Consider the following 128,314-nt stretch of genomic DNA (forward strand, 5'->3'; position numbering starts at 1 on the left):
AGAGGAAAAAAATATCTTTAATTTTACGCCAAAACTGCAAAGGAAAAACAAACAAACAAACGAACAAATCTGTAATTAAAACTTCATTATTCTAACTCAGTAGAAAGAAATTTTTTCTTGATTTTGGACTTATAATTTTTCTCTGCTTTTTAAGTCTTATCACATTGACGGTTATATTATTTTAACAATGATCTCATTTTGACAAAGTTTGCGCAAGTTAAATGTTTGTAAAAAATATAATTTTAATAAATAGCAACTCAAAGAAACAGCTTTAACATAAAAAACAAAGTCATTTTTAACAAAAACTTTCATTATTTAATTAATTAATTGTCAAAGTGACATATAATTGTCAAATAAATAAAACCGCCAATGTGATAGGACTTAAAAAGCAGAGAAAAATTAAGAGAAAAAATCAAGAGAAAAATTAACTTTTCTTTTCAACTTTTCTTTTCACTGAATCACAATAATGAAGTTTTAAGTACAAATTCAAAAAATGCTTTTCCTATGCAGTTTTGGCGTAAAATCAAATATAAAATTCTTTTTCTTCTTATAAACTCAATCCGGGGACATACTGTATAATCATCCAGGGTGTCAGTTTTTCAAGCTCTACCATGAGGATCTCAGTTATTATAAGAGATACGAGGTCAGTTAAATTAGGACAAAGTTGCCCATTTTTATGCTAAATAATTGTTTGAAAGAAAATTTAATGTGTCATTTTTAGTTTTTGGATTATTGAAAAAAACAAAAATTTGTAATTTTCGTTTTTATTTTTTCAAGCGAAAACTAAAAAAACTAGACGTTTTTAAGTAGGACATTATTGAAACACTTTTTTTACAAAAAATCTAAATTTCATCATATTTTCCAAAGCGTTCATAAAAAAAGCAAAGTTGAGTGTTGTTACTCTGGCATATCAAGAACGCCTTGGAACATATGATAACAGATTTAGATTCCTTTTAAAAATGTGACTCAAAAACGTATTAGTTAAAAACATCTAGTTCTTTTGGTTTTTGTTTGAAGAAATAAAAAAAAATATACAAATTTTCGTTGTTTTTTAATAATTCAAAAACTAAAAATGATACACCATTTTTTTCAGATAAGTGTTTAGCATAAAAATATGCAACTTTTCTTTAATCTAACCGACTTCGTATTTCTTTGAGATCTCCATAATGGAGCTCGAAAAACGAACACTACACTAAAATTTGAAATTTTGATTTTCATTTAAAATATATGTTTTACAAATTAATGTAATCACAAACGTAAAAAAGTGGTACAGCTTTACAGTTAAGAAAGAAAATTCTTTAAGGTCACCTGAAACGGAGAAAAATTTGCTGCAGCAATCACGTCGTAATAAAAAATAATTCAAGAAAATTCCCGCAGTGATTTTATTTTGTGCATGATAGTGGGTAGAGAATTTAATAAAGCATAAAAAGTTGAGTTCCAACTATTCATCAAAAAATTCCTTTCTGTAATAAATATAAAAATTTTGGCGTAAAGTAAGCAGTTTTGATTTCTAATTAGAAAACGTTCTTGCAAACTCTCCGTAATAAATTTCTGTTAAAAATGTTTATGCGATCGTAAAATGAATGTGGGTTATTACGAGAGTAACGAAGTTTAAAATTGTCCGATTTAGCAGGTTGGTTGTATCAAAGAAATCAATAGGGGAATCTCAGTGCTTATCTTTGCGACTAGATAAGAATAAGAGAGTCGACGCAATCAAGAATGCGACAGTTTTCGTCGGTAATGTTCTCCCTCAAGCCATCTCATTATTCTCGAACTGCTCTTTGCGCTACTCGACTCAATCAATAGCATCGGTTTGATAAACAAACAAAAAAATTCGCTTGGCAATTTTTTTAATGCTCAAAAGTTTTCCCGATAAAAATCACAACTGATTTAAGGGAACGTATATAAAACGGATGTTTATTTGTGAAAGCGGTGGAAATTCTCGGTCTCAATGCGAATTCCAAAATATCAGAGTCGGGATTATTTCAGTTAGCCCTGGGGTAATGTCTCGATAGACTCCCTTATCTACTATCCCAACTTTCGCGTATTAATTCCAAAACGTCTCAGGAATGGACAAACTTTTTCTCTCTTATTGCAGTACTTTTATGTAAAACGCTCCGACTTTCAACAAACACGCAAATTGCTCCAATAAAAATATCACGTCCAACTTTCTCATCTCTTGATCCTGATCACAACGCTTACAATTCCGTTTGTTATAACTCAACATCTCAATTAAGAAAACAGAACGTGACGTTTGCAAGGATCGAGACAGGTGCGAAACGTGATTCGAATCGACTCAAAAATACCACGATTTATAAATGGACCTCATCGACACTTTATCAGGGTACAACAACGCAGAAAAGTCACAAGATACGAATTTACGACTCTCTTGAAACAATATCTTATCGACGCAAAACTTTGACTAAATTTACAACTATGACGTACAATTCCAAAGAGGACGAAAAGATGTAAATATTGAAAAAGTTTCCGGGAACGGAAGTGACGTTTCCTGATGTTTGGGAGAGTTCGAAGCGGCAAACAAAATGATTTTTCAAAAAGTTGTAATAAAAACGAATTGTCTGAGGTATATATTCAGTAAATCTGGACCTAAGGTTTATTAACAGAAATAAAAAAAATATCTAGAAATGGTGGATGCGCCGGGTGAGTTTTTTAAAGTATAAGATTCTAAGATATAAATGAAATTAAAAATGTTCATCTACATAACTTAAAATATTGATAATAAGTAATCAACTAATAATAATTTTAAGATCAAAAATTATTTTTAAAAAAAAATAAATAAGATTTGAAATAGTGTTAAAATTAAAATTCTGTTTTTCAAATAAATATATAAAACAAATTTCCAAGTTCTTATACTCGTAAAACCAATAATTTTTGTCCTATTAATTTCATATATTATTTTGTCATATCACAGAGTTTAACAATAACCAGAAAGACATTGATGCTACAAGAAACATTCTGGACGAAACATTTTGACTTTCATTTTTGTTACACAGATCTTCATTACAAGAGTAACAAGTGGTAAAGGTGCTGTTGCTGCAGACTTCATCTTTACGTTCTTGACATCTTCGCGTTGTACCACCAAGGAATTTTACTGTTGTAGAAATTGATCAAACCTGTTTGAAGTTATGTTATATAAACCTACTTCTAAAAAGAAGACACTTAGTATCATTCTTGCAAATTTGTTCATTCATATTCTTTACACAGCAATCACCTTTAAAAGTCTTACATTTCCAACATTTTTTTGCACTACTTGAAACATCTAAAACGAATCGTTTTAAAACAATAGTTAACATGGGACTAAACATTTGTTAAGTACCTACCTAGCATGCTTGAAGCTAAAGTAACAAAAATATAAAATTTTAATAATAGCGTTATTAGTGTCTGTCATTTACAACTGTCAAAATATATTTCCAAAACATGAACGGAATTGTAATTTTTGCTTTTGTATCAGTTCTAGTAATTGGTTTATTTGGTAACTATTTCTAATAGTGAGGTAAAAACCAACACAAAATTGTTTAATTGGGATTGCAGATACAGCCAATGGTGCAAAAAAGTGTTACGGATGCGGAAAACTCGGCGGAAATTGCGACAAACAGTTCCAAGTTGAAGTAATTTGCATTAAATCCGATGCCAAATGTTACACTGCCAAAGGTACAAGCTTTTAACAGTAGTTAACAAATTCTTTATAATATTTTTCAGATACAAAAAGTGGCAGTACCTTGAAGGGTTGTCTTGAGATTGAATCTCTTTGCCAAAATACAGACACAAAAAAATGCTGGACATGTAGTTCCGATTTGTGTAATGGGAGCTTAAAAATTGGTTTCAATTTTTTTGTATTGGCGGCACCAGGGTTTTTGCTTTTGTTTAATATGTTTTTGTAATTTAATATGTTTTTACTTGAATCATTATGTAAATTTTGTTTGAGTGAAATAAAGGACGTTTGCTAACTATTGAATCTGTAGCGACAAATATCTATTTGAAAAAAATGTATTTTGATTTGTTTTGAGCTACAAACAGTAGAATTAATTCATTGATTATAGTTATTTAAATAGTAAAATGTCATTTTAGAGCCTCGTTTTCAATTGTCAATACAAACGGCATTTAAATTAAAATGAACAATTTACCCAAACTTGCTTTTCATCAAGCACTATTAGTATCAATTGAGAGCAAAACGTAGAAATACATTAACCTCATCCTATTTTATTTGAAAAAAATACAATTGAGCGAGTTGTGGCCCGGATGCGATTCGGCGTCATTTCCATCGTCGCAGACTGAAATATTTTACATGCGAACGCGTTATTTTTTCCCGTAGCAAAGATCCTGAAACTTTTTCAATCAATAGATTTAATTTCATTGTCAGTTGAACAAAAAGTTGGAAGCCCGGAAAACAGACGGCTCGAGGCAAATTACTTAATTTTTAAACTTCACCATCTTCGACTAGAGAAAAAGTTAGTCGAGTTATTAGAGGCGTTATTTGGCAGCTCGTTCAAAACTTGGGATTTTCTAGGCGGTAGATTTATTTTAATTACGGTCTAACGAGAAAAACCCTTTTCAATATAAAGAGAGGCAAGTTTCTCGGATGTGACTCGAATATAGAACAACCGACTCATAAACTCCTTTTACATTCAGATTAAGATCAAACCAAACAAAACTTTTGTCAGGACGGAGCTGGATTTGGCTTTACATAATTTGGTAACACTGGCGGCGAATTTTATTAAATCAATTTGCAAAACCGAGAGAAACCTATTAAAATGATTGTTTCACTTCGTTATCGAATTTTTACTGGAGCAATACATGGGATTAAAGCGGGATTGCACGAGGATGTTTTCCATTAGCGAAAAGCTCTTACAAATCAAAACTAATCATTATCTTAATGGGACATCGAATAATGTGCTCAAAAATTTTTTATTGCTTGTCGAGCTTTTCAACTGAGAATAGCTTTATTCATATGTGACAGTCATAACGCGAGGGGATGAGCCTTTCGTAATAGGGGTCGCTACCATCGGATATCTAAAGTATTCCGTGATCTATGAGACAGAAAATCAATATTAATAATGCGTTTTTCCTTCCTTTTCACATAGAAAAACATTTTTGATAAATTTTTACGTTTATTTTAAGTTTTTAATTTAATATCTTGGATTTATAAATTAGACTGAAAAATTGACAATAAACTTTAACCATGGCTCCGATTTTACAAGTTGTAGAACCAAGATTTACTTAAATTTTAGAATTATCGTTGAAATGTTGGTGTTATTTGTAAAAAACAAAAAGCAGTATTTATAATGTTTAGCTAAGAAAAGCAATTAATAAGTTACAAAATAAATTATTTTGCTTTTACACTTGTTTCTTCCTTCGACAAATTTTATCTGTTCTTATTCAAATACTGATAGACGATATAAAAATAATTCATCACAATGTTTCCTCGTACTAGAACAAGTGATTCAGGTATTTTGTTTGAATTGTGATAAATTATCTTATCATTGAGCAAATAGGTGTGATGCGATTAACGCAGAAAGGTTCAGTGTAGTGTTTTCTATCGACAAAACAATAAACGAAGTAATTGTCTTAGTGGCCTTTTTTCATTTTTTTGGTTTGAAATGGCTGGAAAAGGTGACGGTGAAGGTGAAGGAAACGTTCTCAAATTGGAAAATCAAATTCTTGTCATCAAATATGTGATTCTCTTCACGAACATCATCCTCGCAGTGAGTGAAAAATCTTTATTATTTTCATTTCCGGTGAAAATCGTGTGAACAAATTTTCAGCAAATTCTTTTGTCAGGTTATTATATTTGTCGATTGGTAATAATGTTTAGCAATCGCGTTATCAACGAGATAAACCCATGAGTCAGAAATAAATTTTTGCGCAATTTCTCAAACTTGGCGCAATCTTTGTCCATTTGCATATTTCGGCGTTATCCGCAAATTAAAAATACCCGAGAGCGCATTACACTAATTGGCCTTGGGCTCCCTCGAGCTGAAATTTTCAAATTTCACGTCTAGGTGCTATGATATATATTAAACGCCTGCGGCGGTCGCCCCACCTAAATCCGGCTCTGCCATATATCAAAGTGCAGCGGCCGTATCGCCTGCTTCTTTTTGCACCCCCTGCCATAAATGTCGCCCCGTCGCAATATAGTCCACTACACTTATCTCGGTGCATAAGCCGCTTAGGACGGGCCTGCATCAACCTTTGTGCACACCGAATTGCATCCCTCGCTGATAATTCGTGCGTGTGCAAGTCTCCAATTATGGGTATGATCGATCACAAACTAATTTTTGCTCAAAGTAGTAAAATTCAATTAATAAGTCATCAAAGCACCTTAATTTGACATTCATACAAAGAGAAATATTTGTCATGTCGCAATAAAGCTGTTTCCATTTTATTTATCGGATTAGTAATTTATTTATTTAATAGCATTTTGTGGCAAACATGATCTGTGACATTCCTATTGCCTACAAAACAAATCTGGATCATTTTTCATTCCAAATTCCAAATAAAACTATATTTTATAAAAAATGTGGCTGTTGAATTCAAAACTATAGACATTTATTTCAGGAAATTGCTCGTCCCATATTTTATTTTAATAAAATTTAGAACAAATCTTTCGTTTTATTCAACCCTTAGTCGATTTTGCAAAAATGTTGCAATAAATTTAACTGGCTGGATAGAAAGGAAATGATCTCACTAATCTCAGATCTATATTTTATTTCACAATTTATTAAGTCTGAAATCCATTAAAAATTTTCAAAATATCTACATAAGAACTTAAAATTTTGTCTTGAAGTTTCTTTCAAACCCTTTTTTGTCATAAAAATAAATAAGTACGATTCATTTTATGTGGAGCCAATTGCACTTTCTCCTTATGTATAATCTATTTATTTTTAATTTTTGAATTTTGCAAGAAATAGAAACATGAAATTTTTCTAATTTTAAGAAGAAAAATATTTATTTTATTTAAAAAAAAAATTCGTTTTGTCATTTTAAATATTTTTTTTAATGAAATGTATGTTGGATTAATATTTTGGTGTCAAAATTATCCATATTTCTTTGTTATTGGTCCGACTTGATGAAACTGCGAAGAGCATTTGTACTTTCAGCCCTCGGACTGCTGTAATTTATTCGTGGTCTGTCTAAGTTTGAGACATGCCTTATCTGACACTTAGCAGAATTATGCAGTTATTGTTGAAATCATCGCTTTGTACCCTTACACCCACCTGAAATTTCATTTCGCAACAATACTTGTCACTGTATCTCCATTTCAGCAAGTTTACACTCGGTCATTACTCATTGAAGATAGATAAACTCGAACCGAACTTGTGAAAGCAATAACATTAACTCCCAACTCCGGCGTTTTGTTGCTCGTTCGGAATAAGTAAATTTCCCGACTTTTCAATTACTATTATTCTGCGATCGGGAAAAATCTCGTTTGAAATATTGCAGGACGCCAGATTTGCGCTTATCTCTGAAGTTTTGGTGATTATCGGCTAAACCTAGGGCGTTTTTGCGGTGCTAATTGCAAAACGTTACTTGAGGAATAAAGCGGTAAATCGCAACCGGGGGTAATTGCGTAGGAAACAAACCCTTCGGTAATAATAATTCAGAGTTAATGATGCGGACACGAAACACAAACATCACGTCGAAACCGACGTTTTTATCGTTATTCGTTGCTCTGGCTCGATGGAAAGCTTCACCAACGGCCGTTTTTACCCGATTTTATTACGTTTTCTAGCCGGAAACTCAAAAAGAGTCTAAATTAGACCAATTAGTGGCATTTTTTCCGTTTGTTTAAATGGGATATTAATGGATGTAATAACGCGAAATGTTAGATGCGAAAACATGACTGATAAACTTCAAAAACATTGACAGTGATAGATTGGAGCTTCATATCTCGCTAGTTCCAACCAGTGATTTTTCATTTGCGAAAGCCAATATTAAAATTTATCCAGGGAAATATGTTATCGATACCCAGACTTAATTATAGATTTTTCCGTAGGAAAAACATGTTCTTCTAAACATTTTAACGAGTTTGAGTAAGACTCCAATTAGCATTTATGTAAATGAAGAAAAATTACCCACTTGCAAGCATGTGACAGCTTGATAGCTGTTAAAAACTTATATTTATCATATCATGTAATTTTAAGAAGTCATAAATCAAATTCTTGACACAATTCCGGAATTCTCTTTAAATACGTAATTCTAATTATAGATTATTGTAGTTCCAAAACTACACTTATGAATTTTAATGGCAAATTAAACTTAATTGTGGGTCATGAAAGCTAAGACGTTCCACCACATCTGAGCGCAGAAACTAGGTTCAAATAAATGTTTATACATTTAGTGGAATTAAGTTGAAGAAAACATTATTTTTTACACAGATTTAAATAGAAACCGTTTGCTCAGTTATTTATACTATTTTTTATTTTTAGATAAATTTATGGTATCCACAAGTAAAACTGACTTCTTTCAATTAAAGTGGACTAACCACAAAATAAATTAAATTAGTTATGTGTATATTATACAGGGTGTTTTATACAATTATTTGAGGCTTGCGCCTAATGTACGCACCCAAAAATACAAAAGTCACAAAACACTGAATACAAAAAATACACATTCAATTATTTAATTTTTAGAAACTCATGGCAGTAGTTGTCAAACTAATCACTGTTTCATTAACAGTCATAAACTGCTGTGTTTCTGAAATACTTATCATTTGTTTTGTCATGCATGAATATGATTTTATTTTATCTACCTTAATTACTAACTAACTAAAAACGTTGTAGTTTTTGAAAAGGTGAACAAACTAGAGAAGATTATCCAATTTTTCAAAATTTGTAGTCGAGTTCGTATCGGAATATGTATTATTGATAGCATCTTACAGGCGCAGGCCTCTTAAAATTATATGAAACACTAAGATAAGATACCAGGAATATGGAAAAAAAGTTTAAAAAATTCTGTCAAAAAGATTTTGAGATATGTTTTTTGACATTTGACATTTTTCTACTTAATAATTAATGCTGATAATCTTGTATATGTGTTTTTTTTATAATTAGTTAGTAAAGTTACCAATAAAAGCCACAAATAACATTAAACAGAGTTACAATTTAGGATACAGCTTCCTTGTTTCCTCTTCTAATAGCCTGTAGCAAAAAAACTATTATTAAAATTATTTTTCCAACAAAAATAAATAGAGTCAAAGTGCAAAACTTAAACTTTTATAACGTCGAAATTTTTATAGGTAGAATTTTTTTAACATTTTTTTTGCATGTTCCTGGTATCTTACCTTACATGGATATTTTTCTCTGGGGCGCTAGTTCTGGCACATTCTATATATTTTAGCGACAGATTTTTACCCAAATTATTTTGTTTCAAAGCATTTCTACGACTTTTTTACTAGAATAGCGCTTATAGACTTAGTTTATTCACTGAAAATTATGTAGTTTTTCAATGTAGTTTCAAATTTAAAACACAAAAAACTTTTGTTGCTTTGTTTAAAGAAGCAGATTAAAGCATATTATGGAAAAAATTGTGAAGAAAATAGTAAATAGTAAATAATAAACATTCAGAAAGAATGTTGCAGATTGCAGCAAAAATTATTTTAATTGTTCAACTTTAAAAGGTATTCAGTGCTTTATAAATAATGGTAATGAGGGAGTTAAAGTTTACCCAGTAAGTTTAAAATTAAATTGAAACAGCAAAATGAATGCTGAAATAGTTTAACAATTTTGTTTCCTGTATATTAGTTGCAAGTGAGAAACTCAAGGATGTGTATACCTACTTTGTCAACAAGAAAACAAACTTCTGAAGCGACCACTTAACCGAGCGTCACAAATTGTCCAAAACGGATGAGACCATAAATGAGGCACTTATAGACACGAGAAGAACGTGCCTCGTATACAAAACAAAAAGAAAAAACTCAGCTATCTCCAGCACAATTCTCGCAAATGAGATTATCGAAATTTTCCTAAACGTATTAGAGCAAGGGTCCGAAAGTAGGGCCTTGGGTTGGCCCAATTGGATATTTACAGTATATGGAGTTTCGGAATCAATATCTACTTAGGTAGTCAAAGTTATTCGCTTTATCTCCATAGGTAGGCGCCTGGTGAATAATTCATTCTGGCGTATTTAAAGTCGAAATGAACCGTGAGTGTCTAGTGGATAAATTCGGCGTATTAATTGCATCTTGACGTATCGAATAATTCAGCCAACCACGTTGAATAATTCATTTAATTACTACTAATTATTTTCGGTCAAGTTGAATAGAAGCCGGCCATCTCCATAAAGCAGTCGACAGGTCGGTGGCGAGAGAGTGCGGCTTAGGTGAAATTGATACAATAAACATCCAAGGGCGAGTTCGTGAGTGTGCGTGACGGGAATAGCGGCTTCGATATGATATTTCAGATATGGAGGAGGTCCTTTTGCCTCCCGAGTCACATCGTAAAAGCGTCGTGGATGACGGTATTAAGGGCCCGTAACCCGATAGCTTGCAAATACTCGTCCGATGATCATCGGTGCACCAGACTGTGAGAAAAGGGGTAACGAAGTGAGCAATGGGGGCTAGATGGCGTTGCCTGACGAGGTCGATCGATGCGAGGGCAGGACTGGACCCACGCAACCATCATGCATAATGCGACAAACACTGCTGCAGATACTTTTATAAGAAAACGATTCAATCCTAACACCTGACGGATTCCACATTAAAACGATCAAAAACCTTTTTATCATTGTATCAACATCGAATTCAAATGTTACCGAAACGCAGCATCAAAGTTTTTTGAAAGAAGATTTTTTAAAACTTTTGATTTTTTAAAACCAACAAAACTCAAATATTCACAAAATATTTACATTCCGAAAGTTTTAACTACTGACGGTTTAAATTAGTATTCTAACATCTTTAGATTCCATTTTTTTCATAAGATGTTCTTGTTTGTTGCCGGTTGATTTCCTTAGATGGTGTCCTCAAAGCTGAACAAATGTTTAGAATTAGAAAAGTTTTGTTTTTAATTTAAAACTTTTCCTTTGTTGTGCTTGAAAAATTTGTTTGTTAAGTGAATAAATTAAAACGAGCGGTTCGAATACTTCTTCAAAACTTTGTTCTGTTTTGTCATAAAGAGAAAATCTTTTCTTGTCTTAAGTTAAACGACCTTCATAGCACTTAAGCAAATGAAAACTAACCGAAGGAAAATATTGAAATAACCATTAGACAAAGGTTTAGCTACCGTCTTTAAGATAAGCAAAAAGTCTTTGGAGAAAAAGCATAGCGACACAGAGTGGGTTATGATAATGGGGCAGGAAGTTGGGAATAAAATCCTCTTAAAGTTTTTAGACAGTAATTAAATATCGCGTCAGAAATATAACTAGAAACTAACAAAGCTGAGAAATGCGTAAAACATCCTTTCTAGAGTTGTAAAGGACTTTCGAAATTTGTTATCTCGTTAATGAAAGGAGGTGAAACAGTGTTGGTAGAATGCCATAAACGTCCAAAAACTTTTCATTTACCGACTTGTACAGTTTAATTATTTTTTTCTTGTGATTAATTAACAAAAAAGAATAAGTTTACTTTCGTTCCTGAAATAAAACCGTTGAATAATTTATTCGACCGCTTGCCGGAATTTTGTTGAAATCTTGTGCCTGATTAATGAATAATAAATCGGACATGCGACAATTTCTGTCACGTCAAAGCCTCAATATTCCCGGTTTCTCTTTAAGAGAATTAAAGAGATAACCGAGTAAAGTTAGTTGTAAAGCAAGTTAGTAACTGTGGTCGCCCTTATCCGCCAATTTCTTCCCTAAATCATGAGTCCTAATTAATTACAAGCTGTCCCAAGGAGTGTAATATGCTCGCGAAAGAGCCCACAACCGACAAAAAACCTACCACCTTCCCATTTTACTAAGTAATAAATTACGAAACGTTGCTTAAATACCGAGCCCTTTTGTTTGATGTGTAATAAATAAGGCTAGGGTCTGTTTTACAACCACAACTTGGCTCTCTCTTCGATCTCTTATTCTCTACGTTTTAAACACGCGTAACCTATTTTGCCACAATTATCTCACACAAATATTTATTTGTTGACTCGAATTGTGAGATTTCTAGAGGTACTTGAGCAACCTCTAAGTAGCCTAAATAGTATTGCGGGCACGTTGTGACTATGCAAAAAACGGCTTAAATGTCAAAGTTTTTCTTATTTCCCCAGAGAACGGCAGGATTTATGCAGCTTTTAGACGTTTGAGATGCATTGTTTTAGTGCGAGCAAAATGGACAAGGATATGACAGCGGAAGCGCTGCCACTAGAAAATTGCCGAGTGGCTTTTGCACACTTGAGGGACTCCTGAAGAAATTAGACGAAATATTGCCAATTTTCGGGGCTTATTGCCGGCCAGCCGACAAATTGGACCTGCACTATCATCAACTTAATTTTAATGCATTCTTAAATTTTAAACTAAGCAAGTACAAAAACAAGCTCAGCATTTCTACACATTAGTTTATAAGCATTGTAAACGTAGTATTTAATTTTAGAAAGGCCACTACTTTTAACCTACTCTTCAGTTACTTATTATTGTTAAGCATACATATAAACAAGATATTTCAGTTTTACGTTTAACAACTTAAAGTAATTTATTTTAAACTGAATAAAATAATTTCTATCTGAATCAACAATCATTTTATCAAATATAAGAACTGAATATAACTACTCGTAATTATTTTTCAATATTACATTTTTTTTAACAATTTCTCAAATTTGAAGTAAGTTTATACTGGGTAATTTTAGTGAAAATTTGCTGCAGCAATGAGTAAGGTATATCAAGCAAACAACAGTAGGTATGTTAAAAAACAAGTGTTACAAACACTCTCATTGTGATACGAGTAGTTGTAACGCGAGCAACGCAGTGGCGAGTGTTACAAATGCACGAATATCACAATGAGAGGTTATAACATGCCTTTCTTATACTATTTTTTTCTATTGAGTGATTTTTAAATTAAATTTATTATTATATTTGACAGTTAAAATTTTTGACATTTGACGTATGCGGTACCCAAATTGCTCGAAAATAGCTTAAATTGCGTTAGTTTCAGTGAAATGCGTAAAACTGCAACAATTTCTCACTTAAAACGACAGTCGATAGCCAGTAATGACCAAAGTATTCCATGAATTTTTATTTTACTTAAATTTTTTATTACTTTATTGATTCAGTGTAAACAAATAAATAGCACTGAGCGACCTGATACAAAACTAAGCCCCTACTCTAGAATTAAAAATTGAGTAACAGTCTTTCTGTATTCAATTTTGTAATGGGTTAGAGTTTCGCACTGAACTAAAATTGACTTTTTCTGTTTCGGAAATTGCTTTTAGATTAGGAAATAGATTCAATAATTTAGTTATAATTTTAGTTAGAGAATTTTTACCATACCAAAACACTGCAGTGCCTTTATCAATCTCTTAGGTCGTAACGAGCCAACGGCCCGTTCTCTCGCTATTACGTACTTCCCCCAGCTCTAATGGCTCGGTTGTTTTAGACTGTAACCCTAGTGTCGCCGTGTTCTGTATTTCCTACTATATCTTAATTCCTTCCTCTCTTCCTCCATTCCTTCTCATTAAGTCCGCTCCGTCGCCAGAACTCGGGTTTGAGGTGCAGCCTCACCAATCTGCAACGTAAATCGTATTCTATAGCTTTGTTATTATTAAATTCAATCTGAAAAAACGGACTTAATCAACAAATCTTTTAATTCTCAGCATCTTCAAATAATTTATTTATCGCCGAGTCTATCTCTACAGGAGTTTAACGGATTTAAGACGTTAACTCGTTTTACCCTTAGTGCTTTTAGACATTAATGGGGTACGTGTCGGAATTGTGCAAGCCGTCACTTTTTCTTGCCGTCTTAAAGCCGCAGAGCTTAGGTCAACGCCACACAAAGCTCATTATTTTCAAGACTTGGGCCTTCAATAGACGAAAAAAATCAAAATTGAAACAGATGCGACTGAAAAGGGCCTGGATTAATCCCGACTTGACGTTTTATAAAGTTCCAGAATAAATCACAAGCACGTGTGGCCGATATGTGCCGACTCCGAGCTCCGGGTCCCGGACATTACTTTGATTGCTTTGACAATTTCAAGAATAATTCCTGGTAAAATCGAGACGCGGTTGGGATTAAAAAACTTAGAGGCACTTAATCTTGAAACGCATGCAGGCCGCGTCAGCAAAGCCGCAACGATATTGGATGAACTGGCGACTTTTTTACACACTAAACGAAACCTTTTGTGATTGATGGACACACCAAACGTCGACATAAAGAAAAAGATTTTTTTCCAGTAATAACAATAACAGATTTTGACAAGAAATGCATATAAACGTTGTAGTTTTGTTTACTTGGCGTTTCACCGACTTTAAATCAAATTCAATTTGTAGTGCACACTTTTTGTAAAGAATTGTTTTTGATTGTTTCGTGTTATTTTTAATATAAATAAAGCGCGCCAACAAAATGTATTTTAATAAATAATTAAATCCAGAAAACGCACCAAATGCATTCTCTGTGTTCACGTATTAACTCTATAATTATATATTATATCCATATGATTAATTTTTTATTTTAACAAACAGAATTTTTGTTTTAGTAGAATATTAAATAAATCCCTAATTGCTTTGAATGAGAAATTTTAGTATAAAATTATACATACGAAAAACTTCTCTCTCTGTCAGCTGATAATAATAAATAAGTACATTATAAATGTACATATTTATTTAATTAGACTGGCATAATGATTTTCAATTTAATTTATTTAATTGTTTTTACAACTGCCTAAAGCTGTTTAATATTATAATTTAGAAATTAATTTTCTATTTAATTTGTGATAACGAGATTGCATATTGATTAAAATTAAAAACGCTTCAATGCTCCCACAAAATTTGCCAAATTAAATATAAAAATCGACATTTGTTTTTATTGAAAAATTATTGTTGACAAGATTCATACAGCTTACAGTTATTAATCCTTTTCTAATTCACGATATAAGTTTGGTAGGTCTGTTTAACTTCTGGTAAGCCTAATACAGTACTCATTTTGATATTGAGACATGTTCACAACCACTATAGTAATATGTCGGTTCTAATTTTTTTAGAAGTTAAAAAAAATGATATTCTGTTCCTTGGTCGTGAAGTATCTATGCAAAATTATTAAAAATACCATCCTATCAATAGTCAAAAACGAATTTACATAGTTACTAAACGTCAATGCATCAACTTTCTTATAAAAACAAATACTTTAATTTTTAAACGTAATTGTGAATATATGAGTACCTAGCATACAAGCCACGGTGGAATTTTTTTACACTCTCAGACTTGGTCTACCTAAACTTGATTTGCGCCTCAGGATAATGAGTATAATGACATTTCCCAACTCGGTTGTAATACAGGGTGTGTCAGAACTCGAGCCCCAGAGAAGATACAAGGAATATGGAAAAAATGTTTAAAAAAATTCTATCTGTTAAAAAATTTTGACATTTATTTTTTACTATATGACATTTTTTATGACTATTTAGTGACACTGATAATCTTGTATATGTTTTTTTTTTATAATAATGTAGTAAAGGTACAAAAATTTTGCTAATAAAAGCCACAAATAACTTTAAACAGTGTTACAATTTAGGATACAACTTCCTTGTTTCCTTTTCTAATAGCCTGTAGCAAAAAAACTTGGAAAATTATTTTTCCAACAGATATAAATAAAGTCAAAGTGTAAAATTTGAACTCTTATAACTTAAAAATTTTTTATTTTTTTTTGGAGTGCGACTTCTAGTGCACCCATATTTTGTAATTTCTGTTTTAAATAAATCTGTTAAAAAGATTTGATTTGATGTTTTATTGTATCAAAAATAACAACCCAACAAATGTTGTTTGGTTATTTCTGATATTGCAATAGCTCACTTACCGGTCTCTGACTTACTTGCCTGCTATGATAACTTAATAGCTCACTTCCCGTCCTCAAAAAAAGCCGGAAAGCAAAATTTGCCAGATAGCATAAAATAAAGTAATGATTGTTTGTGTTTAGTGTTCTCTGCAAAGCTCTTTTTGGATTAAAGTGGTCGTGTATTCTTGACAAAGCTTTCTCGTGCAACGAAAAACTTGCCGCATCAGCATTCTGCAACGAATGAAAATAAGCGGACTGTCGTGTTGAGTGAAAAATGACGCTAGACTGGGATGGTAATGTGACGATAGATTGACAGCACATCAGACGATACCGCCATTCACTGAAAAATTCTTTTATGCTTTTGTTTACGATAAATGGCCAAGGATAATCAATGGATCTCTTTTTCGATCAGTATCTTCAAGCGGGACAAAAAGCAGGTCTTTCAGTCGGCAGGCTTTTTACCGTTCGTTAATTTCTAATTTCCATTCTGGTTTTGACTCGGGAACAAAAAGTCGTGGCTCCCTCTCGCGGCAAAAGCGCACCTGCGTTTGAGGCCTTAATCGCTCCGGCCGATACAGTAATTAAATTCCGGGAATTGTTTGTCGGCGTTCGAATTCCGGCGTTCAGGATTTGTCAGACGACGTTTCCAGCTGGGGTCATCACTTTCTCAATGCGGTACAGACATGGAATGTCACGATTCCAACCCCCGGGGTGAAATATACGAAAGATAAATCGAGTGTGTCGCTGTTGACATATGACAATGCCGTTCTCATCGCGGTCTTGCGTGAAGAGGAAGACGACTGATAAGGTTAGCTTGATTGTCGACGCCGCTGCGTTCCACCGCACTCCCGATGGAATTTCGAACTTCACAACCCTTTCTTTGTATTCACAGGTCGAACAGCTGTGCGTTCTCACACACAAAATTCACGCTCTATCAAAAAGTTACAAATTGTTACTTTATGACGAGACTGGGTTAAAATCTCACACTTTGAGCCACTTTTTTCAAAGAAACCTGTAGATGGACGATCAAATTGCTTTCGCATTACAAGAAAATTTTATAATTTATACACCAATTTCAACAAGCTTTCTTCCAGTTGTATAAGTCAAAGTTCTGAATTCAAATTTAAAGTATTAATACGAAAATTCTTGAAATATCTGTTCTTACATTTTGCGTTTTTATTTTTTTCACAAGATGTCTATTTTTTGCTCATTAATTGAAATGAAATAGCAATTGCAAATTACCAAACACAACGTGCCGGAACTAGAAAATTTGCTATTTGCTCATCTTCTCACTCGCCTTTTAAACCGCAAACGACGTAATTAAATTCCGGCGATTTCGTGTGTAACTATTCGGCGTGTGACCCTAAATGGCCTGGATCTTGTAGTGTCCTTTTGTGTCCTAGTTACATTTTGATATTACGATAAATTTCCACATTGCCGAGTTTATCTCTCGTCTCCAGTTCTTGGTAAACTGCGTCTTGGGCTTGTTTACTTTGATAATGCAGAGAAGCCCGCAGCCGGACATCATCTCATATTCCTTCCGATTCTCAGATCAATTCTCTGAGGGTATCTCCTTTCATATTACCACGTGAGATGAAAACCATTGCAAAAATTCAATTACTGGACTTTTACGGACAAGTATACATGAGATATGGTGATGCATGCTGCGAGGCGAACTGGCCCGAGATAAGAAAACATGATTATGTTCTCTGCTCGGATAAAATTGGAATAGTTTATGTTCCAGAGAATGGTAATGACAGGTCAGACTTGTGCAGCCGCCATGTCATAAGCAACTTATTGCAGCCACTCGAGGATTAATAACAAGATTTTTGAACAAGGAAATGTTTTTTGCTTTTAGACTTCCACCATCAGGTGTCGTGTGTCACAACTGAGACAACAGCATCTTGATGAAAGTCGAGACAATAAATAGTTGGAATTGACATTAAGGACAAGACTGACCTGAAGACAAGATTTATGTGTCCAATTCGGTTAAAAGAATATATCTTCGGGTCAAGTTTCCGTCGGTTTCATTTCGTTCCAGCATTTGAAAACAAATGTCCTATTAGCAATTGTCGACTGAACTAACATTTTTCATTTAGAAAAACACGTGAAAATCGGAATAATTGACGAGGCTTTGTTATCGTACGTGACGGATTTGTTTTTGCTGTATCATTTTTGATATTCCATTGAAGTGCATTGTCAACAGGCGTCTCCCTATTGTTCATTGGACCTCTGTGATTTTTTTAGTGTATTCGTTTCCAATGTTTGTTTATTGCGTCGCATTTGATATCGGCATTCGCAGCTGACTGGTTAAAACAAATTCCCGTTTAATTGTAGCGAAAAATTGGATCGGAGCCGAGACTAATCAGATCCGCAACACGCAATTAGGCGAGAGGAAACCGACGTGATAGAGACGCGTCTGCCTGAATCAAACATTCATGGAGTTGAGACGAGGTGATCGCCGACGGTGTTTCACGAGATTAGATTTTCCAACATCAGATTGATGCATCGGAAACACTGGTGGAGACATTTCAGACACAAAGAAAAAACAAATGTGTTTTTAAAACACTCATTTGAGTGCAGAAATAATTGCTTTTATAAGATTAGTAGCCAGATCAACGACCAAAAATGTCAAAAGAGCACAGTTGTGCTGGGGTTCGATAACATCGTGCAGATCTGTCACAGTTCAATATCGCGATATCGCGGCTCATTTACCCTCCGTCGACCACACTTTACTCCTGTTCCAGTAATTACGGTCACAATAGCGTCCATCTGCGATCGCAAACCTAGATACGTGCTGATTGCAAAGACCGCACCCAATTAAGACACCATCGCAACAAGCATCAACGTCGTCATCGGATCTCCTGGGAGTCGTAATATCCGACTTCCTATAACGAGATATGCACGATGCAAGGCTATCTCCTTGAGTACGAACGACTCGCTCTGATATCCGTTTCGAATTACTTTTCGGCGAAAATCAATTTCTGCGATACAATATTTGTTCCCCCATTGAGAAACATTGAACCTGGCTTCTTCATTTGGAAGAAGTCATCCGAATCAAATCAATATCTGACCGCAAACTCAACAAATTGGTCGATGACGTTCAGAATATGATCACTAATAGTTGCAAATTGGATGCGAATTGAGATGCATTCTGCAGATTTACTTATCTCGCTCGCTGCACATGACACAATTACCTTTCGTTCAACATATAGATCACGAATGGAACGATTTAGAAGCCGATCGTACAGGTTGCCCTCCAGCAATTCGCACTTAGTTACAGGAATTCACCTCTGACCCAAGAGTCAGTTTTTATGCTCGTTTTTAGCTTACGAGTACTACCACAAACCAAATTTATTTAAGAAAAGCTATGTTAAAAAAATGATGTAAAGTTGTTACAGATCAACATAAAAATTTTGTTGCATTATCCACAGTTTCTTTGTTTCTACAATAAGATTTAAATTTACAGTATGTCCCCGGATTGAGTTTACAAGAGGAAAAATTTTTTTATCTTTGATATTACGCCAAAACTGCAAAGGAAAAACATTTTTTGCTTTACTTAAAACGAGAAAATCTGTTATTAAAACTTTATCTTCTAACTCAGTAGAAAGAAAAGTCCTCTGGACTTTGGACTTAATTTAATTTACTTAATTAATAAATTAGTTGTCAAATAAATGAAACCGCCAATGTGAACTATAAAAGCAGAGAAAAATCAATTACTGATGAATCAGAATAATGAAGTTTAAGTACAGGTTTGCTCGTTTCAGGTAAAGCAAAACATGTTTTTTTTGCAGTTTTGGTGTAAAATCAAAGATAAAATTTTTTTTACCTCTTGTAAACTGAATCCAAGGACATACTGTATATGTTATATAATTTCAAAAATAAATTTCGATTTAGTTTTTCAAATAATAAATTTTTAAAGGTTACGGGTGATTCGCAATTCTATGCACTGATTTTAATTGTCCAAATGGAAAAAATTACAGTTTCTTTAGAATTTTTCTTTTAGAATTTTTCTCGAATCTTAGGCAATTCTCTCTTCTAAAATCAAAAAGTGAGACATAACTACTTTTTATTAAAATTTTGATTGTAACTTAAGATCTAAAAAAAGTAGTTGATATATTTATATTTTAAAATAATATATTTAGTGTTAAATGTAAACAATGTACGATGTTGATCTTAGATTTGAAACAAAACAAAAATTGTAATAAAAATCAGTCGCTTTTGATGTTTCCTCTCCTACCTACCCACCTAGGAAATTCGCAACACAATTCCACAGATTTCCCTCGGAAATACCAATTTGATCCACAACGCTGTTTCGGCCATCTAGTAGATCCGCTGACAAACTAATTATCTAAATTAATCACTTGATCGCCATAATTCCTCACACATTTACCCTAAAACCCAATCGAATCGATAATAGTTCCCCGAAAGGAGTCTAAATTAAATAACAATTTCTGTATTATTAGTAACACACGCGCAAGACATAAAAAAATCACTGATTAACTTTGAAATTGCACACCCGCGAGTCATAAACGCGTTTTATTTCCACTAAACCCAAGTTTAATAAAGTTTTCTGTTTTCAGATGATCGGCCTGAGTTTGCTCGTCTTATGTATCTGGCTGAGAGTGGAACCTGGAATTGCCGATTTTTTGGACAAGTTGGATGGGACTGATTTCTACATTGGGTTGTACGTTTTGATCGTCTGTGCTATACTTGTGATGATCATCTCGGTTATTGGATGTGTGAGCGCCTTGCAAGAGAGTGGTTTAGCTCTATTGGTGGTGAGTTTTTGTGATATTTTTAAAAAAATGTTTTTGTACTTCATTCTGGAACTTCCAAAGAACTGTAAATGAAAATTCAAATTTTTGGATTTATCTCTCGACAGAAAACGTTTTAATATTTGCGGCTTGGGATTAAAATCCGGGATTATTTTCTATTTACTTCCGGTCGCGCCGTCGATGTCATGACACATTATTTCGTTTATACATTTTAATCCTTTGAAAGACGGTTTTAATTTTAACTAAAGCTCAGTGTCAAAATCATGTCAACCTTTTTTGTGCCTAACCGACTTTCTGGGTTTTTTCCTCTTGCAAAAATATTTAATTCGAGCATCGAGTTCGAGCACTTATCGATTCGAAGTCTTCGTGCGAAATTTGTTAGTACACTACTTAATAAAATATTCAACTCGGCTCGCGCCTTGCAAAACCACTCGCAGCGTTTCGGTTTATGCGAGATAAGTGTGTAAATTGATTGCAAGATAAATAAAGCTGACGTCTCCTTACAAATCTATGAATACTAAACATGTTTCGGCGCGGCGGCGGCGTAGAGATGAAACGTTTCAAAATGCCGATTAATGAATCGGAAGCAGTGTCATGTATAATGCTGTACAAACAATTTTAGAAACTGTACATAACCGTGATCTATAGCCGTGGCTGTGCAAACATTCTGTCTCTGACAGCACTAATTATTATTTGATAACGTTCATCTGACATTCACAACTATATTTCAGTTCGGAAACATCCATTAGATTTGCATACACGCACTCCTAGGTTCGCGAATTTCAAAAAGCAACCCTCACCTAACACGACTCTTCACGCCAACTAAAGTGCAAATTTTAAAACGAATTGCCGCGTAGTTTTTAATTTAGATTAAACAAAAAGTTTGTATACTCGTTTTCATATGAATGTGTATCGAAGTAGTCGTTGAAAGGGGTCATTTTAAGGTGGCAACCATGTGAAAATTCAAACAATCCTAACCTCAATCTTCCCTAAAAATTTTTTTTTTAATAAATGCGTCCCCAGGAAGCAAAAAATAAAGAAAATTACCAACGTAATTAACATAGGATAGCAAACATAAAGATTTTTGTCATTATTGATGTCATTAAATTTGTTCTGAATGACAATAATGACACTTTTTGTGTAAATCGGCCTTTAAATTAAAGATTCATTTATAATCGTACAACCTACTTGATGCACATTAATATGAAAAAGAGTATAACAAGTATATCATAGTTAGTAATAATTATTGTGGTTGGTTAAATTTACTACATCGAATTTCCAAAGCAGACGATTTGTGTATTCCTGCAAAAGATTTGTGAAGTTTTCGTGTATAAATTTGACTCAAATCCTGTATGTCGTTGGGATCGATATCGATAATGTTTACATAAAGCTCCACAGTTGGTATGACCTCATTATCCGCTCGCATCTCAACAATAAGTTTGTAGTTAACTCCGGAATCGTCATGTGACCCTGTTGGCTCAATTGTTAAAACGTTTTTGTAAGATGGAGTCCATTCCTTTGTATACATTCCGTGATTCTTTCGTTTTGTATGAATTTTTTGATACGTTTTTGTAGCGTCGTTTAATTGCGTTAATGTCTAGATTTTTCTTCTTAATGCTGGTGTTGCGGTTAAAACGTAGTCATTTAGATAAGACAAAGTAATTAATAAAGATGAAGAATAGGTTGTAATTAAGGAAATTTCATTTTTAGCGGCGATAGTTCGGTACAAAGACATTTGCTAAATGGATCCGAGAACGTCTCGAGAACTTTATCTAATAAACTCGGAGTAATCAGGGAAGATGTATAAGGAAGTGCTCTCGGTACTGTTTCCTTAACAACATGCCGTTCGGGCAACAATATAAGTGACATACACTCAAGTCGGACATTTGCCACTTGAACATAATTAACTTGTGGTGTTGCGCCATGACGATATGGATCGCGATCCCCTCGACGCTTCACAGTAATCTAATTTCCCTCCGGCACAAAAAGCTTTTATGATTCTTGAAAAATAACGTTAGACGCCCCTACAAGATTTAAAAACCCTTAAGTGTCCCCGGCATTTACAGCGTTTTAGGTTACACTCGAAAAATATGAGTCATTTCACATTCGCAAATTGTAATTTTTCCAGAGATTAGTTGTTATAAACTTTGGCACAATCTGCTAATTAATTATAGATACATTTAGTAATGCGAAAGTTTGAACAATCAAATCTCGGCACATTACAATGTTACAACCGCGATCTCTGCATACTTTAATTAAAACAAGGGATCGGACATGCCGACCGTTTTTACACTGGCCCGATGCGGAGCAAAAAACATTGGCATTTCAGGACATTTTTACCACAATTAAAACCACGAATAATTACTACACACTTTTTATATACCATTTCTGAAGCTCTTAACATACAGGGTGCGCCAGAACTCGCGCCCCAGAGAAAAATGTCAAATGCCGGCGGCAATAGGTTGCCAAAAAGTGCAGCCGAAGAAGTAATTTTTGCTTGCATAAGAAAGTTATTCGACTCTTAAATCCACCAATCCCAGAAGGGCACCTCAAGGCGTGATTGAAAAATTATATCGGTTGCTAGGTTACGAAAATAATACCAATTTGGCCAGAATTTTTAAAAATAGCTGGTCTACTGTAATTTTGTGTTTGACATTTATCGTGATGTGGGTGACATAACTTGCTAGTTTCCAGTATTTTTCTCGCTGAAGATGTTGTACACGAGTATAATGAGACAGAATCGTTAATTATTATCAACAATTATCAAAAATTATTTTGAAACATTCGGGAAACTCCTGATGAACCGACTTCTCTAAAACTTCTTCACAGGTATTGTTAATTCTCAACTTTTTCTTCGATCTGATACAGATTAACAAACCAATAAATGAATTTTAGAGCTTGAAAACTAGTGCGTTATCTTTATGAAACAAAGAAGCAAGTGAGAGTGAGACCAGAAAAACATGAAGAAGTACGCAAGTTTCTTTATTTACTTTAATGCAAAATTTACAGAAATATGTACTTTTTAGAAAGGGAGTCACGTTATGTTGAAATTAGTTGATATTATTGACAAACCACATGATTCCTCGAAAGACCAGCCCACAAATTCACCGAAAAGCGTTGCTRAAATGCCCTCGGAATTAAAACATTAGCAAAAATGCTAACTTTTCGTACTAAATACAAACATTGCAACATTCTTCTGGATTTTTTAATGAAAAAACAGCCAAGGGGTTATAGTAAGCTCATGCGAGTGGAAGAAAACAACAATAAATTGTTGTTGAAATTTTGAGGTTAGAATTTCTACTGGGCAAAAATGMCTAAATACGAGAGTAAAACTACAATTTTGATATTAAAATCAGTAACCTGTTTTATTTAAGCACAATTTCTTATAAAAAGCACATTTTCCTGTTAATTTTGCATTAAAGTAAATAAGGAAACTTGCGTACCTACTTCATGTTTTTCTGGTCTCTYACTCTCACTTGCTTCTTTGTTTCATAAGGATAATACACTAGTTTTCAAGCTCTAAAATTCATTTATCGGTTTGTTAATCTGTATCAGATAGAAGAAAAAGTTCAGAAGGAACAATACCTGTGAAGAAGTTTTAGAGAAGTCGCGGTTCATCAGGAATTTCCAGAATGTTTCAATAATTTTTGATAATTGTTGATAATAATTAACGATTCTGTCTCATTATACTCGTGTACAATGCGAGAAAAATACTGCAAACTAGCAGGTAATGTCACCCACAAATTAATAAATGTCAAACGCAAAATTACAGTAGACCAGCTATTTTTTAAAATTCTGGCCAAATTGGTATTATTTTCGTAACCTAGCAACGGATATAATTTTTCAATCACACCTTGAGGTGCCCTTCTGGGATTGGTGGATTTAAGAGTCTAATAACTTTCTTATGCAAGCAAGAATTACTTCTTCGGCTCCACTTTTTGGCGACCTATTGCCCCCGGCATTTGACATTTTTCTCTGGGGCGCGAGTTCTGGCGCACCCTGTATATTGAATGAATTTTAAAAATCCTTTAAAATTTTTCTCTAAGTTTAACTCGTATAAATTATCCTATATGTTTGTTGCGACGCCCCCTGTCACTGTAAGTTTCTGTTATTGCTATGAGATTACTTTCGGGGAACTCTATCAAACTCGCAAAGTTTTGCAAAAATCGATTTAAATGTTCTACAAACAAATATGAGAAATAAGATATGAATAAATATTCACATAACACAAAATAGAAAAATCTTATTTATTAACAATAACTTAACTTAACAATAATAATTCAAAGAAAAAAAGGTCTTATTCAGTCGGGAGGGCATACAAAATTTGACACCATTGCAACGGCGTATAAGTTTTTGCCAACTCCCATTTAAGATGTTTTGCTTCTTTATCCGACGAATACCCTCCAAACCAAGAAGTAGCATGCAACATAGTCCAACACTCTTCCAAAATATTTCCGTCCTCGGCTGCAAATGTATTGGCATTTTTCAGATAATTAATACTCGCTTGCATCTTGTTGAGAATCCTTGCATTATATGCCTTTAAATGCCAAAATCTTGGCTTGAAAAAAGGCCATTTTTTTGCCGCTTTCTTCATTCTATTCAAGAAAACATTAGCTTCATCGATTTCTTCTTGAGGGATTGGTCTTTTGCGTTGTAAAGATCGAACCATTTCTAGTAAAAGACATTCAGTATATCTCATTGTATTCAAAATACTCATAATTTTGAAATTATCGAAATCACTTAAATTGTAAAGTTTTTTCCAAGCTGGTGCTAGTCCTGGCTTGTACCTCAAGTAGTAACAATAAATATTAATAATAAGCTTGTTGCCAAAATCGGAATGGTATTTTTTTTGATCAATTAAATGCTGGGCAATCTGCTCAATTTTCTCGATGGGTTCGAGACAAAAATTTGTTTCAAGAAGTAACTCGACACAAAATGCGTAATAACCAATAGAACTGTGAGTGTGGTACTTTTGACCGAAATTGAGTAAAATTCGCGCCATGTAAACAGCCTCAGCTACTCTCTCTAAACAAATCAAAACTGTAGCTAGAGTAGGTACCACTTCCACTAAAGAATAATGAGCTTCAAGTGATAATTGCAAATGCACAGTACGGTACCCCAATTGAAGAGATTCAATGATAGAACCACTTAAAACCTTGACCAAAAACAATACTCCTATCACTGTTGCAATTGCACGAAGCTCGTGCGTTATGTTATTAGAGTAGTACTTTAGTACTTCCTTGTTGAAACAGCGTTCAAGCTTCTCACAGATGTGCATATCGCCACAAAAACTGTATAAATAAACGGCACTGGTGTAAACATCACATAAGACATCAATGTTTGAATTGGTACGCCTGAGACACAAAACACTTCTCGCAGCGGCTTGTTTTGCGAATTGCCAGCAACCCTCAGCAGCGTAAATACTTCCAATCAAACCCATACACAATCCAAAGTCTAGTTTTATCAATGGATTATCCTGCTTAGTAATACTATTAAAAACACGACCAAATCGAAGAAACCACGCCTTATTCAACAAAATATAAGGCAAAGTATACTTGAATGAAATTAAAGGAACGTTGTATTGACGCAAACTAAGCAAAGCATGGTTTTTGGCCGCTGTTGTGTTTCCCAATTTTAAATAAATATGTCCCATCAAATAATGGATTTTTCCCATCATGACTTGTTTGAAATTTCCTGTGAAAACATAGGCTTTATTTGTCTGTACCATACAAAGCTCGCTTGCTTCATGTAATATTGTAAGTGCTTCCTCATACTCAGACATGATTGATAAAATCACTCCATACTCGAGCATAAAGAATATTTTTTTACCCAAATGTTGAGCACAGTGACTGTGATGGATCAAATCGCGGTAAACTTTTGTCAAGATTTCTAAACAGAAACACGTAGTTGGATCCCAAACTCGACGCTTAGGAACATCAGCACTTGTCCACTGACGTTTTTTAGAATTTGGAGCATAAACAGGTGGATTATGTACATATTCTCTAATAATTGCTTTGTAATCCTCGACCGAAACATAGTTTTCGTTGTATTTCTCTAACCAGATGTATTTTTGATCATGACAATACTTGATCAAGTCTTTGAAACGTCGGACTGAAATTATCGACGCTGAATTATCGCGGAGACATTTGGGACAAGAATTGTTTTGATTTTCTAACAAATCTGTAATTCTTAAATGGAGTTCCTTCTTTTGGTTGAGTGGCAACAATTCATAGGCCAAAGTCTTGATATTGCGACTCTTGAAGTGCAAAACTTTGCAAAACGCGTACCTTGGCAATTCTAGCTCCAGATCGTATTCCTCCTCTTCCATGTAACACACACAAACGTTTTTCTTCTCTTGCAAACCACCCGAATTTACATAACGTGAAGCACAATCAAAAATTTCTTCTTCAAACAAAGTTTTAATAGCCGCAGCCAACATACTCTCATTCGGGTATTTTAAAAGAACAATTAATGTTGTTCGAGTAAAAATATCACCTAATACAGCTGCAGTCTTAATAATCAACTGCTGATAAGGCGAAAATGAATCAAACAAATCAAGCGTGACTGCAGTTGATGTTTCTTCGCCATGCTCGAGGTACTTCTTAGAAAATCCAGCTACTAGGACTAAATGTTTCTTATCGACATCTTCCAAAAACGCGTACTCAGTTTCACTGGTTAAGGCATACTTAACTTCCAATTCGCCATTGTTGATCATTTTGAGTAAACAAGCTTGGACATAACCAGGCCGGCCTTCGCAAGTTTTATTTATTAGTACAATTAATTTCTTTGATACTCCTTTCACATTAAGAAAACTACACATCAAGAGAGCAATTTCGGTTGATGGTAATGGCTCAATGTTAAAAACTTTAATTCGGTTGCATCGGGACAGTTTCCACATGGTGTTCCAAGTTGAGTTGTCTTCGAAACAACCAGCACATACAAGACTGATTAGTTTTTTTTGAAGGACTTGTTCAATCAAGTCTAGACTTCGCTTATCAATAAATTGAATATTGTCAATAAAGACTAAAATTGGTCGTATCCCTTTGCACATTCTATTAAAGTGTTCGTTGATTAAATCTTTACTTGGACTACTCAGCATCTCAATAGAAGTAACGGATCTACTAACTTGGAGTATTTCATTTAAATCCCACAAATAACGAGGCAACTGTTCCAGAACTGTAGGATTATGTTTTGTCATAATATCGTATAATTGATGGTAAATTGTTGAAGCAGTGTAGAAAGGTCTTTGGAGACCTTCATTCAAAACCATGGAACAGGTATATCGGTTTGAAGTCGAATATCTCTTATTAATCTCTTGCAAGATTTTAGTTTTACCAACTTTCGATTCTCCCTTAAAACAAATACTTGTCCATCCGGCTAACTCTGGATGTTGTAAAATAACATCCGCAACTCCTATTTCCATGTTGCGTCCAATTAAAGGCATCGATTGTTTATCTTCGTAGGCCATCTTGTCGAAATCTTCATTATATTCGAAAATATAACCAGCATCTGCTATACCTTTTAATTTAAGAGCTGACTGAACTTGAAAATAGAGTGATGAGAGTTTGCAACTCTTGTAGGTCTCGTGGTCACAAGTGACTTTGCCTTCGTAAGCACACATTATTCGAGCTGCTTTGTTAACAGCGCCTCCTATGACAGTGTATTCGCGCCGGAAAGGGTGACCTACCACCCCGCAATAGACAAAACCATTAGTTACTCCGATTGAAATCGATTTAACACTAGAAAGCTTTTTGATGGCTTTCCGGATGGCAAAAGCCGATTTGAGTGCGTTTTGACTTTCAACTTCGTGTTCGATGCCTCTTAAGCCAAACAAAACTAAAATCATGCAGTCTTTATCAAAGAGGGACACTTTGTTAACAACTCCTCGGACTTTCGATACAATTTTACACACAATTTGATAGGCCGTGTTGACCATTGGAACCAGTTTACTGTCTTGGAACGTGGTAGGAACGATATTGATAAATTGAATAGTGACTTGTCGCATTTCGGTGAGATACTCAATTGGTTGTTTTTCCTCGACTTGGCTTTGTACAGGTCGAACAATAAACGGATTCAAATCATTCGGAATCCAGTTCATTGGAGCAGCTTTAACGCTTGGTCTTTGCGGCAAACTGGCGATAAAACTTTCGGTAATTTTACTATCAGTTGTAGCATCGTCGATTCGTCTTTTTTCGTGTAGTTGGCTTCTGTGCTCCAAATGTTTGACACACAATGCATGCGCTATTGGACTCTTGTTGGCATAGTGTTGCTTCAAGGACGCTTGATTGGGAAAGTATACACAATTCCAAATCTGGTTAATCAAACACTTACTGATATCATTAAAAGTTGAGTTTGTCTTACCTTAACATTGCCATCTGGAGCATAAGTGACCTCATAGTTGTCTTCGGCGAGGTGTCCCCAAGCACTTGGTGCCACAACAACATCACCAGAAACACTTTCACGTTCTGCACACTTTACATCATTTATTGCTTGACCAGTTATAATGTAATGTCTGTACGACTCATTACCGATTACTGAAAAAGTCAAGTTTCCACAAGCTATGGCCAGTTTGACCTTCAACAAAACATTAACTTCGGTTTCAAAGCATCCAAGTGTATTTTGAATGAATAAGGCACACACTATCACTTGGTGAATAACTTCGAAAAGCCTCAAATCGGGTGGAGCCTTCCACAATGCGAGAAACGCATCGCCCGAAAATTTCAAAATATCGCCTCCATAGAAAGTAATTACTTCTACTAAAGCTCCGATGTAAGCGTTCAGAGTTGCTGTAAGTCGATAAATGCCTCCTTTTCCTGTCTTGTAGTACTTTTCACACAAGGGAGTAAAGCCGGAAACGTCTGCAAAGAGGAGTACTCCCACAAAGTTGTGAATTTCATCCAGTTCCGTCAAGGGCATGTTGAGGATTTCGTCGGGCATGAAAGTCGAAAGCATTTCGATCTGTCGCTTTATTTGGGTTAATTCGATTTTGCGCTTGATGTCGGTTTCCCGAAGGAGATTTATACCGTAAGTGTTCCATCTCACACGCATTTTAAGCAAAATGAAACTATTCAGTGACAATTTTTAGATGAGAGTAACACACTTGATACATGTGTTAAGTCATCACTTTTAATTTATTATTATTATATGTTAGTTTTTTAAAAATGTGTTATGTAAAAAAAGATACTCCTATATTTTTAAAAGGTCTCATATATTGTTTGAGGTGTTTCTTTCGAATATGTAATCACACTAAAGCAATTTTTCTCGTGTCGTAGTTTTCCCTTTGCGCGTGAAATGAAGTTGCTCCGCCAATAGCGATTTACGAAGTTTAACAACTCGATAGTGATTTGTTTTGTTAAATACACACGGCGGATGTCGGCAAATAATGGCACTCTAAGCGCAAGTCCTGAACCTGCCAGAGCCGAGAGAACTTTAAGTGGCGAGGCGTCAGGAGAAATCGATTAAGCTGAAATGTTTTTCACTTTGAAGTTTAGGGCCGCTTTGAAAACGGCGGTCGCAATTAAATGGTTGATGTTGAGACTGCTAGAAGCAGCCCTAATACCAACCTGGCCCCTGGAAATTATTATAATCGTCTTTAGCAATTTAATCATCCTAAGGCTTTTAATTATAGTTTTAGGATTATGATGGATTTTAAACCGCTGGTTATATTAAAGGTCGGGGATTCAATCTCGATCTTAACGATAGAAAAAGATATAGTCTTGGAAATAAAGAGAAGATTTTTAGGCTCAAAGTAATTACTCGATGTTTAGTCGAATGGACCAGAGCGAGGGTCTTAAACATAATTACTAAACTAAATAGCAACTTAATTAAAGCTCTCGTTGACCCAAAACTACCAAATCTATTAAGCACTGCTTTTATACCGACTTAATTAAACTTGAATCGAAAATCAAATAAATCCAAGTTTAGTTCACAAATATATACTACATATGTATTTAAAATCATATCGTTTGTACGTTTAGAGTTCTAAAAAATCTCTTCCATTACTTTTAAAGCAATGAAAATGTAAAAGAGTTTACATTTTTAACAATTTTTATGTTAATTCATAGAAGTTACGAATTTCAAGTCGCTTTTTGTCCACTTGTTGCCACTCATATTTTTCCTTGTCTTATACTTAGTTTTCCATCCATCATCAAATTGACTCGGATTTAAATCTGAGTCATTATTTAACGGCCCAACGATATCAGTCGGAATTATGTGAGATTTACTGCCTTGCAATTTGTTGAGTGTAATTAACATCTCGAGCTGCAGTTTATCATTCAGTGTGAAACGGCACTAATTAATCGCGTCTTGCTTAATACACCTCCGTAAAAAGATTTAGAAAGTTCGCACTCTACAAAGTTGACGACAAAAGTGTATTGTTCTGTCGTTGTGGGGCAAACCCATGCCTGATACAGGGTTCTTCACTCAACGCTGGCCGCAGCAGCACCATAACACGACTCCCCGGGCGCACTGTAATCGTCTCTGTCTCTCGTATTTTAATAGTCTTGATGGCAAAAATAAATGAATGCACACTTCAAGCCACCCCAAAGCAAACAACATGCCATTTGGCTTATCTTTTCGATAATTTTCGATATTTTGAATTGTTGTATATGAATTTTTTCATTCGGCGATTAAAGTATGTATTTGTAAAATATTTATTTTACTCATTATGTTCGTTAATTTAAAAATGCCTTATATAAAATACTCAAATATAAAAATTTCATTTTAGCACGCATTAGTAGAGATCTCAATTTTTGTAAGTTTATTGGTTTGCATTTCAGTTTTTGTCAAAGTGCTTGTTTTGAGTTTAATTCAAATCCTCGGCTTTGCTACTGTTACTATTACAATCATTGTAAATTAGAAAGTGTGTCGTGTACGATTTTGAGCTTGTTGACCCAACTATAATCGCCCTTTGTTCGTAAAAAGCTTTTAATGAAGTTGGCCGCTCGTCCAAGCCATGTTAGCGTTGGATTTCTGTACACATTTCGAGCGGTTTGTCCGTCCATTCGGTAATTCCTCGGTTGCAAAGTCCAATACTCGCCATTCTATTACCTAATGCAATAAGGGAGGGAAATAAATACGTTTTATATATAAGTACATATATAAAAGAGCAGTCAAGCGACGCCAACTAAGACGTTTGTCTTGTTTGTTCTATCCGGCGGGTAAAACTTCTCCGGCGTTGTTTTGTGTTCTTAACTCCGCTTTGTCAAGATAAGAATTCCCAAGCAATTTACAATATTTCTGGCCGTCTAGTAGAAATTTGACGACCTATCTCCGTGTTTTCCGCAAACTCAGCCACTGGAATTGCCCGAAGGCTGCCGTTTGTGTTGGAGTGCGTAGTGGCGCGGTTGTTGCGATGCCAAATTATCCCTCTTATTATTTGCATCTGGAGCTCTTTTTGGGGAGAGGAAACCAGTCGAGACACGGCAAAAGATAGTTTGATGCGAAATTGGAGATGCAAAGGCTGGAGAGACGGCGCCAGCGGGCCGGATTCGTTTACTCTTTATTGCCCCAGTAAGAATGATAACAATATTTTTAATAACTCGCCATACAGAACGCAATTTAGATAAAAAATAATCAACACAAGGATAATTTATACACATTTGATCTTGTCCCAGATTTAAAAACCAAAAGACTGAATAAAACTAGTTTACTCCTGTTGTTATTTTGCACTGAAATAAAAATATAATAAATTAATTTTGGTGGATGCGCCGGGCGAGCAATAAAGCTTGAATAAAACATTTTGGGAAAAAAAATTCAACATCGTTAAATACAAACAATATTAGTGTAATAAAATGTGCGATTCATTGTGTTAAAGTTTGAACAGAACGCCATTCAAAAATAATAATAAACCGTTTAGCGAGTTGGTTTTTATCTGGAAACGTTCTCGCATTAAAAGGAAAAATGTTTATTTTATGTTTTTCTAAGTAATCATAATGGATAATCTGTCTTTATTACTTTTCCGATAGTTTTCTAAGTAAACAAGTCGAGCCGCAGAAATAACATCTCGAAAGCCACAGACAAATTAACAGAACCTGTTATTATACCAGTATCCATGCACATCATATTTAACAATAACTGTGTCTGTATTCCCTATATTGCAACAAAATTATTATTACAAAACGTAAAGTTTATTTCATACAACGTGCAGAATTTCATTTTAATTAATTCGTTGCAGAGTTTCTGATGGAATTTACTTCTTACCTATTATCAAAATTTTAAATCAAGAAACAAAACCTGTGTTAATATCCATTTTAATAATTAATATAATTTTCATACATTCTTGAGGTACGACTGTATGTCTACATAATTATATACATTTGAAGTTTTTTCCAGGAGTAAATGACTTAATTCTACTACGAAAACTTGATGAATAATTTAACCAATCAATGAGTTAAGAAGAAAAGAAAATTATACGTCCTCTCCTTTTTAATAATAAATTATATTTAATGTTTCACAAGCTGTTCTAATTACGTTACTACTTAAAATAATAGTAATTGTCTATATTTTCTTGAAGACGGAACTTGATGTAATTTTAATGAGCGCTCTTGTATAATTAAGTAAAAATATACCGGGTTTTAACATTAAAACAAGTAATAAAATTTTATGACGGTGTTTCAGTACACCTCGGACTTGTTTAACTATTGTTAAACTTCATCAACTTTAAGGTCGTTGTTTACCCTTTCATCTGATTTCAGCAATTCAACAAATTTTTAATCCTCCGTTATTTGTCGTAATGGTAAGTCTTGTGTCAGTATTTTGTTTATTTTTTAACTCGTTTGCGATAAAATCAAAGATAATAAACACGCGAAAAGTGTAATGCTACAAAATTGAATTTAATTTACATAATAATAAACATGTGAAATGTAAATTAAATAAATTGCTGCCGACAAACCATGATGGGAAAAATAAGTGAGTAAAGAGTGAAAAGTAATGTTTATAGGCGTGGTCACCCTCAACCGAGATACTTTCGTTTTAGAGTCTAATTGCAGTCATCAAATATCCATTTCTCAAGATAACAAACGACAATAACATTTAGTCCGACCTAACTGCGACCGACATTGTTGCATCGAATTTTTTAAGGGTTGCTTTGGATTACTCGTTAAATGGTTCAGGTTTTTAGAAGGATTCCTATTTTCAAGGCTTTATTAAGTGTCTAAGGTCAGAATCAAAATTTGAACTTACTTGTTTATTTACAGCAACGTGAAACCAGAAATGCGTATAAATATTTATACGATTTTTATCTCTTCTTTTTAAAATAATTAAAAAATTGTTTAATGCACTTTTTGTTTTGTTGTGCATAAATTTACTATAAAAATATTTAAATATCAAACAAACGAAAACATGAAACAGCACAAAACCAGTTCAATTAAATCTCGAATAAACAGAAAAATTAAACATTTGGAAATACTATTTCAGCTTGCTTTTTTGTTGGTATTAATGTTATTACTGATTTATCGCATTTTTAGTATACTTTAGACCGGAATTTTTTATTACGTTTCAAAATGAAAATTTCAGCGCCTCAGTATCCATAAACAAAAACTGCGTAAACTGTTTCTTATTATTTTTTGAATGGCTTTGTCGAGCTTTTCCTATAAGCTCCTCGTTTAGTGTTCCATACACGGAGCTCAAAATTGCATATTCATGTCGACCAAAGACAGTGAGAAAGAGAAAACGTCACGTGCATCAAAGTTTCCACTTGACTTAAACTCGGAGCTGGTAAGTAAATAATTTAGCATTTCGTTTAAAATTGCATGTGTATGGTGTGATTTATTCAATGTGTAGTGTTAAGCAAAACAATTATCGAATACGAATTAGAAGAATGTTCTCCATAGCTTAAAATGAAAAAAGAGCTTTGCGTGAATTAATTATGTGAAAAAAAGTTGCAAAGTATACAACTTCCGGTTTGCTTTTCTCGAGGCAACCTCAGTCAGAATGGGCGACATCCGTAACTAAGTACACGACCGTATACTTTCCGTGTCTACTTATTTCACGGAAAATATATGAGTTACTTTATTCTTCAAAATAACTAGACGCTTCATGCATACGAATTACGAGCTAAACACGCCTTGTTGAATTTGTTACTTGTCTTCCAAGCACGACTTTTATGCCGCATAAACACCGATTTTTATATGGTTTTGATGATTTAATTAGGGGTGGAGAAACGAGTCCTTCATTAAATCAGAGAGCAGATATCGGGACAGAAGATAAGACCACACCTAGGCTAGGCGTGTCGTGACATATCACCCCGATTTTAATTAGAGTGAAATAAAGTAAATTATTGTGTAATTAGTGAGTCGCTTTTATTTGCGTTAGTGTGACACGAAAAGAAAATTGTGCCCGATCAAAAACAACTTCTAAAAAAAGTTAACTTAAATAAAAAACGCATAAATTTAACCCAAAAGCAAAAATGCTGTGAAGTACAACTTGAAACAAACTCGAAAAACTAGCATAAACTCAAATTGGAGAACCTGAAATACAAGGTGCGCCAGAACTCGCGCCCAAGAGAAAAATGTCATGTAAGGCAAGATACCAGGAGCATGAAAAAAATGTTAAAAAAAATTTATTCATAAAAATTTCGAAGCTATGAATATTTAAATTTTGCACTTTGACGCAATTTATTTCTGTTGGAAAAATAATTTTTCAATTTTTTTTTGCTACAAGCTATTAGAAGAGCGAACAAGGAAGCTGTATCCTAAATTGTGACTCTGTTTAATGTTATTTGTGGCTTTTATTGGCAAAATTTTTGTACCTCTACTAAATAATTATAAAAATTTTTTTATACAAGATCATCAATAACATTTAAAAAATATCAAATGTCAAAATATGACAAAATCATTTTTTTTTCCATGATTGTGGTATCTTATCTTACCTGAATTCTTTCTCTGGAGCGCAAGTTCTGACACACCCTGTATAAATAGTAATCAAAATTTAATTCAATAAAATTGTAAAGTAAATATCTGAAAATTTTAAACAATTTTTAAAACTACAAATATAAAATGTTAAACACTGAGACACATTAAAATCAAAATACACCTGCACCTTAGAAGCTAAAGAATCCCAAAATCAATAACTGTTGAATCGAAAACCAAAAAAATTAAATAAACTCAATGTACCATTTTCATACTATACTACACCGTTTTATATGGTTTTCATGTTTTAATTAAAAAAACAAGCTATTTTTATGTTAAACCTGGTAGTTTGATTAAGTTTGACATATGTTGTAAAGGTAAGACTCATAAAACTGCATCTAAATCGAAACGTATCATGAGATATCACCTTTTAATTAAAGTGCAATAAAGTAAGTTTATTGTGTAATTAGTGCGTCGCTTTTATTTGCGATCGATATGACACCGAAGAAAATTTTCCCTTAGCTATAAAGAAGTTTTATGATGATGGAAATTTATGCCGGTAAAATTTTTTTAATTATTTGTGAGTTTTCCGAATTAGGTTTAACTAAGGGCGATACTTCTTCCACTCGAGATAATAGTATCAGGTGGGCTAAAACGACGTATGCCAAATGAGTTTTCACTACGTTAAAGCTGTAACGCGGTCACTGAAGACCAGGATCCAATTACTCTAAAAGATGTTGACATTTCCCTCGAGGCAAACTCTACCACTTGCTTGGTCACGCGAGCTTTACACATCGCATGACTGCAATGCCAACTCCACTAAGAATGTACTGTCATTTCAATACATTGTAGGAGAGCTACTCTTAAAAATTTAGAAATATTTTGAAGAAATTAATACGTTACTATATTGGAAACGCTCTATAAATCATACAGGGTGAGTCAATATCCGGATCAGGTCCAGACTGATCAAAATGATCGATGGAACAAATAGCCATCTATCTCCAAGCACACATTTATATAGCCATTGTCAGGAACAGCTCGAGGCTAACATGAAGGCAACCGCCCTCGCTATACAACATGTACGCTTGGCCGCCGCAAATGTTTAGCTTAATTTATTTCCAAATAAGCAAATCGTACACTACAACAACTGATTACAAACTAACTTCGATATACATAAACCGTTTTGTTACAACTTGAATAATTAACTTGGAAAACTCTGATCGCGTCAATAATTAACTACACTTCAAAAGATTATTATGTCTCTTCGTTAGAAATTATTAAGTTGGCTTAATTACATTGCTCTGTTACACACGAAATCTTGCAGACGCTGTATCGGAAAACCCATTTAGGTACCCGAATTCCACGCAAAGCTTTACTCGCAAGATACCACTGTATGATAACCTGTAATAATTGCAATTTGTACAAATAGTCCCAATTTTAAAGTCGCGAGCTAAATGCAAACCCAGTTTACTACATTTTTCAAAAACACACAAATCACTTCCGTGTTCCACTGTTTATAAAGCTTTTGTACAATATGTATTTACCATTCCTTTACTTCCTTTATTTATTTAGGTAGATATTGTACTTTCTCCCGTTTAACATAAAACATTTTTTTTAAACAAAGTACTTGATGTCACACATGTATACTACAAAAGTTTCCAATTGATATATTCAAGGAGTTTCTAAGATCTAACTCCTCAGTACAAGTTTTACTATCTCTTTAAGCAAAAATATCAACTCGAAAGAAAAATGATTTGTTTTACTCATAAATTTTTATAAACACATTACAACTTTGCAAATTTTGTGAAGTGCGTATCAAAAAAGTATTGTTTAAAAATGTAAAAACAATATAGTTATTTATTATACAAGACGATAAAGAAATTGTTTTTTCGCGAGTAGATAAACAATCTTTATCGTCGTGTATAATATTTCATTTTATTTTGTATACTCACCTATCAGAATTTCGTAAATATAAACAGTAGATAAAAATTACTTTATTTCACTAGACGATAAAAGACTACTTTATGTACTGAAATTCGTTCGCACTCCTTAACATTGAGTACAAAATATACCAAACCAAGCGCATTTTTTTCGTAAACTAACCACTTTACAAAAAAAATTATTAATGTAGCGTAAAGTGTGACCGTTTATCAAAAATAACATTTTCGAAATTATTTTTAGCTTTCGAGTTTTGCAAATTCAATTCTCTCTCAATTCTCTATGTTAAAATTGAATTTTATCTACTCTTTTCATGTTAAAATGATATTTTATCGTCTAGATGATAAAAAATTCGTCGAGTGTTGTATATCTGCGGTTGTTAGTTGCTAACGATTTTGACATTAGATTTCATTGTTGAATTTTATTTTGACATTTATAAATATCGACCAAATTGACTACAAAATTAGTGAGGATTAAATGAAATTTTATATTGTACACGACGATAAAATTTTCATTATCTTTTCGAGCATATTAGCGTCTCGGCTAACGCATTAAAAGTAATTGTTCATAGTTTTTAAGGTATGTACTTTATAGAATTGTCATAGTTTGGTAGCACATGATAGAAAAAGATACTAGTATCTATAACTTTGCTACTTTTTTAAGGTTGTAGATTATAAAGTGAAACTACCTGGTATGGTTTTTAGTTGTATATAACGACCTAAGTTTATATCTTGCACAAATTTAAGTAGAAAACAATACATGCGCTCGTTAGAAAAACAAAGTTAGCTTTTTATAGTTTTTTTTAAAACAATTGTCTATATTTTTTTTCAGAAAATAAATACATAGATTGAAATCTATCTCTCATAATGTTTTTCAAAGAATATTAAAATTACATTTTGCGAACTGTAGATTATTATTTTATTTTACTGAAAAAGTAGGAATATTGCGAGGAGATTGTCCAGAACTTTATCAATGTAATAAAATAGTAAAGAAACATTTCAAGGTAAAATCTTTCTTTTTGTCGATATCCTTCTCAGTTAACCCAGCCCCTCGCCCACGCGTGTCTTCTCCGTATTAAATAAAACATCGTTGTTAATTGAGATTTCCCACTACAACCGAGTGATCCAGCCGTCAGAAAGTCAACTAACTATAGCAGTTTCCACCGAAATCCTCCAAATTAGACAAATTTCACTAATACCTAATTAAATTAATGAGACGAATTATACACGCATAGCAACCGGGGACACGATTGGAAACCTTACCGCTAGATTCCGGGCACATCTGAGACAACACGCGTTCCATTCCCTGGAATACGCGTAAGTGAAAACACGCGCGACATCTGGGTCAGGATTAATGTAGCGACAATGCGGTCTAATATATTCAAAGAACTAATTTATCACCTTATGCGATAATTTCTGACGTGGATATCCACTTTAAGGCATTGGAGACACACCTGGGATCTGGGAAGACCGGTTCCCGGAGGATTTAATGTGTTCTTCGACCACATAAGCGTGACGACCAACTTTTTTTTTTTGTTGCAGTATATCGGAACTCAGGTTTTGGGCTTCATCTTTGGTCTAGCTGGAGCTGCAGTCCTTTTGGATAACAGCGCAAGGGACTCACATTTCCAACCAAAGGTCAGGGAGAGCATACGAAAACTTATTATCAACGCTCATCACGAGCCATCCAGGCAAGCGCTAGCCATGATTCAAGAAGGTGTAAGTAACACTATTAACAACATTATAACTTATTAAAAATTTTAATGCTCCACAACTGAAAATTAATATTGATTGGAGCAAAAGTGTCCGATTTTTAAGACTGGATATCTTGAGTTTCTCGAACTTCATTTGGCTTCTGTGGGGGTTTTAGGCAGTGCAAACAAGGTCTTCCGGTATATCACACACTGTCAGAAGCCTAAGCCGTAGATAAATATTGGTTCTTGTCGGATATTGTGACAGGGATGGTAAAGCTGTTTTTTGTGTGTGCGAGTTTGAAAAAAGGAGTTCCGTTCAAGTCTTTCAATACAAATACCGCGGTTATTATAACGTACTCGCTTGCTTTAAGGTTTAAACTTTAGTTGGGCTTCTCAAACAAGAACTTATTTACATCGAATTATACGTTTCATATTTCGTCTTTTTTAATTCTGTGCAAATAAGGTAGAAACGTGGAGACGTTTCCGGATGAACAAATATTATAATTAAGTTGAATGTAATAAAAATACAAAGACCAAACAATATATTTTTGTAAATATTGACAAAGACGGAAACTGATTTAGATTGGTTTGAACTTCTCTACAGATTCGAAATTTATTTCATTACCTGTTCAAGTAATTTTCCTCAGAGAGATGCTAAAGAAACTTTTCTGATTTGTGAGAAACATAATAATTAACTTGTTAACAATAAAGTTCAAAAGAAAAATTTATTTACTCAAGTCTTCGGCGCTTGCTTCGTCTTTATTAAATATATTTTCTAACAACGCATCATTTTCCACCCAACCGATACATTGTTATAAATATTGACGTAGTTTGGAGAATTTTCCTGGCAACATCGCTAACATAAATTTTCGCACTTAGTTCACTAGTGCCATAAAGAAAAGTGCTTGCAAACTAAACCAGTTTTCATTATATATTACAACAAAAAGTTTTGTAATTAACACGAGAATATAGAAAACTCGAGCAAATGTGAACATGTAATACAAAAAATTACGACAAAATTTCATTCAAATTTTCTAGATCTTTCAGCTAAGACAATTTTCATTACTCTAAAAGCTTTCAAGGTATAAAAAATCATTATTAACTTGTTAACAACAAGTTTGAAGTCTTGATGTATATGAATTACTGAGTTTTTTTAAAGTGAGGTGTTTTTTTCTTTCAACGACTTTGTAATAAATATATATCTTGAGTATAAAAATGATTTTACACATCATAATACAAAGTTTTGATAATGCCTTGCCACAAGAGTTTCCACTCATTAGCTTTCTGCTTGGTTATGCTCTGTTTGAGGTAATATGTTCAATTACGTACCTAATGTGTAAACAAGGACCACTAAATAAATATTACCCTAGAGAGGAAACCTGCATCTAAATCTCAATTTACTGAATAACCACCGGAATATACATTATCCACGTGTACATTTTGCACTACAACCGCAAAATTGACATCTAAAGGACATCCCGAAGATAGTACATTTATCGACGTTTCCTTGTCATGTTCTAAATCAAGAACTTAAATTAAAAATTTTTTAGTCAATCATTGAGACAGGAAACGGCCCTTGTCGAATACATGTCGACAAGTTCTTTCCTCTCTGTCGTCCGAATGCTCGATTCCATCCACTCCTAAGGTTATTACCTTTCCAATCAGTGCTCAAGTCGGGCTTGATGAGGTTTAAATTGCATTAGAATAGCTATTTTGGGGGAGCATCGGCTTCTAATTGAAAAGAAAAACCTATGCTGAAAGTTTTACCAATCGAAAAAGTCACACGCACAAAAATAAAATAATTTTCTATTAAAAAATATCACATCTACTGAAATACAGTTTTTAGTAATCTAATTATTATTATCTTTTTTTCAGATTGGTTGCTGCGGTGCTGATGGGTCCAAGGACTATCTTTCCTTGAAGCAACCGTTGCCGAATGAATGCCGCGACAGTGTGACCGGAAATCCGTTCTTCCATGGCTGCGTGGACGAATTGACGTGGTTTTTCGAACAGAAATGCGCTTGGGTGGCTGGCCTCGCCATGACAATCTGCTTCTTTTACGTAAGTTCTTTGTAGGCTTGGATTTATGTGCGCTTTTATCTGCGGCGTGCACGAGTTGGAGAGTTTATAGTTGAAGTGATTAATTGGAGGAATTAAGAATTGTCGTGAAGGCGAGAGAGACTTGTTGAGAATTCGGGATGTATGTTGATATTGGTAAAAATTCCAGCAGTGGAGAGTCGAGAGTGGGAGAGAGTTTTCCGACGCGGAAACTTTATTGATCTCCGCCTGTATTCGTGTTAAACATACACGTAGTTACATGTTAATTTCTGCGAGCTTTAATCTCCTCTTTAATCTCAAATGGGGTTTTTTTCAAGAATGAACTTTATAATTATTGGCGTTTTCTCTATTCACTCGGTATTAGGGTTGTAATTACGGTGCTAGTTTATACGTCATAATTTATCTACAAGCAATTTGCTCGGTAATTGTCCAACAACTTCCAATTAACGACAAATTAAAAATAATAACGGGGGATTGGGGACCGACATAATTATTACTTAATTCGATTCGGATAAGCGAGCTTTGTACAATTTTACAAAATTAGAATAAACGGTCCATCTAATTATTACTTCCGCTCAAATTACTGATGATGATATTATTATTAATACAGATTGGCATCTAATAGCATACTGCCGGAGCCTGGCAGACCATCCATTAGGGACGACAGCACGAAATAACGATAAAATAATAACACTAACGAGATTCGGTAATTTCGAACTAATTTTAAAACGGTCAGAGCATACATACCATCCAAAAAGGGGAAAGTTTAACACGGACGAGGCAAGTAAAAAGATTAAAAAAACTCTAACTTGGAGCAAAGAATTTTAAAGAAAATCGAGCCATAAACCTTAAATAAAAAATTAACCATCACAAGCAGTTTCTCCCATTTATTACCGAAAATAAGTACTTTTTAAACCAGTTTACTCTTGGAAAAATTGTTTTAGACAAAAAATATAGAACAAATATAAATAACAAAACACACAGATAATATCGATTTCTCAGAACCAGTCCAAAGCAAAATAAATATAAATATAGTTTGTTTAAAAAGCAATTTCTCTTGAAATTGAAATTTTAATAATTTTTCTTATATACTTTGTTTAAGTTTATTTTGACTTTTGTATTTCTGTTAGTTGTTAGGTAAATAAAAAAGAACTTCATTTCTTGTATGTGTTGTTTTCGGCGTCTAAAAATTTCAGTTATGAAGTTTAAAGTTTGTTTAATATTTGATAGGCACCTCTCGCAAATTAGATGGTCTGCTTCTGTTAAAATATGAAATACAATCAGGTCGGTTTGGTTACCGTGGGATAAAAGGTTTAGTGTAAATGCAATGCGGATTGGCTTGCGGTATATGATAAGATTGTTGGGGGGAAAGCCTTAAAAGATCAGAATGTAGCGATTTCTGGATATCCGTAATGTATATCCCTTACGTGCTTTAATCAAGCGAATCCATGCTCAAGGCGGATATTACTTGACGATATTGTCTACACAAACGTCGGACACTAAATCAATATTATGGGAAATTTATGAAATGAACTGAATGCGAGAGGCAAACCGAAACAATAATGTTGCACCAGATATTACCTTAACTTATCGCGCGTTCTCAAATGTTGCTTCCAAGGTCGTAAATTTTACGACGACGAGACTCTTGTTTGCTCCAATATTACCAATAAAGCTACCTTCGCACAAAAAGACAACTTTAATTGCTCAAATTTTACTACGAGCTTTCACACGTATTTAAATCCCTTATCACGCATCTCGTTTAAATTTACCAACCACTTTTATACCCAAGAGAACGCCCACTTTCGTCACACACGTTCTCCCTTTTTTAGGAAAGGACCATGAAATTTTAACAATACTTTTCAGGGGATTTCAAATTAGTTTCGTATTACCCAAGCGTGACAAGAGCATTATCCCGCCCACAAGAGAAACTGAAGAAAAATATGTATGTATATCATTCAACAAATTAAGAAATGCAAGCAATTTATAGCGAGTTTTGTAATAAATTATTTAGTTCTTTAAGTTGGTTTTATGACATACATATTATTATTAGGTAAATATTTTATTTTAAAATTAACGAAAAATAATTTTGGCTGCCAAACTAGTTAAAATCCATAAATTCCGTTCGACACCGATAAAAAATGCATCCCAGAATGATATAACATTACAAGTGCACTCGACAATAAAATCTACAAAAACTTCAATAAATTACACACAAACTGCACAAAACAACTTTTATTGTAGCCTTTAAAAAATATTTTGCCAAAACAATAGCAATTCCTCTAAAATTTCAAATTGAGTATTATAATCAGCACGTTCAATAGAGCTTAAAATTCACACACACATCAAATAAAATTCAAGAGGTTTTATCGTCAAGTGTGGTATGTAGTTCACACACGAATTTTTTCCGTAGAATTTCTGTAAATTATAGCTGTTCTGAAAAAAATTCGGATTTCAAAAGATTAATATCGGACATCTAAATCACTATTTATTATAAGTAACTGTTTTTTAATTACTTTGAGTAGTAGTTGTTATACAGGGTGATTCACGAGGAATAATGAGCCTGACCAAATTCTCGTTGCAACCAACATTACATTTTCATAGGTTAGGTAGATTTCAAAGATTTTTTTGTAGTAAATATGAAATCATAGTGAGCACACTTACAATTTGTCTATTTGAATGAATACAGAAGTAATTGTAATACCAACACAATAATGGGTATAATAAAATACGAATTACGGAAAGCACTCATTCAACTTTCATCCAGTTCTCCTTGATAACTTAACAGGAACCTAATTTTCTCAAAACTAACCTGTTCGTGTCAGAAGATGCTCTTTCTTTCGGGATATTATTGGGCATCATATAGGAAGCAAGAGATGCATTTTTCAAACATTCTCCATAAGCTAAAATCATGTCAGTCTTCTCATCATTGGAATAAGTCCACATTTTGCTCAGTTTATAACAAATTTGTAACGTTTGTTAAAAATGACAATGACGATGATTGATGATAATAATAGGCATCGTGGATTCAAATTATATTTTTTTTGAAAGTGTCGCAAAGCAACTTGCGAAAGTGTAATGGTGGTTGCATCAAGAATTTGGTCATGCTCATTATTCCTCGTGAATCACCCTGTATTTGATTCATCTAGATGCAATTCCAATGTAATATGTTGAAAATCTGTTTGAAATTTTATGGGTGAGGTTGTAGTAAAGTGGCTCTTGACGTCTCTGGAATTTTACTCGATTAAATAATTCGCAATGTCTCGTTTTGATTAAATTTTCGTCTCGTCGCTGTATCAAGTTTTTTTAAATTCGTTTTAGAGTCGAGGAAATATCATCGCGTCGCGACAAAGAAAAGACCGGAGCTACTAAACTTACAAAATAAAGTTCCTAACAAATGGACATCGTTAGCTGGAATGCAAGCTTACATTATTAGCTTTGTTACGAACAAGGCTTGTTCGAGGAAACAAAAGCGCGACAATGATACAATAAAAGTAAAAGCGAGCAACTTAAGGTATTTAATAAAAATAATTACGCACTAGTTAATTTGAATACAATTCAGACGGAGGCTCTTCAATAGAAAGATAAGGAAAATGAGTGGAAGAAAGACTCAATCACTCTCAGTGACAAAAAATTTAAAATATACCATAATTAAAATTCCTACTTCTGAGTGAGTGGAGTTTCGGAGTATAAACTCACAAAGTGCAAAACTTGGTTGATTTTCTTCGGTTAATTACCGATTATCTGTTTATTTCTCGTTTGCATTTCTCGGTTGTACCTCGCAGTCCTCCCGTGTGAAGAGATGTTCTCAAGAAGACTCGTGCACACATAGCGAAATTTGTAGTCTGTTGATTTTGTATTAGTTCAGCGCTCCGTTAAAATGTCTTCAGGCTCTAGTTATGTAATGAAGTGCTGTGAATGAATAATGCATTTAAAGTAACATCAAAAGATTTTTCCTGTAGTTCAGCTATAGCCTAATTATTCCATTAGCGATTCAAGATAATACGTAGAAAGAGTCGAGTTTAATCTATTTAAACCTTTAAATTTGATTAAAATTTTTTGTTTCGTTCACTAGTCGGCGCTGACAACATTAATGCACTTTAAAACGCATAAATTTATTAATTCGTTGTAAATTACAATCAAATTGTGTGACACGCTACAATTTATCGACATTTATCGTGCGAGTTAATGAAGACATAAACTCTTGATGTGATACCGAATGCAAGGCGAATTTCCCTCGGGAAACCGCTACATGTCTGAAAGTTAAGGTGTCTCTGTCGATCTGGGCCTTCACTACGACACTGGTGCTGTTAATATAAATGTATTGTGTCAGCACATCCTTCCCCTGTCACATACGCTCACGACTAATGCCTTAATCCGGATTATTTCATAAATTATAAACCGAGAAGAAAATCACAAAATTCGATCATTTATAAGATCAACACCTCCGCGTTGTGTAATAACACGATTTTATTCACTCCGACTTGATGAAAGGAAATTAAATTCGAAGCCGCCTAGCATTTAGGATTTCTCACGTAAAAGTATAAATAATAATTCGTTTAATTGAATTTGTTCGCTACGCTCGTAGGCGAGCGCCGTCGTCATATCAACGCTTCAATTTCCGTTTTTAGGCCATTTAAAAAAATTAATTTTATATAAACGATAAGGCAAATAGAACAATCATTCTAAACAAAATACGCTCTTTGTAATAAAGGTTAAAATACAGATCATACTCTGACAACAAAGAGCTTTCAAGCGCGTGATCATGAGATATAAAGCACTCGTATCTATTGGTATGTTATTGTGATCAAAGTATAGTATATGTAATTCACTTTTTTAAAAATCTGTTTCAAAAATATTTGCTTTTAATAGTGCTTTTGATTTACATTTTGCGGAACATGTAAAACATAGCGACAGGCGTTGAAAAACCCGTGTAAATAAAATAATTTATCAAATTATGTAAATTCCAATGTTGTGTTAACTGTTTGCATAATTCTTGTTTGTGGTAAACTGCGTTGCAATATATACTTTACAAATATTTCACTAAAGCAAAGTATTAACATTAATCTACGAGTATTATACTTATTTATTTCCTGCTTCGATTCCCATTGAGAAAACTGTAATGGTTCATGTTGCGCCCTGACAGGAATCTTTCATTCCTGACGCTAATATTCCACCGTCACAAAAGCCTTTATTATTAAAAATTCGCATAATAAAATATTGCAGTGTTTGAGGAGTGATAGAAAATTTCTTCGATCGTTCTTAGAAATTTCCAGGTAGTGGAGATATCAATGGTTCGTTCGCGTGCGAAAAACGTATCAAAACGAGTCGAATTAATCCGAAAACATTGTTGCACATAATATACATCTCGCCGATAAAAGTTTAGAACGACCCCTTAATTAATTCACTAATCTCCATAAGGTTGGAGGTAAGACTCAGGGTTGGCAATACAATGCCGCTTTCCGGAATGTGTCGCTTCCGGTTTTACCGCAGAATTTTAATCCAGATTGGGACAAAGGTGAAACCGACATAATTCTGGTGCATACGTTGCAACTTTTTCACTGCAGAATTTAATCCACGAAAGCTCATCGTCGACTACCAAATCAAGACGTAATTGTTGTTGTTGCCGAGTTAGTATCACACAAATGCTTCATATTTTACAGTGGCTAATTGAATTTTCCAGGAGATATTCATTCGAGGCGGTTTATGTTTTCAATGAGATTAAAATAACGCCTTTGTCGACAACTTTTCTTATTACGGGAAACAAAGAACACTTGCAGATTGAATGATAATAATTGGAAATAATAGCTGAATTAAATAATTGCAATTTCTGATTAAATTAGCCGCCTTCGCACGAATTTTTATTTCTCAAAGCTCTTTTATATTCTACAAGTAGAAGACTTGGCTCGGCAAATTTAAAATTAAAATTAAGATTCATCAACTTTTTTACTATAATTCGATTTTTTTTGTTTTTTTAAATGAAAGTAGTATATTTTTTTCACTACTAGTATTATTTAGTTTGCCGAGAGGTTGTGAAGTTGTTTTTCTCTCCTAGTAGCCAATAATCATTTTCATTATCGACCAAGGGCTATAATGTATTAGAGATAGGTAAATGCCGATGTTGGAGGGTATTACATGGATACAAATATTTCTAGAATATTATTATTGAAAACTATTACCATCACAAGTACTAACAGAAGTATTTCGAGATGAAATTAATGCAAAATGAAATAAAAAAACTTTCTTCATTAAAAAAACAGAATAACCACAACTCAATAATGCTTCTGTTTATGTCAAAATTGTCAAAACAACAAATGCGTTTATTTCTTGTTAAATGCTATCGGTAGTGAGGCAAATTCGCAAATTTTAACACTTTTTCTTTTTTTTTGCAGTTTTTTTGTTATTTTTACAAATATTTCATATTACGAAGTTAGAAAATTCCTTTAATAGTTGCAGAAGTACAAAAATGACACAACCTCATTTTTATGATAAGACTAAAGTACTTCCAAATTAAGTTAATAATTCAGGTAATTAATTAATTACTGTAGGTAATACTGAATTAACAAAAATAGTAGTTATGAATTACATGTTACGTCTGAAGCAACATGTTCATTAAGTAGGGTTATATTTTTCAACGTTGTATCTCTGAGTAATAAATGTGCTAGTAGTGAAAAAAATGTTATATAAAACACAGAAAAAAAGATTTTTATAGCCTTGCTTTTATTATTTCTTTCGATGCTATACTCGGCTATAAAAAATCTCTTCTTTACCTTGTGATATAATATACTATTATGTTATTATAAGCACTTTAATAGACTTTTCAATAGTAATTAAAAAATATATAAATAATTGCATATCATTTGAATGTCTTAAAAAATAGATTCAAATGAGCTTTTAATCATCATAATTTGCTGCAATTTCTTATTCGAATTGACTGAATTTGTGCTTGGTGTCTAAATGACAAATCATGCATTGTGTGAAAAACTAGAAGAAGGCCGAAGCCAAGAAAAAAGAGTTAGACAATGTAAGTAGCTGGTAGTAACAAGCCATAAATCATCCTTATCTTGAATTTTTAAAGCCGACTATGTGGAATAAAACGTCTTTGTACTTAGTATTTTTATTCGAAGTTGACACGCAGTTTTATTATAAATAGAATGCACTTCCATACGCTTTTGATAGAATAAAAAAACGCACAAATTTAAAACATCTCCATCCTGTTGTCAGTTCCTTTGTGTGCATTTCCAGATTCTTCACACGTGTTCGAACGTTTTCAGTTACAATTTTCCTTCGAATCTGCCCCTGTCTCTTCTTTTTTTCGCATCGTTCGAATTTCAACGATAAAACCACTCACGTAACTTTTTCCATAGGCGTGCGTCCGCAATTATCGAACCGTTTAGTTTTTTGACATAAATAATCCGGGATCAAGTCGCGCCTAACAATCGCGAAAGCTCCAATAAAAAGTCAATTTTCGACAGAAGAAAACCGCAGGGAAAAGTGTGCATATATCGTTGTCACATTAGTGCGGGACCTACCATTGATTTCCCTGCTTTTAAAATAAGTTTCCAGCTTTCCCAGAGCCTATGTTTTTCCAGAGAGGCTGCTTTAACCAGGATCTTTTAAACTACTTTGAATTGGTATATGGCTCGCTGTGTTAGCACAAATGGAAGAAAATTTCGGCTACTTTACTATAAATGTGTGTTAATTTGAGAAATTGGAAGGTTCTTTGTATCGCTGTTTTGTGTCGTTTTAAAACGTTTCAATTTAAATATGTAAAGCACTCATTAATATTCACATCACAAAATTCCCTTACGTAAAGCCAGGAAAAAAATCGAGGGAAATTAAAAATTGCAGCATCTGTTAAACCACGTTCTTGAATATTTCATTTTCTTAGAGTGGTGGCACTGCTTCGACTAAACAAAGGTACAGATGTAATCCAATTACATTGCCTTGCGAATATTAAAGTTTCAACTCGAAATATATTATTGCAGTTAGTGGTGGCGACGTTGCGATTTTGTTTCGCCATTATTTATTTTAATTTAACGTCAGCACGTGTTTCCTTGATTAAAAAATACACCACTCAACACAAAACACAAAACACAAACTTGATGGTTTTAACAATACTCTTTAATAGATAATAGTAATAAAAGTAACAAATTGCAAAAAAAAACATTGAAAATAAATCATTTTTGCACTGAATACATTGCATAGATAATGCGAGATACTCGACATTTTCTTTAACTATAAAACATGTTCCAGCCGAAAATGTAATCAAAGTTGTCAACATTTTTGGTTTCTTCGTCGTCTTTTACCACATTCGACATACGCCGACATAAAATACGTAGAAACCCTCGTCATAAATCCAACTTTTAAACACCGGCAACTACTATAAACTCTGCAACAACTTTCTAACAATATTTGCACTTGTCTTTCCGCACAAATTTTATTTAATTTTTTTCTTTTTTAGGTCATAAACATTGTCCTAGCTACCATTTTGAGAGCTGCTCTGGAGAAAGAAGAGGAACAATCCCAAACCTACAGAAAATAATAATTAATTTGTCGTAAACGCAAGAAACAAGATAAATGTCCTTTGAAAGATTTTTCATTTTCTTTTCCGGAGTAAATATTTTCATGACACAAAATAAATTCAGTAGCATTTTTACTTGCGTTTACTTTTTTATTCATTCTCTAATTTAATTATTACTGTTTTTTTTATAATTTAGTTTTAGTTTGATATAGTTGTGAGTAATGACCATAGGTAATGACGTAATTATGTAAGGAGTGATGTTTGACGATATTTCATGTGGAAACATCACGAAATAGCTCTGTCATGTATAACAAAGGTAATAAATAATAGTGGTTTTGAGCCTATTTATTATGCGTTGCATTAGAACGTATCTTTGTCATAGTAAACGCATTTATAACATAAACTTAATAAAGTGAAGCACATTAGTCGAAATTTCGCAGCGTAAATCACATTAGAAGTGTAGTGAATTGCGTATCTGGCAAAATTCGCATAAATATTGGCTGTTACATGCGGTTATGGGGTTTCGGAAGCGAATATAATCTACAACGACAACCAAGGGTAGATCGCTTATATCTTGTACAGAGGGTCGTCGAGCAGGAGTGCTCATTTATATCCATGCCTTCAACTGCAGGCCCTATACTCGTATCAAACTTGATACAATTGTATTACAAGCATCGCTTTATAACCCCCTCGTTTTTTCCCCGGTCCAAGTCTCCAAGTTTCATGCATGATCGAGATATAAATTAAAGTTGGTAATTATATCGTGGTCATAAATAATGAGGGTTGTTATAGTTGGAGGCAAACAAGAAGCACAAGTGTTACCTCCTTTAATTGCACCCCTATTTATCCCAAACAAGCTACCAACTTACTCAACTTGGATACAATGGGTATCGACAGACAAGTTACCAGCGGTTGCCTTATCGTCTTTTCGGTTTATTGATAAGGAAACACCCTGTTTATCACGTTGTATAGAAGCGATTAATTTCGACCTCAATTAAGACTTGTTTGTGGCTCGAAATCGAACGACCGTTTTTGGCCGATGGAGGAAGAAGAAAATGTTTGAGATAAGGGATGGAAATGGGAAAATCGAGTTTATGGAGTGAAAGTAAACACGACTAATTCGCGGTTTATGATATGATGCTTAGAGAATCAATAGAGTGGATAAAGGCGAAGACACGTCCATGATTTCTTTATTTATGAGGAAAAAATGGAAGCAAAAATACAAAACATAAAGATTCAGGAGTGAAATATAAAAACTTTGATATTATTTTAAATTTTAGATTGTCTCACATAGAATGACGGTTTAATAAAATGAACTTTTAATAAAGGTTTTTTGAATTAAATTAATTTTGTTAATCATAATTATAAAATAATTTTTGACTCGACAGTTTCCATACACTTTTGAGCTCATTTTTGTATGTGTTTAGGAAAAATAAAAATCTACGATACAAAATGATGTTTTTATTTATGTTATAAAACATTAAAATATAAAAATCTACAGCAAAAACAAGAATCTTAAAAAAACACAAAAACAATAGAGTTTTAATAAATAACCAGAACAATCACAACTCAATTTTTTGTTTAATACATCGAGTGGTTCCCAAACATTCTTTACTCGCGGCGTCTTTTTTTCAGTCAGTTTTTCCTAGCGCTCTATCCTATATACAGGGGTGTCAGAACTCGTGCCCCAAAGAAAAATCTCAAGTAAGATAAGATACCAAAAACTTGGAAAAAATGTTTAAAAAACTTTATCTGCCAAAAAATTTTGACATTTTTACATTTGACATCTTATTTGAACATGTTTTTAATGAATAAGTGATTATAGACACTAATCAGGCTTCCCAGAATAAGTAAAAAATTAATAAATAAATAAAATACTTATAACACCAGAAAAAATATATTAAGTATATCTTAATGAAGAACTCAAATAAATGCATTTTTGAACAAATACCATTTATTATATATTTGTTTACATATGACATATGACACATTTAGAAATCAATGGATGCTTAATTGATTATATTAAATTCGAGCGAGTACAAAGACCGAGTGATTTTTAAAAAATATAAAAACATCAAGTAACAAAGCGAAGAAATAAAAATTGTATACATAATTTAAATAGTAATAATAGTGTAATTATACCGTATGTCCCAGGCAGGCTCGGATATAGGAAATTAAATTGGAAAATTTGCTGGGTTAGCGTTACTAAGAAACGAACTATCAAGTCATTGTTGCCAACAGAGATAGTTCGTTTCTTAGTAACGCTAACCCGGTAAATTCAAATTTCGATTTTTCAAGGGCCGTTTTCGCCCAAATGGAGTTAATTGGAGAATGGATAAAAATGTCGATAAGATAGCCCTTTTCAAGCACTACAAGCCCTATCAATCAGATTTTTGATTTCTGTTACTCCTGCAGCCGGAAAAAAATAAAAACTAATTTCCCATGTTAATTTCCTATATCCAAGCCTGCCTGGGACACCTGGTATATCAAAGAAGAGAAAACAAATTTTATAGCCAAGCCGAATTGATGTTCTAAACTTTTCTTCAATGATAATGTAAAATAAAAACAAATTTAACATATTCATAAAAACTAAAGAGGAAGTTCTTTCATGACCGTGATCTTGCTGCAATGTGATTCAGATGCCAGCTTTAACATTCCGCGACTTACGTAAAAAATCTTAGCTCACAGTTTTACATTTTGGAGCTATAATCTATCCCTGGTAATGTCAAAAAGTGACATCTTAACGTCAACTACGGCCGTCTGTATTAACCATTGTTAATGGTTTTGATTATCTACTAGTAGAAGAGAAAAATCCATTATTGGCTAAGATGAAGAAAAGCAATTTCGAAAGCACCAAACACAACATATAATGATGTCTTCTGAGGCTAGTAGTGAAAAAATAATAAATAAAAGTATCTGAACAATCGGACCGACCTTTTATTTTTTCATCTAAATTTTATTTTCTTCAATTTTTTGATTAATTAGTTCAGAAATTTACTGGGAAATTTATTGCAGTTAACTAGAAGGTTTGGGCGTTTTAGAGTGTTTGAAACTTCTTAATCCGTCACTGTTCCTCACCTGACATTGCTAAATGATAGAAAAATCTGAGTGCTTTCCTCCAATCGAGTTTACTTGATTGAAAAAACTGATTGTTCTAAAAAGCTCGCCTAAATAATAAATAAAATTCTGATTAAAAAAGAAAAAATGCTTTGTCCGTGTCTTGACTCGTATTCGTTTAGATGATGAACTCCGACGTGAGCTATTTCCCAATTTGTGTGCGTAAATTGTGATGGTCCACGGCGGGCTTTCCCGCTCAGGTAGTCTCGTCTCTCGTCTCGGGACACTTAAAAGCCAGAAGGGTCGCGAGAGATTGATGCGAAAAATTCTTTTCTCGAAAGTGGATTCTTTTGCATAGTCGGTAGATCTGGCTGAATCGGTCGTTAAAAAGCTCGTTCCTTAAATATTTAGGGTTAATAATTCGGCGTCGCTCGCTCGTGTGTTTCACTAACTTCCCCTTTCTGATGAGATTCGGGGATTAGGAATAATTTCGCGCGGAAAAATTGGGGGACTTTATTGAATATATATCTCTCGAATTCAGGTCGTTAAGAGCGTAGATGCGGAAGGAGTTTTATTTCAGCATTACTCGGGATCTCAAGAGGCAAGAAGTGGTCGGTGTTATGTGTACTTATGTAAAATGGATTTTGCAAGAACCGCTTAGGTCGGGATTTTTCGAAATGTGCTCATAATCCGTCATATTATGCAGAGTGGAGAACGGTGAGAAAAGACCCGTCAACGTTTCTACTCTTCTGTCTGTTATGCTCGACTTGTTACCTACGAAATTTAATCTCATATTTTGTTTTTTACTCGGAAAATACATTATAAACCGCACTTTTGTCCGGAGAACACCGAACCGAACGTCGCGCGGCTTTACGAGCTATTCCTATACATGAGAATAAAGCACATGCTACTTTTTATAACCGTCTTAAAATTTGTGCGCCTTCAAATACGGCTACTCCAAGAAAAGTCGACATGCTTTTAGCTTTTATTTACTCAATTTCTTCGCAATTTTTATAGCCAACACCAAATAGGATTTTCTATCTAGCTAACTTCTTATACAACAAATATATTGACCTATCACACGAGCCACTAACCAATACACATTCATCATCCCTTGCCGTGCGCAACTCTCCTTAAAAATTGCTTTACACACCAACTTTAATGGAAATTTTAACAACACATTACTTCTTATAATTAAAAATTAGTATTATGAAAATTTTCACCAGCAAAACGTAAAGTACTAAAAAGAAATTATGATACATATTATGATAAACTTCGATAGTCTTAAAGCTACCAGAATTTTTTCCGATAAAGTATTAAATTATCAATAACACAAGAACTATAGTGTTGATCAAAAACAGCTAGTAATTTAAAAGAATCGTGTTATTTTTAACTGTTTCCAATCAATTCGATCGAATTTAATTTTTAATATAATAACTATGTATTTTAGATAGTATAATTTAATTTAACTACCATTTTTGGAAAACCAAGTATACATACAGTGATGGACAGTGAATTTTGTCCACCCAATTTCCCTGACAGATTAAAAGTGTAAATTAGTCTTTAGGTTTTCCTAACCTTGTTTCAGAATTTTGATTAACGTTTGTCATGTTGACAGAATGCTCGATGCTTCTTGCTACTTTTTACTTTGTCCTTTGAAATGGTAGTCCTTGGTATGCCCAAAAGTATAGAGACACGTCTTTGAGACTAAAAAACCTTCTTGTACCAGAGAGATTATTTTTATTTTATTAAACGCACTTACTGCTGGCATGTTCGAATTTGATTAAATTTGACAATACGTATTTGAATGTCAGTTATCATGACAATAAAGCACAGACTACAGTGAATTTTTGTGAATTCACAGAAATTGGGTGGACGAAATTCACTGTCCATCACTGTACATAATACATAAGAATTTTGAATGTTTTTAAAAAAAATGTTGTAAACAACATTTGTAACAAACTTTGTAACGCCTACAGTTTAAAAAAAAATCGCATACACTAGAAAAAACAAATAACCGTAATTTCAAAAAATTTTTGGAGTGTATATAACTATTTACAAAATTTTGACACATTTTGGAACAGGTTAATGAACAACTGTCCTGTCAGTGAAAGTGTCACAAAAATATAGTTTCAATTAAAGTTTCAAATATATAGCTTCAATTTACAATTTTCAATTTATTTAATTAAATTAATATTTAGTCTACGGGGCATAGAATAGACTAAATTTTGAAGAGTCTTAGTTTGTTGCAGCCTCGATCTCACCTCGTAAGCGATTACAGAAAACTTCATTTTGGTGAGAAGCTAAAAGTTTTAGGGTATCCCGAATGTTGCCTTCTACTCCCACTTTGTTTCTCTTTTTATTTTTTTTTTACCTACATAACGGTAATTTTATTCAAATCATAGTTATCCACCTCAGTCCTTACAGACCAACCCTCCTGTAACTTTGACATAATTAAGAGTTTTTTTATTTTCTGTTAATTTTGACATTTCTAACTTGTAACTGATATTGATTTATTAAGGCCAATGTATAAATGTAACATAGCAAAAATCAGTTTACACATTTTTTTTTTTAAACTTATGGTACCTAAAAAGTAACAGCAATGATTCGTCCGCAAAAACTGTATTTTATAACTATTCTCGCCTCGGAAAAACATTTTTCGATCTAGAACGAAAGGAATATTTTTTTGTTCGAACGTTATGTTGCAAGCTCTCAATTCCATTTGAAATATTAAATTACAAGCAAATATAGGAGCCAACTCTAAGTCTATTTTTACATGTTCTCTGTAAAATTTTAATCAAAGAACATTAACTACAATATCATTTAATTAAACATTGCATTAATGGGTTTCTAGTTACTAAATAATGCTTTTAAATATTTACATCTTTTCTACATCAAAATATTTGATTATTTATACCTACACGTTTTATATCAACCTTCAAGCTTTACCTTATTAGAAATTTTTTGTTAATTATTCACAAAAGCAACCTTATAATTAAGTTACTTTGAATAAGTTATAAAACAGATTGATCCTGTTTTGCAATTTTTCCTAATCCCAATTCCGTTCAAGTCTAAAAATAAACCAAAGCTTATTTATTCAACAGCGAGCTTTAGATAGATTTGCGAAATATTTTTAGCTTCACTTCCGTACCAACAGATATATCAATTTAAAGTGTTTTGTCTGTTAAATTTTTAATTCAAACTATACGCCTCCAAGATTATCAGTTTAGCGATAACTCTATAGAGCTTTCGCGAATAAAAGAGATTGTCGCATTGATTAGAGTGTTCGAGGAGCTTTATTTGGATTCTCCAATCTTTGTAAAAATACATTTCAATCAATCCATGAAATGCTTCATCTGTAAACATGCATTATTAAAAAGCCGCCACATTAATTAGAATGAGCTTTTACTTTCATCCGATTGAATAATTGATTGATTGAGCTTTTTTTCTGTTGAAAGGTGTGTTGCCTACACATCTTCTAAATCAATACGCAGCAAAGCTTCTTCCGAGAAATAATAATGAAGAGCTTCGTCTCGCCTCCACCTTCGCCCTCAACTTAAAAAAAGACGCGAAATTCTATCTCGGGGGCTAAAAATTCTCGTCAATTGCTTTGCTGCGTAATATAAAATGTTTATCCTCGTCTATTTCCGAATCCGGAAGATTCCGGTGCGCATGATTCCAGAGGGTCACGTGAGGCTTCGACGCAGTATGGCAGCCATCACACCAGTTGGGTTCTTGCAACTTAGTGCTTTTGAACTGTTAGTAGGGTGTGCACGTCCTCTTGTGCGTCTGCAATGCTCACACAACTGTTACGTGCAAGTGGTGAGAGGTGCAGTGACCCGGAGTGATGCTCCACTAGCCCCTGGAGTGCGAAAGACATGGGGCACAAGGCAATGGGGGCCATCGTGGCCCTAACCTGCGTCCTATGCTACTACAACAGCTGCTATTGCGGGTTCGTCTTCGACGATATCAGTGCCATCAAAGACAACAGAGATCTGAGGCCCCATTCGCCGCTGGTTAACATTTTTTTCAACGACTTTTGGGGGACTCCCATGCACAAGGTGAATATTGAACCTCAGTTCTTCTTAAATTACTCTCAAGACAATTGCCTCGAAACATCTTTTCTATTCGTAAGTGACCTTTTTTGGGCACCTATAACTCGAGGATTATCTCGTGGGTGCGTCTATAAATCTTCGAAACTGGTTCATATATGTTTAACCCCTCATAAAGTTCAGTTCTAAACTAAATTTAATTTAAAAGTGTCTTAAACACGCACAAGTCCGATGCTTTCCCTTTGTTCAGTTTGACTAATCTTCGAGAAAAACTGGGGCATTCCGCTCTTAATTTAGACTCTTTCTTGATAAAATGTTTTAATAATTTAAGAAAGTGGATTCACCAATAGTCTCTGCACATCATTCGATGACAAGGGTTAATTTTTAATGAATATTTTATGTGGTTGAGGAAATTTTTTTTTCATAACTTGTATGCAAAATTCAAAAATTTTAATCAGCAAGGTTAAGGTTATTGCTCTAAAATTATTTTTCAAAGTACAATTTATGTTTGCTAGATTCCAATTTTTTGAAAAGAATCTAGGAAATATTTTTACCTTCATAAATATTTTTTTCTTAAATTCAGAATCGTGTTGTCAAAATTGTTTATTTCTGAGCTGGTGAAGTTGTTCAAAATTGACCTCTTCAGGCACCTATAAGTCGCATTATCTCTTCACGCGTTCATAAATCTTCAAAACCTCCTCTATATCAGTTTATCCACTTATCAGGTAGCGTTTGAAAACTAGAATTTCCATTTCCAAGAGCCTTAGACACGCACAAAGTCTCTCTTTGTTTAGCTCGTTGCGAACTGGGTTATTCCCCGCTTAATTTAAACTTGTTTTTTTCGCCGAAAACTTTGCAATTTGATTGTTTGTATGCATGGTGTGGTTGAAGCAATAATCTGTCTAGGGGTGCTGCCACAACACAACGTTGTGGCGTTGTTGGAGCCCTAAATATATTCATTAGGGAAGGGCGCATACAAATGTACACCCCCCGATAAAATTCGCCGACTTTATTAGCTTGTATCTTCGTATTGTCTTGCGGGGGAGTGTTCTATGTTCACCTTTGACCCTTTTACGACTCGGATTATTCGTTTATTAAGTATTCAGGAGGTTTATGGAGTCGGGGATATGGATTTCGTTCGCGTAACATAAACTTGAGTTTTTTGGGTATGGAGATGAAAGAGTTTCACTTGTACAAATTACTCGCAATTAAATTTAGTCTCATCCCTAAACGAGGGTAATGGAGCGTTGAAAGAAATGTGCGATATATTACCTTCCATTGGATGAAAATTGTTGAAAATTAACAAAAAGAAAACGTTTCGAAACGATTAAGCGCTAGTTGCCAGAATTACGGAATGATGTAATTTAACAAATTGTTGGGGCAATTAAGACGTATAATAGGCGGCCATTTGTTGACACTGTTAATGACACAATTAAAAATTAAATTAATCAAAATTTCTACTCTCCGACACAAGTGACATAAAATCCGTGTCTCACAGTACTTAAAGTGAATCAAAAATTAGTTCATAACGTTGAGAGAAGCACAATGTAGTCAAGAACGTGTGTCGACAATTAAAACGTTTGCATTTGCAATTAGACCATTTGCATGGAAATTGCAAATGAAAACTTCCCCTGAATAAATAAGCAGTAAAGTCCGTACAGTTGAGAGGTGTTCAAAAAATAAATTGAGGTCTAACAGGGTATGGCTTTTCCATAGACTTGTTCGTATTTCTTGTTTGGTTAAACTTTTCACCGAAACATTCAGATACGTGTTCAAAAATGTTTCACTATTGTGTACGCCCGGAGTTAGGAAGGATAATGCAGCATCCAATTAAACTTTGCCTGCTGCGGCGATATTACTCCAGAAAGCTCGTCGGTTTATCAATAGTCATTAATAAGCAACTCGAATTATATTTATCAGACTGTAAATTCTAGCAAATTATTTTTCACAAGAATTGACACTTTTCTTTCACCACACAAATCACTGTAAATAATCTAGAAAAATGTGTACAATAAATATCCACAAAAAATAAGTGTTCATTGTGCTTATTTTTACGAAAAAAAAATCTACTCTCCTAAAAAAATTAAATTTTGAATGTTATTTAATTATAACAAGAATAAATGGTTAAACATCTCAGAACTTGTCGAGACATAACTTCGTTTAACGATTTGTCCAGAAATTAAGTGACTTTTAGATGCAGTTAAAAGCAGTTATAGACCTATGAGAAATATATCCAAAATCCGGAAAAGTTTCATCAAAATAAAATGAGAAACTTGGCGTGTCCACTTTATATTTTTTTTATAGATACTTATTTTAGAGTTACTTGATCGTAGTACAGTCTAGATAAAAACATTTTCTCTTTTTTTAATTTGAATACAGAAAGCTTCCTAAAATGTTCCGGTTAGTTGTTTCATTTATACAAAACTTGCAAACTTAGCAAAAGTTGTCAGTTAAAACTTTTCAAACTGGGAGATAATAAAAACAAGAATTGTAATTTATGAAACACATTTTTATTCCTCATCTATGTGGGAACTTAAATTGATTTCCAGTAATAAGTTCGCCCGTCATTATTTTTGTCTTTGACAACACTTCCAACCAGCATATCTTGCATATTAAAAGTAGCGATAATTAGTTAGCTATAACTTGTAATTAAACCTTTGATAAAGTTTGCCCCTTTGTCTCGTACACGTGCGGAAGTAATTTTATTTATTCTTAAAAAAGTTTGTCACGGTGGAATTTGACATAAACGAGGCGGTTCATATTTACCCTTTGCATAATGACAAGGGTTGAAATCCCACTAGGACACAGTTTTAAAAAGACTGCCACGAATCAAAAATCTTTTAGGATAATTAAGGGATTTATCTTGTGCTAAATAGTACGTCAAGCTTTCAAGACAAAACAGCAACAGAAACAAGTTTTAAATTAGAAATTTAAAGAAGCTAACATGTCGTATACGCACTCAGCTTGAGTTCAACCCCGACACAAACGACGTAGTTGAAATGTAGACAATACAATAGATCGTACACTAATTTAATTCACCGGTAAAGTGACGATGGCTCACTCGCATAATCAAATTAATTGTAAAGGAAACTCGGCAAGATTTCCCACAGAAGCATTCAAACTTTTGCAAAAGTCGAAAATCACTTGGGGCAATTTTCATTTTCCTATTCAAAATACATAATTGAATTTTGTACTTGCGGGGTGATTATGTACAAAGGAGTTCGTTCAATAAACGTGGACATACAATTAATTCTTTCGTGTTTGACTGCAAGTAAATTATATAGTATCTAGTGTTACGTGTGAATACCATTACTTTAATTATATCATTTGTTTTACCACAACTTAATAATTCAAGATAATCTGTTTGCCAACCGCTAACTAGAATTTATCATTTTCAAACTCAAGCAACAATGTTGTATACTTGCCGACTGAACTTTAATGTAAAATTAATCATTATAATATCGATTTATCATTAAACAAAATACAACAATTTTAAATTTTCTTGAGCACGAACCTGTTGATTGGTTGGCTGTTTATTTTTCTATAAAAAAAGATATTTCGCTTCACCGACCGTTCTGTTAATTTACAACAAACAAACCGGCTGCGAATTAATTTTATTGACATTTGAGGGCAAATATCAGGTGAAAAATGGAAGAGTCAAGTGTTGATAATTATTATTTGTTCGTTCAATTGAATTAATCGAGCCACCAGTTTTCGGGATTTTTCGGGGAGATTTAATTGATTATAAAGCCTTAGGTCATGTGTATCGATTGGGATGTGCTTGTTAATGTTTTACAAAAAATGGATATTGCGGTGCACACAATACTTTTTCCTTTAGTGAATTTTTAAATAAATGAAAAAAATTGTGGTTGATCCCGAATCAAAACATTTTTTACTGTCTATTGACTTGAAATATTAAAATTAATTTGACTAGGTGCTGAGTTGAATTTGTGTCTTTGTCGCAGTTGCACTTCATCAATTTTTTTTGTCGAAATACGTTTTTATTTGTGCGACATAAAGTAAAAGGACATCGTTTTCTTTCAGTCCAAATTACTTTGATGTCGGTGGTTTATTTTTAGCTTTCTTTTTTGCTTCTCATCAAAGTGAAAATGGACATGCATTTAAAGCGAGAATTTGGTAGGGTTATGTGCATTTGTCGAAACAGAAAAAGATTAATTTTCTCTCGTAGAGGGTTGAAAGTTGAGCTTTTAAGTAATTCATACCTCGACTTTCGTCAAATAACTAATGGATCTTCCATAACGCGAACGACAGCATAAAACACAACTAAGAATCAACATTTTTCCACCGTTAACGTTTTACGTCGCACTTTGTTCCATTAAATATGAACGAAAGCTGAATTTTCAGCGATTTACGTGTGACACGTTTCCACATTTTACCTAAATGCACTTTTCTGTTGTTTCAGGAGCAGAGCCATAAGTCGTACAGACCCTTGTGTGTTTTGACTTTCCGATGGAATTATTTGCTTTGGCAGCTGGAGCCCATGGGGTATCATCTCGTGAATATGCTTCTCCATTCCGTCGTTTGCCTCATGTACTTCAGGTATAAAATATCGAATTATCAACCTCAAGAACGTCGACTAATCTTCTTTTAACATGCGATAGCGCTGTTAAAATAACTTTAACGTACCGTTCGGACCGCACTTTGATAACGATAACGACGCCCAAAACCGAATTTACACAACATTTCATCTCTTTATTGTCTCTGGGCCTTTTACAAACAATTAATCGACGAGTTCTCTTCATTATAGATAGAAATTTACTTCCGCTTGTTTGCAATATTTCGTCAATAGGAAGTTTGGCCATTTTTCGATAGCCCAATCAGCACACTGCAAATGAATGAAACAAGCTTTGATCGTCTGGGAACAATTAACATCGTTTGTTATACAAAGCAAATTCAACGTTTGGCAAAAAATAGTGAATATAATATTCCCATACTCAAAAATATTTTTTTACAAAATGCAAGTGTCACTTAGGTAAAATTACAATCATCATGTTAATACTTGTAAGTGCTCATTATTGACAACGTATATCTTGTCACATACTTATTTACTCTCCAAAGCTACGTCATAACACCTATTAATCAGCTATCTAAACAACCGAAAAAAATTTCGACAATCTCAATTTTACTTTATTGAAAATGGTTTAATTTATTGTTGATTAGAATCATAATTTGAATCACAATTTCAATGAAGAACTAGTCTAAAAAATTGTGAAGGATTTTTTTCAGGATTTGTAAATTTGACGGACGTATTGTTAAACATTACTATTGATTTCAAAGGGAGAAGTTAAAATAACTTTTTCTAATTTGTAAGTAGGTAAAAATTTGAAATAAAAATGAAGTCAAAAATTTATTATACAGGATGTCCAACGAGTAATAATGCGCCAAAATTTTTTTTAAAGCAACCAGCATTACATCTCAAAGATAATGTGGATATTAAAATATTTCGTTTTAATTAGTTAAACATAGTGATTGTATTTTTATTTTTGACAAATTTCTGTCAATCAAAATGGCTTTACACCAGTTTTAGGGAACCCATGTATTTGGATATCGCAATGGATAGAAACGTGTAGTCTGTGAAGCGTTTTTTAAACATTCTCTATAAATGAGAATCTTGTTCGTCATTTCGTTAACATTTTAGTAATTCCCCCTAAATTCTCCAAGGTTTGATTTTTTATAAATTAAAGTACTGTTTGGTCACTTATTTATTAAAACCAAATATTCTAATATCCACGTTATATTTGAAATGCAATGTTGGTTCCTTCAAAAAGATTTTCATGCTCATTACTACTCGTGGGACACGAGTAATGACCAGAGTCTGAAAGCTTTTTTTACTTGTTGTGTATTTTAATAAAATACATCGTTAATTATTTTGTACGAGTACTTTGTATTTTAATTAGTTTTTATTTAAAGCTAAAATATCCATAATGTTTATACAACACCTCTTAATAATTGAATTCAATAATTGAACAATAACTATGGCGATTTTAAATGAATACTGTATTGTATGCAGGGACATTTTTTTATTAGTATACATAGCTCTATGTATACTTTAAAAAAAAACGGGTCAATTTCATAGGGTAGCGACCAACATTTCAAGCTTTTAGAGGGTATGTACTAGATATTAAAATATTCAAAACTAAAATTTTGTGTCAAGTTTGTCAAGTGTCAGTATTGAAACTTAAAGTGTAGCTTTTAAAAGTTAATACAATTTATGATACCCATGTACACCGAAGTAAATCGGGCGATATAGTCCCATCGCATAGCCCCCACGATCGCCAGACTTGGCACCTAACGATTTTTTTTTTGGGGGGTATTTAAAAATAAAAATTTATACTAATGTTCCAATGCAAAATTTAGAAGAGCTGAAAGAACGTATTCGTACAGAATGTAATAATATAGATTCTGAATTTATCAGGAATGCAGTGGCGGGGTTTCCAAAATCGCTTGGGTTATTGTTTGGAACTCCAAGGAATGCATTTTAAACACTTGCTTTAATTATTAAATATTTTTCATGTTTTGATGGGTTCTATTTTTTTTAATTAATATTTAATTACATTTACTTTTATGTTTTTACAAGATTGTCTTTTATTTATGGATATTAAAGCCTTTGCAATATTGGTTGCCTATGCCTAGACTAACCGCTAATCGTAATTGCCATAGAACATTGAAGTTGACCCGTTTTTTTTTAAAGTATACATAGGGCTATGTATACTAATAAAAAAATGTCCCTGTATAACTCACGAGTGAGGTATTTTGGTTTAATAGTTATATCAACATGTATGTACCTTGAGAGTACTTCTTAGCATAGAAGATATCCGCATTGAGAAAGGTACTAAAATAAGTAAAATTTCATTACTTTGCACTAATAATAAGGGGTGTTATAGTTGGCGGTGATATGAGTGTGTTGTGAACGGACTACAATATTTATTACGTCCGGCGAGATGTCAAATGTCAGATTAATAACTTTCTGTATGAAGGTTCCTTTACAATCAAACTTTCATAGATAGCTTTGACGCTAAATTGAAAAAAAAAAAAATAAAAAAAACATCCTGTATAATATAAATAATACAAAGTATAAGTACTATAACAGTTCTACATTATGTTGAGAACAAGACTGTAAATTGTATAATATTTTTTTATAGTTGCTGTTATTTGTTCTTGCAAGTAAAAATGAAAAATAACTTTTAGGCATTTTTTTCTCTTCAGATTCATTTCTAGATCTGAAAATCAATAATTTATTCTAAATTCTGCAATTTTATTTAAAAATTGTAAACATTATGGCTTTAGGCTCTACTATTAGTCAATTATCAATTTTTAAAAATACAGACGTAGAGCAATAGTATGTAAAAAGCAACAAGTCTAAAAAGTGATACTTTCTTGAACGAGTATGACTACTGCCTTATACGAGTCAGTAAAATATTTTTTTTCGCATTTCATAAATGTTTTGAATTTTCTTAATAAGTATGTATTTGAATTGCGTTTTTGAAGCATTAAAATGACATTAACAAAAGTTGTATCAATGGGACAGTGTAAAGAAAACAAATGTTACAAACATGGTCATTGTATTGCACGAGGGCTAGTAACAAATATTTATTATACTATTTTTTTTTATAGAGGGCTTTTTAAATTGAATTTATTATTATATTTGTCTATTAAAAGAAATTTAATCACGAGAGATTGTTTTATTTCTATATAAAATTGATGGCTATGCAGTAATAGTTGCTATTTAATAAATTAATACTTTTCAATACGATTTTGTATTTAGCAAATTGACAAATACTGAATGAAATGCTAAAAAATTAGTTTCATTTTAATATATGAAAAATTTTTATATATATACAAAAACTTGCAATTGCCAATATCTCTAGAACTAAAAAAGTTATTGAGAATCACTCAAAACCGTTTCGATAGCTCCTCCGCCCACCCTTCAAGCCACAGCCACCTTAAGTTGAAAATTTTAAATGGCACGACCCTACTTGCGATACATCGTTGGAAAGCCCATAACAAGCGCTTTTCAAAAATGTTATACAACAGCCTATTTGGCCTATTTGGTAAAGTTATTTTTCCAATTATTCAAAAACGAAGACGTTAAATTTTCATTTTTTTTACTATATTCAAGGGTGGGTGGAGGTGTGTCACTTATCATGTCATTTTAATTCCCCCTAGGAACCACCAAAACGGTTTTGGGTGATTATTAATAACTTTTTCAGTTGAGAGAAATTGCCGATTGCAAGTTTTAAAATTGACACAGTGTATATATATAGCGGCAAGTATTTCAGAGTAAAGAGCCCGAGTCGCATTTATTTTTAATTTCCCGAAAACCGGCCCTAAATCCTCCGGTATCAAGTCCAGGCATCGCTTTTCCCCTATATTGATGGCAGTCTGGGAGCAATTCGCGGCCAGGACTCGATTTTTGGCTCGATTCTTTTTTTCAACGTGTTGTAAACGCCAAAATAAATTCTCTTAACTCACGCCATGAATTAACTAACAATCCTTATAGTTGGTAAGAGAACGATTCGCGTTTATATCGATCTCGTGAAAAATTCACTCTATATACACATTATTTCAGGTAACGACGCAACGTCTGATAAGTGGAACGATATGGTAAAAGAGATCTCGTCCATTATAAGCGCGCTCGTTATTTTCTCACGTTATCTATCAATGGCTTTATAATAAAGTTGCCAAGCGAGGGTATTGTTGCACTTGAAGTTAATTTGTGAAAATTTCAGGATGTGCTCCATGTTTCTACCGGAGTTGTCAAGTTTTGTCGCGGCCATGTTGTTTGCCGTTCATCCCATCCACACGGAGGCGGTAAGGACGGTTTTAAATTAAAATCACTCAGGTTTCACCTGCCGGAGGCAGGCTATGAAATTAATACCGGAATTCGCCTTAAACAAATTATACAGTTTGGCCCGACTAGAGTTTCCTCCATCAACAAGACTAAATATAATCTTGCAAACGGGGACACCTTGTAATTATTGTTGATCAATTTTTTTGAATTTTTAGGTAACGGGTGTCGTCGGGAGGGCCGAGACTCTTTCTTCGGTCTTCTTTTTGGCCGCTTTTATGCTCTATGCAAAAGCGTCCAAAAGCAAAAAAAACACAGGTAATTTTTATCTTGCCGTCCAGTTTTACACTCGAAATCGTTCATAAAGAACATGACATAAAGGATACTCGGGAAAGTTTTGTTTAACATTACCTATAAAGCTTTGTCCTGTTGAATCCTGGCTATAACTTTTATATTATGCGGGAATGTTATTTGTTCGTCAAATACGTATCTTTTACAGTATGTCCAGTCGTTTTGTCCTTTCCTAATTATAAACTACATACTTCAAAAGAAATGGCAGGAAATTACTCTTTTTAATTTGGATTTATATAAACGAAGTTTAATTAATGTTTCAACATTTCATTATTAACTTGTAGATTGAATTCCTGGCAATAATTGTATTGGAAATGTTAATTGACAATCACAAAAACGAGAAAAACTGAAATAGGAGATGCAGTCGAATGTGAACATTTTCATATTCACTGAATTTTATTTTAATATGTTAAAAATAACGTTCCTGAATAAAATTCTTTTAATATAATATATCTATTAACTAAAATTATGTTAATTTTTTGTTTGAAATGAAATACTATTCTATGCACTTAATAAAAGTTTAAAATCACGTTATATAAGTCTTCAAAGTTTAAAATCCATATGATCGAAATGACGCTCTTAATTGTCTCTTTAACTTGTCTAATTAGTCGTAATAAAATGTAAGGTGGTCGTTTAGACTTTGAAATGATCAGTTTTAAACACTAATTTAGTTCACGTTTCTACAGTTTAACGTCCAAATTGCCTGATTTAAAGTACTTTATATTTTCAAGTAATAAAGATGAATTATACTTTTACTGTAACTACTGAAACGAAGGCTCAAGAGGTGCTGATTATAATCCGAAATGTCGCAGATTCTTAACTGGTTTTTTTCCTATCAAATCAAGAATATGTTTTTACTGTCTATGTCAACTAATTAAAATAACAGTACATTACAAAACATTACTGTTTTATGACAATGGCAGTGTTTTCAAAGTCCAAATTAACGTAATTTTTCTCAAATATTGACCAGCGTTTCATAAATCACTTCCAAATTAAATTTTCTATGAACGTAAAGAACTGTTTTTTAACTTTTTTGATATAATAGTCTCGCAACATAAATTATTCATGACTTTTTAAACTTATAATTTGAATAAAATATTAGCACTTTAAACTCTGATTTAACTCTGCTTAGTGACGCATTCTGTTCTATTGGCTTTAATTTTATCCATTCTTATATTTTCCAGTTCTCGCCCCTTTTAAATCCAATTCCAACAAGCCCCACACTACCATTTCATTACAAACAATTGTCTGTAATATAATTACAGATAAAAAGAATCCCTCCAAATGCAAATCATTAATTAGCTCGTATTCCAGGCTGGAAATACCTATCATTTTCTATGCTGTCGATCGCAACGGCGATGCTGTGCAAAGAACAGGGAATCACAGTCGCTGGCGTATGTGCGGCTTATGAAATATTCGTGACCCAGAAGGTAAATAAAACATTAGCGCTTCCGAACAGCATTGTTTACGAGCCTTTCAGGTGCGTCTTCCAGAGATAAAACACGTCGTAAAGGCGGCCATCACGGCCAAGTCTTCGTACCATCTACCTTGGTCAAGTGAGGCCACCAAGAGGCTTCTGGTCCTCTCGGCGACAACATTGTGTCTTTTGTTGGCTAGACTGCAAATCATGGGTTCGCAGTTGCCAGTCTTTACAAGGTTTGATAACCCCGCTTCGGTGGCCCCCACGCCAGCGAGACAACTTACTTATCACTACTTGATTAGTGTGAATCTTTGGCTACTTTTATTCCCTTGTAACTTGTGCTGCGACTGGACTATGGGGACCATCCCTTTGGTCGAGACATTTGTAGATGCGAGAAATTTGGCCACAATTGTTGCTTATACATTTTTCATGGCGCTGCTGGTGACGGCATACACGACGGAAAACCGGCAACAGCGCACCGTCATTCTTATGGTGAGTGATGTGGCGATGTAGTTTGATAAATAGATTTTGTGGTAAGTTTATTGAATATTCTCGATTCAATAAAAACGTGGATAATTGGAGGCTTTTGTCGGGTGAATTATTGGACGCTTGATGGGCTGTGTTACAAATAGGGGTGTCCTCTATGCAAATTATGAGGTAAATCAATGACGGCTCTAAATGAGGCACAGTCATGCTAATTTAGCTGATGATATAGTCAGGAGACGGAATACGCTTTGAATAAGTAACTCGGACTTATTTATATACAAACGAAACGGAAATGTAATGTTATACATTAATCAAAAGAAACGAAAATGAAAGTTCACGATAGATTCAATTTTTTATCACAGGAACACACCCCAAATACCAGTAATTTTCACAATTGACACGAAAATATGCCATTCCGATACGTTCAATCCCTTTGCATTTAAAATTCAGTTGAATACTCTGAAAATGTGAAAATTTAAATTTGTATTGTCTCGCAGCTACGAACGAAAACACCGAAATTGGGTTATTTGGATAGTAAGACTTGACTGAAGCTCCAATTTCTGAAAGTTTCGAAAGAATAAAACAGCAAGATGCACCGAATTGTATTCTTTCAAGACATACCTCTATACATTTTTTATTTGCAGTAATATGTATTTATAACATAATTATATAAGTCAATAAATAGTAGTGATAATATCCGACGTCATAAGATAAACAAAACATTTGAAAGCACGCCTTTGTCTAACCCTCTTCAAGCGAAGGAACCACTAAAATGGACTTTCTTGACCTTATTTGACCTCACCTGACCCATATATCCATTACAAACATGAAATTACTAATCTGACATATACGTATCTGAGCTCTTAACTCAGTTTTCGTCTGACTAAAAATATCCAACTTGGCAGGAAGTCGAAAAATGACTTGGTCTAAGTGTAAAAACGTTCGAAATTCCGTTCTAGTTCTTGCCGAGATATGGGAAATTTGCAATTTTACATCGTGTGCTCTAGCAAAATCGATAAAATTCCGCTTCGTATGACTAGAGTTACTTATTTTATATAAATAAAAGAATGAGAAGTTTTAAATTGAAATTTAGTGCCGCAGTGGATGCTTTTTTAATGGAATTAGGGTCGCGCTGTTTGAAATATTTTTGAGGAATTAAAAGAAAAAATGGGAGTTGTGTGTTTCAAGAGCGTCTTTAAATTTAATGTTAACGATTTTACTTCTTGCCCCAATTCCGGGGAATGAGAGTTACAAATGCGCCATTATTCTAAAGAATTTGGTTTAATTGATCTCAGTTAATACATTCACGATAAGATTTTTAATCTGAGATCTCAAAACTTATGAAGTTCCGACCCTAACAGTAAGAATGTTTCATTACATATTTATGAAAAAGTTTTATTTAATGATTAGGTAATTCTTGTGATTTTTTCTGGAAATACTGTGTACCAAAAAGATTTTTAAAACCAACAAATTTTTGTCAAAGTTCGGCTTAAGCGAAACGAGTTTGTTTCAAAGGAAGTAGATACGTTGCTTGCAACATTTTTGTGGCAATAAGAAAAAAGTGTATCATTTGAAGCCCGTCTTTAAATTTAATGTTAACGACTTCACTTCTTGACCCAATTCCTCGGAAATAGAAGTTTTAAATACGCTATTATTCCAAAGAATTTGTTTTAATTGTTTCAAATCCAATTATCCGCGAAGTTCATGCCGGTCTAAGCCATATCAAAGTATGTATTCGTCCAAGTCATCTCCGACCGGTGAATAAATTAAATTCTGTTTTTCCTTGTTGACATTTAACGCAAGCCGTTGACATTTTCTCCTCCCATCAAACTTTCATAATTATCGAAATGTATCTGTTGTTTCCAGAGCTTGGCTTTAATGGCTCTCCCCTTCATGCCGGCTTCCAATCTCTTTTTTCCCGTCGGCTTTGTAATAGCAGAACGAGTGTTATACATGCCCTCGATGGGATTCTGCATGCTGGTCGCCTACGGATGGACCGTCCTCGCCCAGAAAAAAAGCAAAAAACTCGCTTTCTTCCTCCTCAGCATCCTGGTTGTAACCCACGGGACGAAAACGTACCTCCGGAACTGGGACTGGGAAGATGAATACTCTATCTTCATGTCAGGATTGAAAGTCAATCAGAAAAACGCCAAACTTTTCAACAATGTGGGGCACGCCCTCGAGAGTCAGGGCAAGTATGAGGAGGCCTTAAAGTTCTTTAAGACGGCGGTGAGTGTCCAGGAGGACGACGTAGGAGCGCATATTAACGTCGGGAGGACTTATAATCATCTCAAGATGTTCAAAGAGGCAGAAGAAGCCTATCTTAGGGCCAAGTCATTGTTACCCAAAGCCAAGCCCGGCGAGAGTTACCAGGCGAGGATCGCACCTAATCACCTCAATGTTTTCCTCAACCTGGCAAATTTGATTTCGAAGAATTCGACGAGATTAGAAGAGGCTGATATGCTCTACCGGCAGGCCATCAGTATGAGGGCTGATTACACCCAAGCCTATATTAATCGAGGCGATATTCTTATCAAGTTAAATAGGACGAAAGAGGCGCAAGAGGTATATGAGAGAGCGCTCCTCTATGATAGCAACAATCCTGATATTTATTACAATGTGAGTCCATTTTCTCAAGTTTTGTAAACGTTTTTTTGTACCTCCGTTCAAAAACAGTTTTATATTGGAAATTTTGGCTCTTCCTGTTAGAGAGAACGTTCTACTATTTTCTGTAGCAAATACTGCCCTGTTGTGATCTACCAATCTTTTTGATGACTAATCCTTTCCAGCTTGGTGTGGTGTTCCTCGAGCAGGGCAAGGCCTCTCAAGCTCTCGCTTACCTGGACAAAGCATTAGAATTCGATCCAGAGCACGAGCAAGCTCTTTTGAATTCAGCGATCCTCCTTCAAGAATTCAACCGGCCCGAACTGCGTAAAATCGCCCGAGAACGACTATTGAAACTCCTAGACAAAGACAGCAACAACGAACGAGTTCACTTCAATCTCGGAATGCTCGCAATGGACGAGAAAAATATTGAGGAAGCCGAACATTGGTTCCGGCGGGCTGTCCATTTAAAAGCCGATTTCAGGAGTTCGCTCTTCAATTTGGCTTTGTTACTGGCCGACGATCAGCGGCCCCTAGAAGCCGCCCCGTTCCTCAACCAACTCGTCAAGTATCATCCCGATCACGTGAAAGGACTCATTCTTTTGGGGGACATTTATATCAATAACATCAAAGACCTGGACGCGGCCGAAAACGTAATATTTTTTTCATGCAAATTGTCTCGATTTTTATAATTTTTTTATAGTGCTATCGCAGGATTCTAGAGCTCGATCCCGAGAATATCCAAGGTTTGCACAATTTGTGTGTGGTTCACGTGGAGCGAGGAAAGCTTTTAGAGGCTCAAGAGTGTCTCGAGAGGGCCCACCAACTTGCGCCCGGGGAAGATTACGTCTTGAAACATCTCCAAATCGTTAAAAATAGGATCGCGAAAATGAAAATTAACCCCGATGAAGTCGAAATTGAGAAAAGCCGAAGTCAGGTTGTTTCAAATAAGAGTATAGATGAAAGTGACCAAAAGACGCGGCCCGTGGTCACGGGAGATTCGGAAGAGCAAAGGTATAGCAGTAGAGTGGTAAATACTGAACCCATGTTTGTGAAAAATGTTGACAATATTGACTATGTTGAGGAAGATTTGGAAGAAGTGGAATTTAAGGAAGGGAAGGAACAAAATATTAGTAATAAGTGGAGGCATGGTAAAGTCGGTACGGATAATGATGACCCTTCTTCAGGCATGTCTTAGCATTAAAAGAATATTTTCGAATCAAATTAATGTAATTTTAATGAATCCTCATAAGGGATTATACTCTATCTAAGGACTTTTTTATACGAGCCATTAGATGTAGTGTCCATTCTGTGATACTCAGAATAATCGTTTTTGAATCTATTTTCGATCTGGTTTTGTTCAATCTAAGACCTATGCAGATGTGACTTAATGTATACAAGAATTTCGCACTTGTTTTTTGTGATTTTTCATTGTGATTAATTTTGTGATTAGCTTATGTATCGAGATGTTTCGTCGCTTATTTTGCTTTAATCAAATGTTACTTAATGTGATTATTTTAAATCCTGTCGATTGTTTGTCGGTAAGTGGCATATCTGTAATATGTTAAATTAGTAAATATTGCTACTAATATAATCAATAAAAATAAATGTATTGATGTAAGGCTTGTTAGCCAATAGTTTTTAGACGACATCCACGTGGCCAAATATTCAGTAGAAATCCTTAGCACTTTTCAATCGTTTTATTGTTTTTTCGGGTGAAAAAAATTGTTATTTTTGCTATCGTGGATCTTAATTTATTTTGTATTTTGTAAAGGTGCCTTGAAATCGTTAATTAAGGCAAATGATTTTGTAACATAGTATAATAAATATTTTTCTATGTTGTCAAACTGTTCATAGATTATAAACATAAGTCTATATTGTGTAAAACTAATGTGAGAGGTATATTTATCCTATGACTGATAAGTTTTCGTGTATTTTCTTTCAAAATTTTCTAAAAGTTGTTACCCTAATATACACTTTTTTAATAAAACCAGTTGTGGTATAAGCAAAACCGTGCTTTATTCAAAGCCTTTTAAATTAAATACGAACGGAAAAAGCCGCTACGGAAACGGAAAACTCAAATCTTCTCTTGTTTAACTGATTTGTTTTCTCATTGATTTGCAAATTGCTTTTATTGATTGACTCTAAATCGCATATTAACGCTTCGACACAAATCGTAAATCTCCCACAGTGTGTTTATTATTAAATGAAAAACTTTTGAGCGACCGATTAAAAAGTTGCACAACTTTGTTAATTCAGCATTAGTCGGGAAATTTCTCGGGAATGTTTTTACATTTCATTAATTTTTTCTATCCAAGGAAAAGCCAAGAGAAAATTAAAATGTTCATCTCCTACTTAAGAACCCCTAATGCTTTAATTAATGGAAATTCAAGTCGTTAGCAACATTGCGGTCACGAAGTAAATTGTAACAGGTAAACAAATTAAAAGCTATTTTTTTTCTCATGTATATTTAATTGCCACGATTAATCACTACAGGGCTTTTTGTTAAAACATTTAATTGGAAACAAACTAACTAATACAAATGTTGCTGACAGCAAGGAACTACAATTTTCATTAAACTAGACTTGTACGATAGATACATTTAATTTAATTTAATGCAACTAGGAATAATTGTAAACTAACTTTCAGTTGTATCAAACTTTGCTATTAAATGTTTAATGAATTCTTAACATCACTAATAATCTTCCTAACAACTAGGTAACATTTTAACATCCAATATAACATTATTGCAGCAGATCTACACGTTTTATACCATATACCGAAAAAATAAAAAAGTGGAAATGGAACAAAGTTCTGCTTAATAATATTTTCTGAGTTGTTGTTTAGTTAAAATCAATGTCAATAAAAAATTTAAAGTATTTCATTTTCATTTTGTAGAGTAAAATTTTGCTTATTCGACTGTGAAATGGCTGATTGCAGATTGTATTCAGCGTCGCCCTAAAATTATTGATTTTTTTTATAAGCGCCATCTCATGGGTGGACTCCTTACATGTATTTTTAAAGCACAGCTTGCGATACGGAAAACTGTTTAGCAAAATCACATAATATTTGTGAAAATTTCAGATGTCTCTACTTGGTTGTATTTATAATTTCATAAATCTCTGATTAGAGCATTATTAATTATAATTATCCTATTTGACGATAAAATTAATGGACAGAGTTCAAATCGGTTGAATTACGTCCAATTTGTCTTTGTCATTTGCAAGCAATTATTGAAAAAATAACGAAATTAAATTAAATTTTATTACAAACATTTCCCAATAATGTTTTTAATTTTTTTTTGTAATCATGAGGACGAGATTTTCGGTTCCCGCTCCAATTAGGATTTGTTTAGAGCGAAAAAAACGAACATAAAACTTATATCATTAAAATATTGTGCTTTTTGCTTTCAAACCCCAAGCCAATTTGCAATTCATAAACGAAAAAACTCATTTTATGTTCGAGTAGCTTATTATGTCATAATTTACCTGAGTTTTTTGTGTTCGTATACATATAAAGCTGTTACGGTAATAAAGTTGATAATATCCATATTTAAATCAGGGGGACATTAAGCCCGGCGCATCCACCATTTTACTGGAATAAAATCAACGATAACGCGTCGAAAAGGCTCGGATTGCACCGAATTTGATAAGTAATAGGGTCAAACACCCCGGATATGAGTCTGGCCGAGGGCCAAAATGCGAAAATTATGTCATTTCGCATCGATAAAGGGTTGGTTTTTAATTATATTTTTTCTATTCGGGCAGATGCTTTAAGCACAATTGTTCCTTTATTGCCTCAGTTTGTTTTTTTAAGGCGACAAATATTTATTCGGTGACCTACATTATTTACTTAAAAAACACTTTTTGGTATTTTATTCATGATTTGCGTTTTTAGTGATTTTTTTATTTTTCTTGAAATTAATATTTTACGACAGGCCAGGGCAAAATTTGCTTCAAAAACTTAACAGTGGAGATGTAAATTAGGTATTAGTATCGAGGTAAAAAGCTAGGAAGAATGACACGACTTTGTATTTGGTTACAAGAACTCGACGTTTGTATCGTTGTTTGCTAAGAGTGATTGAAAAGGGTTTGCAAAACCTCAACAGCATGAAACACGCCGTTTCGCTTTAGTTTCAGTGTCGGTTTTGTTTGTCGCAATAAAATTAACATAGCGTAAAAGTGCTCCCAATCGTGAAATACTAATCAGACCGATCAATAATACATTGGCGAAATTATTTAAATTTGAAAAATTGGCTGGAAAAATATTTGATATCTCAACGCTCTTTGTATATTATGATACGATATTTTATAGTTTGAACCAAATCTATATTTACGTATATCTCCGGGCATTGTGATGCAATATTCATGAAACAGTAAAGTCTCACAAACTGAAAATATTATCTCTGAAAATTCAAATCTCAAAAAAGCTGCTCTGTTTGCTAACTCACCGCGATGGAAATTTGTTTAAAATTGTTTATCTGTAATCTGAATGTCCGTGTGTGGTCATTTTTATCTTCATTTACATGAGAAGTGTTGATATAAACTTTGTTCACACTTTTAAATCAGGATTAAAGCTGGCATTTAAGAATTTAATTCGAATCTTTTTACTAAATACCGACGAGTTACAGGTATTTACATAATTAAAAAATTAAATGAACAACTCAAATCTGTCACTCCCTGGATTCACCGGAACTTTTTTCAAACAAATTCCAGAGAAATATTTTAACTTTCATTTACACGAAATATTTTCATGAAAGAATTTAACCCTTATCCACCCCTTTCCTCTACTCAAAACAACTTAACGTAGTATTATCTTTTTCTGGAAATCGTAAAATTTTGCGCCAGTTATTGGATTTACCAAACAATTTATTTTTAATGTAACAAAGCAATTATCCTTAATGTAACAAAGCAATTAAAAATCAGTAAGGCGATTTAGCGTTTGAAAGTAGGTTTTCTCAGTTCTCAATTTGCAAGAATATTTTATTTTCCTTTGGTTTGGGTAAAAATGTATTTGATAATAATGACATAAGCGTGTTCTTTACTCCTGTGTTTAGAGATGTTTCAATAATTCACTATAAAGTTTAATAAAGTTGTTTTTATTTTTGACAATTCTCACATAACTCTAAACCCGATGTGTGATGGCATTGATAATAATTATAGCAGCTCTAGGGTTATTCTTGCGCCAACCCCGAAATAATCACCTGTTTGATGCAGGTAGTTAACGAATAATAGCCCAGGTCGAACGCAGTTAAATTAAATTATTTATGGAACAGGTGGTCGTAAATCGAAAAATATTTTCCGCTGAATTGCAGTTTTTAGCGTTGCGTTCCAATAATTCAGTTACGAGCAATATTTCCGCTAAAATAGCGTTGCTTTTTTGCCATCAGCGTATAAACGTTGATCCTTTTAGATTAGAAGCCGTCGCGATACCTCAAGAGCCGGCTTTTGCGGTGGAAGTTAGTGTAACATCGTGATCAACAATCCAAAACAGTGTTCGTGTTGAATAGGAAGAGACATCAGGGAAGAAACGTTCAAGCGACCGCCGCCGCATTGCAGGCAATTTCTCACATTATCGTGCTTTCGAAACGCGAAGCTTAAAAAACTATCGAGTACCTCACAGGCTTCGAATTTAATCGGGTCATTGGCTAGAGCTCTTCTCATTTGCCTTTAAATTAAGAGAGGATTTTTTTGCAAACATTTGATGTTTGCGAGAGTGTTTTATAGCGGTTTAAATGGCGGCGGGACTAATTCGTCCAAAACTAAGCGCAGATGAAACGAAAAACGGATATTTAAATGGAATGGTGGTTAACTCGCTGATCAGTGAGCTTGAAATCCAATCGCTGAAAACTTCACCATCAGGCGAGTGAATTCCGAATCGAAAGGACCGCAGTTCAAACCCCTCAAAAAAAAATTTTTTTTTGTATACGTTCCCAAAAGGGAAGTTGAGTTTCTAAGACTTTTCCAAACTCAATAAAATAATACGTAAAACGGTTATTTTAGGTAGTCAGCACCCAAAATACAGTTTTTCCGGTCGAAAAAGTCAATTTGGTTACTATGGATTCGAATTTTTTTTTAGTTAATAAGAGGTGTGAATTCGTTTTTAAGAGTTTTAACAAAAATCTTGTTTGTAACACGTACCTAAAACTTTTTTGCAGACTCATCTGCTATTCTAGACTCGGCTTCGCCTCGTCTGAAAACGGCAACGATTCCTCCACAAAAAACTGTATTTTAGGAACTTGTAAAAAAATAACTATTTCTATTTTTTTCAGGATTTGATCCAAAGCTTCTACTTTTTCCAAAATCTACTTATCTAGAGTTTAATATTATTGGAGTTAAATTCAAGCAAAACTTAGCTATTTTTAGAAATACGAAAAAAAATCATTGTCTAGGTTTGAACTTAAATTCAAATACACACAAAAACACAGTGAAATAAAATGCCATTCAAAGAAATCTAGAAAAATATCATAAAACTCCAAGTGTTGTGCTGTAAGCGTAGCTTTTGGTTATAATTACATTTTAAATAAAGATAATTTAATTTGTCTAAGGCAGCGGTCGGCAACCTGTGGCTTTTTTATCACTTATTTTATCTTACAAACTTTTGAGAGACAAAAGTCTATTTTTGTTTTGATGGAAGAAAATCAAGTTGCATCTAATTCTAAACTGTTTTTTTCCTAAGACCTAGATCATAAAGAAGTAAAATAAAGTAATGTAACAAAGCAATTAAAAACAATAAGGCGATTTGGCTTTTGAAAATAGGTTTTCTCGGTTCTCAATTTGCGAAAATATTTTATTTTCCTTTAGTTTGAGTAAAAATGTATTTACTAATAATGAGTTAATGACATAAGCGTATTCTTTACTCCTGTGTTTAGAGATGTCGATAATTTACTATAAAGTTCAATAAAGTTGTTTTTTTTTTTATTTTTGCCAATTTTGATATAACCCTAAACGCGATTTAGATGTGTGATGGCATTGATAATAAATATGGCCGCTCTTGCGCCAACCTCAAAATAATCACCTGTATGATGCAGACAGTTAACGAATAGCTCAGGTCAAACGCAGTTAAATTAAATTATTTTTTGAACACGTAGTCGTAAATAAAATAATTTTAAAGTAAATTTTAAGGTAAATCGAAGATCGGAGAACCATATTTATAACCTAGGTTTGCCAAAGACACAAATAGTCTCTACTAATCTGGAAAAGATTCGAATAAATTATTAACAATATGAAAGAGTAGTTTGAAGAAATTTAGTGAAATTTGATTATATGTTTGGCTTTTTACGCAAAGTGGAGTACTTGCTCCAGTGGGATTATAAACGGAACAGGCGGAGACACTGGAAATCGCCTTAACAAAAGCGACTTGAGCCGTCTGTTTTTACGAAATTATCAGCAGGCAGTTAGTGTGATTACTCTGGAAGCTAGTTCCAGTTTCTTTCACGCCATTTTCATGATAATAAAAGAACAAAAGAGAGTAAAGAAGAAAAAAGCCGAGATTATTTTATGATGATAATCGTTGACATTTAGTCGTGACAATACATTTTAAGGTCTTGTGAACATCCATTCATCGGAATTAGGATGTTCTTGTCTTTTTACGAGTGTGTTTTAGATGGTGATGAAATTTGTTAGACACAAAGGCGGATCGTTATTCATTTCTTTTTCTTAGTTGAAAAAAGTTGAAAAATGAGACGATTTTATAATTAATGAATAGAATTAGGGAACGGCATAGTTTAAACTGGGTTGATTATTGTAAATAATGAATGAGTGGGAATGATTGTGGACAGTCCCTATGGAGGTGTCCTTTGTGCATATTTTAGATCGGTGTTCGGGATGGTTTATGGTTGGACTATCCGGATCGTAGTAAATCTATTACATCGGCTAGTAAATTATCCTGCTGTGATTTTATATGTCGTAAATTAATCTGGAAGCGTTCTTACTAAGGACATGAATAAGAAATCGCGGTACTAACAAGGACGGACGTATAAAAAGTCGTGTCCTTTGAGGAGAAGAAGGTGTTCGCATCCGTTCATTCGTCTTGCATTCGCTGATAGGGTCGTAAAGTGAGGTGGTGGAATCAAACAAGGAATTATAGTCCTGGTGGTGATTCCCTGAGGGAGACACATGAGCGATGTTAGCACCGGCCCTCAACTGCGTTGAATAATTCATAGCGCGTGCCATCTCCGGTGCAGTTAATGGCCTTCGGCCAGGTCACGTGGAGATCTATCAATTAGGGTGCGTCCAGTTAATGTGGCACACGCAACATGTCTAGCCCGGAACCGGACGCTCGTCATGGATATCGCGACATTGGCAGCAGATAATCGCGATGAATTAACTAGCTTCTATCCAAGCAATTATAAACCCTACAGTTCCAATCTATTATTTTCGAAAACTTTCATCAAAGTCGCTTAATAATTTAATTCCGATGGGTGGAAGAATTCGGCGACATCGGCGTAAAGCTGAGAAACGACGAAAATAATAATAAAACGTTAAGAATGGGATAATACTTCGGAAGCGGAATATTTTTTAACAAGGTTTACACAGAGTGCTTTTTTGTAGTTACTTTTAAAATTATGACGCTCATTTAAATAAAATTGTGAATTAGAAAAGACGAAGACGTGAAAGGAAATTAAATGGGCTTAAGAAAAATAATTGAATTTATTTCAGTTATTGATATTTAAGAATAGAATTAAAAAATCAAGCATCGCGATGGGGAGAAATGAGTGGAAATGACGCACATTGCTCTGTCTTAAGAATTATTAAAAACGGAAATTAAAGGAGTAACGGAGCTTTTGCTTGGTTATAGTTGTTTTGAAAATTTTATTGAAACTCATATTTTAGCAGTTTGTGGCGTAAAGTGGGTGGTATAAAATGAGATTAATTATTATGTCAAGTTGGTGGTGAGAAATGACAATAACATCAGCAATGAAATGGATTTTTACGACCAGGATTAACAGCACAGGACTGGATTGAGCACAAAAACACTTATCAAGTGATTTTTTTATTAAAAAACGTAGAAAAACGACACACGCAACACACGTTTAACATTTTTTTTAAAGTACAATTTAAATCTGATTATCAAACAAGATATTTTAATTTCCTTTTCAAAGCCCGAAAAAATAGAGATCCTCTCAATTAATGTCATATTACATTCATCTAAAACTTAAACTTTTTCTCAAAAAAAACTGCATTTTCTTGGAACAACTAAAGAAGATTATTTTTATACACATTTTACCGAGCTTTGAAAAATGTCAAATTCAATACAGCCAACTAAAAGTTTAATTAATTGAATTTAGTTTGAGTTGGTGTCGCATTGCCGTCTAGAACATAAATAGAACAGTGTTAAAATGATTTCTGTGGCGGAATATCTAGTAATGAAATTAAATTTGCAATTTTATAATTCGCGAATAGTTTAAATGAAATTCTTTGAGTCGGATAAAGATGAGTTGAGGGAATTGCATCATATGGAACGAATTGTGCAATTATGCAATTACCCACAAGAGTATCGTCTGATAGATGGCCTCTTGAGGATTCTGCTGCTAATTTAGTTTTGTATGAAATTCTGTTTCGTTCATCTCAAAAATTTTTCCGTTCGACTTATCGCATGTGACGGTATCAGCATTTCCCGAAAATTCAATTAAGTTCTCTAATTTAGTAGAGACAGGACGTCCGGTGCAGGCCGTTTCAGACAACGGTATGTGCTGCAGACATCGTTTATATCCTATGATCGAAAATGAATTATGTGCCGCAGAATAATAGCTCAATAGAGTTTGGAATAATACACACATGCTGTTTAGTAGATAATTTGCAACTCATTAGTCAACACAATTTAGCATCTTTAATTTCTCTTGTGTCGCAAGTCGCGCTCACCGGATCAATACTTGTGTAAATTTTAATTAGTCTCAGATGGAAGATTGTAGAATTATTTGCAAACTGCATCTCTAATTACAAATCTGACTTGCAAAATCCGGAGCCAAACATCTAAATAATTTTGATTTCGAGCGAATAAATTCCGACTGCATTCAGATAATTCTGCAGTTGTTTCCGATGGTCGATGATAACAAAGCTCGGCTTACTCCATCAGACTCCGACATGTATTTATGCGATTGTTTGTCGGTGGAGACGTGGTTCTGCTGCCTGTAATTGGTTCCTGCGCTTCCCCTAGAGTTGTTGTTCCCTCTGGACACTGCCCCGACTTCTTATTCCGATTCCCTCCGCACAGATAACAGTTTTTTTGACCTCGGAGAGAGCCATTTTTATGCAAACGATAGAACCACTTTTAAACGAAACGACAATTTATTAACGCGTGCTTAAAGAAAAGTTAATTTGATTGAAGACGCTCCAACGAATGTGTGGCGGAGGACAAGAGCGGAAAGATTGAATGATTTGAATAAAAAAGAACGAAGGCCGAAGGAAAAAATTCTTTTAGATAGAAGTTCCATTTTTAGATTATTTCTGAGGAGAAAATTTTCAAATAGACGAACTATTATTTTTTAAAGCGACCAAATGGCGAAGCTTAAATAAATTTTTCCAGGACTTTCAACGACCGCCATTTCATTTTCAACGACTTTATTTGATTGAAAACTTCTATAAAACTCACCCGAATTTTTGGAAAGGAGGTCTGACATCTCTAAGGTTACAAAGATTCAAATATCTCTTCTGATTTTAAACACATAATAATAAAAAAATATCAATTCAACAATTTTAAGTAGAAGTGAACTAAGAAATTCGAAAATAGAAATTAATATATTTCAAAATTCTTTTTTCTTTTTAGGAAAATATTCTTTTCTTTAATTTATTTGACCTTTCAATGTTTTACATATTTCCTATTTATTTTTTGTTCACTAGTTGCTTCTTACTTTAAAAAAAAAAAACAAGATAACAATCTTAACTTGTCATGAGCACTTTTCGTATTGTGAACACAATTTCTCTCTTGCGTTTGACGAAATAATTAGATCTGACATTTTTCCTTTCGCTTAAAAGCCTTATTAACAACAATCCTTGTTTTTCTGTATTTACTTATTTTTTAATAAAAATATTCATTTTAAGCTCCTTAAAGAAATTTTATAATAATAATTACATCCTACAAGTAGCCTTCCATATTAAATATTTTTCTTTTAGCCTAATATTCTGTCGAGCTTTTAATTTAAACTTTTTAATTTGATCTTAGATACGAATTCAAGAAACGTAGCAGCCGTCACCAACTTTCTTCTTTCAACCTGAAAATGCCGATTCGAAACTTTGACTCATCAAAAATAATTACATCATGGAATTATGTGAAATAATTTTGGACCGTTGTTTCGACAAAAAGGTCGAATTAGGGGCAAACCGTGCTCGTTTGTCCGTTTATTCTCGCATTGATCTATTATTTGTGGCAACAAAAGGCCGGAAATATCTAATATGGTTTTATTTTTGTTCAATGTGCGATAATAAAGCTTGTAGTCCGCCTTTTGAAGCCCTTTGTGTTAAGCGTTTGGTCTTTTTGGACGTTATCGCTACGATTTCGATAAAGTTGTCGTTTCGGCATAATTAAAATCTGTCGGAACAATCCTCTACAACGCTAATTCAATTGGAATAGAACGCACATGATGCTGATGGGCAATTTTCAACTTCTCCACAAACAAATGCGATAAATTTTGCTTACAACAGGCGACCGGGCAAATCTAAAACGAACGTATATTTCATTCGCATTTCCATAACGAATCAAACATGACGTGCATACGCATTATGGCGTTGCGACGATATTAGCAATTTAGGAATCATGTGGAAAAATTGATTACTTTAATGGAAGATGCATATCGGAGGAACTGAGCGTTTTTCGATCACGAAACGACTGATTTACGGCCTCACAATCGTTTTTTCCTAACCAAACACTCACAATATTGAACAAAAGAAGCATTACTTTTGATTAATTTTTAAACGACATTTTCAAAGTTGCAAATATGTTTTCAAATCAATTAAAAACTTCCAAAAAAAAGCCTACTGCACTGGTTTCAGTAATTGGGAACATTCTTATAGAGGATTAAAATGTATAAAATCTGAAAAAAAATCCACAAAGTAATCAAGTTAAATGAATTTAAGAAGGTTTGAAAACACAAAGTATCTAAAACCAATAAAAATGTAAAATAGTGTTTTACAATAACAAAAATACGATCTTCGGTAAACACAACCCAAATTTATTGACTTCAAGAACCCTAAATACGACGCTTGGGGCAAAATATGGATTTTTGGGAAAAGTTAATTAGTTTTGTTCCTGACTCTAGAGAGATGAAATCGATAAATTTTAGTTTTGGAGATTGAATAATAAACCCAATGAAAACAGAAATAATGCTAAAGCTCTCTACAAAAACCAATTATTATTATTTATTTTTTAAAATAGTTCGCCGAAATGAAAAAGTAAAATACCGGTTTTGCATAGTTTTAAGCAGAAATAAAAAATTAACATTTTATTTTGGCAGAATTATTAAAATTACCTATTTTAACTTTAGACAAATGACTTGTAGATTTAAATATCTACATATCCTCGTATGTATGTGTACCTACATTTTTCGCCTAGTCAAATATTGAACATTTTTCCTCAAAACTTTACTGCTAAAGCTTGATAAGAACAAAACTCGGTAAAGCTTCAACACACACCCGTTAAAAATTCAGAAAATACTAAAAAATTAAAACCTATTAAATTTGATTTAACACCGCCTTGATCCTACCAAATCCCTCTTGTATATATTTTTCCGATTTATTTCGCCTTTCTCTGGTGATATTATCAGGTTGAATAATTGAAAAATCAGCAAAAAAACGTAGAATCCTTGCCAAAAGAATTTCATTCCAATCTCAATAAATTAAAACCTTGGGTCGTCCACCCCGATTTCTCATTTATCGGCCGGTATTACAAGGGTCGCAGCCAATTTAGATAGCCTCGACGTCATATTTTTGCGATTCGATTGATAAACGAACCGAGTATCGCTCCGGGCACACCACCACCGCCAATTACCAGAACTCATTAACTATATTAATGTTCCCTTTAATTATCTTATTGCTGCTTTATAGCCTGGCAACACGTGAAAGACGAAAGGCTTATAATTGGCTCAGAAGAACAAATCTCATTACAGATGCGCCAAAAAAAAACGAGGAACATCGATCCGGAAGCGACGATAAACCGACCTCCTGTTGCAACCTTAGTCATTTCAGGACCGCTAATGGCGTTTTTCCTTCGACGGGATTATCACACTTTTTAACGGATTAACCTTAATTACGCTATCTAATCTAATTACGGATTAAGCGCGGAAAATTTAGAAAAATTAAAATGCTCTACACAAATTTCTTTAATTACTATTGGAGAAGTTTTTCGCCTAACTGGCATACAAAACATTTTATCGCCGTGTACGTGGCAAATCCTAGCGATGTGTTCTTTCAGAAATTTAAGTCTTTGCAGAAACTTTGATAGAGTCGAGTTTCTTAGCAGGAAAAAGTTTTGATGTTTGTAAACAGTACGAGTTTTGTTAGGTCGAAGCAAACTTTGACCGAAAATAAGTTTTTGAAGACAGTAAGAAGTGACAAAAATTTTAAAATGTACAAAATCTAATAAACTATAAACCGGTGTCAAAATCATATCCCTATTTATTTGAGGTCTAAAGGGTCATCTAAATTTTCTTTCAGCCCTATCATATGTTAGACCTGTTGATTCTACAAGGCTATAAATTTTCACAATTTATCTTTACACCCTTTATCAATATCTTTATATCTTCTGGAATAAAATAATTGCAATTTTATTTACTCAAAGTAGATTAATTTTGTCATAAAGTGCACCCGTTCTTATTCCCGGACTTTTCCATGTTCATTTCAGGTACAGCAAGCTAACAATGTAGCGCTTAAAAGATTTATCTTCGCCTAGCTGCAATCTTTTCAGCGGTTACAATGTCTTCCTCGTATATAAAAGGCGGAGATAAAACAATGGCACTTGCACAATGATAAATCGGTAAAAGGCAAGTTAGCATGAAAGAAAAACGACTCCGCTTTTCAGCTGCATTTTTACACACAAAATTTTGTTTAGAGTAACATGAGTTTTCAATGAATTATATCTGATTATGTTTCCCAACGACAAAACGTATATGTTTGGACTCGACATGGTTTGTTGTTATCTTAATATTTTTCATATTTTTAGGTATGTAGTCCTTCTGTAACTATTTTTCATTCAGAAAACAATACATGAGACGTAAAAGAACATTTTTCCAAAAAAGATCACTTATTACTTATTACATAAGAAAAGTCAAACAAAATATTGTACCGAAAGTTAGTAACTAATTTTTTCTATTTTGCGTTTAGAATAAGTCTATTCCAGCACCCAAATGACGTGATTTGAGTGCTTTAATGAGTCGTTGGCGTTAATTTAATTTTAATTTTTCTTTACTATTTATTTTTAAATGTGAAAATAAAAATTATTTTTATTTTTCACAGCCGCCTAAAATTATTCCACACAAATGTCACCAACCGTCGCAAAATTCTCTAGAAAAAAATTTAAAATTTTCGTCTCTTAATTTATAAAATGATAAAAAGCGGCAAAATAGAAAAGATATAGTATAAAGCACTTGTTGCAGTAGGTTCTTCAAGCACTCATTTGTTCTTCAACTCGCCGCTACGCGGCTCGTTTCGGAATTTCAAATTTGTGCTTGGACCTTCTGCAACTTGTACTTTAATATACTATTATTGTACCACAGGAAGAATAAAAACTATAATGGAACCAAGAGTTTTTTATCAAGACATTTTATCAAGAATAAAATTTTTCGTTTTTTGTTTGTTTGTTTGTTTTTGATATTATAACTATCTATATTTTATTAAAATATAAAAAAAAAATGATATAAGTTGCTATTTTGAAAAAAAAATGGCATAACTCAAAAACAAAAAATTTTATTCTCCAAACAAGATCACATGTTTTGTAGCATTTTAATTAATTAATTTAATTATTATTTTCTGAAGGCAACAGTGAGCGGCAAAATTATGGAATAATGTATTATTAAAACTGAAAATATTTTGTTTTGGCAAAAATTCTCGAACAGGCCATTTTTTTAAATACACAACTTTCAACTTAATTTAAAATTTTAAACTTTTTGGTTTTCAGCGACATTTTTTTTAATGGAAACCCCTAATTTTTTTAGCCAGTTCTATAGATCTTTTAATTGTCGAAATGACAACAAATATTACATAAAAAAAATACCAAAAAAGTGAAATAATATCAACAAAATACAATTTAAATCTAGTTGAGAATTTTGTATTTAAAAAATATTTTCAATTTTAATACATAAAATTATTTCATAATTTTGCCGCTTACTGTTTGTAGTACGAGTACATAACTAACAATTATCAAGACTCACAAATTTTTTAAAAAAATTGTCTTCTTCTAACATTTTTCTCAACCAAAATTTGTCCTCTTTTCATCCTAATTCATGCTTTCGTTTACTTTTTTAATTGTAATAGTAGAGGTGTGAAATGTAGCTTGTCGGTGTATCGGTTTATGTCGACGGGGGCGTCTCTGCAGGTGCGAGCGACCGCATCGTCCGGCCGCCCTATGCAGTCATATCTGACAAAGGGGCGCCTCATGTCCCCATTTATCAACGTCAGGGCCGGCGCGCGGAAACCGCGATTAATGGAACTTACATGAATACCAAGGATGCAGCATAAACAACCCTAATGGAAAACAAACCTGCATCGCGGGTTATTAAAACTCGAACGGCCATTATTAGATCGCGTCGGGCGCTTATAAATACAGCGGAATGACGCCACCGCCCCATTCAATACGTGGACATAAATCACGCCGCCCCCGTCGCCCGTTCACTCGTTAAATTAAAAACCGCATTCGGAAAAATGCCGCCACCGCCGGCCGAGGCCTCTTGTATCTGATAAAGCGTTTTAGAAATTTAATGGCTTCATTAATAACACGCCTTGGTTTTTTGTTAGGGGCGGTATTTTAATCTCCGACAGGTACGAAACTCGTCTCTTTGCATAATATTGGCTGGAAATTGCGGACGGATAATACGATAGCCGCAAGGGTTGAGGCAGAAGGGCTGAAATCCGACTGATATATGTATAAACGTGTGAGGAAATATCTACAAAGTAAATGTCTTTGCTTACTTTATTGATTTTTAAGAATTGTTTGTCCGAAACAGACGGATCAACGGATCGTAAACAAATGTAATATTCAGTACGGCAAAATCTGTCGGAAACAAAATATTTCAACATGAGATGGATATGTTGACTCAAGGAAAACACAACCAATTTTATAAAATATTTCAAAACTATCTTTTATCGCAATACCAAAAATATAACATCATTCAACAAATTATTGTAACTATACTCTAATCACCAAAGAAATAAAATTAAAAAAATAATTTCCTCTTTTCACTCAATTATTATTAGTCACGTAATACAGCCACTTACTAAAGCTAATTAAAGCAAAGACTTTCACCAAAATATTGTATTTCATCAGTCATTGAATTACTTAGAACTATCTATAGCCCTGTGTGAAATTAACTCTCTCAGAGATGAAATAGAACGTAAACAAAAGCACAAAGTCTCGTCTTTCTAGCACGCATCACATTCGCATTTATTACGCTTCCGAATTTAATCTAAAACCTTTATGAGCTAATCTAACTTCAGGATTAACTAAATGCAGGTCCTGCAGTCTTTAATCTAGAGAAACTTCTTTTATAGCGTCCTACAAATTTAGTAAAAAGCAGTTTCCGGCAATGTTTTTTCAGCTTTTGGATTATACGAAAATCACCCCCCTGACTATCCACAAATGTGATATGATTCTTGTTTGCTGACACAAGACTTGTTTTTTAAAATAACAATGCTCCGACACGTCGACAAAAATTCGGTTAAACAGTTATTTTCAGCAATCGAACTTGTTTTTTGAGTTTGGTTAACCTAAAAATAATTCACATGAGATTCGCATGCATATTTCATATGTCTGAAAAAAATTTCTTCACGATAAAACAGTGTCTTCGGCTGCAACAAAAATGTAAATTGCATTCATGAGCATTCTCTGGCAAGTCTTAATGTAAATAAACGAAGTTGGTGGTAAGCCAGTGGCGGCGAGAGCCTTTAAAAATGTATACGCTTGATTCAATCGCGTCAAGTTTTTTCCCATCGTCCCTTTTTTGTTTCAAACCGAATCGAAGACTGCTCTCGCATGAATTTTTTATATTTATACCCGGATTGAGTTCCGTGTCAACAGCGGCTTTTTATCAAAATGTAAATATATCGCTATATATTTCAATTTTTAAGAGCATTGCTTTATTGAAATGCAGTCAGCAGTGAGCGAGCTTGTTTAAAATGTCATCGTCAGCAAAACTTAGCAGCCGTTACTAAAACATCTGCAGCGATTTTCCGGATTTTGCATCGACCCCAAACACGCCGAACAATCACATTGAAAAATTAACGTTGCGAAATGTTTACGAAACGGCGTTTACGCCTCCAATTATCTCCGTGATGGAGAAGGCTTTAAAAATCATTAGAAGAGCTTTCGCACTTTCTTTTGCAGTTCCTCGTAGACAACCCAAATCAAGAATTGATTTCTGATTCGCAAAATCTTCCCAAAACAAACAGATCCCAGCTAAACGCCCGCCCATCTTCATCAATATTCATGATAACCAAACACCACTTAATTCCTTACACGCCAAATAATAGCAATTAAACCAAACAGTTTTCCCGGACCCACACTACAATAGGATTCGAAACTAATAAATTCCGAGCTTTAGCTTACTTTTAATTAACTGAATGTTTACTATGCGACAAAAAGGACTTTTCTAAGAAAATTTATTGACACTGATTTTCACTGATACGGAGCTTTTTTAACGAAGGTTCGCAAGAAAGAGCTAATTTTTAACAAAGTAATCGTTTACATTTCAAGTAATGGCTTAGAAAGTTCGCCGTTTATTTTTCAGCTTCATTACACCTTATTTAACTCCAAATTGTAAACATTTTTAAAACGACATTTACTGAAATTATAGCTGCCTGATTTGTAAAGCAGCTAGCTAGCTGCAGGGTGAATTACTCACTTAAACACACAAACTTAAACGCACAACAGTAGATCACTGAAAATTTTTAATTTGAACGTTGCGTATGTCAAAATAATTATACACACTTTAAATTATTTTGATTAAATGTTGGTTAAGGCAAATTTAACGGCTTGGAAACTGCATAAAGCAGGCCAATTTCTGGAAACGCTATATTCCGTTAGAAAATTGCACTCTCGGGTGCTATTACCAGCACCTTCCATTTAGGATCAGTTTCAGGTCGGCATTTTCAAAGTCGCCAAAATTATGAACAATAATTCCTTAATCCCTTAACAATTCCCCCAACAAGCAGAATTTAAATCGAACGTTGATAAGTTGGACAGATGTACTTGTTTCCAACAGGTCTTCACTCGAATTGGCATCGCTGCTCAACCGCTGTTTGCGGTTGAATGCTAATTATCGACTGAAGGGATATGGTCAGCAACACTCATCTATCAAGAGGCATTACTGCCCAATTCGAACGGGTCTCTGATAAATGTATTACAAATTTAGACACCGAAAGGATTTAAAGGAATCTAAAGAATTAAAATCCTCGAAAATAATGATGGTAAGTAACTCCAGGGTACCAAATTTTCATTCGGAAAAAGAGAAGCAATGATTTAACAATAAATTTTCTACAGAATGCTATTGCTGAGTTTAGTCCGTTTCCGGGACTCGTAAAGAATGTTATACAACTTGCAACAGTAGGTAAATACTTAATGTATTGATGGAATGGAACTCTTCTATTAGCATTCTGCTCGAATCGACGCGTCTGCGAATAAAAAAAACTGTCATAAATAAAATATCCGAACCTTTGTGACACTGTTTATTAGCACTGTAACTAAATTATATTCCGACAATGCTTCATTACCTAATTACGTATATTAATTACATTAAAGTGTGGTAGTAATATACGTTGTGTTATTGTGCATTATTGAATTTGTTCACTAATGGTGAATTGCGCTCAGTTTTAGAAACAGGTATAATGAGGCTAATAAGGGTCGTTAATCTTTAAGGTGAACTGCGTTCAGTGACATCACAACGGCGTACCCACCCATGGGTTGGTGCTTCGAACTTTTAGGGAGCACTTCTTTGGGTGCACTTTTTATGACTTATTGTCGTTTTAATTAAAAAAAATGAAAGAGAATCAAATAGATCAATTCACTTTTGTGAAATGTCTATCTTATAGGCAAGTTTGACCATTTTTTTAAACACGGTTCTGTAATGTACACCTATACATTTTTGTGTTCAGTAAATGTAAAAAATAACCTATTTCGTTTTTGTTTATTTCGAAATGCAAAGTACATTTTTGCACCTATTTTCATTAGCCTGGACATTTAATTTTTAATAATTTAATTCTTTACTACATCACGCTGAGACATATCTACCGACCTGAGCACAGTTCACATAGGGACTAACGCAACGCAGTAAGTAAAAATTTTCTGAGCGCACTCTACTGTAGGGATTAAAATGCCGTGCTTGAAGTGAGCGCAATTCACAGGCACCCAAATTTTAGAACTATTTTGGTCCTTTGATTTAAATTTTTGGTTTTATAAAGATGGGATACATACAACTTATCAAAAAAACTCGGCTTGGTGTAAAAAAATAATGTTCATGTTTATTACACGATAGCGCTAAATCATGTTCCGGGAGAGCTCCATTACGTAATCTAATTAATTATAGTGAGGTGCAGCAATAATCTGGCGCATAGTTTCGTGATTGCATTCGTTATTTCGCGTTATGAAGAAACTTTGGCTACATTTCACTCCGGTTCGTTTATAGTCAAAGCACAAATTTCCTTGTCACAGAACATAATATCTGTAAAGTGACCGGTGTTTGGGGACTTGAGTTGGAGATTGTCACGTACGAAGTAAAAGTGACTTGAAGATAAACCGTTATTAAAAAATGTCAGGTTAATAAATGTTTACGAGGACGTAAATAGCGAAAATTTCAATTTGTGTTAATAAATAAAGAGGTAAGTTGCAGCCGTTACATTCAATTTTATACGTCGACAATATTTTGTAACTGGGTTTATCGAGGTAAACAATTTTGATTCGAGAGAATTTCAAACAAAAATTTGTTTGTCATCAATAATTCATGAATGTTAACTGTTTGAGGAATCGAGGCGATTTTTCCTGATCTGATTGATGTTTAGTGGTATTTTGAGCCGAGGTTAATATTAAAGGTGCATTATGATGATTAGTCGGGTGTCGCTTGGTACTCCATTAGTTGATTAGGGCTTTTTGAATTATGTAATGGCCCGATTTTCGGAGGAAAATTGTTTAGAAAGAAAAAATTTTGTCAAGTGGATGATCCTTGTTTGAATCGAAACCGATATATTTTCATTATGCACACTAAGTTTACCATAGAAATGGTAAACGTTGAAAATTTGAATGGTGAATTATGTGGATTTATGTCCAATATCCGCACTGAAACAACTTTCAGTGAACATTAGAGTCGAATTCAGTAAATATTGATAAGCTATCAGATACACATTTGCGTCACATTTAGCAGGCACTATGTTATATTTTATTTCGTATTTGCACTGGAAATTCCCTTTATAATTGAAAACATTACAATGCGACCTGGGAGATTATTACATTACACAACCACACTCCCAAATTAATTAATTTTACATTTCCAAACGTTTTATGCACAGTTCGCCCCAAAAAAACTACCACTTTCAACATATGGCCTTAATAATAGTCATAACATGTTAATCCACCTCTACCACAAGTTCGCGAAACTTACATTAAAAGTTGTGTAGGTTAGGTAACCACGCATTTAGATAAACTGCTTACACTAATGTCATTTTACAACGTGGGAGTGCTTTCTAATAGACGTTAAAACGTCGAGCTTTAGCGTAACCTTTTGTATTATCTCCGCCGACGATCGGTCTTGAATTATTAATTTCACTATTACGGGATCGTTACAGAAAATTACTTTGATTTAAAAGCACGGCAAAAAGCCCCAACATGCAAAAGCTGCTACAGGTGATAATACTAGTGCGAGCTTTTCATACAAGAATTTATGCAGATAAATACAATGAAAATTCTTTTATACTGTTCGCGGAACGTTAAAAATAAAAAGCGCCATTAAACGGAACGTTAAGGTTTCATAATTAACTGAAACGGCGTAAAGGCGGATAATAACGCGATGTACGACACGACATATCACGTTTGTAGGAATGTTACGACGCCTCACGGAATGGGACAAAGTTTCAAGTTTGAATTAAAATTCTTGCATCAGAAAGTGCACGGCAACAAAATAATCTCTACACCAAGAAATGATTATTACTATAGTACAAGATACAAACAAAATTTTGAAATAAGTTGTAACTACATAGAATTTAACATATCACATATTATTTAAAAAGTTAAATAAGCTAAAAAATTTTACACTACTGTTCTCGTAAAACGAGTTATAATTACCTTACAGAAATTGCAAATTTCAAAGTCAACAATCAATTTAAAAAAATAAATAATAAAACTTCTATTTTCAATTAAAGTACCTAAATCGTTTTAACGAAAAGAAGTAGTAGAAGATGTTTAGCTTTGATTACATCGGATTGCATTGGATGTTTTTTCGCTTTGTTACGTTGGCTTTATGAGTGATAAGATTTCGAAAATAAATAGAAATTTTATTCTCTATTGAAGAAAATCGCTTTTTGTCAAAAAGTGTCCCGATTTGGCAGTTTCGGGCGTAAATCCTGAAATATAGTGTTAAAATCGATTGGTTGTCGTCTGCGATATCCCGAATCAATTCTCTTCAGCTCCATCCACATAACGTTTCGGCATATATGTCACAATGAGTTGGTGGCGTCATTGTTTTGTAACATGAAGATACCACTATAAATAGAACAACACATTTACCCGTTTCAAAATAATTCCAACTTCAGCGGTATTGTTTTAGTCTGAGCTAATAACTTTCAATAGGGTGTATGCATTAACATTGTACACAACCATTGCGGACCCTTTCATTCCTAGAGAGATCCGCAGATAATGTTCAATTATGTTTAATCGGTTCGACCCGTTTAATATGATTTTATCTCTCGTACAATAAACAATTATCTAATCATGCAAAACGTATAGGCGGAGAGGAAAACGAGGAAGAATAATGGACTCGATTTCTCTTCTTTATAATTAATTATTATCAATTCGCACTTCGTTTCCCATCAAACGGTGATTAATGGAAGTGCAAGTTGAGACACGTTCTCAAAAAAGGCACGTTCGAGGGTGCAAACTTACCGACAAACTTAATTGAACCAAAGCTCGATTTTTGCAACGGATTACAAAGTGCGTTGGCCTCATCATACTCGAAATAATTCAAACCAGGTCGCTGCTCATTTTGGGCCAAGTCTCGAGATTTATTGACAAGTTTTACAAAACGCCATTTGTACTAGAGTACTGCTTTATTGATGCTAAAACCGGCATACAATATTCGTCGAAATATTAGCGAAATTCAATGGTCTGAAAGCAGAATTTCTCCTGGTTCGGTTAGTTTTATTCGAATATTCAAAATGATCGTACATTGCTTTGTAATTTATTGTAACGACATTAAAGGAATTTGCATTTGAATGAATCCAAAGGCACGTGTTCTCATTATGTTGCCAAAGATATGAGACGGTTTTGTCTAAAAATTGCAGGGGAAAAGTGAAGCGCACATATTTCAAATCGAATACGGGATTAAGAGTGTTTTTGTTAATGTTTGGGTCGAAACAATGCCCGACTCATTTGTACGATTTAAATTGGACCATTTGTAACTATTACATGAGAGAAATACTGAGATTATATCGATTACGGAAAGATTATATGTACGAGCCAGGAATGCTTTAATTTGAATTTTTGATACAAATATTCGCTACAGACCCCGGGAAATATGTGTGAAGGTTGAGTTTCGACGCAAAATAAAAGACCCACTAATCGTGCAAGTACAACATTTACAAGCACTTTGTTTCATTCAAAAGTAAATGCAAATTAAACATTTTTAAACAAAGATGAAAACATTTCTTTTAGACCAAAAATACCATTCCAATTTTTATTCCAGTTATCAACAAGAGAAAAGACATGCATCAGATTTTATGTTCCTAATACACCAAATTTAAAGACTGTGGAACACTGGGATATGCACTATCACATCGCACAAAGACAGCAAAGAGGATTTACTGAAATCAATAAACCTAAAACTGGAAATCCGTTTTTTTAGAACTAGTCGTAATTTCACTAGTATAGTTTTGTGCAAAGTCTCTGAAGCATTTTGATATTGCATATCTTTACATGCAACAGTAATATGTAATTTGTTCTGCAAGTCTCTGACATCATTAGAAAATTCCTGAGCTGAGTGACCGCAGTGAATAAAGGAAAACTAATTTACTCGTCCGCAGCACATGCCACAAGAACCGACAAGCATACCGTATGTATCCGTAGATGAACAAGTCGATGAGATTACGTGGCGCGGTTGATTTTACCGCAGGTTCTATTTGGGCGAACCCAAAATGCCCCATAAATATCTATGAATTGAACATTAAGTATTAGATGCGAGCGTCGGTGCTTTTAAAGGAAATGTGTACTAAGTACGCCGGAATTTACGACGGACATTATTCAGTTATTTTTAATAAAGCTTTTAAAATTGGTAAGAAAGCTTCACACTTTTAGAGTTTTCACCGAGATGATTTATCATTCAAAATACACTTTTTTTGGTGCACACACGAACGACCAAATCTAATAACAACATAAATAACTAAATAGGTAATCTGGTGAAGTAATCCCAGGCTCAATTTGGGGAATTAAATGCCGTTGACCGAGTTTTTATTGGCTCAAGTTTTGTGTCGTCTAAAATAAAAAGTATATTCCGAGTTTGGGTTGTATTGTTGCAATTTGGTGTATCGATACAAGTCCCGAGTGAGCCAAAACATGATTCAGCTTGCTTGCATTCAAGGAATCTGGTGTATTCGAAAACCGATTCGCCCCCTATTCCCGAATGAAATTCATAATCGTTTCGTTAAAAAATTAATTAGTGTTAATCCTGACGGGGGCTTAAATTTGGACTGCTGGACAGAATAAATCCCATTTATTTACTCGTTGCGTCATTAGCAATTTACATTTTGTAGTCCATGACAATGATGTATGGTAATCAGAGCCTGCAGGCTATTAATTATTATTGAATGTATACGGATTATTAAATTTCGACCGCATTAAGAAAACATTTGGAAATTTCGCAATTTTCCCAATAAAATGTTTGCGGTAGCACAAAGATAGATACATATGTATCCCGTTGAGCGGCGGAAGAAGACAGGAGATGGCGCTATTTAGTAACTGACCCAATTTCCGGTGTCAGATGGCCGGAACAACTCACTCTGTTTTCCACTGCGTCCATTGGTCATTTAAATCGAATTCCCTGTTAAGTCGTACCCGCAAACCCACCTTGTTAATGAGAAGAGGAAAGCTTTAAAACTGCCAATTTAATTTCAAACAGATGCTTTACAAGAAACGGTCCGGACTCGCGAAAAGCAAACAATCAAATATTTATTGGAAAACCATTTACACGAGAGATCCATTTGTAATTCAAGATAAACAACCACGCGTGATTCAATTTGCAATTGAAAGAAATTATATTGCAACAAATATTTCTGCATAGATTAGTAACGAAATCGGCCTTATTGTTCGAGTTTCGTCGCAATTCATCAACGTAAGCAATCTATTATAATAATTTAATGGAACACTGACAATGAGAGCTGCTTCAAAGCAAACAAGAGGATCAATCTCAAACAGATTCGTGCAAGTTCACTCCAATTCCTAAGTGATTACCTGAAACAAGGCTCATACATAACACATCATTCTTAGGTAGGTACGGGTCCCAGATGCCAAATCAAGTCTATTTGTCAGACTTTAAACAGAAATTTTATATGTATAAAAATATCATGGTGGTGATATTGAAAATCCACACAATTATTAACATGTAGTATATTAAAAAAAACAGACATTGCGATACGAGTAGTTTGTGACACGAGTCACGCAGTGTGTTACAATCCAGGAGTCTATTTTTCTATTTTCTTTTTCATATTACTTGAAAATAGCTCAAATTGCATTAATTTTGGTGCAATACCTTGATCCATAACAAATTTTTCACTTAAAAACAACAATATGCAATCAGTAACAAAATTATTGCATTAAAAGTTCCAAAAACAGTTACAAAGTTGCATTTTGTAGCACTGTTTGTTTGGACAAAATAAGGGTGAGGACAAGGACTTCACTTTTTAGTAGACAGTTCTACTGTTCACATTGGTATAATCCCGCGAAAAGTATAGTTCTTGACGCAATGTGGAGTTTGATCGATGCAGACTGTAGCCTGCCTAAAGCAGTTGTCCATCACTCTCTTATAGAGACTTGCTATTTTTATCTTCTAAGCATTTTGCGGCTTTTCTTATTTTAGACAACCTGTAACTTAATGTTAAAAGGCAAAAAAAATATTTTTGCGAGTATAATTCGGTTTAGATAAAAAAATGTTTTCTTTCTCTTAATATACAATTATGAAATAAACTTGTTTATTAAAACTGAAAATATTGTGTTTGGACAAAAATGCTGGAACAGAGCTATTTTATTTTTAAAACAAAATTTTCAACTTATTTAAAATTGCATGTTGGTTTTTTGTTGATATTATTTCACTTTTTGGATAATTTTTTTTCGAAAACCTTATGTGATATTTAATGTTTTGGTGTTGTCATTTCGTCAATAATTGTCCAGGTTGATTATTAAAAAATCTATCGAATTGACTAAAAAAATTAGGGGTTTCCATTAGAAAAATGTCAATGACCAAAAAGTGTAAAATTTTAAATCAAGTTAAAAATAGTGTTTTTTAAAACAATAGTTATTTAGTATACAAGAAGATAAAATTGAATTTTGTCTTTGAGAGCTACTTAGCGTCGAGGCGTTAGCCAACTATAACTAATTAATTATAACTAATTAATACTATTATATTATTGGGTATTACAATTCTTTCAGTTGTAGGGCATTATTGAGTATTGACAGAAACTGAGTAAGTTTGATTTAGCATTGCTGTACAAAATCTGACTCAGAAAACCAACAACTATTTATTATTTATAGTGCAAGCGTGCAAGTGTGCTAAATTACAAATAAAAGTCACGCAAGAAAAAGGTTATTGTATATTTTTTTAATAAATACACATATTTTAATTGTTCATTTATTGTAAAAAAAGAAATTAATTTGATATTCTAAAAAATCGATAATCCGAAAAACCTTGCAATAATTATGACGGATTTTATCGATTTACCTTCTCTCAAGTTTTGTAATATTACTAAATCCCTGACAAACAAGAAGTTGGAAATATAAATTAAATTCTACTAATTAATGTAGAAAGATTATTAATTAATTATACTTCACTTTATAAGTTCACTTCGAACTCTGCATATTGGATTTGTTAAAAAGAAGAGTAAAAGAAAAATACAAGCTATGTTATTTAGTAATTTTTTATATTTGACATTTTTCATAATATAATAATGCAAGTTTTATGTTGTAACATTTTTTTAAGATCGGCAAAATGTTTTTTGCAAATAATTTTGAAACCAGTAAAAATCGGTATGTTTTATATTTTCGATCACTTGAAGTTTTCCGGTTTTTTCGCCGGATTTGAGTTCCTCGGAAAGCTTTTCTTGGATTTAAATCAAGAGAGTAACACTATTTTTTGAGATGTTTATGTTGGTAAATTTCTGACAAAAGCTCAAAATTTAGTGAAGCAAGTGCGATATCTTGAACTCGTGCAACATTAACGCTTCCGGTCATTAATCATCCTTGCACCTCGTTGCATTAAACGGGCGTCGACACTTTCAATATCCGAGCTGAAAAATCAGCGATTGTTAATTACCTCTAGTAACATATCGTTTGACAGGGCGCAATGTGCGTCAGTCCGGGTCATTAATTTGGAAGGATGAAGCTCGGATATAATTTCATTTAATACATTTTAATAAATTTATGACACGGTTCTGAAGATTAAACCGCTATTATACGGCTCATGCTTCACTCCTTCCTCGTTCCAGGCAATTCTCCTTCTTAAAACGATCCAGTCGACCATTCGAGATGCAAATTAGCCTCGCGCCGTTAAATTTTGTTACTAAAACCGGAGCTTTTGCACGTGATAGCGGCATCCTCGCACGTCTCACTTCATAACCGTGTCTGATAAGTTTACCCGAAATTATTTTAATTATTGCACTTCTTTAAGTCTAATATGTCGCTACTAATTCAGGGAAAATTGCTCCGAGTTTTTCAACTCGAGCTAATTAAGGAGTTGCTTATGGAGAAATGCTGTCACAAGCTTTCACAGATGCGGCTGACGCTTTCTTGTAAACTTTTCTTCTTGATGGAGACTAATCTACGAACGAGTGACATGTTTATTGCTAATTTTACAACCGCTCAGACTAGGAAAAGCCCCGACTTGATGGCTATTAATGCTAGTTTCTTCTATTGTGACCCAATTCACTCACTAATGAACGCAATTTGTTATTTTCTCATTCTGACGTTCTTACACTAAGAAGAAAACTCGCTCACCAACTTTTACACACATAAATTTCAACAGATAGATTACTGACACTTACCAGCAAAAATCCAAACTTTTGCCAACATAAACCCAAACTCTTCAAACAACTTCCAACATTCATAAAATTTCTGATTTGTATGAATTTTAATTTTATTTTCTCAAATAGAACAGTCTTTCGCAACCAGAAAAGCGTGTGTTAACACAAATTCATTTCTCTCATTTCCTTTCAAGCGTTTTCTAGGTTAAGTGTACTCTACAAGTTTTCCCAAACTTTGTACACTTACATAAATAATCTCCGACTTTTTGTTGTTATTTGGTGTACCAATTTCCCTACATATCTTTCCAACAAATATCTAAGGCAACGTTCTGAAAATTCCTATTTGCATTATGTTGCCACCTGAAACAATTCCATTTGTACACATTGCGACAAGATCGTTCCTTCGATTTCAATCTCAAACATGCATTCATTTCAAACTTATAAACAAAGCGAAAATTAAAATTAGCATATTATTCAAATTCTACCTGTCTCTCACTTTCGGTATTAATTGCTTTAAGCCATCCAAGGGGAGAGATTTCGTCGAGAATTCGCAGACTTAAGAATTGACCCATTTAAAAGGATACTCAAAACAACGCCTTTCCGAGCAATTACCCCTCACTTAATCGCGCATTTCGCACTCTAGGCGAGAGAAAAATTAATTTAAATTCCATATGAAGTGATGGAATGAAGCAATAACACTGTCTGTTCTGCACGCCAATAGACAAAAAATTATAACAAATTGCGGTAAAAACTGTGAAATCTACTTATGACAATATTTTTTTATTATTGAAAAGTGCTTAAATTTTCTTTGCTGCGCATTAGCATCACAAACACGATTTTGTGCGGATATCTTTGTTGTATTTAGCCCTGTAATGAGATAACCCACCTCTGCTAAAAGCACTTTGACTCTCCGCTCCTTAATAGCGCCGTATTTCATTCTGTTGTGCCGTGGAAGAGATGTTCACTCATTATAAAGCGAGTGCATTCTAATTATAATGCGGCGAAACTTTAAGTAGAAAAAGTCGTATTTACTCAAGTATCCGACGTCGTAAATATTTTTACATTGTCGGAACGGCGTGAAACTTTACCTAATTCGTCTTGGATTTAATTATTCTTAAAACATTAAGGAGCAGATGGGAAAAAATTGTTAGAAATGTAACATGCTCGAATCGGCAATTGGAACAACCATCTGGACTTTTCACATAATTAAAAATGATTAAACAAACAATTTCTTGCTTCTGAACAGAGACGCTTTTGAAATGAAGCTATTTTCCATAATTTTCTGTCAATTTTGTACCGCTGAAAGCCGCATTACGCTTCCATCTTGGAGTCAATTTTTCGAGTTAGTTACTTGAAAATTTGAGGTAAAGTTAGAAGCCGAGTTGTAATAACGGCTATTGACATAATGATGATAATAAGAGTGTGTACCTCGTCAGGAGCACTAAAAATACTCAAGTTTAATTTAAACCAGTCTTTTCTCCGCCTAATATCCACTGCTGTTTACTAATTAAAATTAATCAAAGCTTAGCTGCATTGCGTCTGTTCCTTTCTAGTCTGATGAATAATTCAAAAGGTTTTGGCGTCATTATTTAATTTTCGGTTGTTTGTGCATTTAAACACTGCATGATTGCATTTAGATGAATTATTAAAAAGTTCCACTTGCGGTTCGGTACTTTCATTTGCAGTTCAATCGGAACTCGTTTTGAATTTTTCACGGTGGTGAAAAGATTTCAAAGAGCCGTCAGTCCCAAGAGTAGTGCTGGTAATTTCAAGTGTACATACCGAGAAGGTCGATGCAGACATTTCCAAGGGATCTTAGTTCTGTTTATTAACACAAAGTGTAAATATAAGTCCCGGATTAAGGCAAACAGTCTTGTCAACTACCTGAATCTGGAGGACTGACACGTCGTGACAAAACACTTTGGAATTTCCATCAAAGTCGCTAATGTGCGAGATTAAACAACGTCGTGGAGAAGGTTTATCAAATATACATGCGGCAAGGATAATACTGCAAAAAGATGGGCCTCATAACAAAGCACTGCGGCAAACGTAAATCGATACGCTAAACCTGGTTTTACGTTGTCGTTTGTGAATATTGGCGAATAGACAGAAAACAGCAGCGGATATCCACCTGTCTCGAATGCAGAAACATGCATGGATTTGTTTGAGTTATGTGTAATGAAATTTCACAGCATGTGCACAATAATTACGAGAAGGTGGTGCGAGTTTATATTATTCTAGTTACGGTGCAGAGAATATCACAACATTTTATTAAGAGAATAAACCACCGAATTAATAAAGTTTGTCAAAATCCGTCAAAGCGGAGACTTCTGAAGAAACCCGAAATAGACCAAATTCCAACTTCCATTGAAACCCTAAAGTATTCCACGATTATATTTCTATCGAGGAGATAATGCACGAAATTAACAAAGCGACTTCGAATCGGAGCGATTATTACTTCTTGACGCCTTTAAGAAATATCAAGTTATTAGAATTATATGTAGATTTTAGCCAAAATATAAATTATTGTTCATAGAAGCCCGGAAAAGTCATTAGATCGACGAAAGCTCACTTTCCTTTGTTACACAACAGAAAAGAATACCGAGAGTAAGCGAGGCGACACATTTTCGCCCTTCATTGAACACAATTTTGGCCTCCTAAGCAACTTTAAATCTCACATTAAATAAATTTTGGCAAATTAATTTTGGTGACTTGCTTCAACGGCCTCCGTTTTAATCAACGTTTAACGGAATGGAGGTTCTTTAACTCCTGATTAAATTATCACAAGCCAGCCAACAAAAAATCCTACTAACGAATACGACGAAAATTTACAATACTACAATGCCTTTTTCAGCAAAACTCAGATAAGACATTCTTTTCGTTTATAAATTAGAACCACTTAGCAACTCTTTTCATGTTTTTCATCAAGTAAATAATATAAAAGACACTGTTTATAGGTATTTTTGTTTATTTATTATTATTTTAAATTGTCTCAAAAACCATTTTATAAAATTTGTAGGTTTAGACAAACAATATTGTAAGTTATAATGAATGAAGAAAATAAAATTAATTTTATGAGAAAAATAAATAATTTTTCCAAAAGTATCAGTAATAAAAATGTGCACATTGGTCATCTTGGTGCGTTAAAAGTGTGCTTGTAAGTTAGCTTGAGATTAAAGTGCACAACAATAAAAAAATATTAAAACTTTTTATTGTTTGCAGCAATTTGCAACAGGAATTAGATATTTGCTAAGAAATAGACAGAACAATGAAAAAATGTTTTGGGAAATTAAATAAGTTGTGAAATTACAGCCGTGGGGTGACAAACCCTTTGGTGTGTTTTGTGCGGATGATCTCGAGGCAATAAGATGTGCCGTCCATTACCCGTAGAGTGTTTGAAAGTTGTACAATCTCCGCTAAGTTATTTACCCATTAAGACCTATTGTTCGGTTAAGGTAGAAGCGAGGCCATTAAGGCGCAGCAAAACCGGAAGGATATGGCCGGTATGTATAAGGATCCGAAATGCTCGCAACACAATAATAAATTTCCTAATGCTTCGAATATCACGAAAACAAATTCCTGAATAAGAACTATGGCGAACTATCTCGTGTTAAGAACAACGAACCGAAGACTTATGTATATCCATTCTGGAGCATTATAATTAAGAGTAAGTGAGGTGTGAAGCTAACAGTAGTCCGGGTCCCGGAGGATCTCATCTGGTCTCCTATATTGTAGATAAATGCTCGCATCCCCCGCCTCCAGATTGCACACTTCTTGGCGTTTGCCTTGGTGTGGGCAGGGTCGGGCTTGCCGATCGTTTCTGCTAATTGCGCTGCTAAATGACTCTTTAAAATGCTTTAATTGCCACGGTTCAAATGGCATCAATGCGGCCCTGATTCACATCTACTTAATGTTGCCCGGAATCATGGAAAATATGACTTTTTGATTGTTGTATTTTCGCTTTGTAACTTTGTAAAAAATTCACAAAATTGCTTGATGCGTCAATGAATTTATTCATAATATTTCATCGTGTTGAAGCAACTTCCCCGGGCGTATTTTACACTTTAAAGTATTTAAAGTGACGTAAGGTAAATGTGTTTGCGGCTTTACGTCGGATCAGTTTAGACAAAAACAAAACAGAAGAAAGTAAAACGCTGTAGAAATTGCACGATGCTACTAAAAAACCAACTCTTCAATCAAGATGATAAACGTTTGTCTTTTTTACAATTTTGTAAAGTAACAAACGAAATTTTTCACCTTTGAATACGCCTACCTGTCGCAATTCGTCTACAAAAATATCGCAATAAACTTCAAATTTTTCTTGAGTGAAAACTTTTTTTGTATCGATTTCAAGTCAGTTTTTGGTATGAAAATGTTATTCATATGATGTCGGATGATTTATGACAAGCCACTGTCGCTTATCCATCAATAAAGCCAAAAATAAAAAGCTTCAAATTAAAATAGTAGCGATGATAAATCCTCAGTAATTACTCGCCCGAAACTAGTTTTGGAAATTACGCCAAATTGCTCTATTTATGCATAGAGTTTTTAGTTCGTTATTCCGGCAACGATTTACTGCCCCATTACGGAACGACGTTTTTTTCACCACCCACCTGAGACAAAAATATAAACTCAACGAGAGAAAGTTTTTATGACACTAATTTAGAAGGTGCAAGAGTGTGACCCGACTACACAAAAAACTAATGAGAAAAATAATCTTAAAACAATTAGTTTTTGCGCGTTTAACTTCAAGTCCATCACCAGATATTAAATTCCATTTTGTTCCAAAATGATTTTATTTAATTTCTGTTGTAAGATTGTCACAAGAAATTAATCATAATTCAAGGAGTTGTACAATTTTTTCCAAGCCTAATCATTTTTTTTTCAGCCAACCGCACCTTTTCAGTCTATTAATCAACAAGTGATGAACATATCTCTTTTCACCTGTGTTGTGTGCAAACAACTTCCTAACGCCTATTTTCATCCGAATGATCACGCAAATAATTTCCTGTTAGTTTGATTTTTCACGCGATGTCTTGTGCTTTTCCTTGGGAATGAAATTCGCTTGTCCTAAGCGAACATTTCGTCCGTTATTGACTGTGTTTATTTACAAAGTAAACAACTTGCTCACGAAGTTATTTCTCATCCCTCTAACTTTTTGTTCTCGTCTCTGTTGGCCTTTTAAACATATATCTTCCCATTACGGCCTTATACATTCTTATTTATCTTTTTAATGCAGCATCTCCTACGCCGGATTTTTACGCCCCGAGTATCCCACCTTAATGAATACGTTTTGCATCCAAAACAAGAGGAAAACGGATCATTAATATTTCCCTGGAAACGGGCAAGAAAAGCTACTGTCAGATATAGCGTGATGGAGGTTACCATTATTTATGCTTCATTATTAAACTTTGATGGAACACGGTGTAAATTCAAGAGAACTTTTTCTCAAGTGTGTGCACACGATTGGGATTTATCTAGCGAAAAATGCGATAAAAAAATGACTTAAGAAAGATAGTCTCTAATAAGTTGATGCAGCATGCATGCAGGGCCGTTATTTTAGTTTTATTAGGAAAGTTAGTAGCCATCAGTGCCAGGATAGTCAGGATACATATGTCATGTTCGATCTGCAACTCGTTTTGGAAGAAAGCCAGAAGTCTGCATCTCAATAAGAATACAAATTTTTGGACAAATCCTGATTATTGTTGACGCATGCTATAATTTCTTATACATGTTTGTAAATTCAGTCTATTTATTCAATTTAGCGGCCAAACACCATAAACGCTCACATAGAAATTTTAACATTTTGACGACTAGCGGTGACATCCTGAGATAGAAAAAAATAAAGTTTTGGGTAGTAATAAAGCGACTAGTAAATAATTCAATTTTGATCAGAATAAAATGACAAATGATCAGTAATTAATTAATTTTTGCACAGTAAAAAATGATCAGTATAATATATTTTGCACAGTAAAAATAATAAACATTCAGTAACTTTAATCAAAATTAGTAAAATAATAGAAAATTTAAAGAATTTTTAGTCTTGGTTAGATAACAATGTATGGCCCCTGCGCAAGAATGTTATTTATTTTTGGAACTTATTTTTGTATTATTGAATATTTAGGTATTATAATTGCAAGGTAGTATATGTATTATAGCAAAGACTTCTGCGCAAGAATGGCTGGAAACTGTGCGCAAATGGTAATCAGTCTAATCAGCGTACGCCACATTCATTCATTGTCTTTATTGTGCATTTATTATTTTTATTGATCAAAAATACTTGACGTTTAAATAATACGAGTATACTGTGCATTCAATTTGTTCCCATAAAATTTTGACGGTGACATTCAGAGAACCACGTGTAAAGATTGTGACATTGCTCAAAGCTTCTGTGTAGTAAATTTTCATTTTTTTTCCGTTATTGTGTACAGAATTTCGATTTCTATTTCTTAGTTTTATGTAATTATGTATTTTTTTACATTTCGCGACTTTATTAATGCGATTATTTTTCTTAGATTATAGTCTATAAAATGTAAGATGATAAATGCCCCGCCCTTTTTAAATTGTTAACTAGCGAACCATTCGAATCAGAGAAAAAATTACAGTAAACAATTTTTTCCATAATTTCATGTAACATATTCAACTTTCTATAAAATATGGTGCATGTTTTAAATTCAGTTATATTATAAAGTATTTACAGTGAATTGTTTAAAAACACGGAATTTGTTCTTTTAAACTTAATTTCAACGTAACATTTCAAAAATGTAACCGTGTGACTTACCTTTGATTACAGCTTTTCATTGGTAACCATGTAACGGCAGGACATTCAACTTACTGCAGTTAGTTTATTTTTGGAATTTTTAACAACATGTGTAGTTTCACCGTTAATTAGTTTCACCAGTTTAGTATTTGTACTATTTAAAAAAAGCAGATTTTCTCTATAATTCAGCAAGCAAACTATAAATGCGCTGCTGTATACGAGTTTAAAAGATTGTATACAGGGACATTTTTTTATTAGTATACAGAGCCCTATGTATACAGTTAAAAAAACGGGTTAGGCGACCAACATTTCAAGCTTTTAGAGGGTACTAGATATTAAAATATTCAAAACTGAAATTTTGTGTCAATGCAGGCTGTTCTTAGTCCTCAACTCCTCACCCTCCATATACTATTTCCCCCTTGATATCACACAAACATTTCAATATTTTCTTCTTTGATGCGCGTTAAGTTTCAAGACTGACAGTTGACAAACTTGACACAAAATTTTAGTTTTGAACCGTTTAATATCTAGTACCCTCTAAAAACTTGAAATGTTGGTCACCTACCCTATGGTTTTTTTAACTGTATACATAGGGCTATGTATACTAATAAAAAAATGTCCCTGTATGATTACGCCTTCTAATACAACACTTAATAAAATATACTCATCTATGTGTTGACGCGAGCGGCCTATTGTGTAAAGTTTCAAGTAAATTAATTTTAATTCGAAAGCGTTTTCTGAATTTGAAGCATAAAAGCATCATTACGAAGGTAAACAAAGTTGTAGTAAAGTTTGGTTCAAAACCATTTTGAGACAAAAAAATTTGGGAGTTCCTCCAGTAATTAAAGCAAACAATGTCAAAGTTTAGAGACATATAACCATTCATAACCTAACGCTTTGCTTCAATTAAACAGTAACTGTTTTCTTTAAATTCGTTTAACAAATGAGTGCAAAAAGTTGGGGCTATAGGCGTGGAGAGTAGACAGGCGTTATTTGTCACGGACAAGAAAACGAAACCCAGAATAATGTTACAAAATTAATTAATTAATTAAAGAGAGTAAATGGATGCACAGTGGTTAACGCAGAAGTAAGAAGAAGTGTAGCGGTAAATTAGAAATAAACTTTTAATGTTCGTTTCACCTTCGTAAATGAAGAGTAATTGTGGTGTTTTTCTCGAGGACATCTCGGACACTTGGAAACTATGGCATTACTTGATTTAATTTTAAGCCTCATAGCTGCCGGAGCGTTTTACGACACTCGATGTCCAAACTTTCAACATATCTACTACGACATCGCGTTTTTATAGCTTCAGATATGGCAATCCGAAATTGGAGCACTCGTAACGAAAAAATATTGACTCGATTCATGTCGACCAAAGACGATAGCGCGACAAAACATGACATAAAACTCATAAGAACCCCTGATCCATTCAAATTCTCAAATATTGGCCACTTTGTGATTTAAGTTAAGACACAAGACCTACAATTGCTTACTAGAGAGCGAAGATTTGCATAAATTCTGCAAATAGTTAACTGTATTGATAACTACAAAATTTGCATAAAATAAGATCAGATTCCTAGCAAACCACAACTACAATAAATTTCGTCATAAATTAAAGCGTGCAATATGCACCAACGTCAACAAACGTTATCGTTGATATATCTATCCTATTAAACTTCCCTCGATAAATTTCATCAAGTAACTTGAAATCGTGTTTTGCACCAGCAGACTCGTTAAATTTGATTAGAAATTATATTAGATGTCACTTAATTACATTTGCTATGACAACAGAATGCTGCCAAGCAATTCATATCACCTCAAAAGAGATAGATATCATTAAAACAAAATAAATGTTCAATGAAGTGTGCAAGGAGTTCACTAAACATAGCTTTGCTGAAATAATTGTTTTGCGACAACACACGAACTTGCCGTAAAGCAAAAGAGACAAAAGGGAAGGTTTATAACAGAAACGTAGACGCGTGGCTCTATTTAAAATTGCACCATTTTCTCAAACTATTTCTTTGAAAGTACTTGATACAAATTAAATTTAGTTAGTTAGTTGGTTTGACGCGAGTATTTTCTCGGTCAAATTTAAAAATCTGTGTTGCTGTTATCTACTCTGGCGTTGTTGTTATAGAGCCATCACGATATAAATGTCACCCATTTATTTGTGTGCCGCATCTCTGGGAATTTATTTCTAATACAATGTAAGTCAAATAGTTGTAAAGAATGTTTATACCCTAGTGTTTTGTTAAAGTTTCGGTTCAATATCTGGCAAAGTTATATGTCGTAAATCATTACTTCGTGTCATGTAGGCTAAGAAAGTTACAATGTAGTTGAACCAAAATTGACAATTACTATAGTATCGCAGTACGTGGACGAAATTGGGAATTAAACAAATGGAAGGATATCCTATTAAAGTTTGTTCGGAGTTCAATTAAAGCGTACAAACAAAAAATAATAAAGTTTAATAGGTAATGGTCGTACAGCCTTTTATTGGAGACTTTTTCGTTTCAGGAAAAGGATTTCGCTTTTACTGTGCCAATCGATTTCTTGTCACTTATCCGCACGAAAGAAAAGTTAAGAAAGGTTGCACGCCTATCATTTGAGAACATTCTTATCAGATATTGATGTCGGCGATCGTTTTATTTTTACAGCTCTTACAACTTCGTATTTCTTTATAATTTGTGGCTTTTCTGATCTCAAACGACGCTCGTTCGAATTCGACTTGAGTGCGCTGATTGGAGATTTAGAAAATGTTTTCATCTATTCCGTGACCATAAACCAAAAACAGCACCAAAGATGCCACTTATATTCACAAATTAAAAGAAAACTAACAAAACATTTTTATTCAATGGTCACGCGCATCCACCAAAATTTAACCAATTTTAAATTATTATTCTCGTTAAAGCTTTCAAAAAATTATCTAGATATTGAAAAACACACACATCAAGTTAAAATTATTCACAGTAGATTTAAGAGTATTAAACTTATGATTACTAAAATTATAAAAAACTTCCCGTTTTCTGAAAAAATTAAATAAAACGGGTGAAAATGTTACACAATCTGTAATTTGTGTTTCTGTGTTGTAAATTGGTGCAAAGGGTCGTGGATATCGGTTGCAAACAACCGTTTCTATTATGCTAGGTGAGAAAATAATCTTTTATCCTTCGTCCGTGGCTCGGCATGCTTTCAACTTAACTCGAGAACGCCTTTATCAAATCAATCTTTTGCAATAGCACTAAAAGTGCTGACGATGTAGCGCGCTATTCAAGTAGCCAGGGGAGCGAGGGCACAATGAACGGCCTTTGTCATGCTCTATTCGAGGACTCTTATGCCTCTATGGCGGTTCTGAATATGCAGGCTATTAGATCGCCACGCTGCTGGAAATGCCTTCGGCATGGATAAAGCAGTTTCTCTCCTTGGGCTTATCTGAATCTTGGGTAAATACGGCTGAGGACGACAGGATGTTACAAGGCTTGTCTTCTACGGGTCGTATGACCGTGAATAAATCACTTCAACGGAACATATTGACCGAGACCACAAGAAAAAAACGCCTGTTTAAATAGATTCGATTTGAAAGAAACATTCGGATACCGCAAATGAAAATAAAGCAGATTTTTTTAAAGCGGAGTTTTTGGAAAAAGTTTCGACAAAAAGTAATAAAAAGTTGTCAGTTAAGGGGAATTTCTTTTATAAGGTGATAAAATCTGAGCTCGACTCGTTAAAACTCTTGTTTTCGAAAGACTTAAATTCAATTTGTTTTTCAGCTTTAATTCGCTTGTACTTTACAGATGATAAAAAAAGTGAGTTTATTAACTAAGAGAAGATAATTTCCGACTAGAAGAATTTCACAATTAAGGTATCATATTTAAGTTTTTATTTTCTCATCTCTTATCGATATAGCAGCAATTTTGTAAATGTCAAACAAAACGCAATCTACCTGAAAGTTTACAGTCTTTCCTTCCGCTCTATTGGCATTTTATATAATTGTCGATAAACCAATACATTGTTCACAAAAATTAAATTAAAATAAGCCAAAGTTGGCAAAGTTAACAACCGTAGTAAAAATCCATAAAATGTTGACCTGATTTTATGTTTTTTTTTATCGTTTCAAACAAATTTATTGTTAAGTCTGGTTTATTTTCAGAACAATTAATCTTTGACATTTAATAAAATGTTTTTACAAGAAAATCTAGAGAAAACAAAACCGACAATTAGTCTAATTACGTATTGATTTAAGCCGGTTTAATTCCTTCAAGAGTTAGAAAAGTCCGGACATGTATGTACCAGCTTTCCAAGTATTACATCAACATATTAAATGAGCTCAGAGTGTTGACAGCTGAATACGTTCCGGAGTCTAATTGTGTCAAACAGATATTAAGTACATTATTTTTCAATCATCCAGTTCTTATTTCTCTTATCGTCTAACTTTATTTTAACAGCGATTGATTTAAAATTTTTAAAAAGTAGTTGCATGCAACTTGAAACGTGTTCTAATTAGTTCTTGCCATTTACATACGATATCGAAACCCTACGAGAGTAAAGTAAAAAATCCCTTGCAAGAGTCCGTATACAATTTCAGGAGATTTATTAGTCATGGTTTGGATCTTTGTAAAACACACACATTTCGAGTGCCTACGAGCTGTTCTTTATGTGTGAGTGGTTTGTCGCCGCGGGCATAAGAAGTCATCAGATTCGAGGGGCGAAACAAAATAACGCAGGGCTTACATGTCATTGACATTTCGTACATAAATTTCCACCCTCGGGAAGATTTCAGCGGATTTACGTTATTTGAATAGTTTTTGTTTTCTCCTCGATATAAAACTCAAACTTTTGCTTCCATCTTTTGTCTGGCTTGCAGGATGAAAGGTAAAATGTGCAAAGTGTTTGCAATCCGATTAAACGTAATAAGCTTAACCGATAAAAGTTAAATTAGAGTTTTAAACAAAACGCGAAAATTTTGTTCCCGTCAGTCTTAAATAAACCTACAAAATTTTCGATACACACAAATGGTTCCAAAATTTTAGCAAACTTTAAGTTATTGATTACTGCGACCTACACTTCTTGAAAGTTCATTCTTGCAATAATTTACATATCAGACGTAAGTTAATAAACAAATTTGTCCTGAAACACTATCTGGTAATTAGATATTAAACTAAATTGCTCTAACCTAATTTCCACCTACGCAAAACAAACGCACCGTTCAAAATTGTTCTTTCTTTATTAATTGAATTTCGGCCACTTGTACAAGAAAAACAAAAGATAAATAAGGAACAAAAATAATTTTTGTATATTTTGACGAGTGAAAAAATAATAGGAAAAATCGTTCTTCTAACGATAATTTCTCTCTTTATTAACAAGATAAATGAAATGATCTGCGCCATCATCTGACTGTCATAAAAATGTGCTGCAAAAAGAAAGAGAAGTAAATGACTTCACATTTTATCGAGAACCACGGCACAGTTTTTTCATACTCTTGTCTCATATTTCAGGATATCACAGCAGAAAAAGTGGGTGTTTATCAACATTAATCACAGATCAAGAACAATAACATAAAATAACATTTCGCGATGAGATTATAGGACGAATCGAGACAAACAAATTAAATAGAAATTTATATAGTAATAAAAAACAACGAAATTCAAAAGCGGCTTTTCTCTTCAGTATTAAATAAAAATTTGATATTCAGCGTACCAAAAAAGCGTATTATGTTACTTATAATATAACAGACATAAATTTTAAGTAAGTTGTGTTATTAAAATGTTTTTAATTTAGAATAATAAAAACTAAAAATACAAAAAATCTACATAATTAATTCTTGTATTTAGCAGTATATTTCTGTATTCCTGTTTATAATTAATTTTTGGTAAAACATTTTCAGAGTTATTTCATTTTAAGTATTTAACATTACATATTACTCCATCTCAAGCCCTGTTAATTTGTGTAAAAAAATCTTCACCTTTGTAGTCGTCTCCATGAAATGAAAAATAATGCCCCCTCTTCAGCTGGGTAACGAGCGTCGTTGTCGTCGCCATGGGTCCGCTATAGATCCTTGTTATCTCGGACGTCGTGTACATTAGCGGCGTCGAATGACAAAGTGTCAACATAAGCATTCCCCGCGTTCTAATCAGAGGTTTAGTTGGTGTAAGTCTGCACCCTATATAAATCTCGTCGTATTTTGCCCGGTTAAAAATGTACGTCGTTCACCTGCGGTGGCGGTTCAGGTCGATATCGACATCGAACGGCCATCTGAGGCGTCTGTTGCGGCCGGGAGAGAACACCATAAAGAATAACGCCATTACGGGAGGTTGCGGTAAGTGGTGGTGGAACAATGTCTTTGCAGCTGCCTACCTGGGGAGCAGCTGGTGCGCTCGTAAAACACACTTAGCTGTGGATACACCCAGATTTCATAGAAGGCTCGTCACTTTCATCGCCGCAAAAACATATAATTACCAGTGCCTCACCTCTGAAATCGTTAGATTCCTTCCCTTGCAATTACCCTCGACAAAAATAAAAAACACCTCCGAGAAAATTGGCGGATCCGCCGCAACTCGGAGATAAAATTCAGCAAGGAACGCCAATGCCGCCACGTTATTAAAATCACATTTGTGAAAAAGTGCCGCTCTTATGGACCTGTTGTGTCAATCGAACGCACCCTTCGTCGACCCTTCATTAGTATTCAACTCCGCCTTTGCTATCATTTCGAGGGAGAAATCAAACCCCACCTTGCTAGGAGTGCCACTTTAATTATTGCCGAATTATTTACAGAAAAAACATGTTTTCTGTCAAATCACGAGGGAAAAGATGCATACTCTTATACACATAAATCTCTGTTTTGCCTCGAGGAAAAATATAGAGCAGACACAAGCCATGATTTATTGGAAAAGTCCATTTCTTTACCGATGTTTACAAAACTAATTAGGAAAAAAATACATCAAAGAAGACATCACAATACGTAGGCATATCAATCATATCATAAACCAATAAATAAACAAATAATTAAAAAAAAAACAAATCAAAGGGCATATTTACAATACGAGTGAGCGCTCGAGTTTTGTAATTACCTGAGTGAGTAATATACTTTACGAGCAATGCTGCCAAATCTTAAGAAAAAACAAAATTGTCAAAAAATTCAATTAGGTACGTATTTATTCTAAAAACTTTTACCTGATACAAAGTTTTTTTTATTTTTGAATACTAATTTTAAAATTTGTTTATTTTAAATAATATTACACTTTAATCACACAAAATACAAATAGTGCATTGAAAGTAAAGAAATAGCACTCATAGTAGCAGTACTAAAATTTAGGAATTATAATATTTTAAATATTCGAATTTTACGTTTGATAAAATTTTCTCTTCTTCAATTAAGCGGAAACTTGCTCTAATTATCTCGTTATCCAACAGAAACTTGACAGTTAATTAGGATTTTCGTCTTAATGCAGTATCAAAAACCGGACGTAAAATCATTCTTTGTTTCGCCTCGTCAATATTTGAAGAGAAACATCCAAAGTTATTCGTGCAAGTCTGTGGATAATCTTGTATAAGTCCCGCGACGAAAGGTTTAGTACTGGCACCAGTTGAACAGCTAAAATCCCCACGGTTCCCCTTTTGTTATCACCGTCGTAATATGTCTTGAAATTGCGGTACATCTTGTTTCCAAACAACAAAGCAATCCGAGAGAGAAGATTATTCAAAAGCCTTTAAAGATAATCTCTCTCTATTCCTTCTATGAAAAATCAAAACAAAATTAATCACTACGTTGATATTTCAACCGGACGTTTGAATTTTAAACGCTACAGATATGTTTTCTTAGGCAAATTATTTACTTACGGCAACGCGAAACCGTAAAACCCTTGATAAGCTTTAACGAAGCATCATGCCAGAACAACAAACGAATTTTATTATTCCCTGGGAGCTCTTATAAATTTGAACCGCAATTATGCGATCCGTCTGGAATTATCTACGATCGCGCGCAAAAAATTGAATTAGCTACTCGGAACAATTTTTTCACCAAAAATTACTTTCGCCAAAGTTCGATCAATTTTTTTGACCGAAAAAATAAACATCAACAAGTGTTCTGACTACGTGTTTTATGAGGCGTCTTTACGTCTGTTTCCAATGTAATGATACTAATCTTATTGCAGTGGCGAGCACCACTTGAATTCCATTTAAATAGTTGATGAGCTTTTTTCTCGTATTGAGAAAAACATTAATTAATAAATACTCAAAACAAACTCTTTGGTAGTAGAAAATACAGCATCTGTCTTTGATGTCGACTGAATTAACAATGATTCAAAAGTTATTTACCAAGAGTAAAACTAAATGGATTTGTGCTTTTAATAGATTTCATTAAAAATGTCATCGTCATGGTATAAGTCAGAAAAAATCTTTTTCCACGACAAAATTAAATGTTGCACATGACAGTGATCGATTAAAAGCCTTTCGACTCAAATTCAGATGCGGCGAAAATGTAACTTAATACGCAATCTTGGATTTTCGAAATATAGTCTTTCATCATAAGGACACTCAAATAAAATTGACGCAAAGGCGACTTTAACTAAGGTAATGAAGCCTCATTATCTTACTAGTACAGGTAGAAAGCACAGGTTAAGTACTCACTTCATCACAACCACTGATGCTTTGCTCTACACTCAACTACATACTCGTACATACACATACAAATAAGTATATTAAAAAAAAAACTAATATTTATTTTACTTTGCAATTCCAATCTATTTATCCAAAAACACACAAAAATTATAATTCTTAAACTTTGCAATATTGGTAAAAGGATTAAAAAATGCCTCATAGAACTTTACTGTTTCACTAATGATGTTAAGAACCATCCAAAAAAATTTGAAACAAATTCATAATAATGTACAAGTTAGTTTTGTAAAATTAAATGTAAAAATTTCATAATCTTTTATTGAATACTTTTAAATTATAAAAGAGCAAAATGACTTTTCTAGTTATAATTAAATCCAATTTTGTACAGTCTAAAGTCTTATAATTACATTTTATAGCATATTTATAATAAAGGAAAAAATATTTTCTTAGATCCTGTTGCTTCAAAACTTATTGTTCTACTAGCTACATGTTTCGGCTATTTTTAGATAACCATCTTTAGGCCATATTCACTTCCGACCCCGCCTAATACTACATGATTTTATGAAAACCAATTTTGTTTCTGTGTATGTTTTTTTTAATGTTATATTTTATGTTTTTATATTTTGTTTTTATAACAATAAACTTTAAGAAAACAAGCTTTGAAACAAAAAATTTCCCTTTATTAAAACCAAAAATCTCTCACAAAAATCGATTACTCAATAAAGTATATTTTTTTCTAGATTCATTTACAACTGTCTATCGATTAATAATTATCTTGAACAAGGTCTTCTACATAAATATAAATTAACCTTATATTTTTCGTTTAACCATAATTTATTGCTCATTGCTTTCAAATCAAGTCTTTTGTTATATTTGCTTGATAAATAATTCTTGAAAGAATAAACGGTAATCAACTTGGAACTTTGTGTCTGTCTACCATTTTATCAATAATACAACTTACAGGAGAATAAAACAGAACAATCAATTTCTTTATTAATTAATATTCGATCGATTATGTCAGAAATATACGTGGTCAAATGATAAGGTTTTCTCCTTAAAACGTTTAAAAATTGTGTAAAAAAATTGAAACCCACTTTACGACACCGAATGCATGTCGAAAGGTCGCCCCGGGGCTGATGCAAGGGCCGTTTTATCTTTATACCTCTCACAAAATAGCCTCCTTATCGTTTGAGACTGTAAAAGCGACCAGCAGTTTAATCGTAAAGGCAGCCAGGATGCGGTCATGGCGATGTTCCACGCCAAATATTAAGTTATAAGTGCTCGAGGCAATGCGTGATATCGTCCTTTTCGGTGCAACAACTCCACGATAAAAAAAACCTTCTCCTTACGGAAAACAAACCATCGATGTTTCCAATAAAAATTTCATATTCTCGTAACCATAAAATAGTCGTTTCGGCTTAATAAATTATTAGAGGAAGGATAGAAAAAGGTACAAAGACATGCGAAGTTAATGAATAGAAGTAAATTTGTTTAGCAGTTTGAGTGAACAAAAAAAGGAGTTCGATCGACGGTGAGTGGCTAGAAAAAGCACAAAAGGATCAACGGTGCGATAGCTTGTGGCTTCCGGCACTATCAATCACTTTATTATGCAGCTTTAGTCGCGGACAAGCTTCCCGAATCGTTTCGTGGAGGTAAAAATAATATTTTCTAATAACAGATCCATTTGTTGCACTAAAACGCGGCAAAAAAACAAGAAAAAAAATTTAATTTGTTAAACTGAGAGTGAATTGCGATAAGTTAAATGACACAACCACAACTATAAACGCATTTGGAGTAAATGTTTTAATGCAATTTCCTTATTTATGTTGTGTTACGTTTCATTGCAAATACAAAAAAAGTTACACCTTGAGGCGAAACGGAGCATTAGAAAAAGCAGCTAAAAATTCAAAGTGCGTCAGGCAATTAATATCCACGTCTCGAACGCAAATATTAGTTTCCTTTTCACATTGTTTCGACTGTTTATAAATTCAACTAAAATTAAACGCTGTAGCTAACTAGGTTAATATGTTCTGGTGTTTTGTGTGCGAATTTTACATTGCCTACATAATGAAGGTCCCAGATTCACATTTCATACCTTCATATTTTATACACGAATGTGTATATTTCTCGCAAGTTCATTTGCATGAGATTCCAGGTAGGAGTAGGTACAAAAAAAATTAATTAAAGTTTTAAATGAATTAATACCGTCTGTAAGTCTCGCCAGACGTCCCGTTAATTCAAAAATTCATTATTTAAAGTAGCAATAGCAAAAGTGTATTATAAATTTGTCACAAGCAGTTACGATTTTAGCAAGCATCGAATCGAACAAGCTGCAAAATTTAATTAACGGAAAAACGCATTTAAAAGCGACTCGAAAAAGCCCAACCTCGATAATGATCTTAGGGAAAATAATCGCCGATGAAACGTGATGCTTTTTTCCTACTAAGCGAAAATCGATGACCGACACCTCTTAATCATCAAATAACGTCCGGCAAAGTAAGAGCCACAAAAACAGCTCAAGTTTGATGTCAATGATATTGTTTTACACTTCAGAAAACCGAATATACATTTTTTAATTTGCTCTAGAATTAAACCATAAAATAACGGCGGAAAGTTGAATATTATCGGTGACACAAAAGTGTCTCGACGTCTAAGGAAAGGGCCGAAATTATGGTCGAAGTTCCCGCATTGAAAAGTTGCGACAAAAGGTCATTTTGCTCGTGTTGGGGAGTGAGTCATTGTGGCACTCGGGGTCGCAAATACAACTATGTAAATTGGCACCCCCGGTGCGAGGACTAGTGACTATCGGGTTAAATATACAGAGCTTCATTGAAAGCAATTAATTTCGGTGTTCGCAACGCCCCAAAGTCCTCGTAATCATGGTGCATATATCGGACCAAACTTTGCCCCTGGAGGGAAATTTAATAAAAGTATAAGTCAAACGCGAACGGAAGACATCCTCCCAAGCGTATATAAACTTTTCGTTTATTGCTAACCGGATCCACAAACATGGAAGTAATCAATTGTTTTAGAAGCATCTTTCTAGTTTACCTGTGTTCCTCTTATTCATTTTTTCCTGGTTCGGGATTCTGATTTATACTTATATTTTTTATTCCACTCCCAACTTTATAGACAAAGAAAAGAACTCGAAGAAATCTCATAAATTTAAACAGACAAATGCAAACTCACTCTAACTACAAATCAACGCAATTTCCACACAATTCTACCGACTACTAATTAAAATAAACTTGTACTGAAAGTAACAATGAAATGGGAAGTTTACTAACAACTTTGTAAATTGTAATAGAAAATGCATCAGTGCAAACTCGAAGAAAGCTAACGAAATTAACGAAACCACTCCTTTCCGCACTCGCTCCGACTTATAAATTTTTAATTATACTTAAAATATTAAAAACACCCGGTCATTACATTAAAAAATCCGCACCGGAAATAAAAATTAAACATCATAACTGAATCACCTACGTCAAACTTGGTTTAAAATAAAGAATATTTAAAAATACAACTACTAAAACTTTGATGGATGTGCCGAGTAAAACCTAATATGTTCTAAATAGCGATCTGCCTTCCTATTCCCGGAATTATTTCATCAGAAAAATCCGTAAAACTTGGTCCGCGTTTTGACAAAAATTAAATGTGTCATAACTGAATTAGTTCCGGTCGAAGTTCACTAAAGCCGTCCGCAGCTCTAACTTTGAAATCCTTTGATGTAAATTTGCGATCGATAATATCACTTCCGAAAAAGTCCGCCAAACAATGATGAAAAGTGTTTCACGTGATTCAAACCGATGTTGATAAAGCTCACTCATTATCAACAGGTTAATCATTAACGACAAGAGGTCATTTGGACCGATTACACGCATGAAATATAAATAACAGTTTACTGATGACTATCAACGTTGATATTAATTTATGAGCATTTGCGTGCCGATATCGAACAAAATAGAAATATTTCTTAAATGAGATCCTTGTGAAGCAATGATAAATTAAGTTTCAACGCTGGGAAAATCAATAGGTTTGATTACGGATTGCAAGTGCACTAGTTTCTTGCTACCGGAACTGGTTTGCAGCTCATAACATTGTCTTACAAATTAGCACATCTTTGTTTGAGGGTAATAGATCCGTCTTATCTTTGTGACAAAAGCGCTTGCCTCAGTAAGCAAAATTCGAATTAAGTAAGAAGCAAAAATAAAACGAAACCTATTTGAATTCCTATAAACATTTAAAAAAGTCGATAGTAATTAATATGTTGTTTTAAAATATTCAGTTATTTATTCATTTTACCTATTATTCAAGTAAATCTAAATTTCTGTTCTCTAAATTTGTTTGTTACTTATTTAATAGGAGTAGTAATAATACATACACAAAAATTATGAAAGCAATTTAATAATAATCAAAGTTTTAACCAAATATTTTTTGTGAAAAATGTACTAATTGTCGTTTACCATAATCATACAAAAAATTATAACTACACTACATCGTTACAAATTTTAAAATACATTAACATTATCAATCTTTTTTTTCTTAAAAAAACCCGCTTATTTTTGATGGATGTGCCGGGCAAAAAAATAAACACATATGGTAAAAAATGTCTTTTATTCTTCAACACTGTCAAAAAATTTTCTCTTCTCCCCTGTAAAGAAGCTTTGACAACTGTTTGGCATTTCTCAATACAAAACGTCAGAATATTTTTAACAGATTTAAAGCAATTTTAAGACTCATCAAGGCGAAACTAATTCGAAGAATAAAATGTTGTATCCAAGTCGTCTTCGTGTAAATCGGTTCATTTATTCCACCTCGTGGATAATAAACTACTCATTAACACTCGTGGTTTAAAAATCCACTCGTGACATGAAGCGTCCGATTTACACTCAAACTCGTCGAATAAATAACTATTACATACTGTAATATAATAAAAACACATTTTGTAACTAATGTATAAAAATAAATTGCAAACACAATCTTCCCCGTGAACCCTTATCTGACCTTGAAATATCCATTTTGCGCTCGTACATCCACCTCTATTTTTGCTTTTCTCTAACACAACACACTAAAACTTTCAAGTCGGGCTTTCTTGGTCATATAAGTTTACATACTAAATTTCCCTTTGAAAAGCAAACTTGGCTTAATGTTATTATAAGACTCTAAGTTTTGATACTTTAAATACTAAAAGTAGACGAGAAACTACATACCAAACTTGCCTAAAAATAATTGCCTACTCCGTCACGCAATTGAAAGTAATTTAATTTTGAAGAAAATTGTTAAGTTTTGTTAAATCTCGAAACAATCCGTTATAACGTTAGTGTGACAATAAACTTTCAACATTGAAACAACCATTTTAATCATTCAACGTTTATAGGAGGAGCTCTTAAGCCCGTATAACACATATTAATCGTAAATACTTCTTAAAAGCCGGTCTTTATTAGCAATTTTACGACATTCAGCTACCATAAAAGATCCGGGTTATTCGATCGCTGCAAGGTTTTATTCTTCGCCGATAGGTGGCATATGAAAGAATTATAATCGGCAATCGCGCTTGAGGTTTTAAATAAATTCCACAATTTTGTTGTGTTTCAAGTGAAGTTAATTGCAAAGCCACTAAACCGTCTAAAACTGTTAGTATCAGAGGTTCATTTTAAAATCGGGCGCGAGCTCGGGCTAAATCTATCATTAATCAAAATAAATTGCCGTAAAATCTATAAATCAACGTTAAAAATAAAATGGCTCGTTAGTTTTCATATACTGAATTCGGTTACAATTTGTGCCCTTCGTCTTTTTTCAGGTCCGTCACAATGAAATATCGCCGCCACAAATAAACGGTCTTTTATTTTCTTGCCTTTGCATAAATCGAAAAATTTCCACGATGACCTTAAGCATTTCCGTCATTATTTTCTCCCGAGACGGCGTTATTTTTTATTGCTTTATTTTTCTAAGATGTAGTTCGAAAGCTATTTCAAAGTTTGATCACACAAATCCTGAGAGGAAAAATTTAACCATGGCTGATTGGCGCGATTGTTTGCACAAGTCCATCAACTATGAATAAATTATTACCTACGTCGTGTCAACAAACATTTGCTTGAATTTGTAACGGCACATTTAACTGGCAAATTGTTGCCAATCAATATTTACGTTAGATTAGCTCATTTCACACAATTCAACCAAAAATTTCGCCGAAAAACGACTCATTTACATTTTACGACATACTAACCGAATATTCATGAAGAAAACACTTTTAACTGTTTTTGCATTGCCATTTAAACTTTCTTTATGTAAATTAAAACAAGATAATTGTAAAGTACTTCAAGCCATACTTATTTCTTCCATCGACATACAGTTGTGTTAACAGTGAAACAATTCTTTGTGAAAATTACCTCCGGCTACGAACGTCGTACAAAATAAATGAGCCGCTTGTCAGAAACCTTTTCCACAACGAACCTAAAACGTGAAAGTATTCCAATAGTAAATCCATTGTCTGAAGACTCTACAAAACTATCCACAATTTTTTTCTCAAAAAAAAAAACATTTTTTTTTAAATTTTGGTTTAATTACCACGATTCAAGTTTTCCAATTTCACATTTTTTCTCAACATTACTCAAAAAAAATGAAATCAATTATAAAAGTTGTCTCGGCCAGACTCCATTAAGCTAATACGATTCATATTTCTTGCACACAACACAAAATTAATTGTCACAATTTTCCTTCGGCAAACAAAACGATGGAATTTGGCAGCTAAATATTTACTGGAAATAGTGAAAAATATTTTCCGCATATTTACAAACAAAATGACGCTTCATTTCGTATTCAGATTCGCTCTTGAGAGTTTTCAATTTTAGATTTAAAACGCCTCCGGCCTTAAATGCAATACATAACATTGCTAGTCGATACGGCGGCAATCACTATAAAATTCCAAAAAAAATAGCAATTTAAACCTCGTTACAGTATAGTCAACGGGTACTAAATTTTCGCCTAATTGCGGCTAATGATTCGCCGGAAAATTGATTTTCCTTACAAACGTAAGGAAATAAAATATTTGACTATAGGTAACTTAGACGCGCGACTTAATTGAATTACAAAACAATTTTTTTTAAATTGCTACAAATGTTTTAAAATACATTTTAAACTTATTAAAATTATAATACTGAGTAGAACTTTAAAAAACAGGGTGTTTCACACAACTTTACGAGTCTTGCGCCTAATATACGCACCCAAATATAAAAAAGTCACAAAACACTGGATACAAAAAATACACTTACTATTTACTTTTTGGAAACCCATGACAGTAGTTGTCAAACTAATCACTGTTTCATCAATAGTCATAAACTGAAGTTTTTCAGAAACAATTATCATTTGTTCTATCAAGAGACGGCATGATTATGATTCTAGTTTATCTATCTTAATCACTAACTAACTAAAAACGTTGTAATTTTTTAAGAGTGAACAAATTAGAGAAAATTATCCAATTTTTCAAAATTTGTAATCTAGTTCGTATCGGAATATGTATGATTGATTGCATCTTACAGGCGCAGGTCTCGTAAAATTACGTGAAACACCCTGTATAGGAAACATCTTTTATTAATTAGGATTTGTGTGTTTTGATGAATTAGTTTAGATTTTTTTTAATAAAATTTCTTAGCTGCAACTATGAGGGAGCAATATTTCTACAAGTAATTCTAGAGAAGTTTATGAAGGTGAAAGCGCGGCATTAAATATCGGTTAATTCCGAAATATATATGTAATTAAATTTTCTTGGTGTTAAATTAGCGCGCGAAATTTTCAAGAATTCACTTGATTGTCTTAGAGCTCGTTCACGGGTAGCTCGAAGATTAATTTGTGGTCTCCAAGGAAAACTCGATAACGAATTGTGAATTACTTCATTAATTTGAATTATTAGGGCAGAAACTTCTCGTAATTAATGGTAATTACCACTAAACCTATATTCAACATTGCCGACTTTTTCGCCTTCTCATCACAAAAAAACCACAACTCCCAAAAAACGATTTATTTACTCTTATACCAAATCAGAAATGACATTCCGGCTGAGACTCGTGCGGAAAATAAATGGCTATATACTAAAGTATACCTTTTTTCGGATTCCTCAACATTACGAAATTCGAGCACGTCCCGTACTCGATGTTTTCTTTATTTTTGCAGCATTTTCCTCGGGATGATTTTAATCACAGAAGAGGCCTGATTAAAATTTCGTCCCTTCTCTCAAATTTATTTTAATGCGAACTTGTTCCCCGAATAATCTGTTACTGACAAGCTGCTTATTTTGTATAATATTTCAGTAAATTTTCTGAATTCATTCCGGCAAACTCGATTATTTACCCAAAACACCGAATTAATTATTAGTTGCAAAATAGGTACAATAAAAAAATTCAATTTTCGCTCGATTTGCCATCATTTCTGGATTGTTTAGAATGTAAACCTGCACTGAAATGAAATTCGGTAGTAAGAAAATTAGAAACAGCTGGGAGAAATTAAAGAGCCAGGCGAAGAGCGGCCAAACTGCGTTGATGAGGAGACATGTAATTACGGAAAGGGTGTATATGAAACTAAATTTGAGTTTTTTCTTATAATTTTAAATAAAAAAATAAGAAAACAAAAGTGGTGACATCAAGGGAAATTCCGTTTACATTAAATTTGTACAATAAAAATGCGAATTTGGTCGACTGCAAAACTAGTCCCAGTTTGCCGTCGGTTCACCTCCAATTTGTAGAGAGAATTTCGAATTTCGAATCAGACGTAAGAAGCGTGAGTTTTAAGTCTGTCTGAAAGTTTACAGTTCTAATCTCTGGAGTAATGAAGCACAAAGCAATGTCTGAAAGTATTAGTTATTAGTGATGGGTTCTGAATCGATAGTGCATTAAAGGAGACGAACAATGGTGTGGTTACTTTTCTTAAAGGAGATTCAATTATTAGATTAATTCTGATGGCAAAAAGGTTTTTAATTAAATAAAGTGGTCATCTTTATCCGTGCCGGTAATAATTTACATTGAGTTATAGGATCTTTTTGGTAAAGTTTCAAGAATTACGTAACCAAAATACCGTAAATAAGAGAAGTAAATATCTCGAGAGGGTTGTTCCACACTTGCTCCCAATTGGCTATTAGAACGTGATAGCACGCTGATGGCCGAAAAACGAATTTGATTTAACAGAAGAAATATAGTTTGTATTCAAACATAAAGTAGAATAATGTTGAATTGATTCCTTTGGTGCAAGATGAATAAAATATGTATGGAAATTGTAAGGTTTAGTATCAGATATATTACATGCAACACCCTACTGAGTTTGCTACGTTTTATGACAGTCGTATATTGTTTTTATTTCCAAGAGGCTATGTTTTAGGCCAGCATGGGGTCAATTTCGTGCCTTATTGGTGTTGCCATATATATGGAAATCTTCTGTCAATAACTCCACGCAGAGACTGGCTTTACGTAACAAAGTTCGCCGTGTGTGCTTTCTTATCATCATAAATTACTTTTGAATCGTACCGTTTCCCGAATAATTCGTCTGTCTTTTCCTTCTGCGACATATTTTACTGACAAATTTGCTGCTTTGACGTTCGACTTTCCGCAGAAAGAAGCTCATGCATAAACACTGCATGACATCTTTTGTGTCAAATTTAAAAATCTTGCTGACGGTAACTAACCGTGACGCCCGCTTTCGCACAAATTCTGATTCGTCTTTGAGCAATTCGTTATCTCGCCGCAGTAAAATACTTCGTTTCTCAACAATGCTTCAGCTTTACGAGGATACATGTTGCACCGAGGAAATATCATGTTTTCACTTATCCACATCGTCGTTTCCTTTCCCCCATAAAACTAATCCCTCCTTAACGAAACGCCAAGCTACTGTGACAATTTATTTGCTTTTTACATCACACTGAAATATAACATACTACTCGACAGGGATTACGCCTGGAACTGAGTCGTACTGTGTGAGACGGCTCCATTTATACCTCCCACCAAGGAGGTCCACCACGTGGTAATAGATGATTGGCCGGAATATTACAAAGCACAATAAAACCTCCTTGTCTGAAATTCGATACTCTGTCCAGCTTTTACAAATGATTCAAGTGTGTCGGTAATGATTGTAACGCTTTTATCGCGCCCGGTTTATCTATGTGGGCCAAGCCCAGGCTATTTAATGTCCAGATTAGGCGGATCCTGAAGGAATACCCCGCAGAATACTGACGAACGGAGAACGATCTATGAACTTTCGTATGAGTTTTCCGCAATGCGCTAAACTAGAACTGAATTTAACACCGTTAACCGTAATTTATTTCATTTAGTTTCATGTTTTATTCCGCAACCCTGATAAAAACAAGCTAAATTGTATTCTGTTAATTCGCGGTATTCCTGATTTTCCAACCCGTTGCACGTGATTAGCTCACTTATTTTCTCCCCGAGCATTTTTCCGATTCTGACTTATTCAAATTAGAAACGCCCTAATCTCGTTAACCGGCTAATTAAAATATTCCTTTGCCATAAATATTAATCGTAAAACTTTTGATCGAACATCTGTATTTTTCGCCACAAAACAGCCTCACTGGGAGCAGTTGTATTGTTTAAAAGTTTATTACAGACTCTAGCGGTGGCGTTTTAGAATTTAATCTCACTCTGCATTCTACTAAAGGGAAATACTCTTAATGCTGCTTTTCCAATTTATTCGAGTTCTTTACGAATCACTTCACTAACGTTCTCGAATTCGCAATGCATTGACCAGAATAGTGCGGTACCAAGTTTAAATAACTTTACTCTAAGAAAAGAAAAAACTATTTTGAAATATCTCTACGGAAATGAAAGAATGGATTATTTTATGAATAACCAAAGTAATAAGCTTGAATAAAATTTATTCAGAAACTTTGAAACAAAGCGCCTGCGAATCTCTTTATGCTTGAACGATACAGTACGCCATTTGTCCGTGAGAAAATTTAATTTTTTTCTATTTCCGCCGATAAAGATTTAACATCGTTCATATTTATCGACTTGCAACTCTATTAAAGTTAATGACGTGTAAGAAATGCTTGAAACGAAATAACAGTCGTTTTGCATCTTGCATATTTTCATTTTAATGGTAGCTACTTTAGCACCAAATAGTTGAGATAAGTGTTGGAAAAAGTAGAAATTATGTCTTTCTCGTGTCAGCCATTCAGTTTTAATGAATCTCCTTAACTACAAACGACGAAAATAGAGGAATTATTTTATACGGAAAGAGGAAAATATAGTTATGTTTACCGAGTTTACATTTCCGGTAAACTATAACAAACAAAAGGTATAAATAAATAATTCAAAAAGGATAATGCATAACATTTTATGACGTCCTATAAATATTCTTTATGAATTGTTTGTGACGGATTATTATTCACATAATTGATATTTCATTGAATATGGTGGATTTCGATTCAGTTTATCAAAATTATATATGACAAGCTACAAAATTTCAAAATAAATAAAACAATACTTGCTACAAAAGCAGAGAGATTGGAAAATATTACTCCAGAAGCGGCCGTAAGCGATTTAGCTATAATAATCGTAAAAGGTAAAAACCATGTAGAATACTCGAAAATCAAGAGGATATGTGTTTTTAAGCCTGAGTAATCCCAAACGGTCCGTTGATTATTGCTCCATTCCCCCGAGTCGACAATACGCATTAAGTAATTATTATTTTTTTAAATATTACCAAAGCCAGTAATCAATCATTTTTCAGGGTGGAGACAAAGCTTCTTAATAATTCATTTGTCTTTTGTGGTGACAAAGATGGATCGTTGCTTATTTCAGACAATGATGAACGAAACATACACTTCCAACCTACTTACAAATTAGAGTAATTGCGACATTGCACTATTCATTCCAAAAAGCACTTGCAATCTTAATCAATATACCATTATGTTTCAAAATCCATTGCTTATACGGTCCCAGTGCACAAGACATGCACAAATTTCAGACTTGAATCTTGAATCAATCATGAAAAAAAGTAGAAACAAAAAAAAAGAAATCAAAACAATGCTGATCAATCATTCGGAAACAAGTCAAGTCGTTCAACGAGTAGATCTGACAAGAAGGGATCAACATTCTTTTAGTTGTTTCAAAAATACGAAAATTGATCAAAAATATAATTTAGAAAAATACATTGGTTCATACTCTAGTATTCGCTCTGCTGCTTTTGTAGTAATTAGCCGACAGAAATTATAACATTACACTAAATGCAGCCAATTTGCATAATTTCTAAAAATATTCAGCAGATTTAAAACCAGTTAATGCTGATTATACGTATGTTTTATTAGTACATATTCTGATGAATTTTGTATTAACAAAGTAATGCATGTAGTTTCGTTCAACGAAGTAAACAAAATACAACACAAAAACTTATCAATTTGTTCCTTCTTGTTGGATTCAATACTTTTGTACCTTGACTATACAAGAACCACGTATCCAGAATAACTAATAGGAAGGCAGAGGTTCAAGAACACATTATTATCATTTCTTTAGTGAATAAATAGAGTATATAAGAGCAATTGTAAAAATAATCAAATAAGCTTTTATTTACTTAATATGCTTTCACATTAATAATATAACTACCTTTTAAAATAAGCTGTTTCTTGAGTACTTAAATAATAACATTAATTAACCGTCTAAAATAATCTTGAACAGATAATGCAATATCGTGCAGTGTGAGCATTGTTCCAGTATTCATAGCCGTTACCAGAGGCTAATACGTACCAATTTACAAGAACTGATAATCAAGCTATTGTACTTAACACAACCTGTTTGAATAGGTTTACTTCCGTTTTCCATGTTTAATAAACTTCAGGCTTTTGTATGATACACAATCACGCTATATTTGTCCGATTTTTTTTTCATTTAATAAGAACCTAAATGAAAGGTATGCAGATAAAAGCATCGCATCGTACTCGTATGTCCGTCCAATTCTCGAATTTAATTAAGCTAACAGCAACGAGATAACGATTAATTATGAGTTTGGTGTTTTTATAAGGGCATAAAACGACCCCCGAGAAACAATATAGCCAAGTACCGTACACCCATGCGTGTTTAATTCAATACCACGACAGAACAATAACAGTAAACTCGACGCTATCGCATCCTCGCTAAACAACATTTCCACATGATAGTGGACGTGAACATGGTCGATTTCACAACGAAAAAGGGCCCATTAACGCACAAAAAAACACTAATAAAATAAAAAGATAAAACCGCATCACCGCCCTACGTTCGCATGATTACAAATATAACATTTAGGGCTTCGGTGCACGCCAACACTTGATAATTGAAATATTCCCTCCCGTCTATTATCTCTGCCAGACAATAAGTTCAGCTTTTCAACTAGTCACGCGAAAACTTTCGCCGAGGCTCTTTTCACGCACGGATTTTCCCGTTCAAATACGCGCGAGGTTTGCAAATTTCAAAACCAAGATTTGATAGCCATTCATTAGAGACTGCGAGTGTTGATTTTGAAAGGGTTGGGTCAGTCAAACCGTTGTTAACACGGACGATTTGCTTAAGATTAAGACAATGGTTTTAGAACGAAAGTCAACACGAAATCCAAAGGGACTACGACATGACTCATGCGGCCTAATCTGTTAAGAAAGAAAAGGATCAAGTGTTCGCTCTCCAAGGACGTTTAACGCTCACTTTGCACATTAAACGAAAAAACCGTCTTTAGAAGTCTTTATTTTGAGCAGAGATAAGGTAAAAATACAAAGGATAGAGGAAGCAGTCACTTTTTGCTTCCTACTGACAAAAACGAAAAACGTGATCAAATATTTTTTTTTATTATACTTGTATCATAATCCTAAATTAAAACACGCTGTAGCCTGCGTAATTTGGCTTTTATAGCACGCTGAATTTTAAAGTTGTCTAGGTAACAAGAAATAGTGAAATGTCTGGACCAATTACAACGTGAAAAAATGTGCTTAACAACGTAAACTAGTAACCGTTTCAACGAAAACGATTCGCAAACAACCTATGATAATTTTATTGTGTAAATTCACATTTTTTCAATGCTCATAAAAGATCGTAAATCGGCAGGTATAATAAAAAATCTCGTATAACACTCTTTTATAAGCGCCTTTAAAACACTTACGACTTTAAAAGCACTTTTTGCGTGTTTTAAATAGTATTATAATATACTAGTATATATAATATACTATAAAAAACACTTCTAATTATTTTAATTTTATGATTAAATAAATTAATTGAGGTTGAAATTTGAAGACGATGTGCAGAAAAAAACTAATATGTCGTGTAAAATAAAAACTTATATTTCAAATCTTTTAAATTAATTTAAATTTAACCAGTTCATTAATTACTTGGAAAAAAATGCTTTACGTTCTTAATAACAAACGAACGACTAAATTTTTTAAATTTTAAATTTAGAAATCTATTACGATTTCTTTATTTGTTAGAACAATTCAATTTTATCTTAAGAAAAAAATAATTCCTTAAATCTTGTATGTAACAATATTTTGGAGTTAAATAACACTCTTAATAATTACAATTCGGTGAGCTTTATATTTCGGTTACACTATTTCTCCACTCTTCTGCTACCATTTCAATTTTTAACTGCAAGACCGTAAACAATAATAAAAACAATCGAATAAATAATTGTTTCATTAATTAGTAAAAAACCTTGTAAAAGTTTAGCATTCAAATTATACATATTCATAAATTTTAAATAATTACGCAAATTAAAACAAAATCTTTAATAATCCTTTAAGCACTTAAATAATATAA

At 33.6% G+C, this 128,314-nt stretch overlaps 4 protein-coding genes across 4 annotated transcripts; 3 read left to right on the plus strand and 1 right to left on the minus strand.

Annotated features, from left to right (window-relative positions):
* Positions 1-3,389: 3,389 nt before the first annotated feature.
* On the plus strand, positions 3,390-3,976 carry LOC123005573. Its single transcript, XM_044399373.1, has 3 exons — positions 3,390-3,493; positions 3,553-3,672; positions 3,721-3,976. The coding sequence occupies exons 1-3, from the start codon at positions 3,439-3,441 to the stop codon at positions 3,900-3,902; spliced, it is 357 nt and encodes a 118-aa protein (XP_044255308.1). The 5' UTR covers positions 3,390-3,438; the 3' UTR covers positions 3,903-3,976.
* A 1,549-nt stretch (positions 3,977-5,525) lies between these two features.
* On the plus strand, positions 5,526-50,103 carry LOC123005602 (tetraspanin-2A). Its single transcript, XM_044399421.1, has 5 exons — positions 5,526-5,723; positions 20,506-20,703; positions 39,029-39,205; positions 41,056-41,241; positions 49,700-50,103. The coding sequence occupies exons 1-5, from the start codon at positions 5,619-5,621 to the stop codon at positions 49,778-49,780; spliced, it is 747 nt and encodes a 248-aa protein (XP_044255356.1). The 5' UTR covers positions 5,526-5,618; the 3' UTR covers positions 49,781-50,103.
* LOC123005601 (adenylate cyclase type 10-like) lies at positions 24,955-29,766 on the minus strand. Its single transcript, XM_044399420.1, has 2 exons — positions 29,062-29,766; positions 24,955-29,011 (listed from the first exon to the last, which is right to left on the minus strand). The coding sequence occupies exons 1-2, from the start codon at positions 29,746-29,748 to the stop codon at positions 24,998-25,000; spliced, it is 4,701 nt and encodes a 1,566-aa protein (XP_044255355.1). The 5' UTR covers positions 29,749-29,766; the 3' UTR covers positions 24,955-24,997.
* A 6,430-nt stretch (positions 50,104-56,533) lies between the features above and the next one.
* On the plus strand, positions 56,534-72,548 carry LOC123005443 (protein O-mannosyl-transferase Tmtc3-like). The gene is made up of 9 exons (XM_044399199.1): positions 56,534-56,877; positions 61,292-61,428; positions 65,619-65,700; positions 65,896-65,995; positions 67,343-67,458; positions 67,509-67,940; positions 69,801-70,553; positions 70,724-71,191; positions 71,242-72,548. Exons 1-9 carry the CDS (start codon positions 56,695-56,697, stop codon positions 71,734-71,736), a joined length of 2,766 nt encoding a protein of 921 aa, XP_044255134.1. The 5' UTR covers positions 56,534-56,694; the 3' UTR covers positions 71,737-72,548.
* The last annotated feature ends 55,766 nt before the right edge of the window (positions 72,549-128,314 follow it).

Source organism: Tribolium madens, unplaced genomic scaffold, assembly GCF_015345945.1.
Source record: "Tribolium madens isolate multiple individuals breed KSU strain unplaced genomic scaffold, Tmad_KSU_1.1 Scaffold_20;HRSCAF=117;Tcas5.2_LG4, whole genome shotgun sequence".
Taxonomy (NCBI): domain Eukaryota; kingdom Metazoa; phylum Arthropoda; class Insecta; order Coleoptera; family Tenebrionidae; genus Tribolium; species Tribolium madens.

Excerpts from the sequence above, each read along its gene's own strand:
- LOC123005573 (XM_044399373.1), top strand. The coding sequence starts at position 3,439 with ATGAACGGAATTGTAATTTTTGCTTTTGTATCAGTTCTAGTAATTGGT. Across the intron at positions 3,494-3,552 it reads TCTAGTAATTGGTTTATTTG|ATACAGCCAATGGTGCAAAA; the intron begins GTAACTATTTCT and ends TTGGGATTGCAG. Across the intron at positions 3,673-3,720 it reads CAAATGTTACACTGCCAAAG|ATACAAAAAGTGGCAGTACC; the intron begins GTACAAGCTTTT and ends AATATTTTTCAG.
- LOC123005602 (XM_044399421.1), top strand. The coding sequence starts at position 5,619 with ATGGCTGGAAAAGGTGACGGTGAAGGTGAAGGAAACGTTCTCAAATTG. Across the intron at positions 5,724-20,505 it reads TCACGAACATCATCCTCGCA|ATGATCGGCCTGAGTTTGCT; the intron begins GTGAGTGAAAAA and ends TTCTGTTTTCAG. Across the intron at positions 39,206-41,055 it reads TAGCCATGATTCAAGAAGGT|ATTGGTTGCTGCGGTGCTGA; the intron begins GTAAGTAACACT and ends TCTTTTTTTCAG.
- LOC123005601 (XM_044399420.1), bottom strand. The coding sequence starts at position 29,748 with ATGCGTGTGAGATGGAACACTTACGGTATAAATCTCCTTCGGGAAACC. Across the intron at positions 29,012-29,061 it reads CTCCAGATGGCAATGTTAAG|ATTTGGAATTGTGTATACTT; the intron begins GTAAGACAAACT and ends TTGATTAACCAG.
- LOC123005443 (XM_044399199.1), top strand. The coding sequence starts at position 56,695 with ATGGGGCACAAGGCAATGGGGGCCATCGTGGCCCTAACCTGCGTCCTA. Across the intron at positions 61,429-65,618 it reads GTTTGCCTCATGTACTTCAG|GATGTGCTCCATGTTTCTAC; the intron begins GTATAAAATATC and ends TGAAAATTTCAG. Across the intron at positions 65,701-65,895 it reads ATCCCATCCACACGGAGGCG|GTAACGGGTGTCGTCGGGAG; the intron begins GTAAGGACGGTT and ends TTGAATTTTTAG.